Source organism: Chlorocebus sabaeus, chromosome 6 (assembly GCF_047675955.1).
Source record: "Chlorocebus sabaeus isolate Y175 chromosome 6, mChlSab1.0.hap1, whole genome shotgun sequence".
Classification (NCBI taxonomy): Eukaryota; Metazoa; Chordata; class Mammalia; order Primates; family Cercopithecidae; genus Chlorocebus; species Chlorocebus sabaeus.
In genome coordinates this window covers 19,245,341-19,387,289 of record NC_132909.1, presented here as the reverse complement: position 1 = coordinate 19,387,289, position 141,949 = coordinate 19,245,341, and the positions used below count along the sequence as shown (strand labels likewise).

The window sequence follows — 141,949 nt, the reverse complement described above, 5'->3', positions numbered from 1 at the left end:
ATACTTCTTGCAGGCTTTGTTCATTTCTTTTTCTTCTTTTTTCTTTTGGTTTCTCTTCTCGCTTCATTTCATTCATTTGATCCTCAATCACTGATACTCTTTCTTCCAGTTGATCGAGTCAGTTACTGAAGCTTGTGCATTTGTCACGTATTTCTCATGTCATGGTTTTCATCTCTTTCATTTCGTTTATGACCTTCTCTGCATTAATTACTCTAGCCATCAATTCTTCCACTTTTTTTTCAAGATTTTTAGTTTCTTTGTGCTGGGTACGTAATTCCTCCTTTAGCTCTGAGAAGTTTGATGGACTGAAGCCTTCTTCTCTCATCTCGTCAAAGTCATTCTCCGTCCAGCTTTGATCCGTTGCTGGCAACGAGCTGCGCTCCTTTGCCGGGGGAGATGTGCTCTTATTTTTTGAATTTCCAGCTTTTCTGCCCTGCTTTTTCCCCATCTTTGTGGTTTTATCTGCCTCTGGTCTTTGATGATGGTGACGTACTGATGGGGTTTTGGTGTAGGTGTCCTTCCTGTTTGATAGTTTTCCTTCTAACAGTCAGGACCCTCAGCTGTAGGTCTGTTGGAGATTGCTTGAGGTCCACTCCAGACCCTGTTTGCCTGGGCGTCAGCAGCAGAGGCTGCAGAAGATAGAATATTGCTGAACCGTGAGTGTACCTGTCTGATTCTTGCTTTGGAGGCTTCCTCTCAGGGGTGTACTCCACCCTGTGAGGTGTGGGGTGTCAGACTGCCCCTAGTGGGGGATGTCTCCCAGTTAGGCTACTCAGGGGTCAGGGACCCACTTGAGCAGGCAGTCTGTCCCTTCTCAGATCTCAACCTCCGTGTTGGGAGATCCACTGCTGTCTTCAAAGCTGTCAGACAGAGTCGTTTGCATCTGCAGAGGTTCTGCTGCGTTTGTTATTGTTTACTGTGCCCTGTCCCCAGAGGTGGAGTCTACAGAGACAGGCAGGTGTCCTTGAGCTGCTGTGAGCTCCACCCAGTTCGAGCTTCCCAGCAGCTTTGTTTACCTACTTAAGCCTCAGCAATGGCGGGCGCCCCTCCCCCAGCCTCGCTGCTGCCTTGCCGCCAGATCGCAAACTGCTGTGCTAGCAATGAGGGAGGCTCCGTGGGCGTGGGACCCTCCCGGCCAGGTGTGGGATATAATCTCCTGGTGTGCCTGTTTGCTTAAAGCGCACTATTGGGGTGGGAGTTACCTGATTTTCCAGGTGTTGTGTGTCTCAGTTCCCCTGGCTAGGAAAAGGGATTCCCTTCCCCCTTGCGCTTCCCAGGTGAGGCGATGCCTCGCCCTGCTTCAGCTGTAGCTGGTTGGGCTGCAGCAGCTGATCAGCACCGACTGTCCGGCACTCCCTAGTGAGATGAACCCAGTACCTCAGTTGAAAATGCAGAAATCACCCGTCTTCTGTGTTGCTCGCGCTGGGAGTTGGCGACTGGAGCTGTTCCTATTTGGCCATCTTGCTCTGTAAGTCCTGGAATTGTTTTCTTGATTTCATTTTCATATCATTCATTGCAAGCATAGGGAAATACAATTGATTTTTATATATTGAGCTGGTATCCTGCAACCTTGCTGAACTTGTTCAATAGTTGTAATAGTTATTTGCTGGACTTCTTAGGATTTTTTCTATATACAAGATCATGCCATCTGCAAAGAGTTTACTTCTTCCTTTCAATCTGCATGGATGCTTTTTTTTTTTCTTGCCTATCCTGACTAGAACCTCCAGTACAATGAGGAAGTGGTGGAAACAGGCACCCTTGCCCTGTTCCTGATCTTAGGGGGAAAGCATCCAGTCTTTTTACACTAAGTATGATGTTAGATATGCTTTGCAGAGGCCCCAATATCAGGTTGGGGAAGTTCCCTTCTATCATTAACTTCCTGAGAGTTTTTATCATGAATGGAATTTTGCTAAATGCTTGTTTTGTATCTATTGAGATGATCACGAGGTTTTTGTTTTGTATTCTATTGATATACTCTATTAATTGATTTGGGGATGTAAAACCAATCTTGCATTTATCCTGTGATAAATCTCATTTTTCATGGTACGTACTTCTTTTTATATATTACTGGATCCCATTTGCTAGTATTGATTTGCGGGTTTTTGCATCTGTATTGGTAAAAAGATATTGGGCTGTAGTTTTCTTGTGATGTCTTTGCCTAGTTTTGGTATCAGGGTAATACTAGCCTTATGGAATGAGTTGGGCAGTGTTCCCTCTTCTATTTTTTGGAAACCTTTGTGAAGAATTGATATTAATTCTTCTTCAAATGTTTGGTAGAATCAGTGGTGAAGGGCCTAGCATTTTCTTTGTGGGTAGTTTTTAGTTTATTAATTCAATCTCTTTGCTTCCTATAGATTTATGTAGATGTCCTATTTCTCTTAGACTCAGTTTCAGTAGTTTTGTGTCTTTCTAGAAACTTGTTTTTCATCTCAAGTATCTAGTTTATTAGCAAATAGTTGTTCATAGCATTTATTTCTATAAGGTTGGTAGTAATATCTCCTCTTTCATTTCTTTTTTAAAAAATTTAAATTTTATTTTAATTGAAAAAATAATAATTGTATATATTTATAGGGTACAATGTGATGTTTTGCTATGTTTATATCGTTAAATGATTAAATAAAATTAATAAATCTGTCACCTCACATACTTATCATTTTTTGTGATGACATTTATGATAACTTAAATAAGCCAGGCACAGAAAGACAAATAAACTCCATATATACATGAGATACATGGAATCTAAAAAAGTCAGACTAACAGAAATAGAGAGTAGAATGGTGATTACCAGAGGCTGGGGAGGAAGATGGATGGGGAAAGGGAAACTGTTGATGGAAAGGTACGGTTTCAGTTAGACAGGAAGAATGAACTTTATTAATCTATTGCACAAAATGGTAATTATAATAAATAATAATTTATTGTGTATTTCAAAATCCCTTTTTCATTTTTGATTCTAGTAATCCAGCCTGCTATTTTTTCCTGGCATATCTAGCTAATGTTTTGCCGATATTTTGATTTGTAAAAGAGTCAACTCTTGGTTTGGTTGATATTTTCTCTATTGTTTTTCTATTCTCTATTTCACTTACTTCTGCTCTAATCTCTATTATTTTCTTTTTCTGCTTGCTTTATGTGTAGCTTGCTCTTTTTTTTCAGTGTCTTAAGGTGAAAATTTAGGTTATTTTCAATCATTTCCTTAATATAAGCATATACATCTATCAAATTTCTTTTAAGCACTGTTTTTGCTGTATCCCATAAGTTATAAGGTATATTATGTCTTCATTTTCATTTATATCAAAGTATTTTCTAATGTCCCTTTTCATTTCTTCTTTGATCTATTGGTTATTTAAGAGTGCATTGTTTATGAGAACACATGGACATAGGGAGGGGAACAACACACACAGGGGCCTGGGGGCAGGGGCGGGGAAAGGGAGAGCATCAGGATGGATAGCAAATGGAATGCATGCAGGGCTTAATACCTAGGTGATGGGTTAACAGGTGCAGCAAACCACCTTGGCACATGTTTATCTATGTAACAAAACTGCACATCCTGCACATGTTTTCCAGAACTTAAAATTAAATTAAATTAAAATTTAAAACAGAGTGCATTAATTTTCGCATACTTGTGAGTTCCCCAAATTTCTTTCTTTTATTAATATCTAATTTCATTCTGTTGTCATCAGAAAACATGCACTGCATTTTCACTCCTGTAAGTTTACCAAGGTTTATGGCCTAGCATGTGGTTTATCCTGGAGAGCGTTCCATGTGCACTTGGGAAGAATATAAATTCTCCTGTTCTACAGAAATCTGCTAGGTCTAATTGGTTTATAGCATTTCTCAAGTCTTTTATTTCCTTATTGATTTTCTGCCCAATTGTTCTCTTCGTTATTTTTTTCCTGACTCGAGGTATGATTGACAAATAAAAATTGTATGTAAAATTTAAGATGTACAATGTGATGTTTTGATATACATTGCAAAATGATTACCACGACTAAGCTAATTAACATATTCATCATCTCGTATAGTTACAACTTTGTTAAAACTTGGATATCAAAATCTCAAAATATTATTGCTTATTGTGTATTTCTTCATTTCTGTCAGTATTTATTTAATACATGTTTGGGCTCTGTTGTTGGATGCCTCTATGTTTATAATTGTCACATCTTCCTGGTACAGTGACCTGTAGATCATGAAATGTTCCTCATGTCTGGTAACATTTTTTTTTTTTTCAGTTTATTTATTTATTTATTTTATTATTATACTTTGAGTTCTAGGGTACATGTGCATAACGTGCAGGTTTGTTACATATGTATACTTGTGCCATGTTGGTGTGCTGCACCCATCAACTCGTCAGCACCCATCAACTCGTCATTTACATCAGGTATAACTCCCAGTGCAATCCCTCTCCCCTCCCCCCTCCCCATGATAGGTCCCAGTGTGTGATGTTCCCCTTCCCGAGTCCAAGTGATCTCATTGTTCAGTTCCCACCTATGAGTGAGAACATGCGGTGTTTGGTTTTCTGTTCTTGTGATAGTTTGCTGAGAATGATGGTTTCCAGCTGCATCCATGTCCCTACAGAGGACACAAACTCATCCTTTTTTATGGCTGCATAGTATTCCATGGTGTATATGTACCACATTTTCTTAATCCAGTCTGTCACTGATGGATATTTGGGTTGACTCCAAGTCTTTGCTATTGTGAATAGTGCCGCAATAAACATACGTGTGCATGTGTCTTTATAGCAGCATGATTTATAATCCTTTGGGTATATACCCAGTAATGGGATGGCTGGGTCATATGGTACTTCTAGATCTAGATCTTGAGGAATCGCCATACTGTTTTCCATAATGGTTGAACTCGTTTACAATCCCACCAACAGTGTAAAAGTGTTCCTATTTCTCCATATCCTCTCCAGCACCTGTTGTTTTCTGACTTTTTAATGATTGCCATTCTAACTGGTGTGAGATGGTATCTCATTGTGGTTTTGATTTGTATTTCTCTGATGGCCAGTGATGATGAGCATTTTTTCATGTGTCTGTTGGCTGTATGCATGTCTTCTTTTGAGAAATGTCTGTTCATATCCTTTGCCCACTTTTTGATGGGGTTGTTTGTTTTTTTCTTGTAAATTTGTTTGAGTTCTTTGTAGGTTCTGGATATTAGCCTTTTGTCAGATGAGTAGATTACAAAAATTTTCTCCCATTCTGTAGGCTGCCTGTTCACTCTGATGGTAGTTTCTTTTGCTGTGCAGAAGCTCTTTAGTTTAATGAGATCCCATTTGTCAATTTTGGCTTTTGCTGCCGTTGCTTTTGGTGTTTTAGACATGAAGTCTTTGCCCATGCCTATGTTCTGAATGGTACTACCTAGGTTTTCCTCTAGGATTTTTATGGTATTAGGTCCTGTAGATTTGGTCTTTGTACATAATCCCATACTTCTTGCAGGCTTTGTTCATTTCTTTTTCTTCTTTTTTCTTTTGGTTTCTCTTCTCGCTTCATTTCATTCATTTGATCCTCAATCACTGATACTCTTTCTTCCAGTTGATCGAGTCAGTTACTGAAGCTTGTGCATTTGTCACGTATTTCTCATGTCATGGTTTTCATCTCTTTCATTTCGTTTATGACCTTCTCTGCATTAATTACTCTAGCCATCAATTCTTCCACTTTTTTTTCAAGATTTTTAGTTTCTTTGTGCTGGGTACGTAATTCCTCCTTTAGCTCTGAGAAGTTTGATGGACTGAAGCCTTCTTCTCTCATCTCGTCAAAGTCATTCTCCGTCCAGCTTTGATCCGTTGCTGGCAACGAGCTGCGCTCCTTTGCCGGGGGAGATGTGCTCTTATTTTTTGAATTTCCAGCTTTTCTGCCCTGCTTTTTCCCCATCTTTGTGGTTTTATCTGCCTCTGGTCTTTGATGATGGTGACGTACTGATGGGGTTTTGGTGTAGGTGTCCTTCCTGTTTGATAGTTTTCCTTCTAACAGTCAGGACCCTCAGCTGTAGGTCTGTTGGAGATTGCTTGAGGTCCACTCCAGACCCTGTTTGCCTGGTTGTCAGCAGCAGAGGCTGCAGAAGATAGAATATTGCTGAACCGTGAGTGTACCTGTCTGATTCTTGCTTTGGAGGCTTCCTCTCAGGGGTGTACTCCACCCTGTGAGGTGTGGGGTGTCAGACTGCCCCTAGTGGGGGATGTCTCCCAGTTAGGCTACTCAGGGGTCAGGGACCCACTTGAGCAGGCAGTCTGTCCCTTCTCAGATCTCAACCTCCGTGTTGGGAGATCCACTGCTGTCTTCAAAGCTGTCAGACAGAGTCGTTTGGGTCTGCAGAGGTTCTGCTGCGTTTGTTATTGTTTACTGTGCCCTGTCCCCAGAGGTGGAGTCTACAGAGACAGGCAGGTGTCCTTGAGCTGCTGTGAGCTCCACCCAGTTCGAGCTACCTACTTAAGCCTCAGCAATGGCGGGCGCCCTCCCCCAGCCTCGCTGCTGCCTTGCCGGTAGATCATAGATGGCTGTGCTAGCAATGAGGGAGGCTCCGTGGGCGTGGGACCCTCCCGGCCAGGTGTGGGATATAATCTCCTGGTGTGCCTGTTTGCTTAAAGCGCACTATTGGGGTGGGAGTTACCCGATTTTCCAGGTGTTGTGTGTCTCAGTTCCCCTGGCTAGGAAAAGGGATTCCCTTTCCCCTTGCGCTTCCCAGGTGAGGCGATGCCTCGCCCTGCTTCAGCTGTAGCTGGTTGGGCTGCAGCAGCTGATCAGCACCGACTGTCCGGCACTCCCTAGTGAGATGAACCCAGTACCTCAGTTGAAAATGCAGAAATCACCCGTCTTCTGTGTCGCTCGTGCTGGGAGTTGGCGACTGGAGCTGTTCCTATTCGGCCATCTTGCTCTGTAAGTCCTGGAATTGTTTTCTTGATTTCATTTTCATATCATTCATTGCAAGCATAGGGAAATACAATTGATTTTTATATATTGAGCTGGTATCCTGCAACCTTGCTGAACTTGTTCAATAGTTGTAATAGTTATTTGCTGGACTTCTTAGGATTTTTTCTATATACGAGATCATGCCATCTGCAAAGAGTTTACTTCTTCCTTTCAATCTGCATGGATGCTTTTTTTTTTTTCTTGCCTATCCTGACTAGAACCTCCAGTACAATGAGGAAGTGGTGGAAACAGGCACCCTTGCCCTGTTCCTGATCTTAGGGGGAAAGCATCCAGTCTTTTTACACTAAGTATGATGTTAGATATGCTTTGCAGAGGCCCCAATATCAGGTTGGGGAAGTTCCCTTCTATCATTAACTTCCTGAGAGTTTTTATCATGAATGGAATTTTGCTAAATGCTTGTTTTGTATCTATTGAGATGATCACGAGGTTTTTGTTTTGTAGTCTATTGATATACTCTATTAATTGATTTGGGGATGTAAAACCAATCTTGCATTTATCCTGTGATAAATCTCATTTTTCATGGTACGTACTTCTTTTTATATATTACTGGATCCCATTTGCTAGTATTGATTTGCGGGTTTTTGCATCTGTATTGGTAAAAAGATACTGGGCTGTAGTTTTCTTGTGATGTCTTTGCCTAGTTTTGGTATCAGGGTAATACTAGCCTTATGGAATGAGTTGGGCAGTGTTCCCTCTTCTATTTTTTGGAAACCTTTGTGAAGAATTGATATTAATTCTTCTTCAAATGTTTGGTAGAATCAGTGGTGAAGGGTCTAGCATTTTCTTTGTGGGTAGTTTTTAGTTTATTAATTCAATCTCTTTGCTTCCTATAGATTTATGTAGATGTCCTATTTCTCTTAGACTCAGTTTCAGTAGTTTTGTGTCTTTCTAGAAACTTGTTTTTCATCTCAAGTATCTAGTTTATTAGCAAATAGTTGTTCATAGCATTTATTTCTATAAGGTTGGTAGTAATATCTCCTCTTTCATTTCTTTTTTAAAAATTTAAATTTTATTTTAATTGAAAAAATAATAATTGTATATATTTATAGGGTACAATGTGATGTTTTGCTATGTTTATATCGTTAAATGATTAAATAAAAATAATTAATAAATCTGTCACCTCACATACTTATCATTTTTTGTGATGACATTTATGATAACTTAAATAAGCCAGGCACAGAAAGACAAATAAACTCCATATATACATGAGATACATGGAATCTAAAAAAGTCAGACTAACAGAAATAGAGAGTAGAATGGTGATTACCAGAGGCTGGGGAGGAAGATGGATGGGGAAAGGGAAACTGTTGATGGAAAGGTACGGTTTCAGTTAGACAGGAAGAATAAACTTTATTAATCTATTGCACAAAATGGTAATTATAATAAATAATAATTTATTGTGTATTTCAAAATCCCTTTTTCATTTTTGATTCTAGTAATCCAGCCTGCTATTTTTTCCTGGCATATCTAGCTAATGTTTTGCCGATATTTTGATTTGTAAAAGAGTCAACTCTTGGTTTGGTTGATATTTTCTCTATTGTTTTTCTTTTTTTTTTTTTTTTTTTTTTTTTTTTGAGGCGGAGTCTCACTCTGTCGCCCAGGCTGGAGTGCAGTGGCCGGATCTCAGCTCACTGCAAGCTCCACCTCCTGGGTTCACGCCATTCTCCTGTCTCAGCCTCCCGAGTAGCTGGGACTACAGGCGCTCGCCACCGCGCCCGGCTAGTTTTTTGTATTTTTTAGTAGAGACGGGGTTTCACCGGGTTAGCCAGGATGGTCTCGATCTCCTGACCTTGTGATCCACCCGTCTGGGCCTCCCAAAGTGCTGGGATTACAGGCTTGAGCCACTGCGCCCGGCTCTATTGTTTTTTCTATTCTCTATTTTACTTACTTCTGCTCTAATCTCTATTATTTTCTTTTTCTACTTGCTTTATGTGTAGCTTGCTCTTTTTTTTCAGTGTCTTAAGGTGAAAATTTAGGTTATTTTCAATCATTTCCTTAATATAAGCATATACATCTATCAGATTTCTTTTAAGCACTGTTTTTGCTGTATCCCATAAGTTATAAGGTATATTATGTCTTCATTTTCATTTATATCAAAGTATTTTCTAATGTCCCTTTTCATTTCTTCTTTGATCTATTGGTTATTTAAGAGTGCATTGTTTATGAGAACACATGGACATAGGGAGGGGAACAACACACACAGGGGCCTGGGGGCAGGGGCGGGGAAAGGGAGAGCATCAGGATGGATAGCAAATGGAATGCATGCAGGGCTTAATACCTAGGTGATGGGTTAACAGGTGCAGCAAACCACCTTGGCACATGTTTATCTATGTAACAAAACTGCACATCCTGCACATGTATCCCAGAACTTAAAATTAAATTAAATTAAAATTAAAACAGAGTGCATTAATTTTCACATACTTGTGAGTTCCCCAAATTTCTTTCTTTTATTAATATCTAATTTCATTCTGTTGTTATCAGAAAACATGCACTGCATTTTTACTCCTGTAAGTTTACCAAGGTTTATGGCCTAGCATGTGGTTTATCCTGGAGAGCGTTCCATGTGCACTTGGGAAGAATATAAATTCTCCTGTTCTACAGAAATCTGCTAGGTCTAATTGGTTTATAGCATTTCTCAAGTCTTTTATTTCCTTATTGATTTTCTGCCCAATTGTTCTCTTCGTTATTTTTTTCCTGACTCGAGGTATGATTGACAAATAAAAATTGTATGTAAAATTTAAGATGTACAATGTGATGTTTTGATATACATTGCAAAATGATTACCACAACTAAGCTAATTAACATATTCATCATCTCATATAGTTACAACTTTGTTAAAACTTGGATATCAAAATCTCAAAATATTATTGCTTATTGTGTATTTCTTCATTTCTGTCAGTATTTATTTAATACATGTTTGGGCTCTGTTGTTGGATGCCTCTATGTTTATAATTGTCACATCTTCCTGGTACAGTGACCTGTAGATCATGAAATGTTCCTCATGTCTGGTAACATTTTTTTTTTTTTTCAGTTTATTTATTTATTTATTTTATTATTATACTTTGAGTTCTAGGGTACATGTGCATAACGTGCAGGTTTGTTACATATGTATACTTGTGCCATGTTGGTGTGCTGCACCCATCAACTCGTCAGCACCCATCAACTCGTCATTTACATCAGGTATAACTCCCAGTGCAATCCCTCCCCCCTCCCCCCTCCCCATGATAGGCCCCAGTGTGTGATGTTCCCCTTCCCGAGTCCAAGTGATCTCATTGTTCAGTTCCCACCTATGAGTGAGAACATGCGGTGTTTGGTTTTCTGTTCTTGTGATAGTTTGCTGAGAATGATGGTTTCCAGCTGCATCCATGTCCCTACAGAGGACACAAACTCATCCTTTTTTATGGCTGCATAGTATTCCATGGTGTATATGTACCACATTTTCTTAATCCAGTCTGTCACTGATGGATATTTGGGTTGACTCCAAGTCTTTGCTATTGTGAATAGTGCCGCAATAAACATACGTGTGCATGTGTCTTTATAGCAGCATGATTTATAATCCTTTGGGTATATACCTAGTAATGGAATGGCTGGGTCATATGGTACTTCTAGATCTAGATCTTGAGGAATCGCCATACTGTTTTCCATAATGGTTGAACTCGTTTACAATCCCACCAACAGTGTAAAAGTGTTCCTATTTCTCCATATCCTCTCCAGCACCTGTTGTTTCCTGACTTTTTAATGATTGCCATTCTAACTGGTGTGAGATGGTATCTCATTGTGGTTTTGATTTGTATTTCTCTGATGGCCAGTGATGATGAGCATTTTTTCATGTGTCTGTTGGCTGTATGCATGTCTTCTTTTGAGAAATGTCTGTTCATATCCTTTGCCCACTTTTTGATGGGGTTGTTTGTTTTTTTCTTGTAAATTTGTTTGAGTTCTTTGTAGGTTCTGGATATTAGCCTTTTGTCAGATGAGTAGATTGCAAAAATTTTCTCCCATTCTGTAGGCTGCCTGTTCACTCTGATGGTAGTTTCTTTTGCTGTGCAGAAGCTCTTTAGTTTAATGGGATCCCATTTGTCAATTTTGGCTTTTGCTGCCGTTGCTTTTGGTGTTTTAGACATGAAGTCTTTGCCCATGCCTATGTTCTGAATGGTACTACCTAGGTTTTCCTCTAGGATTTTTATGGTATTAGGTCCTGTAGATTTGGTCTTTGTACATAATCCCATACTTCTTGCAGGCTTTGTTCATTTCTTTTTCTTCTTTTTTCTTTTGGTTTCTCTTCTCGCTTCATTTCATTCATTTGATCCTCAATTACTGATACTCTTTCTTCCAGTTGATCGAGTCAGTTACTGAAGCTTGTGCATTTGTCACGTATTTCTCGTGTCATGGTTTTCATCTCTTTCATTTCGTTTATGACCTTCTCTGCATTAATTACTCTAGCCATCAATTCTTCCACTTTTTTTTCAAGATTTTTAGTTTCTTTGTGCTGGGTACGTAATTCCTCCTTTAGCTCTGAGAAGTTTGATGGACTGAAGCCTTCTTCTCTCATCTCGTCAAAGTCATTCTCCGTCCAGCTTTGATCCGTTGCTGGTGACGAGCTGCGCTCCTTTGCCGGGGGAGATGTGCTCTTATTTTTTGAATTTCCAGCTTTTCTGCCCTGCTTTTTCCCCATCTTTGTGGTTTTATCTGCCTCTGGTCTTTGATGATGGTGACGTACTGATGGGGTTTTGGTGTAGGTGTCCTTCCTGTTTGATAGTTTTCCTTCTAACAGTCAGGACCCTCAGCTGTAGGTCTGTTGGAGACTGCTTGAGGTCCACTCCAGACCCTGTTTGCCTGGGTGTCAGCAGCAGAGGCTGCAGAAGATAGAATATTGCTGAACCGTGAGTGTACCTGTCTGATTCTTGCTTTGGAGGCTTCCTCTCAGGGGTGTACTCCACCCTGTGAGGTGTGGGGTGTCAGACTGCCCCTAGTGGGGGATGTCTCCCAGTTAGGCTACTCAGGGGTCAGGGACCCACTTGAGCAGGCAGTCTGTCCCTTCTCAGATCTCAACCTCCGTGTTGGGAGATCCACTGCTCTCTTCAAAGCTGTCAGACAGAGTCGTTTGGGTCTGCAGAGGTTCTGCTGCGTTTGTTATTGTTTACTGTGCCCTGTCCCCAGAGGTGGAGTCTACAGAGACAGGCAGGTTTCCTTGAGCTGCTGTGAGCTCCACCCAGTTGGAGCTACCTACTTAAGCCTCAGCAATGGCGGGCGCCCTCCCCCAGCCTCGCTGCTGCCTTGCCGGTAGATCACAGATGGCTGTGCTAGCAATGAGGGAGGCTCCGTGGGCGTGGGACCCTCCCGGCCAGGTGTGGGATATAATCTCCTGGTGTGCCCGTTTCCTTAAAGTGCAGTATTGGGGTGGGAGTTACCCGATTTTCCAGGTGTTGTGTGTCTCAGTTCCCCTGGCTAGGAAAAGGGATTCCCTTCCCCCTTGCGCTTCCCAGGTGAGGCGATGCCTCACCCTGCTTGAGCTCTGGCTGGTCGGGCTGCAACAGCTGACCAGCACAGACTGTCCGGCACTCCCTAGTGAGATGAACCCAGTACCTCAGTTGAAAATGCAGAAATCACCCGTCTTCTGTGTCGCTCGCGCTGGGAGTTGGAGACTGGAGCTGTTCCTATTCGGCCATGGTAACGTTTTTTAAAGTCTATTTTGCATTATTAGTATAGCTGTTCCAGCTTCCTTGTGGTTGCTGTTTGCATGATATATCTTTTTTGTTTCTATTACTTTCAATCTTTTTGTATCCTTGAATCTAAATTTGTCTTCTGTAGACAGAATATCATTGGATATTGTTTTTTAATACAGTCTGAAAGTCTCTGCCTTTTGATTGAGTTATTCAATCCATTCACTTTTAATGTTATTAATGATATAGTTAGATTAACATCTGCCATTTTGCTTTTTCTTTTCTACATCTTATGTCTTTTTTGCTCTTCTATTCCTCCTTTATGTTTTCTTTTCTATTAAGTGAATATTTTCTAATATAGCATTTTAATTTCTTTACTGATTTTTTTTCATTAATTTTTGAATTATTTCCTCAGTGGTTGCTGTAGAGCTTATCATATACATCTCATCAAAATGAGCTTCAGATTTATACTAACTTAATCCTAGTGAGATACAGGAACATTATTCCTATGAAGCTCTGTTGCCTTTTCCCACTTTTTGTTAGATGTTATACATATTGCCTTAAACATTATAAACCCAGGAATGCACTGTTATAATTATTATTTTATACAATTTTTCTTTTTTGAGACCGAGTTGTGCTGTTGTTGCCCAAGCTGGAGTGCAGTCGTACAATCTCAGCTCACTGCAACCTCTGCCTCTCGAGTTCAAGCGATTTTCCTGCCTCAGCCTCCCGAGTAGCTGGGATTACAGGCATGCGCCACCACGCCTGGCTAATTTTGTATTTTCAGTAGAGACGGGGATTCTCCATGTTGGTCAGGTTGGTCTCTAACTCCTGACCTCAGGTAATCCGCCTGCCTCAGCCTCCCAAAGTGCGGAGATTACAGGCATGAACCACCGTACCCGGCCTATTTTATACAATTTTACATCTGTTAAAGAGGCTGAGAGAGGCTGGGCACAGCAGCTCACGCCTGTAATCCCAACACTTTGGGAGGCTGAGGCGGGCAGATCACCTGAGGTCAGGAGTTCGAGACCAGCCTGACCAACATGGAGAAAACCCGTCTCTACTAAAAATACAAAATTAGCCGGGCGTGGTGGCGCATGCCTGTAATCCCAGCTACTCAGGAAGTCTGAGGCAGGAGAATCGCTTGAACCTGGGAGGCGGAGGTTGCAGTGAGTCAAGATCATGCCACTGTACTCCAATCTGGGCAACAAGAGCAAAACTCGGTCTCAAAAAAAAAAAGAAAAGGGGGGGGGGCTGACAGAAAAAAAGGAGAGTAAGTATACATTTACGGCGCTTGTTATATTAACCTTCTTATCATTTCTGGTTCTCTACATTTGTTATTCTTAATTGCAAGTTACCATCTGGAGTCATTTATTTAACCCAATACAACTTGGCTCGAATGCACTTCCTTTGTGCTGTTATTGGCAATTATATTACATTTCTGTGTGTTATAGACCTAACAAATATTTTTAAAATCAATTGGGAAGAAAGGAGAAAAATATGCGTGTATACACTTTTATAATTATATGATTACCTTTAGCAGTGCTCTTTGTATTTTGGTGTGGAGTAAAATTACCATTTGGGTAATCACTTGCTTACAGCTTGGAGAACTTCCTTCAGCATTTTTTGCAAGGTGGATAGGTCTAGAAACAACAAATTCTCTCAGTTTTAATCTGGTAAGTCTCAATTTTGCCCTCATTTTTGAAAGACAGCTTTGCTAGATATAGGATTCTTCTTTGATATTTTTTCTGTGGAGTACAATTGAATATTTTATCCCACTGCCTACTGGCCTCCGTTGTTTTCCCCGAGAAGAAGCTGTTAATTTTACTGTGAGAAGAAGCTGTTAATCTTACTGGGGTTTCCTTTGTAAGTCACAAGGCATTTTCTTTTTTCTGCTTTCAAATTTTTTTTCCTTGTCCTTGACTTTCAGTATTCTTACTAAGACGTGTCTGTGTGTGTGTCTCTTTGTGTTCATCCTAATTGAAGTTCATTGAACTTCTTGGATAGGTATTTTATTGTTTTTCAATAAACTTAGGAAGTTTTCAGCCACTATTTTTTAGAATAATTTTTCTGCTTCTTTCTCTTTCCTCTCCTTCTGCCATTCCTATTGTTTTGCTGAATGGTGTTCCACATTTCTCAAGGGCTCTATTTATTTTTTTAATCTTTGTTCTTTTCCCCCATTCATTTTCTTTCTTTCTTTCTTTCTTTCTCCCTTCCTTCCTTCCTTCCTTCCTTCCTTCCTTCCTTCCTTCCTTCCTTCCTTCCTTCCTTCCTTCCTTTCTTTCTTTCTTTCTTTCTTTCTTTCTTTCTTTCTTTCTTTCTTTCTTTCTTTCTTTCTTTCTTTCTTTCTTTCTTTCTTTCTTTCTTTTTGAGATGGATTCTTGCTCTGTCACCCAGGCTAGAGTGCAGTGACACAATCTTGGCTCACTGCAACCTCCGCCTCCTGGGTTCAAGCGATTCTCCTGCCTCAGCCACCTGAGTAGCTGGGACTACACGTGCATGTCACCATGCCAGGCTAAGTTTTATATTTTTAGTAGAGACGGGATTTCACTATGTTAGCCAGGATGGCCTCGATCTCCTGACCTCATGATCCGCCTGCCTCGGCCTCCCAAAGTGCTGGGATTACAGGCGTGAGCCACCGCACCCAGCCTTATTTCTATTTTCAAGTTTGCTAATTCTTTCTTCTGTCAATTCAAATCTACTATTCAGCTTTTCTAGTATATTTTTTCATTTCAGTTATTATACTTTTAGCTCTAGATTTCCATTTGGTTATATTTTATAATGTCTAACCTTTTAGCAATATTTTTATTTGACCATACCTTTCCTCTACTTTTTGAAAAAATGGGTTTCCTTTAGTTAATTGAACAGATTTAGAATGGCTACTTTGAAGGCTTTGTGTGCTAAATCTGACCTCTGGTCACCTTCACTAGACGTTTCTGTTGCCCGCTTTTTTTCCAGTGTCAGGGTAATACTTTCATTTCTTCCAGAACCCATACTACTTCTCTTTCCTAACTAGCATTGTCTGGTACAACACCTATAGTGATAGAAATGTCTATATCTGCCCTGTCCAATGTAATAGCCACAAGCCACTCGTGGCTACTGAGTACTTGCAATGTGGCTAGTGTAACTAAGAAAGTGTGTTTTAAATTTTATTTCATTTTGATTAAGCTTAAATAGCCATATTTAACTTCAAGAAGACAAGTGGCTATCTTCTTGAGCAATGCAAGTGTAGACCATGCTCAGAATACCAATTCCTTAGAATTCCCTACTCAGATGTTCCCAAACCTGCTTTCAGCAACTGTTTGGGCCTCTTCCTAGTCCATCCTCCACCTAACACCCAAAACAGATCGTGCTGATATGCACACCCCAAACCCAAGGGGTAGGCAAGAGGTGATGTGGGCTACACGCACCAAGCTGCAATGTGCAGGCTTGGTGTCCATATACATGCAGGAATAACTCCTTAAGGGTACAGGACATCAACAAGGAAGGCAAGAGAAGGGTATAGGCTATGGATAGGGTGCCTCCATTCGTACTCTTTGTCCAGGATCCACAAACGTTAGAGATGTCTTTGACTGGTAATGTCCCATTTATTAGCTATGTGATGGCTACATGTGTGTTCACTGTATAATTTTTTTATTCTAATTATATGTACAAACGTGCACGTGTGTATGTATATAAGTATACACATATATGCTACATTTCGCAATTCTTTAAAATAATTAAAAATTTTTTACCACTCTTAGGATACAGCCCTAGCTCGTTCTGTGATATATAAAGCCTTGTACAAACCATCTTCTGCCTATCTTGGAGCTGATCTCCTGCCATGCTCCCCCTCTCACTGTCACCTCTAATCACACTGACCTTTTTGCTCCAGCCAGCAGTGCCAAGTTACAGAGCTGTTTGTTGGAGGAGGTTTAATTGGCCCTGCATTTAAAACCATTTGTATTAGCAAAGCAAAGAAATGCCTGCGATGGGGGTTGCATGAGGACTGGAGTGGGCAGCCACAGTGTCAGAAGTGATGTGGCAGCTGCAGCCTCCCAGAGTTTAGAAGGAAAGACATCTGCTTATATAAGAAAGCTGGAGACAGTTCTGAAGGCTGCCAAAAAAAGGAACACTCGCAATTGAAGGAAACATCAATCAGGTGCCCTGAACAGGTGGAGGCTGGGGCTACTCTCAGCGGAAAGCCAGGCTCAGAGCTCCAGTTACCAGCCATGGAGAATCCAACTATCAAAACTGATGCCAGAGGGAAGGGACAGGAGGAGACAGAGCCCTGACTCAGCGGAAAGAGCGATTCCAGAGCACCTGAGGTAACTGACGAACAACCAGAAAGGAGTTGGAGATCAATAACAGAAATATCTAACTCAGTGGTTCTCCAAGCCAGATCCCCAGACCAGCAGCATCAGCTTGACCAGGGAGCTGGTTAGAAGTGCACATTCTCAGGCTTCCCTTGGTGAGAATCAGAAACTCTAAGGGACAGGGAGGGACCAGTAATCCATGTTTTAACAGGCCCTCCAAGGTGGCTTTTCCAATGTTGGGTAAATTCTGAGAGCCAGAAATCTAACTTTGAGTGTGAACTGTGTACCAGGCGCTATTCTGAGTGCCTCTATTAACTCAATAGTCCACAAAATGGCACTATCAAATAGAAGGTGAACCATTTTACAGATGGCAGCTGTGAGGCAGGATAATCTACGTAACTTACCAGACAGAGGGAGAGATGCAATTTGAATTCAAGAGCATGTGCTCTTCCTTCACCACTGGGCTCTACTGCAGTGTTGCTCAGACCTTAGCACACGGCTGCCAGAGGGCTTCTGAAAACACTCCTACTGGAACCCCTTGGTAGAGTCTGTGATTCAGTAGAATTGGGGCTGAGAGTTGGCATTTCTCACAAGGACAGATGACGCAGAGGCTCCTGGTCCAATTTCACGCTATGAGAACCACTGTGCCATGTTTTACCGCCTTCCCCACCTGAGGATTTGGTCCAGCAAATGGAAATGTTGATTGAGGCTTTCTGAGAAAATCCATGTGCAGAGCCCCTTGCCGGGGTTCTTTTGGCTACAAATGACAGAAAACCCTGTTCTAATTATCTTAAGCCAAAAAGGTATCTATAGGCTACTTGAAACAGTAAGTCTGCCTCTAGGCACAGCTGGACCCAGGGATCCAGGAGGTCTTAATAGTTAGGATTCCCTCTTTTGCTCTCCATCTCTCAGCTTAGCTTTCCTCTCTGCCTTCATTCTCCCCCGACAATGACCCCCAGCAACTCTGGCGTTAGATTCCACCAGCTAGAAACCCACATTAGAAAAGGAGTACCCCTTCCCATTATCCCATCAGAAGCACACGCTGGCTGTCATTGGCCAGACGTGGGTCACAGGCCCATTTCTGAACAATCATTGTGGTCAAGGAGATGCAATGTTCTTATTAGCCAGGCCTGGGTTATGGGCTCACCTCTGAAGAGCCAGAAAGTGGGCTGAGCTGCACCAAAAGCACACAGATCAAGAGTAGGGTAGAAGAATCGGGTGCTGGGGCCAAAAAAGGAAATGAATGTTGAACAGGCAAATATAACCAATATCCACTTCACCATCCTCAAAGGACAAAATGTGTTCAACATTAAACTCTCATAGGATGGGCCCAAGCACAGAGATCGTGATCAAAGGGAAAGCCCAGGCCAGGCACTGTGGCTCACACCTGTAATCCCAGCACTTTGGGAGCCCAAGGTGGGAGGATCCCTTGAGGCCAGGAGTTCAAGACCAGCCTGGGCAACATAGTGAGACCCCCATCTCTACCAAAAAAAAAAAAAAAAAAAAAGGCCAGGCACGGTGGCTCACACCTGTAACCCCAGCACTTTGGGAGGCCGAGGCAGGTGGCTCATTTGAGGTCAGGAGTTCGAAACCAGCCTAGCCAACATGGTGAAATCCCATTTCTACTAAAAATATAAAAAGCTCCCTGGGTGTGGTGGCGGGTGCCTGTAATCCCAGCTACTCAGGAGGCTAAGGCAGGAGAATCACTTGAACCCGGGAGACAAAGGTTATAGTGAGCTGAGATCATGCCATTGCACTCCAGCTTGGGTCACAAGAGGGAAACTCTGTCTCAAAAAAAAAAAAAATTTTTCCTTAGCCGGGTGTGGTGGCACATGCCTGTAGTCCCAGTTGCCAGGGAGGCTTAGGTGGGAGGATTGCTTGAGTCAAGGAATTTGAGGCTGCAGTGAGCTATGATAGTGTCGCTGCACTTCAGGTTTTCTCTTGGGGTCTCTCGCGTGGCTATAGACAGATGGTGATGAGCTGGGGTCATGTTAAAGGCTTCCTCACTCACATGTCTGGCAGTTGATGCTGGCTGCTGGCCAGTGTGAACTATCCATGCGGCCTGGGCTTCCTTCCATACCAGTTGGGTTCCAAGGGTGAGCATTCCGAGAAAGAGAACTAGGCAGAAGCTGTGTTGTCTTTTTAAGACCTAGCCTCAGAAGTCACGTAGTGTCATTTCCACCATACTCTCTTGGTTGTCTTGATGCTCAGGATCAAAAGGAGTGGTTACAGACACCAGCTCTTGGAATGGGAGTGGTACATGATCAGAGGAGCCGGGGGAATGGGAGACTTTGATTGTCACTGTCACTTTTGTAAAATAATATGCCACAGGGAGGCAATGACTAGAAGGAAGGCATGAGGAGGATTCTGGGGGGCTATTAGTGCTGTGTTTTTTAAATCTGCATGCTGCTTACAGCCAGTTGCATAATTTTTTTTTTTTTTTTGAGACAGGGTCTTGCTCTGTTGCCCAGGCTGGAATGCAGTGGTACAATCTCAGCTCATTGCAACATCTGCCTCTCAGGTTCAAGCCATTCTTGTGCCTCAGCCTCCTGAGTCACTGGGACTACAGGTGTCCACCACCATGTATGGCTAACTTTTGTATTTTTAGTAGAGAGGGGGTTTCACCGTGTTGGTCAAGCTGGTCTCGAATTCCTGGCCTCAAGTGATCTGCCCACCTCAGCCTCCCAGAGTGTTGGGATTACAAGCATGAACCACTGTGCCCAACCCAGTTGACTAATTTTTAAGCTAGACCACAGTGTCATTTCCAGAGTTCCAGACTAAAAAAATTAGCTGGGTTGTGGTGGCGCACTCATGTAGTCCCAGCTACTTGGTAGGCTGACGCAGGAGAATCTCTTGAACCCAGGAAGCAGAGGTTGCAGTGAGCCGAGACGGTGCCACTGCACTCCAGCCTGGGCAACAGAGTAAGACTCCATCTCACAAAAAAAAAAAAAAAAAAAAAAAAAGGTGGTTGTAAATAGACTTTCTAATATTTTCTTTTTTTCTTTTTCTTTTCTTTTTTTTTTTTTTTTTGAGGCGGAGTCTCGCTCTGTCGCCCAGGCTGGAGTGCAGTGGCCGGATCTCAGCTCACTGCAAGCTCCGCCTCCCGGGTTCACGCCATTCTCCTGCCTCAAGACTCCCGAGTAGCTGGGACTACAGGCGCCCGCCACCTCGCCTGGCTAGATTTTTGTATTTTTTAGTAGAGACGGGGTTTCACCGTGTTCGCCAGGATGGTCTTGATCTCCTGACCTCGTGATCCGCCCGTCTCGGCCTCCCAAAGTGCTGGGATTACAGGCTTGAGCCACCGCGCCCGGCCCTAATATTTTCTTACACCTAAAATGTTTGTCTTGAAAACCCCCAGAGAACCAGGACTATCTTCAGAGACTATTACCATTACCACAAATTCCACGAGGACAGGTAACAATCTGTCTTACTCACCTCAGTATCCCTAGCCACTGAATGAGATGTAAAAATGTATTCAATTGTACTCCAAACATGTATTACAGAATGGCAGAAAATATTTGCAAACTATCCATCTGACAAGGGATTAATAACCAGAATATAGAAGGAGCTCAAACAACTCAATAAGAAAACAAAAACAAAAACTTAAAATCTGATTTTAAAACGGGCAAAAGATCTGAATAGACATTTCTCAAAAGAAGACATACAAACGGCAGGCACAGGAAAAGGCGCCCAACATAATTGCTCATCAGAGAAATGCAAATCAAATGACAATATCATCTCACCAGATAAAATTGCTTTGATCCAAAAGACAGGCAATAACAAGTGCTAGTGAGGAGGTGGAGAAAAGGGAACCCTCGTACATAGTTGGCGGGAATGTAAATCAGTGCAACCACTATGGAGAACAGTATAGAGGTTCCTCGGAAAACCTGAAAATAGCGAGGCGTGGTGGCTCATGCCTATAATCCCAGCACTTTGGGATGCTGAGGCAGGCGGGTTGCCTGAGGTCAGGAGTTCGAGACCAGTCTGGCCAACATGGTGAAACCCCCGTCTCCACTAAAAATACAAAAAAACCAGCTGGGCGTGGTGGTGAGGCAGGGAAATTGCTTGAACCATGGAGATGGAGGTTTCAGTGAACAGAGAATGCAGCACTGCACTACAGCCCGGGCAACAGAGCAAGACTCTGTCAAAAAAAAAAAAAAAAAAAAGTAAAAAGAAGAAAAGGAAAGAAAGAAAGAAAGAGAGAAAGGTAGGAAGGAAGGAAGGAAGGAAAAGAAAAGAAAGAAGGAAAGAAAGAAAAAGAAAAACTGAAAATAGAACTACCACATGATCCAGGAATCCCACTGCTAGGTATATATCCACAAGAAAGGAAATCAGTATATGGAAGAGACATCTCCACTCCCATGTTTGTTGCATCATTGTTTACAAGCTCCCAGATTTGGAATCAACCTAAGTGTCCATAACAGATGAATGGATAAAGAAAACATGCTGCATATACACAATGGAGTACTATTCAGCCATAAACAAGAATGAGATCCTGTCATTTGCAACAACATGGATAGAACTGGAGGATATTTATTAAATGACATAAGCCAAGCACAGAAAGGCAAACTTGACATATTTTCACTCATTTGTGGGAGCTAAAATGTAACAACCGAACTCTCGGAGAGAGAGAGTAGAATGATAGTTACCACAGGCTGGGAAGGGTAGTGGAGGGGAGAGCAAGGGGAGATAGTTAATGGGTACAAAAATACAGTTCAACAAAATGAATATCTAGTATTTGATAACTCAACAGGGTCACTACAATCAGAACTGATTTATTGTACATTTTAGAATAACTAAGGGAGTAAAACCGGAGTGTTCATAATACAAAGAAACGATGAATACTTGAGGTGATGGATGCCCCATGTACCCTGATGTGATTATTACACATACACCTGTATCAAAATATCTCCTAGATCCTATAAATATGTACATGTAGTATGTACCCAAAAAATTGAAAAATTAAAAATAATTTTTAAAAGCTTACTTAAGAAAAAACAGATAAAATGTTCAAAGCTGGAGGACATCAGAGAAAAAGTCAGGTTATAGTGAAAAAACATGAAACTTAAGCCACCTCTGGCCCTCCCACCAGAAAGCTTGATGCCAGATGAAGATTGCAGCCAAGATCCCTGGAGAAGGGGTGGCACTTTGGAGAGAAAGGGAAGCAAGAAAAGAAGGGGTTGGTGCTAAGTAGTTCTTGGTGATGAGTCATAATTGACCGTAAAAAGTCAATGTAAATAGACACCTGGTGAAGGGCAGGCGTGGTGGCTTACGCCTGTAATCCCAGCACTTTGGGAGACCGAGGCAGGCGGATCACCTGAGGTCAGGAGTTCGAGGCCAGCCTGGCCAACATGGTGAAACCGTCTCTACCAAAAATACAAAAATTAGCTGGGTGTGGTGGCGGGCACCTGTAATCCCAGCTACTTGGGAGGCTGAGGCAGGAGAATCACTTGAACCCGAGAGGTGGAGGTTGCAGTGACTGTCTCAAAAAAAAAAAAAAAAAAAAAAAAAAAGACACCTGGTGGGGCACACATATTGCTTCTTCCATCAAGGGATGGTTGGCATACCTTGGCTTGAATCCAGGTGGCCCTTAGTGACTTACTTGACCAAAAGAATTCAGAGGAAGTGGCATTCTGGGACTTCTGAGGCTACAGCCTAAGATGTGTGGCTTCTGATCGGGCTTTTTGGAAAGCTCAGTCTTGGAATGCTCCCTCTCGGAACCCAGTCATCATACTGTGAGAAGCCAAAGTCACCTGGAAAGGTTATGTCTGGCATTCCAGGCCACAGCCCAAGGCCACAGCCAGCATCAACTTCCAGCCACGTGAGCAAGCCATCTTGACCTTCAGAGTAGGGTCTTTAGAAGAGTGTGGTCCCGGCCAGGCGCAGTGGCTCAAGCCTGTAATCCCAGCACTTTGGGAGGCTGAGGCGGGCAGATCACAAGGTCAGGAGATCGAGACCATCCTGGCTAACTTGGTGAAACCCCGTCTCTACTAAAAATACAAAAAATTAGCTGGGCGTGGTGGCGGGCACCTGTAGTCTCAGCTACTCGTGAGGCTGAGGCAGGAGAATGGTGTGAACCCGGGAGGTGAAGCTTGCAGTGAGCCGAGATCGCACCACTGCGCTCCAGCCTGGGTGAGAGAGCGAGACTCCGTCTCAAAAAAAAAAAGAAGACTGTGGTCCCAGCCAATATCCAACTGCAGTGGCATGAGAACCGCCCAGCTGAGCCTAGTCAACCCAGAGAACCATGAGTGATAATAATCGTTTTCAATAGCAAAATTTGGTGTAGCAGTAGATAACTTAAACTGTGGGCTGCCTCCAACAGCTTCTGTAAATATAGAAAACTTTCTCCTGATCTTAAATATGTGACCGCAATGTTGGAAATCTCTTAAAAGTGATGGGTGGACACAGCAGTGTGTCTAGGACCAGAAGGCTTCCAATGGATGGCAAGACCAAGCATGATAATCTGTGGTCTCTTTTAGAGCCCAGTTGGCAAAATGGGGGAACTGGAACCAACCTCACAGGGATGTTGTAAGGATTCAAGCAGTTAAAGCCTGCAACACAGGACCTGATGCATAGTAGGTGCCTCCTAAAATGTTAGTTTTAACGCATGTATCATGTGGGCCACTAGTTAACATGTGTTTGATTACAGATAAATAGCCCCAAATCGGCCTGGTGCAATGGCTCACGCCTTCTATCCCAGCACTTTGGGAGATTGAGGTGGGTGGATCACCTGAGGTCAGGAGTTCAAGATCAGCCTGGCCAACATGATAAAACTCTGTCTCTACTAAAAAAAAAAATACAAAAAATTAACTAGGCATGGTGGTGCACACCTGTAATCCTAGCCACTTGGAAGGCTGAGGCAGGAGAATCGCTTGAACCCAGAAGGCGGAGGTTGCAGTGAGCTGAGATCATGCCACTGCGCTCCAGCCTGGGCAACAAGAGCAAAACTCCATCTCAAAAACAAAACAAATGAAAAAAAAAAAAAAAAGCCCCTCCCCCCCAAAAAAAGGGGTTGAAACAAAGGAACTGCATTGTTTCACATAGCAAGAAATGCAGAGGTGGGTTCCAGGGTTGTTAAATTCATTCATTTATCTATTCAAACATTTTAGTTCTACTTCAGTAAAAATTTTATTTAAAAATACATGAGTACCAACTGATTGTCAGGCACTGTTCCAGGATCTAGAGATACAACATAGAAGAAAGCAAAGTCCCTTAGGTGGTTCAGTGACATTATCAAGAACTTAGGTCCTTTGTCTTTTCTGCACTGGCATCTTCAGCATGACAGTTGCATCACCAGATGGTGGCAACCATCCCAGTATCAACTCCTTACACGGCATTTCCAGGGGCAGAACAGGGAGTCTGCTCTAGCCTGTCTCTCCTTTTGTGATTCAACTTTATTGAGATATAACTTACACGCAATAAAATATATCCACTTTAAGTATAAAATGCAATAAATCCCAAAAGTTTCCCTCATCCCTTGTGATTTTAAGATATAGTTTTATCATGTATTTTTGTATGTTTAAAGAATGTTTGCTTCCTTTTGCTTGGCTTTGAGCTTTATAAATAGTATCATCTTATATGGAGTCTTTTGTTTTATTCACATTATGTTTCTATGAACCTTTTTTTTTGAGACAGACTCTCACTCTGTTGCCCAGGCTGGAGTGCAGTGTCCGGGATCATAGCTCACTGCATCCTTGACCTCCTGGGCTCAAGCGATCCTCCCACTTTAGCCTCCCAAGTAGTTGGGACTGCAGGCACGCGCCACCAAGCCCAGCTAATTTTTGCATTTTTTGTAGAAATAGGGGTTTCACCATGTTCCCTAGGCTGGTCTTGAACTTCTGGCCTCAAGCAATCCTCCCATCTCAGCCTCCCAAAGTGCTGGGATTACAAGCTCGAGCCACCATGCCCAGCCTAAATTCATCTTTTTCTTATACATCTGTTGTTCCTTTTCACTGCTGTGTAATCGTCCGTCATGTGGGATATACTAAAATTTATCAATTCTCCTTTAAATGGACATCAGGTGTGTTTCTTTCTGCTATCAGATAAATGCTTTTCAAAAGCATACAAAAGTAGACAAATGAACTTTGTATACTTGATCTTAGCCAAAGGCTGAGAAGAGATACTATGAACTTTAACATCTCAACTGATGCATGTGGTCAAATATTTCTTCTTCGTTAAGGACCTAGGAATGCTGAGCATATGGGATTCAGACTTTCAATTTGTTTCAATTTTTCAAAATAATAACAAACTACTTCCCAGAGGGTTGTACTAATTTGAACTCCCATCGGCAACATATGCAATGTCCTGTGAATCGCCATCCTAACTTTTGTCAATTTGAGGGTGTGAAACAGAATTTTAGTGTGGCTTTTTATTTAGATGTTCATATAATTAGGGGCTGGCTTTCAGTCAGGTGGCTGGGACCAAAAGATTGAGGAGGAAAGGAATTTAGAGGGTGACTGTAATGATGAATCTATAATTGGCAGGGAACAGTGGGCGGGGTGGGATGGAAAAAGGAGAGCCATGATGGACAGGGAATGTGCGGGAACGTGGCCTGGAGGTCGCGCTGGAAGCAGCGGCGACTTGAACAAGCAAGCTGGAATGAGAGGAAGTGGATTTCAGTTTCCTGATCTTTGTCTTGCCCTGATTAGTGATGAGTTGGAACACCTTTTCATGTCAATTACAAAACTACTGAAGAAACCAAATAATCTCAAAGGAAAAGACCGACAGACTATTTTAAAAATTACTTTATTTAAAGCGATGTTTCTATGCAATTTAAATAAGGAAAATCTCTGGAGAAAAAAAAAAAATCTCTTTATCACAATCTATGTTGTACCCAAAACTGATATAAATTAATAAGAAAAGACCAAGCCCCCATTCAGAAATGTGCCATTGGTAAAGGGCAAAAAATCCTGAGAGGAGCTACAGGGTAGCTCAGAGACAGGTGGGCAGAGCAATTTTACAGGGGGCAGGTGCGATCCATGGCATGGCTACCGCACGCCCAGCAGGAGTCGAAGCAGCAGGAGATGCTGCGCTGGTGGCAGGGCCATCAAAATAAATGAGGCCTCTGAGGCTGGCTTCACAGTCCAGTTGCAAAACGTGCATGACCCACATCTCACATGTCATTTATTAATGCAGTATATTCACTGACTATGTGCCAGGCTCTGGAGATAATGTGGCGACCAAGAGAGACTCTGCCCCCACGCTCATGGATTTATCAGTCCAAAGACGAGACAGACGCAGAGATGCTGACATCACAGCTGGTCAAGGTGGGATAGGGGAGAGGCAGACAGAGGGGGCAAGGCTGGCATGGGAGAAACCCTATGAGTTGTGGAAGCCCAGAACGGGCCCCTGACTCACCCTGGGGAACCAAGGGCACTTCCTACAGGAGACATCTTTTCTGAGACCTGAACAGTATATGGAATTAGTTGCGGGGAGGTGGGTGAAAGAGGGATGCTCCAGAAAGAGGGAGAAGCATGTACAACTGCTCACAGGTGACAGGGAGTCTGGAGTGTTCTAGACCAGCATGATCCCACAGAAACGTCACACAAGCCATACATGTGAGTTGCAAATGTAATTAAAAATTTTCTAGTAGCCCAATTAAAAAAAAAACATAAAATTAATTTTAATTTTAATAATATATTTTATTTAACTCAATATATCCAAAATATTACCATATTGGTATGTGATCAATATAAAATTTTTTTTGTAACAAGTCTTTAAATCTGGTGTGTATTTTATGCTTAAGATATATCTCAAGTCACACGAGCCACATTTCAAGTGCCCAGGAGCCACATGTGGCTCGTGTCTCCTGTACTGAACATCAGGGCAATGCCTTTGCTACTCAAAGCCTTGGCATCATTTGGGAGCTTGAAATGCAGAATCTCAGGCCCCTTCCTCAACCCACTGAAGCGGAATCTACATTCGAAATCCCAGATGCACATCAGAGTTTGAGAGAAATGGGCCCAGTTCTGCCTAAAATACTTCTGTGGCTTCCTACTGCCCTCATGATAAATGTCCAGCTATTGAACTTGGCCAACGTTCATTCACTCCTTCATTTACTCATTCATTCAGCACATGGTTACTGAGCACCTACTGAGTGCCGGGCCCTGTGCTGGGTGATGCTGGGGACTTACCAATGGTACAGACAGACCTGATTCTGGCCCTGCTGGAATTCCCAGACAGTTAATAAATGAGTAGCCAAATCACTGTTTCATTTGGACCGTGTGAAACATAATATGCTTAATGTGAATTTGCAGTGTACAAGGAGTGTCAGGGGAGGTCTGACCTGATTTGAGTGGAAAGGGATCCAGAAAAATAACCCAAATAAGGGAAGAGGCCACCATCATGGCAAAAGGCCACAAGCAGATTAAATGTCCTGTTGCAGAGGACTGGATTGCCAAGCAACTCCAGCCCATTCATGGTCATTAAGGATCGTTTTCAGGCTTCAGAGAAATGTGGAGAAACGCCTGGAGTATAGGGTTACAGAAAATGAGCCAGGGACAGAGCTGGTGCGGTAATATCACCCCATGCACAGACTTGTCTGAATTTGGAAAATGAGGAGAAAGGAGGGGATCAGAGAATCAGGAAGGTGGGCAATTTGTCAGTAGGGAATGACTTGGGGCAATAAATGGCAGGATATCTTTTCTTTAAAGAAAATTAAAAATGCCCTTAACAAAACATATCTAGATGTGCTTTAAAAATAACTGAGGCCAGGTGTGGTGGCTCATGCCTGTAACCCCAGCACTTTGGGAAGCTAAGGCGGGTGGATCACAAGGTCAGGAGTTCGAGGCTAGTCTGGCCAACATAGTGAAACTCCATCTCTATTAAAAATGCAAAAAATTAGCCAGGTTTGGTGGTGTGTGCCTGTAATCCCAGCTACTCAGGAGGCAGGAGAATTGCATGAACCTGGGAGGCGGAGGTTGCAGTGAGCCAATCGCGCCATCGTACTCCAGCCCTGGCAACAGTGTGAGACTCTGTCAATAAATAAATAAATAAATAAATAAATAAATAAATAAAACTGAGCAGCAGAAAAAGATGTGCAAGGTACGGATTAAGCAACAGTGGCCATATGCTGGTAACTGTAGAAGCTAGTGATGAGAACGTGGGAGTTCATCAGCCTCTTCTCTACGCTTTTATGTATGTTTAAAATTTTCCCTTAAAATAAGTTAAAAGTGTTTTACTTTTTCTTCTTCTTCTTCTTCTTCTTCTTTTTAGAGGTAGAGTCTTGCTCTGTCATCCAGGCTGGAATGCAGTGGTGCAATTGTTGCCTAGTTCACTGCAGCTCTGACCTCCTGGGCTTAAGCGATCCTCCTGCCTCAGCCTCCCAAGTAGCTGGGACAACAGGCTTGCACCACCATGCCCAGCAATTTTTTAAGTTATTGTAGAGAAAGGGGTCTCACTATGCTGCCCAGGCCAGTCTTAACTCCCGGTCCCAAGCAATCCTGCTGCCCTGGCCTCCCAAAGTGCTGGGATTCCAGGAATGAGTCATAGTGCCCAGAATTTTAAAAATGCTTTTCTTTACAAATAATTGGTGATGTTGAAAGGTTTCTAGTCGCTGAAGGAGAAAGTAATTTAAGCCCCTCTTCCAAAGGAAGAAACTGTAAGATCAGAAATATGAGTTTCTCCTTTCAGAATAGAGTCAAGGAGGAAGGTGGTTAAAGGCACGCATCACAGAACTGAGACTCCTACGTTGAAATCCTGGTGCAGGCACTTACTAGCTATGGAACCTGAAATAACTGATTTAAACTCTAAATGCCTCACTGAAAACCTGGGCTAATAACGTAGCTACCTCCTAAGGGGTATGTGAGGATTACTGGATGTATGCATGTTTGGGGTTTAGAACAGTGCCTGGCATGAAGAAGGCACCATACAAATGTGGGCAGTTATTGTGAAAGCCTATGCTAGCCAGGCTTAAAACTGCAAAATGTCCCAAAGCACATCCACTAATAGTCTCTCTCTCTCTCTCTCTTTTTTTTTTTTTTTTTTTTTGTAGAGACAGTCTCTCTCTGTCACCCAGGCTGGAGTGCTGGAATGCAGTGGTGCGATCTCAGCTCACTGCAACCTCCACCTCCCAAGTTCAAGCAATTCTCCTGCCTCAGCCTCCCAAGTAGCTGGGACTACAGGTGCACGCCACCATGCCCGGCTAATTTCTTTTGTATTTTAGTAGAGATGGGGTTTCACCACGTTGCCCAGGCTGGTCTCCTAACAATCCGCCTCAGGCAATCCGCCTGCCTTGGCCTCCCAAAGTGCTAGGATTACAGGCATGAGCCACTATGCCCGGCCCACTAATAGTCTCTTTACTGAACTCACTGTCCCAACAGCCACTGATATCAGACTGGAAGAATTCTCCCAATGCCAATATTAATAATCTACTTAACTTCCCTCTTGTACATACAAAATCCTTTTATATAATTCAGTTGTTCTAAATGCTTGTGAGACATTGTTTAGATACCTTGTAAGTCATTTTTATAAGGATAATTGTGAAAATTAATATAGAAAATTCCCTTAATCAATGTGACTCAAAAGGAAGCTTATAAGTGCTCCTTAAAATTTCATTCTGGTGTGACAACCACAGTGTAAAGAGAAATGGGCCTCAGTTTTCCTCCTACTGCTGTAGATTTTTTAAAGTAATAAAGTGATCGCTGAAAGTTGTTTTCATCTTAAGCTGACACCCAATGTGATTTATTTTCCTGTTTATGTTTCCCAAAAAAACAGTTTTAATTGGGCTAAATGGTGAGATGGGAGGCCAGGAGCCCAGGGAGGAGGCCAGGCAGAGACAAGGTGGGAGAGGACCGGGTTGGACCATGGCAGAGTGGAAAATGGGAGAAGGGAGAAGAAATGAGAGATGTCCAGGAGTCCCAGAGGACAAGCTCTGGAAGCTGATGGGCTGGACGGGGGCCAGGGATGGGAGGCAGGCATTCAGAATGAGGCCCATGGCTCTGAAAACCTGGAGCCTGGAGGGGCCACCCCTGAGACAAAGGCTGAGAGAGCAGATTTGGAATCTGGGACATGGTGAGTGTTAGGGGGCCAAGGATTGCCCAGTTGGAGTTGGGGGATTGTCCATGAGGCCTCCAGATCCTCCAGGTCTAGGGCTTAGAGTAGAGGTCGGGGCTAAGGACAGAGTGTGTCATCTGCACAGAGATAGGAAACAGACCATAAAAGAGAGTAAGGTGGCCCCAAGGTGAGAAGAGAGAACATAGCCCCACCACACTTAAAAGACTGGTGAAAACAGAGGAGCCCACGAGGAAGCAAAACGTAGAGGAAATGTCAGGGGACAGCAGACTCACAGAAACCAAGGGGAGGGTGTACTCACAGAAGGCAGGCAAGGCTGATTTTTGCCAAGATGACCAATAAGATAAGCACCAAAAAGAGCCCACTGAGCCAGGCTTCTCACTGGCAGAGGAAGGAGTTATAAAGAAAGCAAGGGGGGAAGGTGAGAATGAACCCTCTGGTACTAGACGAGTGTCAGAGGTATCAGTATGAACCCATGCTTATTTTTACACACCATTCTCCGATGAAAAGAACCAGTGACTCTGGAGGAACAGCCAATTCTAGGGCTGGTGCAGGGAAAATACATGAGCCTGGAATATCCTGCAGTGTCAGAAAGTAAGAAGGCGTTGGAGAAAAAGAAAAAGCGTAAAGAACATAGGAGCCAACCTGAAAGATGAACGCTGATGGCCAAGGCTAGAACAACTTGAGCAAAAAAAAAAATTCATTATAATAACGTTGGGTTATGCCCAACGGATAAATATTCATGAGTCCACATGGAAATAAACTAATGATTGTATAAATACAACAAATGAAGTATAATAGAAGGGACAAATCTTCCATATGGAATTCTAAATAGTAAATGTAAAGAAATGAGGGAAACAGAAAGTCATCGTTTTAATACCACAGTCATAACTGCTACAGGCCAGGTCCACTGATGAATGCTAAAATGCATGGGTGGACTTGAAGGAGAAATGGGATATCTGTGCAGCCTCCAAATATCTTCCTATTTCCCTTCAGGAATCAGAGCTTAGCTCTCCTTTGAGTGTGGGCTGGATTTAGTGACTTGCTTCTAACAAATGAGTAAAGGGAAAACAGTAGGATTATAGTTAGGAAATTTGCAGACGCCACTTTCATGAAGTTAACCTCATCTCAGTGAGCACTCTTCCCAAAGCCTAAAATCCCGGTCTAACCATGAGCAAAATGTCAGACAACCCCAGAGTGAGGGCCATTCTACAGAAACACCTCACCAGTACTCCTCAAAACTGTCAAGGTCATGAAAAACAAGGAAGGACTGAGAAACTGTCACAGATTGGAGGAGGCCAACGAGAAATGACCGATAAATGCAACACGGCATCCTGGATCGGATCCTGGAACAGAAAAAGAACATTAGTGGAAAAACAGGAGAAACAGGATTCAAGTCTGGAGTTTAACAGAATACTAATCCATGTTAATTTCTCAGTTTTGACAAATATACAAAAATTATGTAAGATGCTAACACTAGGGGGAAGTTGGGTGTAGGTATAGGAGAAGTCCCTGTATCATCTTTGCAACTTGTCTGTAAATCTAAAATTGTTAAATTTTAAAACGTTCACAAAACTTTAAGTCTTCTCTGCAATATGGCTCGAGGTGGTCCCCAGCGGAGTTCCGAAGCGCCCTTTGTTTGACAAATTCCTTCAGATCTCATCTTACGTGCTCCCCACACCAGAAAGTCCCACCTGACACTGCAGACTGGGTCAGGAGCTGCCTCTGGCTCCCACCGCCCCCCTGTGGCTCGCCTATCCTGGCCCCAACCCCTCTGCCTCCCCATCCCAGCCCTGGTCACTGTCTGCTGTTGGGGTTGTCTTTCCCACTGGACTGTGAGCTTTGCGAGGGCAAGGTGGAGGCTGTCTCAGCCATCGCTGTGTCTCTCTCGAGTTCGGAGTAATGCGTGTCTCCCTGACTCCTCTGGGAATACCCTTGAACAGGGAGAAGCTGCACCTGAATCCTCCCAACCTGACCCTTAACCCTTCACAGCCCAAGGTCTGCCAGATCCACCTTCCTGGTATCCCCTTTCCTGTTTGCCCATCCAGGACACATCTGAAGCAATATAAATGGTCTGTCCCACCCGTCTACCAAAAGAGGGTCAAACCATCTCCAACCCCTGCCACACCCACTCGCCTACATGTCCCCCCTGTACACCAAGTGTCAGAAACACATGGTCACTGTGAATGTCTGGGGTGCCTGCCCAGTCCACAGCCCTTCCCAGCAGACAGTCATCACTGTAGGAACCCTCCAGCGACAGTGACTTGAGCAGGGTTGGATACCCAACTCTGGAAATCCCATTCCTATCTGGGAAATTTGGAATGAAGACTGAGGGGCTGTGGGTAACTGAGCTGGAAGGTCACATAGAGCGGGGGCAAGAGTCCACCCAGGGTCAACCCAGCTGCCTGAGAACAGGAAGCAGCCAATGCAAAGAGAAGCAGAGACCACAGGGCCCAGTGGAAGGAAGAACAGCAAGCCGCTGTCCCACTTCTGCTTCTCTTCTGTTCTCATGAGGCCCCTGTCCAGTTCTTGCCATCACCACCCACAACTGATCACAGTGAGTCCTGCCTTCAAAATGCACCCAGACTCCAATGACGACTCGTTCCTGCCCCTGCCCTGGGACAGGCCACTGTCATCTCACCTAGATTACTGCAGCAACCTCGTCATGGGCCTCCCTGCTCTCATTGTCAGACCACACTTCCATCTATACACCCTGCCTTAGTGATCCCATCCTGGGTTTTAATAGCATAAACATGCCAACTACTCCCAGCCCAGATCTGTTTCTCCAGCCCAGATCTCACCCTTCAATGCCAGTCTCGTAGAAGCTCCTGCGTGGCCAGTGAGTCCACTCGGAGGCTAAATATGCCCACACTCTCTCTCAGTCTTCTCCATACAGTTTACGGCACTCCCTCCTTCCTCTCTGCAGGCTAAACGCCATAGCATGGTCCTTGACTCTTCTTTCTCACCCTACACACCTGATTCTCCCTTCAAATTATATGCAAAATCTGACCACATCTCCCCACCTCCCCGTTAGCACCCTGGCCAAGCCACTGTCATCTCTGCTGGACTACACAGTGTCCTTCTCACTGGCGTCCTGCTTCTACCCTAGTAGCCATGTGGGAGCCAGAGGGACCCTCTTACCATGGTAGATCACATCGCCTCAGCTCACCATGCTCTCACTGCCGCACATCTCATCAGCATCAAATTCAAGTCCTTCCCACGGCCTCCCAGTCCCACTTGACCTTGTCTTGGTCTCCTTCCCTCCCACCCTGTCCAGTCTGGTCCAGTTCACTCCTCTCTGCTCCTCCAGCACACCAAGTGTGCCTCGGGGCCTTTGGATTTGCTGGGGTTTTTCTACCTGGAACGTCCTTCTTCCCAAAATACACACCCAGCTGGCGTCCTCCCCTTCTGTGAGGTCCATTAACGTTTTTCTCAAAGAGGTTTTCTTTAACCCCTCTATCTAAAATAGCACCTCTTTCCACCCTCTAGTCCTCCAACACTCAACTTCCACAGCTCTGTTCACTAATATTAGCATTCGTCTTGCCCACTGGAATGCAGGCTCCAGGAGGACAGGGCTTTCGGGCGTCTTGTTTGCTACTGTTAATAACACCAGCACCTGAAAATGCCTGGCATGTAGTAAGTAGCCAGCATCTGATGACTCAACAAATAAGTAAAGAAAACCCTGGAATCAGTTAGGATATTGTTGGTTCTAAGTAATAGAAAGCTCAATTCAACAATATAGTTGGCTTAAATGATAGAGATATGTTGAATTCCCTAATGAAGAAACTCTGGAGGTAACTCACTCCAAGTAAGGCCTGATCCAGCACTTCAACATCACCACCAAAGACTTGATGTCTTTCCATCTCTCTACTAGTCCTTCCAAGAAAATGGCTAAAATCACATCACTAAGAAGTGGGTTGGCTGGATGCAGTGGCTCATGCCTGTAATTTCAGCACTTTGGGAGGCCAAGGTAGGTGGATCACCTGAGCCCAGGAGTTCGAGAGCACTTTGGGAAACATGGTGAAACCCCATCTCTACAAAAAATACAAAAATTAGCCAGGTGTGGTGATGCATGCCTGTGGTCCCAAGTACTCAGGAGACTGAGACAGGAGGATCACCTGAGCCTGAGAGGTCAAGGCTGCAGTGACTCCAGCCAGGGTGACAGAGTCAGGCCCTGTTAAAAAAAAAAAAAAAAAAAAAAAAAGTGGAAGTGGGTTACTAACATGTTTATTCATCTGACCGCCACTTCTTCACAATTGTGAAAACTGTAACGCTGATGAACATGATGCTGATAATAACAGCTATCACATATTCAGTGTTTTGTGCCAGGCACCTTACTAGTACTTTATTAGCTTCTGTGTGCCTTCATTTCCTCATTTGTAAAATGAGAACAGTAATAGCACCACATATAGTGACTGAGGATTAAACGAGCTAATACATAAAATGGTAAGATCTCAAAAAAATATTAGCTTCAGTTAGCTATTGCTGTGTAACAAAGCATCCTAAGCCACAGGGGCATAAAATAGCAACCATTTCTTTGCTCATGATTCTGCAATTTGGATAAGGCTTGAAGGGTGACAGGATTTGGGATGGTTCATCCCTACTCCACATGGTGTCAACTGGAATGGGGGTTAGGCCATCCCAAGAAGGCATCACTCGCATGCCTGGCACAGCAGCTAAAAGTTGGAACAGCCGCGGGCAGGGGCAGATCTATAGAAAATGCAGGGCTCCAAGAGTAGAAGCAGAATCTGCCAAGTAGAAGCAGAATCTTCCAGGTCTCTTAAGGCCTAGGACTCCATTTAGTACAGCATCACTTTCAATGTATTTTTTTTTTTTTTTTTTTTTTTTTAGACAGAGTCTCACTCTGTCACCCAGGCTGGAGTGCAGTGGTATAATCTTGGTTCACTGCAACCTCCACCTCCCGGGTTCAAGTAATTCACCTGCCTCAGCCTCCAGAGTAGCTAGCTGGGACTACAGGAGTGTACCACCACACCTGGCTAATTTTTTTTTTTTTTTTTTGTAGTTTTAGTAGAGATGGGGTTTCTCCATGTTGGTCAGGCTGGTCTCGAACTCCTGACCTCATGTGATTCACCTGCTTCAGCCTCCCAAAGTGTTGGGATTACAGGCATGAGCCACCGCGCCCAGCCTGCTTTCACTGTATTCTATTGGTCAAAGCAAATCTCAGCGCCAGCTCAGATATAAGGGGAAGGAAGGCGGCTCCACCTCTTGATAGGAAAAACAGCAAAGAATGCGTGGCTGTCTTTAATCACGGCTATTTTAATCTCACAGTAACAGCCTTGTCACTGGTCTCCCCACTTCAATCCTTAATGCCTTATAGTCAATTCCCCATAGAGAAGCCAGAGGAATCTTCTAAGTACACTTTGGTATGAAGAATTTTAGAGGGAAACACACACACACACCCCTGACCACACTCCCATCCCCAGCTTAAAATTCTACAACTTCCCACTAGCCTGTGGGGTAAACACCCAGACTCCTTACGGCATACACAAGGTCTGACCTCTTGCTCTGCATCAGCCTCTAGGCTCCAACCATCACAAACTCTTAACTCTTAAAGGAGTTAATGCCTACTCCTTCATCACCTCAAACCTCATTTCCTAGGATCCGGATTTGATATCCTATTAAGTGTTCTTGTAACACTCTCTACCTTTCTTTGTAATTTCAAACGTGTGATTGATAGTCTAAATTACCATCCTTATTGCTGTAGCTTCTATGGGAGTAGGGAAATATTTTGTTCTCTGCTGTGTTCCCAATGCTGAGCAGAAAGAAGAGGTAAGGTGAAATAATTGTTGAATGTCTTGAGCCCTCAGAAAATGCAGCCCCTTAAAGTTCTGTAGAAAGGGGCTCAGCAGAGTCCCCAGCTTGCTGGGATCCAGATGTGTGCTCTTCAATAGTTTATTTGGTAAGTAGTTACTGAGCACTAACTATGTGCCAAGAACTTTTCCATGTGTTAGAGATAACGGAGGAAGTAGACAAAAGACCCTTCCCTCATGAAGTCAACAGTCTCTTAGAGGTAAGGGTCAGGGGAGGCAGACCATAAACACAGATAAATTCTATAGAGTGTTAAACACTAATATGATTAATGTTAAGGATAAAGCTCAAGAAGCAAAGATAGATGTGACTATTAGTGGTACAATTTTAGAACGGTTGTGAGGGAAGATCTCAGGAAGGCAGTGACATCACAGGGGAGACCTAGAGAGGAACGAATGAGTCTGGGCTATTTGGTAGATGAGTTCTTTAGGCAAAGAGAAGAGCAAGCGCAAAGGCCCTGGGGCCAGTGTGACTGGAGCACAGGGAGTAATGAGTAGACGATGTCAGAGAGGTGATAAGGGCAGACAATGAAGGGCCTTGCAGAGGACTCTGGCCTTTACCCCGAGTGAGATGGAGCCTCGGAAGTGTTCTGAGCAGGCGAGGGATATGACCTGATACAGGTGCTCACAGCATCCCTCTAGCTGCATGTGAGGAACACTCTGGGGGGCAGGGGTGAGAGCAGAGAGATCACTGAGGGGCCTGCCATAATGGTCTGGGAAGAAGATAAGGGTGGACAGGAGTGAAGGTGGGGAAAAGTGGTCAGGTATACTAGCTGACAGACATGGATATAAGACAGAGAGAGGAGTAAAGAACAATTCCAGTGGTTTGGGCCTGGAGAGGAGGGAGCATTTATTGAGATGAACATGGGGGGAATAAATTTTGGGGAAAGGAGGAGGAGCTCAATTTGATCAAAATTACTCTGGAGATACCTCTAGATTACCAACAGGTATCAGGTAGGCATCTGGTCAGGAGCTCAGAGGAGAGATTCTGGGATGGACATAGAAATGTGACACATAATGGGAGGCCGAGGCAGACGGTTCACAAGGTCAAGAAATCAAGACCATCCTGGCCAACATGGTGAAATCCTGTCTCTACTAAAAATACAAAAATTAGCTGGGTATAGTGGCGCGTCCTTGTAGTCCCAGCTACTCGGGAGGCTGAGGCAGGAGAATTGCTTGAACCCAGGAGGCAGATTTTGCAGTGAGCCGAGATCATGCCACTGCACTACAGCCTGGCGACTGAGTAAGACTCCGTCTCCAAAAAAAAAAAAAAAAAAAAAGGTGACATATACATTTCCACGCCTCTCCCAAATTCCTCACAAGACCTACATGATCTTGCCCTGCTGATACCTCCTTGGTAAGTTAATGGCACACACACACACATCCTGGGCCCTCCCCTTCCTAGCTATCGATACTGGTCAAGTTACCTACCCTTCTCTGTCCTAGGTATCATTTACAAATGGGAGATCACATCAGCACTTGCCTCCTAGGACTGTTCATTCAAGACATTAGTTACTGAGCATCTGCTTGGAGATATCCCTTCCCCACTCCTCCCTGCCTCCCCCTCCCACACAGCCTGTCAACCTTCTGGACGTCTCTCCCATCCCCTCTTGCCCTCCCGACAGTGACCCGTGCCCTGATCCATTCCCAACATCTCTTGCCTAGGAATCTATCACATCTGCCACCCTGGGTTCCCCGATCCCAGTCACTTTCCTGTTAATCTATTCTCATGTCACAGTAAACTGGGCCGTACCCCTTCCCCACTAAAAATCCTCCCGTGGCTCTTCATTGTCCTCAGGACAAAATTCAAGTTCCCTAAATGGTCAAGAAAATCTTCCACATCTCATTCATACAGAATTTTCAGTATGATCACCAACACCAGATCACCTGCAGTCCATGTTCACACATCAAGCTGTTTCTGCCTTTGCTCAAGCCATTCCACCACACCGCCCCCGACCCCCAAAACATCCTTCCGTCTTCAGGTCTCAGCTCAGACAGCTCCTAGTCTTCCAGGATGATCTTCCTACCAGGGCCTCCTCGGGTTCCCACCGCGTTCCACACCGCCTCCATTAGTGAACATACATAGGTCCGCGACGGGGTCCTTGCCTGTCTCTCCCACTGAGCGGGGCTTCCCGCAAGCCGGGCCAGGCATAGCAGCCAGTAATGTCCCCGTGCTGGGGCCCCTTCAGGCCTCGGCGTCTACCGCCCACTCCGGAACTGTGAGCGACAACCGGCACGCTCTACCGGCACGGCGCCGCGCCCACCTTCTGCACACCTCGAAGACCTCAACACCTGCGCCAAAGCCACCCAATCACGGTCTTCTCTCCACCTCCTAAACACCAAGAACATCCAGGACCCAGATACCTCAGATTGCTCATTGGCTGCCTGAAAACCCGCCCCCAAGCCTGAGCGAAAAGAACTCTGGTTGCTGTAGTTCCCTGACACCGCAGAAAGCGACTGCTAAGTAGAACTCCATTTCCCAGAAAGCGCCGCGCCCCAGTGGTGGCAGACGGTACCCTTTGAACTGGGCAGTTCTTGATTGGCCGGTTGAGAGACGTACATTTCCACATCACCATGGAAACAGGACCACTTACCTGGAACCCCGGGAAAATCTTTTTTCCTTAGAATCTCAAAACACTTTGTTTCGCGATGATTCCAAAGGGTTGGACAGTACACATGTGGGGGCAGTGTCTGTACCTATTGTCTGCCTCTTCCCCAGTTGGCGTCAACAAAGCCTGCTAAGTGCACTCAGCGGCTACTGGACGCCTCCTTGCCCTGAGGAGCCACTCCTGTGCTGGCTCTGCGGACGCCCCGGCTTATTAGGGCACCTGTTTCCCAGAGACAGGCCAGAGCTGAGCCTTTACCCTTTCAGAGTCTGTTCACCCAGGAAAAGGCAAATGCAGGCCAGGATCCCATCCACGATCAGGATCCCATCCACGATCTATCTAGAATGCTGGTGCCCCAGACCTGCAGCCCCATGCCTGCAACAAGAGCCACAGCTTCTCCACAAGAGACGCCTCCACACCACAGAGCTCCTCCAGCACCCCTCCGCAAACCCCCTTCCCCACCACGCCTCTGAGGGTCAGGTGAGGGGAGCCGAGGCCCTGCAAACGCTCAGGCAGGCATGTGAGAAAGCTCTTTACTGGGGGTACAGCGAGGAGGAGCAAGGCCATCTCCCCCTACCTGCCCCCACCCCCTCCTAGGGTCCTGGGGTGAGGGGGGTCTTCCCTCCACCGGACCACCACTGTCTTTGGTACAATAAATAGAAAAAAAGGGGGAGAGGGGCCCAAGGGTCCAGTCCTTAGTGGGGAGGGAGCGGCCAAACCCCTCTCCTTGACCCCCCTGCCCCAGGCCCCAATCAGTGCAGGCCTCACCCACCCCAGCTGGGTAGCAGCAATTCCAGTCAAGGAGAGAGATGAGGATGGGAGCCCAGGGCCCCCAGATGGGGGGGGTATGGCTTCAGGAGGGGCCCCAGGGAGGGGGCAGGGTCATGAGCTGGCTGCCGTGCTCTGGGGTACACCACGGAGGCCCAGGTGAGGCCCCAGAGTGCTAGGGTCATCAGGAGGCGGGAGGGGTGGACGACCTCCCGTCATCCGAGTCCGGAGGGCTGAGGCAGCCGGGTGCTGGGGGGCAGGCGCTGGGTGAGGTGGGGAGCAGTCAGCAGGCCCGCCCACCAGGCTCACATCCATCAGCTCCGGAGGCGGTGGTGAGGTTGGTGATGGGGGACGACCAAGGTATCGGGGCTGGGGGGGTAACTGGGCCCCGGTCCCAGGCAGTGATGAGGCAGAGGCCGGGGCTTGATGTGTCTTGTGGGGCACATCACCCCCTGCCCAGGGCCGCAGCGGCTGGGAGGGTGGGACCTAAAAAAGCAAAGGAGCAATGGGTGATGGAGACCCCAGTCCTTAAGCCCCAGGCACCACCACCCACCTCCAAAGCCCCCAAAGCTTCATTACCTGGGGGCTGTTCATCTCACAGTCTGTGATAGGGGGCCCAGGGCCCCCACAATATCGGTTGCTGTAGCGATAGGTCCGGTTGTCACTGGAGGAGCCACTGGAGCCTCCTGGAAGTGCCAGGGAGGAGAGGTGAAGGGGCATAAGGTGAGAGAAAGTGGCAAGTGGGTTTTGGGATGGCTGAGTGAAGTTCATGGCCCAGGCTCAGGTTCAGGCTTCAAGATCAGAGCCCATCTGAAGAACCAGGCCCATATTTGAGATTTTAGATTGGAATTCAGTTTTGGGTTTTAGAGTCAGAACCAGTTTCAGGGATCTGAGCCCAAGCCCAATTTCAGAGATTGTGTCAGGGCCAGTTGGAGCTCTCCCATCCCACACGTCATCTTAGAGTTCAGGATCAAACAGTTTCAGAGCTCTTGTGTGAAGACCCAGTAATGAGGTCCCCTAGGACAGGCCAAACCTGAGCAGCCCCCACCCCTGTTGTACCCCATTTGGGCACCTGGGCACCCACCAGAACTGGAGATGGAGCTGGCGGTGCTGGAAGAGGGGCAGGTGTCGAGAGGCGCGGGCGAGGTGGAGGCACTGCTGCCTGCCGGGCCCGTGTTGGTGGCCTCGTCGGCCGTGCGGCGGAAGAAGCCGTGCTGCAGAGCCCCCAGGGGGCTGATGCGGGCGGCAGGCTCATACTCCAGCATGCGCAGCACCAGGTCCTGGAAGCGGAGGTAGTCGGCGGGGCTGTGGCCCGGCTCCCCCGCCCGCCGGCCCCCGGGCCCGCCCGTCTGCACGCCCAGCACCTCCTGCAGCCGCCGTGTCCCGGGGCCCTGGTAATCCTGGCAGGGAGGGGGTGGGAGGGGGGGCAAGAGAGTGGCCGTCAGTGGGCAGGAGGGGCAGGGAGACACACATGGGGAAACAGAGGCACAGGAGAGAAAGTGGAAAGAAAAGCTAAGAAGAGTTGTGGGGTGGGAAGGAGAGATGGGAGATGGGGTGGGCAGGGGAGGAAGGAAAAGACAGACAAAGGGGACAGGAAGGAAGGGAAAGACACAAGGGAGAGGGAGCAGGGGGAGACAGCCCCAAGTGTGAGTGAGGGGCCACGGGGTGGGAGGAGTGGTGTGGGGCAGGGGCCGCACCTTCCTGAGTTCTTTTGTCCTTCGTAGGGTCCAGCCACCCCCAGGCAGCCGTTCAAAGTACTTGCGAGCCTTGGGCGCCTGGTCCAGCATGGCAGCCGGCGGGATGCCCAGCACCTCCACAATGCGGTTCATCTGGTCCACCTGTGAGCAGGCGGGAGTCAGGGTCATCAGGCCAGCCAGGCTCCACCCCCTCCACCTCCAGCACACCCCTTCCTGGGGGCACACCTCATTGGAGCCACTGAAGAGGGGCTCTCCGGTGTGCATCTCCACAAGGATGCAGCCCAGGGACCACATGTCAATGGCCAGGTCGTAGGGTGTGCCCAGGAGCACCTCAGGCGAGCGGTAGAAGCGGCTCTGGATATACTGGTAGATCTGGGAAAAGGGTCATCGTCAAGGGTACCAGCCTCCCCTACTGGTCCCACTGACACCCCCAAAGCTAAGAGGACCCAACTAAGGACAAGCCTCTTGCTGACAAAATGGGGACTGAGGCTCCAAATCCTGCCATTATCAGCACCAGTTTTCTGGGAGCCACTGGTGCCATCTTATCAATCTGGGGAGCCTGCTGGCCTAAAGAGACCCTGATCACACCCCCAACCCCCATCCTGGGCCTTTCTGGGTCACCAGAGGCTGTCATTCCACAAGCCCTATGCTATTGTCATTTTTAGTGGCAGCTCACACAGAGTTGCAAACTTGAAGCCTTCCACCTCCATCCCCAGCTTTAAGAACACAGAATACAAAAACTTAGTAAAGCAGCACCCAGGGCTCAAACCCAACCCAACTTTACCCTGTTCACATCTGGCAGCTTCAAAACGAGCCCTGCCCCCTCAGGCTTCACCCTCCCCATCCTAGTGGGCAGTACATCCACACCCCCACCCCAAGCACTATCCCTCACTTCCAGCAGTTCCTAATAATCCCATCCCAGCCAAGCCCCGCCCCTAAGCCTCCTGGGGCCCTGCCTCACCCAAACCACTAGCCCTGCTCCCAGGACCGGGCTGCCCCGTACCCTCTGGCCAAGCTGGCAGGAACTGCCGAAGTCCACGATCTTGATGGCGCTGCGCTTGGGGTTGCAGAGCAAGATGTTTTCGGGCTTGAGGTCGCAGTGAATGATGCTGAGCTCAGGCGTGGCCAGAAAGAGCAGTGCCGTGCAGAGCTGCTGCGCCAGCTTCCGGGTCAGGTTCAGCGAGACGCCGCGGAAGTGGGTGTTGCGCAAGAGGTCGTACAGGTTGTAGGACAGCAGCTCGAACACCAGGCACAGGTGGTTCCGGAACATGAAGTGCCGCTTCAGGTGCACTGCGAGGGAGGGGAGAAAATGGGCCAGAGAAGAAATGGCTCAGAGAGGGCAGGTGGTGGCCTGGGGTCATACAACACTCTTTGATCACTAGCCACATGTGCTGTGCCCACGGGTACCATCTGCTAGTCAAGATCTTTTTATCTAACAACTAGGTTCACACAGGAAGTTAACGCTCTTTCCAAGTCTCTGTCAAACCCTCCAATTAAACAAACGGGAAAGTTTCATTAGTTACTACTAGCTCTAACACATTCTACACTTCCTCCTTTAATTTTGTAACACTGCTTTCATCTCCCTTGTATTCATTTTTGTAGCAAAGGACACTAGTTTTCCATCTACTTTAAGGATGTACGTTTTCCTTTCAAACGAAACCATTTTAAAATCCACTTGCTGTTTATGATTATGTTGTGATGTTTATGTCCATTAAGAGGAATCAGTTTAAGGGAGGAGAAAGACTGGCACAGATGTTAAGAGTAACAGCTCTGGAGTCCACGGCCTCATCAAATTATAGCTCAATTAGTACAAACTGCCCCCTCATGCAAGTGACAGCACTTGAATGCCTGGGTTTCTTTTTTCCTTTCTTCGTTTTTGTTGTTATTGTTGTTTGGTTTTTTGTTTGTTTGTTTTTTAAGATAGAGTCTCGCTCTGTCACCAGGCTGGAGTGCAGTGGCATGGTCTTGGCTCATTGCAACCTCCGCCTCTAAGGTTCAAGCGATTCTCCTGCCTCAGCCTCCCGAGTAGCTGGGACTACAGGCGCGTGCCACCACATCAAGCTAATTTTTTCATATTCTTAGTAGAGATGGGGTTTCACCATGTTGGCCAGGATGGTCTCCATCTCTTGACCTCATGATCCACCCACCTCGGCCTCCCAAAGTGCTGGGATTACAGGCATGAGCCACGCGCCCAGCCCATTTTTTTGTTCGTTTTTGTTTGTTTTATTGAAGAAGAAACTAGGATGGAAGCCCGGGTTTCTTTATCTTCAAGAGGTTGGTAATAATGCCCTTCCCCTTATGGGCTGTGGTGAGTTAACTTACGTAAAGTGCTTCCAAGACAGCCTGGCCCTTGGTGAGCACTCAGTAACCTCTGACCACTACCAAGTAAACAGGACAAAAATCATAAAAGCAGCAGGAGAATCACTGATGTCAGTGAAGCACAGATCAAACCCTGCTCTGAAGATACCAGCCTCCTCCTGAGGGTGGGGCAGGGGTGTGACCCATCCCTACTGGCTCTGGCTCCCACTATCCCAGGTGCCCACAGCCCTGCCAGTCCTGGGCCTCACCTATGTAGTACTTCATCTCCGTGTCATGCTGGTTCATCAGCTCCAGCAGCCGCAGCTCAATCTGGGCCTGGTTCAGGAAGGCCTTTTTGTTCTTGATGATCTTGATGGCCACGAGCTCCTGGGTCTGATGGTCATAGGCTTTCACCACCTGTTGGGGCAGGGCATGTCAAGAAGAAAGGGGTGGGAGCAGGGCAGAGCCAGGCACCACTCTCCTCCCTCCAGGCAAGGAGGCCCACCGAGAACACTATGCGTACTTCGCAGTTGAGTGCACACCATTAGTCAGGCACTAGTGGAAACGCTGGACGTGAAATAATATACCACCTTATGTTGAGTCTTGTTATTTAAACTGTTTTACAGAAAAGGCAACTGAGGCACAGGGAAACTAAGTGGGCTAGGGTGAGTGGCCCAGCATGGGATTTGAAGCCACTGAACCACTAGGTGTGTGGTCAATGTTAGTGGGGCCTTGGATCAGGGTGGGAGGGGGGGTGTCCCACACCTGGCCAAAGGAGCCTTTGCCAATGAGCGAGTCAATCTCATAGCGCTCCAGCCAGCGCTCGCCACTGCGCACGATGTAGTCATGGTTGTCGTCATCATAACCATGGTTCAGGACCTTCTTCTCCTTCTTGGTGCTCGAATCCTGGGGTGGCGCCTGCTGGGCCCGCCGCTTCTTCTTCGCATAGTATACCTGCCCAGCCAGCCAACCAGGAGATGGGGACTGGTGAGTGACTCATGCCAGCAGCCAAGACCCTCGGCACCCAGCCCAGGATCCCCCAGCCCCTGCCCACCTCATTGATGTGCTTGTAGGTCTTGATGAGGTCCACAGAGAGCTTACGCAGCGGGGCTGAGGTTGCATCTCGGAAGGCCAGGGGCAGCCTCCGAGGCAGTAGCCGCACATCAGGCAATACCTGCAGGGCAGGGTGAGGGGTGGGCACTGAGGACGGGCCTTTACCTCCAACCTCAAGAGGAAGAACTATAAGGGCTGCTGGCGCATCATGTATTTGGTTGCTGTCTGTATTTTTTCCACCCGTTTAGGAAAGAAACTCCCCCAGGGCTGAGACTTTCTCTTGTTCTTACTGTACCTCCAGTGCCTAAAGCAGGGCCTGGCACACAATGAATACTCTTTCAGACCTGTGATGTGAATGAGTGAACCCTAACCTTTCACCCCTCACCTTTACTCCTTTCTGAACCTCAGTGGGAGAGATTATATGGAAAATCTGGGCTCTGTTCTTCCCCATTCTTCACTGTGAAGTCAGCCATTCTGGGTATCCTCTGAAGTTCCTCTATCTCAATTTACCCTCATCCCTTGGGCCCCAACCCATACCCCCACCAACTCTTTGCATAGTTCTTTCACCCCAAGACTCTTGGATCTGATCTGGCCCCTGGACCTCCCACTCCATCCTGCTTCAAGCTCTGCATGTCACTGCCTTCACTGCCTCCAGCCTTGGAGAGCTTTGCCCTGCACCACCCATGCCTCTTGGCCTCAAGCCCGTTTAGACTCAACCCCCCTCCCCATTCACCCCCTCCAGATCTTTCACTCTGAACTTTTCTTAGTGAGCATTTATTGGGTATTTACTATGCGCCAGGCACCATTCTAAGCATTCTACATGCATACCATTAACTCATTTAATCCTCACAACAACCGTGTGAGGCAGGTATCATTATTGGCCCCATTTCACAGAATAGAAAACTCGAGTATGGAGAATCTAAGTAATTTAACCACTGGGTAAGCATTTGAACCCAACCTCTCCAAACCCTGACTCTGCCTGAAAACTCCTCTGTTATTTTCCAATCCCATGGGACCCATTATGTGCCCAGGAGACTGTCTTGGGCAACCACACTACGTTTTGGTCTGGAGACCCTTCTATCCCCAGCCTCCCCCTACCACCAGGCAGGTGAGGAGCCAGCTGAACGCGTACCTGCGTGTGCTCCTGGGGCCCTGGGAAGCCAGAGAAGGGACCATGGCCCGGTGGGACGGCCATGGTGGGCTCAGAGGGCCGCAGGGGAGCGAGGCCTGGAGCGGGAGCCCGGCCGGGGGGCGCCTTCTTGCATCCTGCACCTCGGCTGCCACCGCCGCTGAGACCTGAGAGCAGACGGGCGGTAGGAAAACAACATGGAACAAGGGATATGTGAATAGTGCCAGGCGCGGAAGAGGTGGGCATGAGAAAGGCAGGGAACAGAGAGAAGAGGAAAAGGGCACAACGGAGCAACAGGTAGCAATGAAGAAAAGGGGCAGAGAAGTGGCAGCCAGGTGGGGGGTGGCAAAGCAGTCCCTTGACAAATAATGACCAAGTAAATGATTAAGGCAGCACAAAGAGAACACATAAAAGACAATGATTGGGGGCCAGGCACGGGTTGATATGAGCCATCACAGGGAAAGGAGGACAGGAAGACACCAATAATTCGGAGGAGGGAAAGAAAAAAGATAGAAACCACAGACAGTATGCAGAGGAGTAGGCTTCATTCTTTTCTCGTTGCTACTCGTGGCCCTCCCCAGGGCCCCTAACACAAGATCCCACCCTTCTAAAGTCTTCCCTGAACATTAGGATCTCAGCCCGTAGTACAGCAAGGGCCACTACTTCAAGATCTATCCTTCTCAGTAGATTCCCTCAACCCAGAGAACTCTAGGATTTCCAAACCACATGAGTGTTCCCCTCCCAAACCACAGCAGAATCCTCTGCAGCCCTAAAACCACATCAGCGTCCTTGGGGACCTCCCAACCACACCGAAGTTATCTGAGAACCTCTATAGAACAGAGTCCTATCTCTATGGCATTCTCATCTACCAGGGCACAACTTTCCTAGGGGACCCTCTCTATATCATGCCAAGACCGCTTCCCTATATCAGGTCCTCCATATTAGGAACCAGCCTTCCAGGCAGTCTCCCTGTACCATATCCCAATTCCCCCTGCCACAACAGGGCTCTTCCCCACATTACTCCAAGACCCCATCCCAATCAAGGCCCACTCCTCCTGATGGGAGGTGTCTCTTCCCACAGCTTAGAGTGATCATCTTTTCTCCCCTACACTGCTTCCTTGCCCCCCTACATACACACACACACACTGCCTAATATTCCTACCAGACACCTTTCTCCAGGCACCCCTCTTTATACCAGGGTCATTCCACAACTGTGTCCACTCCTACAGGGCCTCAAAGCCAAATGCCCAAGTATCACATAGGGTTCTCTCCTCCCAGAGTTGTCAGTCACAGCAAAAATCTTCTCCCCAATGGGCCATTTTCTCCCCCATGTCAAATCCCTTTCTCCTATTCCATGCCTCGCCACTCCACGACTCCTCCACCCTTGGAGGTTCCCCCCAAAACAACCTCTTTTCCGGGGCCCTCCCACACCAGGACCATCTCTCCCAGCCCCCACCCCCTACCCGGGTCAGGGCTGGCGCGGGGCCCACGGGGGGCTGGGGCGCGGTGGGGCCCCCAGGCGGGTGGTCGAGCGGCCAGCATGGCGGCAGTGGCAGCGCTGAAAAGGCAACCGCCTGTCCCTGGCCCGGCCGGCCCCGCGGCAGGGAGGGCAAGTGGGACGGGCGGCCCGGTGGGTGACAACAGCAGCCGCCGCTGCCACCGGGGGCGGGGAGAGGAGGGGACAAGGGTCAGCCCGGGGCACGAGGGGGAAGAGTAGAGCAGGTGGACGGGGGAGGGGCGACACGCCCCACCCTGAGTGGCCACCAGCCCCTAGGGACCCGGCGTCCCGCCCCCCACCCAGGAGGCCCTCCTGGGCCTGCCGAGACCGGCAGGCGGGGCCCGACTGAGCTTGGCAATCGGCACCTGCCATGGCAACAACTGTGCCATTGGTCGCTGGTGCCAAGAGCTCAGCCAATCACAGCCTAGGGCAGCTGTTGCTAGGCAACGAAGAAGCGGCCCGCGGAGCCGAGCCCAAACAAAGGGCGGGAGTGGGGCCCGGCTACCCCCTCCCAGCCTCCCTCCTGCAACTGCTCCCTCGGGCTTGGCCGGTTCCAGGAATTCAACTATGAATAGCCAGGCAGGGCCCGCACCTGCCCGCCACCCCCCTCCTCTCCTCCCTTGGCCTCGCGCTAAGTCTCGCGGCGACGCGGGCAGGGCGGATCCCATCCTGCCCACCTCCCTGCGACCGCGTGCCGCCCCACCGTCCCTGCGCCGTTACCTGAGGGAGCGGGCAAAGGGACTCAAAGTGCTCGGGGAGCCCGAGCTCAGACCTGCCCACTGGCTGAGGGTATCCGGCGGACGCGGCAAGCCAGGGCCCCGATTACCCAGTAATGCAACCAGCAAAATGGCGACCACAACAAACCGGCCCCCCCACGCCCTGGACTCCGCCCCCATCCCGCCCTCTCCACTCCCCTCACGTGACCCAGACTGCCACTCCGCCTGCGCGAGACGGCCGCTTACCTGTACGCATGCGCAGTGAGCTACCAATCACACCCAAGAACCGAAATCCGGGCTGCGACTGCGCGAGAGGCAGCTACAAACGGAGCATGGGCTCTGTGACCGGGTGAGAATTTACCCCACGACCCCGCAAAGTTAACCAAGGGTGCATGCGCCCTGTGTCAGCAGGTCAAGGGGAGGAATGAGCAGCAGACATGGGAGACGGATGAGTCTTTTAATAGAAAAACACACGTGCCAACAGTATCAACACACATCTCTAGCAATCCAGACAGCGCTGAACTTCAGTTCTTCACCTTGGGGGGTGGCCTGTGAGAGGAAGATACGTGATGAAGAAGGATCCCCAGGATCATGGCAGTCGGGGTGCAAGGGACAGAGATGTCTGTCTTGGTGTATTGCTGGGCCCCTGCTCACCTGTACACTCCCACGACCACGGCATGGTCTCTTTCATATGGCTCAAGGGTCAACTGCTCCTGCGGCTTCATATTCTCCTGCTGCATCTTTTTCACTTCGGAGGCAAACACAGCCTCGGCTGAGGCTGTGGAGTCAATGCAGTTGGCCTAAAGAGAAGAAAGGACTGACTGATGTCTACAACAGGGCTTCGGGCTGTTTTCCTCTTGTGTGCTCTTTAAACCAGATGTTTTCATTATTAATTCAAGTAAAACTCAGTGCTGTGTGTGGTTCTAATGTGTCCCCCAAAGTTCATGTGTTGGAACCTTAACGCTTAAATGCAACAGGATTGAGATGGGCCTTTGAGAGATGATTTACGTCATGAGGGCTCTGCCTTCCTGAATAGACTAATGCTATTATCACAAGAGTGGGTTCCTGATTAAAAGCATGATTATGCCCCCTTTCTGTCTTGCTCTCACCATTCTGCCAATGGATGACAGCAATTTGGCCCTCGCCAGATTCAGACCCCTAATCTTGGACTTTCCAGCCTTCGGAACTGGTAGCCAAATAAATTTCTGTTCATTATAAATTACCCAGTCTAAGGCTGGGCGTTGTGGCTCACGCCTGTAATCCCAGCACTTTGAGAAGCCAAGGCGGGTGAATCACGAAATCAGGAGATCGAGACCATCCTGGCCAACATGGTGAAACACTGTCTTCACTAAAAATACAAAAATTAGCCGGCTGTGGTGGCACACACCTGTAGTCCCAGCTACTCGGGAGGCTGAGGCAGGAGAATCCCTTGAACCCGTGAAGTGGAGGTTGCAGTGAACTGAGATCACAACACTGCACTCCAACCCGGCAACAGAGTGAGACTCCATCTCAAAAAATAAAAAAAATAAATTACCCAGTCTATAGCATTCTGTGATAGCTGCATAAAAAGGGCTAAGACACTTGGGTTTAGGAAATGTGATAAAAGGCTTAATTAAAGAAGTTTCTGGCTGGGTTCATGTCTGTAATCCTAGCACTTTGGCAGGCTGAGGAGATTGCCTGAGCTCAGGAGCTCCAGACCAGCCTGAGCAACATGGCAAAACCCCATCTCCACTAAAAATATAAAAGTGCCAGGTGTGGTGGCAAACATCTATAGTCCCAGCTACTTGGGAGGCTGAGGCATAAGAATTGCTTGAACCTGGGAGGCGGAGGTTGCAGTGAGCTGAGATTGCACCACTTCACGCCAGCCTTGTGACAGAGCGAGACTCTGTCTCAAATTAAAAAAAAAAAAAAAAAAAAAGTTTTTAGTTTGCTTTGGATTTGAAGCAGGAAGCCTCAAACAGTCCTATTTATCTAAAAGCCAGTGCTTAAGTTTTATACCCAGAAATTGTTTGGTTTATTTCTACTTCCTCTTCTTTAATAATAGTAATAATGCAGTTGAGAATAATAAAACAAATGTAGTAAAAGGCTAACAAATGGTGAACCCTGTGAAGGGTGCATGGGGGAGTTCTCCATTATTTCTAAATAAAACATTGTGAAAGATGTACCTAGCTTTTATCTAGTATCCTAGGCCAGGATCTTTTCTAAACACTTCATATATATTGACTAATTTGATCCTGTCATCCACCCTGAAAAAGATTAGACTAATATTTCTATTTTACAAGTGAGGAAACTTGAGGCATATAGGTTAAGTAACTTGCTCAGTTTACACGGCAGGCTGGAATGAGATGGTCAGACTCAATTTTGCACTTGACCACTGCACTCTCCTGCCTCTTTAAATCCAAAGCTATAGTTTTGCAGACTTGGTACCTCTCTTTTGGGTGGCTATTTGACAGATACAGATAGAGAAGATACCTCCCTAGAACACTGCCACCCCATCTTAGACTCCTCCAAACCCCGCACCTTAATGGAAATCACAAAGTGTCCTCCATTACGCAGGAAGGTGTGGGCATTCAGGGCCACAATCCGGGTCTGGTCTGGCTGGGCCACATCAGCAAAGATCACATCCACCATTGCTAAGGAGAAAGGGGCAGCAGTTACAAGTTGGAGTGACAGGGATCATCCCAGACCCTCCCAGGGGCCTATGCCCATCACCAGCAGGTTCCTGGGAGATTCTCCCTGCCTCCAGTTTCACTCCCCACCTCCACTGGTTCCCCTCCCTCCAGTATCCCAAGATGAGTCCAAAACCCACAGTCACATCATTCATCCACTCTTCTTGGAAACCATGGTTGCCACCTACTCTGTGGCCAGCCCTGGGCCGGGCGTGGGGGACATAGAGACGAGTCAGACCCGGACCCTGCCCTCGAGACGCTCCCAGGTCTGGTGGGGAGACAGACACGTCATCAAAAAGACAAGTAAGAGTGAGTGAGCACTTATAGGCAAGAGTGTCTGCAGGACCGTGAAATGAAAACAAGTCGCAGAACAAAGGGGATAGTATGAGTGCACGGGGGAAAAAAACCCAGAAAGAAAAATGAGCAGAATGAAAAATAATGTATTTAAGGCAGTGTGACTTTTCAAAAATGAAAAGGTGGTATAATGAAAACTGATTACTTAAAACCTGGGAAAAGCAGACATCAAATTGTTGTCATCAGTTACCTCTGGGGGTGGTTTATAAGGCTTTTCAACTTTTATATTATACCTTTGAATGTTTTTTTAAACAAAGTCATTAATATTCACAATGGACCCCTCTAGGTCAAGCCATAGCTCAGTTTGTTTTCTGGGCTATGCTCTCACCAGCCAATGATAAGGACCCCCAAAAGGAGGCTTTTAATGCAGGGGCAGTGTAATAAATACAGGAGGCAGGAAGTACAGGAGACCTAGGAGATGGGGAGGAGACTGAAGGAGAGGAGCTTGGCCCTCCAAGGTGGCTTCCAAGATTCTGAAGTCAAGCTGCCACCTCTGCAACTTCACCTAGCTCCCCTTACCCCTTTCTATTCCTGCAGACTCGAGAGGTCTGCTCATCCACTCCAACTCCATCGAAATCAGGGGTCCACTGGCTTCTTCCAGGAAGCCTGCAGTGGCCTGTCCTACCCCACCGGGGCCACCCCCAGACCCCTCACCGATGAGCATGCGGTATTTGTGTGGGTGCCGAGCATCCTCGATCACAGGAATGATGTTGGTCCTCTTCTTGGCCAAGTTAATGAGGTCACGGCCAGAGCGGTGGGAGAACTCGACTGCATAGACTAGACCATCCTAAAATAAATTAAAAATGAATCAACAATGATGCCAGTTCTCAGGCATGGAGTGCCCACTTTAGGCCCATACACTCTACACAGCATCTCTTCCAACCCCCAAATCAAAACCCTACCATATAATGACTATTGTTATCATGCCCATTTTACACATGAATACACTGAGGTCCAGACATAAAGTCACAGGTCAAGGGTTATTCAGCAAGTAGCAAAAGTACCCAATCCCATCTGCCTGAGAGCCCAGGCTCCCAACAGAGGCTTAAAGCCAGGAAGCCAAGGCACAGAGATGATGTAACCATGGGCCAATCACTGCTGTAAGCACCTTTCAGAAATTAACTCATTTAATCTTCACAAGTCTATGTTCCAGAGAGGTAAACTGAGGCTTGGATGGATTAGGTAACTTGCCTGATTAAAGCCTGAGGGTTTTCTTGTTTGTTTGTTTTGTTTTGTTTTTGAGACGGAGTCTCGCTGTTGCTCAGGCTGGAGTGCAGTGGTGCAATCTCAGCTTAGTGCAACGTCCACCTCCCAGGTTCAAGCAATTCTCCTGTCTCAGCCTCCTGAGTAGCTGGGACTACAGGCACACGCCACCACACCCAGCTAATTTTTGTATTTTTAGTAGAGACAGGGTTTTACCATATTGGTCAGGCTGGTCTCGAGCTCCTGACCTCAGGTGATCCACCTGCCTCGGCCTCCCAACGTGTTGGGATTAAAGGCATGAGCCACCTCGTCTGGCCAAAGCCTGAGGCTTTGAGACACTACATTTAATAGCTTATAAACACGTAAAGTAACAAAGGGTAATGGAGTGGGACATGTGGGTGCCAGGGGCCCTCTAAACGGGAAGCCTATACAGGCTCAGAAACCATGAGATCTCCTGGTTCTTTCTAAAGAAACCAGAAGAGCAGGTTTTAGCAGCATAAAATTTTAAAGAGGCCCATCAAATCAAATAGTCTGGTATCTATACTCCCAGCTGTCTCTCTAAGGTTGGTCACCCCACACCCGCGTCTCTTCCCTTGAGGCCAAGAACCCAGGAGCGAGGTTGAATGACGTTATCTGGTTCAAGCCGCTCCTTTTACTCACAGGCACTGTGACAGAAAAAGGCCTGGCCCTAAGTCACACAGTGAAGGCAAGCAGTCAAACCCTGCTATTCCAGGTTGGCAGAGGGGAGGGAGCCTTTGCCTCCTGCCTGACTCTCCATCCACTCACTCACCGGACCGACGATGTCAGAGACATGGGAGACGGTGGTGCCCGAGGCAGCCCCGAGGTAGAGCACCTTAGCCCCCGGTTTGATGTGGATCTGGTCCACACCACCCAGGATTGCTGCAGCCAGCTTGGAGCGGAAAGGGTTCCAGGCTCGGTACTCGATTTTGTCATCTCCTTCCTAGATGACAGATGGGGACAGAAGTCAGTGCTAGGCTCTTCTGCAGGACCTCACTGCCCTTAACCCTAGGACCCTTGAAAGGAACTGGGCCGTCCTATCACTGCACAAGAACTCAACGTGAGTACAGAGCAGTGACCATGCACATGCCGTCGCTGCCCTCTCATGGAGGTTACTGACTCAAGGGGCAGCAACAGAGAATAAACACAAAGAGTAACAGTAAAACCAGCACTCGTTCCACAAACATGCACTGTGCCAGCACCTACAGTGTGCCAGACCCTGCTCTAGGCTCTGGGGATACAAGACAAGGATCCCTGCCCAGAAGGCGTAAGTATTCACTGAACTAGCTAAATATAACATGGCATATGAGATGGTGACAGGTGTTAAGGAGAGAAGACAAAGTCAGGAAAGAAGACATGAAGTTTGGGAAGCAGGGAAAGGAGCAGGTGAAAATGAGAAAGGGGGCCAGGGAGGGGCTGAAAGGCAGATTCCAAATCAGACCTGAAGGAGGCGAGGGGCCATTCAAGTTATCGAGTTATAATGAGGAAGGACATTCCCAGGAGAGAGAAAGCGATTAGGAAGGCCCCAAGGCCTTGACAGGCGGAGCGGTGTGAGGCAGCCTGGAGAAGCAGATAAGGACGCAGCCTCCCACAGAGCTGGGAGTGGGAAGAGCAAGGCCAGGGTGGCTGGAGGACACTTGGTCAGATGGTTAGTGAAGGAGACAAGGCCGGGGGGCAGGCAGGGGGAACTAGAATGCGCAGGGTCTTGGAGGCCACAGTGAAGACTCAGGGGTCTAACCTGAAGGCAGTGGGGAGTCACAGAAGGCGGATTAGGAAGGGAATAGACAGTGTGGTTTGCTTGATGACAGTCCTGCCGCTGTCCTGTGCAGGACACAGGGTGAGGGCAGACACAGACTACCGGCTACACCCTCTGCTGCCACCCTGGTGGCTTGGACAGGGGCCCAGTTCTCACCGAAATCGAGACTCTCTTCTCCCCATAAACTGATTCCCCAGGGACCAGGTTTTTGGTGACCAGTGCATCTTCCTTTCCTCGACAAATGAAGACACCTAGGTGAGGGGATCAGAGCAGTGGTGAGGACCCCTCGCCTCTCCCTGCCCCTGAAGCCCAGCCGGCTCCCTGCCTTCCTCACTCACCCTCATGCCGATGCGGCTCCACCATCACATTCTTCCCCGACTGGTTTCCTCTTTTTCCTCCCCGACCACGACCCCGGTTGCCGCCAGAATGGAAGCCTCCACCTATAAAGGAGAGGTACAACAGGAGAGAAAGATCCTGAATCTCCGCCCTCCTCACTCCCCGCCTCAGGAAGGCCTCCCCCATAACCCCTAGCCAACCTTACTCACCTCTTCCTCCTCCTCCACCACCGCCGCCGCCACCGCCGCCGCCTCCTCGTCCACGACCTCTAAAGCCTCCGCCTCGACCTCGGCCCCCGCCAAAGCCCCCTCGGCCTCCACGACCACCACGGTCACCAAAGCCCCCTCGGCCGCCAAAGCCACCCCCACGGGGACTGAAACCTGTGGTGGAAACAAAAATAGGAATCAGGGCAATGAAGCTTAAAAGGTGAAGCCACCTTGTACCCAGCAATACCTCTCAGGCGAGAAACCTGAAATCCGTGTGCCCGTGTACAGCAGGACACATTTCCAAGAATGTCCACAACAAAAGAAAAGCGAAGACTAACCCAAATGTCCATCAATGGAATGGACAAATAAAATAGAAGATACTCACAATCAAGATCACGAAAATGACCTTCAGTTATACACAACAGACTAATGTTAAAATCATAATATCTTTTTGTGCTTAGTGCTTTTTTTGAGATGGGGTCTCGCTCTGCCCCCCAAGTTGGAGAACAGTGGCGCAATCATAGCTCACTGCAGCCTTGAACTCCTGGGCTCAAGCACTTCTGCTGCCTCAGTCTCTGAAATAGCTAAATTACAGGTATGTGCCACAACTCCCGGCTAACTTTTTTTTTTTTTTGTAGAGATGGAGGTCTCACTATGTTGCCCAGGCTAGTCTCCAGCTCCTGGCTCAAGTGATCCTCCTGCCTCGGCCTCCTGAAGTGCTGGGATGACAGGTGTCAGGCACCACACCCAGCCACAATAATGTTGCCCAAGAAAAGGGGCAAGGGAATGAGAAATGCAAAACTCATGATATTGGCGAATGGGAAGGAGATACTAATATGGGGTTGGGATAGGGGAGGGGTACATGAGTAGATGTAGGTTACTGTTAATATCCTCGTTTCCTTGGTTGCATAGCAGATTCACAGAATTTATTCCATGTCAATATTAATTAATGTGAAGAGTAAGCCCTGCATATGAGCACATGCTGGGACAACAGGGTCCCCTAGACTCTGGAAACGTCTTCATACCCTCCCACTCCTGACCTTGGAGCTGGAAGAAAAGTATCAACCCCAGCCCCACAACAGAGGGGAGTACAGCACGATGTCATCCCTAATTCATCGCCCTGCTTCCAAGCTTAAAGACGTCCCTGTCAGCTCAGGGGAAAAACAAGAAAAAGTATAACAAACTGCCATTAAAGAATGGGCTACACTTTACAAGTAGTTTGCAGCATGTCAGTAGGAAATAATATGTTAAAGAAATAATAGATTCAGATAGGCTTTATTCTTACCAGTTCAGGACAGCAAACACCATTAGTACAAAACAATGTTTAAAACAGAACTCTGGTGCTAACAGATTCAATATTTTCTGCGATTTGGTTTCAAAAACTCAGAAGTACTAAATCACACAAGTTAAAAAAAATAGTTGGAAAACCAGTGGTTTAAAATTATCTCACATGGGCCGGGCGCAGTGGCTCAAGCCTGTAATCCCAGCACTTTGGGAGGCCGAGACGGGCGGATCACAAGGTCAGGAGATCGAGACCATCCTGGCTAACCCGGTGAAACCCTGTATCTACTAAAAAATACAAAAAACTAGCCGGGCGAGGTGGCGGGCGCCTGTAGTCCCAGCTACTCGGGAGGCTGAGGCAGGAGAATGGCGTAAACCCAGGAGGCAGAGCTTGCAATGAGCTGAGATCCGGCCACTGCACTCTAGCCAGGGGGACAGAGCGAGACTCCGTCTCAAAAAAATAAATAAATAAAATAAAATAAAATAAAATAATCTCACATGATGTAATCTATTCAATAATAAGTTTGCTCATGTTTTCTGTAAAGATACACTATGATCTTATCCTACGCACCCTTCATGCACCTTAATGGTATTACAGATAAAAAAAATGTATCTTTTAACCTAATTTAATCTTTAAAAATGAACGGTTTCACTTTCAAAACTCCCAAACATAACGAAAAGTTGTTTACTTTTAATCTTCTACTCCCTCTACAGTCCACTTTTCACACAGCAGCTAATACATGCTGTGTTTAAAACAGCAAGTAAGATCTCATCATGCCCTTGCCCAAATCCCTCCAATGGGTTTCCACCACATCCAAAATGAAATAAAAATTCCTTTCCCTGGCTTACAAAGCCTGAAATCAAAGCCTAAAATCTTTAGGCTTTAAATTCTGATTTCATTGTTCTGAGCGCAAGGTCTTCCCCTAAATAAAGCTCTCCAGGTGACTCCAAGGTGCAGCCCACATTGAGAATCATCATCGTAAGGATCTGGCCTGTGCTGACTTCCCTGACTTCATTCTGTGCTGGGTTCCATGCTCTTCCCCACCAAGCATACATAGTCCAGCTTCTAAATCTTTACCATGTGCTGTTCCCACTGCCCGGCTCCTGCAGACATGTGCACGGCTCACTTGCTCCTTCACTGCATTCTGGTCTATGATAAAATGTTAGTTCCTCAGAAGGGCCTACTTTGGCCACCATACCCTTACCCTGCTTTATTTCCCTTCAAATCAATGATCATACCTGGCATTTTAAATATTATTACCGCCTGCCTCCCCCGCTAAGATCAAGCTCCAAATGGGCAGGCATTTTTAATTGTTTTGGTCACCACCGCATCCCCAAAACCCTGCACAACACCTGGCACGAAGTATGGGCTCAATAAATGTTAAATGAGCACTGTGCAGATGATTCTTAAACCCTGGGCCCTGCCTCAAGGAGAAAGCACCCTTTATTTGTTTAGAAAGCACGTGATCCATCAGCTGGTGACCAGGGAAGCGCTGGTCACGCCCCTCAAGTATCCCTTATGGAGAGACTGGCAATGTTGTTGCCACTCTCCACCCTAGTGAGTAAGGAGGGTTCATAGGGGTCTTGAAAACTTCATCTGTAAGACATGGAGCAATATAGTGCCAGGCCAGGTGCCGTGGCTCATGCCTGTAATGGCAGCACTTTGGGAGACCCAGGCAGGTGGATAGTTTGAAGCCAGAAGTTGAAGACCAGCCTGGCCAACATAGCGAAACCCTGTCTCTACAAAAAAATTAGCTAGGCGTGGTGGCACGTGCCCGTAATCCCAGCTACTTAGAAGGCTGAGGCACAAGAATCAATTGAACACAGGTGTTCAATTGAGGCACAAGAATCAATTGAACACAGGTGTTCAATTGAGGCAGAAGAATCAATTGAACACAGGTGTTCAATTGAGGCACAAGAATCAATTGAACACAGGTGTTCAATTGAGGCACAAGAATCAATTGAACACAGGTGTTCAATTGAGGCACAAGAATCAATTGAACACAGATTCTTGTGAGGTGGAGGTTGCAGTGAGTTGAGTTGGTGCCACTGCACTCCAGCCTGGGTGACAGAGATTCAGTATCAAAAAAAATAAAAATAAAAAAATGCAGTGCCCATCCTATAGGGCTGTAAAGATTTCATGCCTTGTACACACAGAGCACTTCACATATACACTATCTGGCACGTACTTTGAACATCATCATTCAAACTCAGGGGAACGAGTCTCCTCTTCCCTCCTCATGCACCTTAATGCTATTAAAGATGAAAATGTAACTTTTAATAGCTACTTCTAATTTGATCTTTTAAAATGAACAGTTTCCTTTTCAAAACTCCAGAACATAACCAAGAGTTGTTCACTTTTTATCTTCTCTCCCCCTTCAGTCCACTTTCCACACAGCAATTAATAAGTGCTGTTTTTGTTTTGTTTTGTTTTATTATACTTTAAGTTCTAGGGTACATGTGCACAACGTGCAGGTTTGTTACATATGTATACATGTGCCATGTTGGTGTGCTGCACCCATTAACTCGTCATTTACATCAGGTATATCTCCTAATGCCATCCCTCCCTACTCCCCCCACCCCACAACAGCATCCGGTATGTGATGTTCCCCTTCCTGTGTCCAAGTATTCTCATTGTTCAATTCCCACCTATGAGTGAGAACATGCGGTGTTTGGTTTTTTGTTCTTGCAATAGTTTGCTGAGAATGATGGTTTCCAGCTGCATCCATGTGCCTAACAGCACTCAGATCTCAGCATTTTCTTGCCCAAACCCTCCAACAGTTTTCCAAAGCCAGGACCTTCATTTAGGTGAGATGCCACAGCTAGGCTTATGAAAGTCTCAACCCAGGCCTAATAAAAAGGAAGTACTGGCATGTGCACGGGGCGGAGTGGGCAGGAGTGTAAATTTTCAATCTCAGATACTCAAAACATCTCATTTCAGGTCCTGGAGCTTTTTGGAGGAAAATGTACCACAAGTACCCACTCCTCAGAAAAAACACACGTTCACACAAACTTTTCCAGTAAGTTCTTTTTTTGGGGGAAGGGGGGTTCCACAAACTCCCTGATTTAAAATCTGCTCTCCTTCCACAGGCTTCTCCATCTCAAAAATGGCAATTCCATCCTTCCAGCTACACACCCCCAAACCCTTGGTTATCCTTGACTCTGCTCACACACCCACATACAATCTGTTGGTTCTGTCTTCAAAAGCATGTAAAACCGTCAGCATGTCCACTGCTTCCATCCTGGTCCACCACACCACCTCCTAGATTACAGCAACAAGCTTCCCACCGATTTGCCTGCTTCCACATTTGCCACCCTGAGGTCTTTCACACATCGAAGCAAGAAGAATCCCTTTTAAAAATGTCAGACTGCACCACGCCCCTGCTCAAAAGCTCCCAAAGGGTTCTCTCACTCAGACTAAAATCCTTACTAAAGAGCTAACACCTGACAACTTTTACAACTTCACATTCTACCACACAACGGAGGAAGGTTGGAAGAAGGGGTATCCTCCATTTCTGAGGGAATCATAGACCAGGATGCCTGCAGGCAAGTCAGGATCTCAATAGGAGAGATACCTGGCCTACAATCCCTCAGCCCACTTCATCAGGAGATCCTCCAAACACGGAAGAGAAAGGGAGCTTGGGAGAAGGGCACGGACCCACAAATCTCCTGCCAGGTGACCCCAATCTCTCCACACAAACACACACAAAAAAGAAAAATAAAGCCTGTTCCAGGAAAACAGACCCTTTGGGCCATGGTGGAAAATTCTCCAAACTCAATGAAGCAAGTTCTCACACAGACGAGTGGGGGTTGGGCAGGCCAGATGGAGGAAGTGCTCAGACACCACGGAGAAGGATTCTAATTTTGTTCTCTTTGAGAAAGATAAAGGCAACAACTAGAGACAATACTATTATGTCAAGCACTGTGCTATTTTTTTTTTAAACGTCGCTTAATCCTAACTGGCGCCTTTTTATTGATGAGAAAACAGAAGCTCAGAGAGGTAAAGCCACTTGCCCAAGGTCACATAGCAGGCTAAGAAGCTGAGCCAGAACTGAAATACTAAACTGAGGCCCTTCTGCTGTCAGTCAGGACCCTCATCATTCCACCATGAAGGCAGTGGGTTCAGCAGAATCTAATGGAAAATCGAAAGAATAAAACCACTTACGTCCTGTGACAACCACCCACCCCCCTACCCCAATCTAATGCCGAGCTTGTTAAGTCTCGCCCCAGAGGTGGAAATCTTAGTCCCCAAATCTCCACTCCATCCCTGGGGATCCGCCCCCCTGTAAGTGCAGAAGGCGGGAAAGTGAGCCACAGTGCCGCACACGGCCGACCGAGGAGTCCTCCGCTCCGGCCCACTCGGAAAAGCTGGGTTGGGGGATAAGGGGATGGTGGTGGTGGCAGCGACAGGGAAGGCAAATAGGGGTTTCCCACACACATCTCCAGGACCCAAGGTCAGGAACTCTCCATCTCCGACCCAAGGCTGATTCCCAAAACACGCCCAGCGATCCAAGACTCCAGATGCCGGGATCCAGACTCTAGTCCAAGACTCCTGAGTGCCGCCTCCTGCCCAATATCCAAAATCCCTACTAGACGGCCTCAATGAGACGAACCCCAGATCAAGACCCCCAATGCCAGACCCAAGGCCTTCTTCGACTCACGACCGTGACCTCCGAAGCTAGTCACAAACCCCTAGACCTCCTGGAATCAGGATTCCCCTTCCCACATGAGACCGGATCCGTGCTCAGAACCCCTGCCCCCAGGCCAAGGCCCCACCCCTCCGATTCTGGCCTGGCACCCGGATTCCCGCCCGGCCTCCGTCCCTGATCCCGGACCCCACCCCAGCCTGACCTGGCTTCATGGTGAGCCCGGGTTTGTGCGGCTCCGGAGCCCGCGGCGTTCACAACTACACGAGTCCGGGGCTTTCGCACGTGGAAAAGAGCGCAGGCGCGCGGCGACGTGCAGCGCGTGACGCAACCACGTAGCCCCGCCCCGGGCCCCTGCCCCGCCCGGAGCTCGGCGCTCGCACAGTGGGCGTGGATTCTCGAGCCTATCGAAACTACGCCGGTTATCCTCACTCGCTTCCTTCCCAGCCTTTGCTTGTGCAGCGGTCTTCCTAAACTCGCTTCCGGTTTCCTCTTCCCCAGTGCGAGCACCCCAATAATCAGGGCTCATAGCGAGGCCTTCGCACGGGCTGTGCCCTCTGCCCCCTCTTTTGTATTTCTGACTCCCTGAGGTCCCTGTACACCCAAAACGGCTTCCCTGACACATTTCCAGCGCCAAGAACGGTGACCGACTCTGGGCTTCCATCCATACATCCGAAAAACATTTACCGTGCCCCTCATGTGTACCAGGCGCTGTTTTAGGAGCTGGGAATACAGCGGTGTACGAGACATAAGAATCTCCATTCTCGGCCGGGTGCGGTGGCTCAAGCCTGTAATCCCAGCACTTTGGGAGGCCGAGACGGGCGGATCACGAGGTCAGGAGATCGAGACCATCCTGGCTAACACGGTGAAACCCCGTCTCTACTAAAAAATACAAAAAAAAAACTAGCCGGGCGAGGTGGCGGGCGCCTGTAGTCCCAGCTACTCGGGAGGCTGAGGCAGGAGAATGGCATGAACCCAGGAGGCGGAGCTTGCAGTGAGCTGAGATCCGGCCACTGCACTCCAGCCTGGGCAAAAGAGCCAGACTCCGCCTCAAAAAAAAAAAAAAAAAAAAAAGAATCTCCACTCTCCTGGAGTTAATCTTTTTAATGGAGGAAATAGACACCAAACATGTTGAATGTTAGAAGGCAGTAAGTGCTTTGGAGAAAATCACAGCAGGGAAAGGGGATAGAGATTTTGGAGGGCAAGTGATTTTTGTTTTTTTGGCATGGTGGTCAGGGAATGCATCAGGTGACTTTTGAACTAAAGAGCTGAAGGAAGTGAGGAGTGAGGCATGCACCTATCTAGGGGAAGGGAGTTCCAGGCAGGGAAGAGATCTGCAGATGCGGAGGCCCTGAGGAAGGAAAGATACGGGAAGTTGGAGAGAAAATGAGGAGGGCGATTGGGGCAAAGTGAGCAAGATGGAGAGTGAGAGGAGATAAGGGCGGGTAGCTAACAAGGGCAGATTGTGAGGAGCTTTGTGGGACATAGTGAGGACTTTGGCAGTAAGATGGAACCATGGAAGGGTTCCAAGCAGAGAAGGAATGTGATCTGACGCAGGTCCTTCTGGCTGCGTGTGGGAAGCAGACTGCAGGCGTGAGGGTGGAAGCAGGAAAACCAAGGACTGGCTGCTGCCATGAATCAGAAGGAGACAAGGATGGACAAGATCAGAGTGGGGGCAGAGAGCGGCGTCAGGGGTCAACAGATTCTGCTTAAGTATTAAGAATTTTGTGGGCCGGACACGGTAGCTCAAGCCTGTAATCACAGCAGTTTAGGAGGCCGAGGCGGGCGGATTACGAGGTCAGGAGACGGAGACCATCCTGGCTAACACAGTGAAACCCCGTCTCTACTAAAGAATACAAAAAATTAGCTGGGCGTAATGGCGAGCGCCTATAGTCCCAGCTACTAAGGAGGCTGAGGCAGAAGAATGGCGTGAACCCAGGAGGCGGAGGTTGCAGTGAGCCGAGATTGCGCCACTGCACTCCAGCCTGGGCGACAGAGCAAGACTCCGTCTCAAAAAAAAAGAAAAAGAAAAGAATTTTGTGCTTTGTAATTGTATAATATCAATATCCATCCCTATTTTCATTCTGCAAAGCAAGACAACTGCTGTGATAAGAAGTTACTGAAAACTTCCAAAACAACCTACCCGTCCAGAGCCTAGATGTTAACTGTTCCATTCAGTTCCCTACCACTCTAGGCCTGGGACAGACCTGTGGGTGCCCAGTAAATGTCTGTTGAATGAATGGATGGCCTCATACTGCTGTGAGTTCTCTGTGTACAGTGTTCCAGTTGTGGAATGCCACCAATTTGCACAGAAACATTCCTGAAAAATTGTTTAGATATTATGATGGAAAATCTGCTTAAACTTTTCAGAACCGGTTGGGGCAGTGGCTCACTCCTATAATCCAGGCACTTTGGGAGGCCGAGGCAGGAGGATCACTTGAGCCCAGAAGCTTAAGCCCAGCCTGGGCTACAGAGTGAGACCTCACCTTTACAAAAAATAAAAAATTAGCTGGGCATTGGCCGGGCGCAGTGGCTCATGCCTGTAATCCCAGCACTTTGGGAGGCCGAGGCAGGTGGATCACGAGGTCAGGAGATTGAGACCATCCTATCTAACATGGTGAAACCCCGTCTCTACTAAAAATACAAAAAAATTAGCCAGCGTGGTGGCGGGCGCCTGTAGTCCCAGCTACTCCTGAGGCTGAGGCAGGAGAATGGCGTGAACCCGGGAGGCAGAGGTGGCAGTGAGCTGAGATCACGCCACTGCAGTCTAGCCTGGGTGACAGAGCGAGACTCCGTCTCAAAAAAAAAAAAAAAAAAAAAATTAGCTCGGCATGATTCCTTGCACCTGTAGTCCCAGCTACTCAAGACGCTGAGGCAGGTGGATCCTTCGAGCCCCGGAGGTCAAGGCTGCAGTGAGCCGTGATCACACCACTGCACTCCAGCCTAGGTCACGGAGCAACACCTCTGTCTCAAAACAAAAATAAAAAACAAAATTTTGTAAAACTATGAGATGAGATAGTTGAGTCTATTCTGGATTTCTAGGAGATGTGCAATGATTCTAGTGGGTCCAATTCCGGATAATGTTACCTATTTCACATGGATTTTACTGTTTGCCTTCTAGTTAATTTTTTTTTTTCTAAAGGATAAGAGTACTCGGAGTGCAGTGCAAATTTAGGGGATTCCAGCCCTATTTCTTGGACTCCTGGCACCATCTCCTGCTTCTGAGATACTTTCTGCCCGCTTGCTCTGAAGACCTGAAATTGGCTCTGTCGGTGAGTAATTAGTGGTGGAGGTGCCTGCTGGTCTTGTGCTGGGGCACAATGGTAACTAAAACAGCCCCAAGTCCTGTCCTCCTGGAGCTGCCAGTCCAATAGCAGAGACAGACAGGTTCCCAGACAGTGTAGGCCCAGAGGGGTCAGGGCTGGGACAGGCAGAGGGGTAGGAGGGCGATGGGGGAGGCACCGCAGAAATGGGATTGGGAAGCCCCAGGCAGAGGGGTCAGGGCCAGGATGGGGAAGGCCCAGGCAGAGAGGTGGGAGGGGGATGGAGGAGACACTGGCAGACAGGGCAGAGCAGGGATAGCGAAGCCCTTGAGGGCTTTTCCCAATATTCCCCATTTCCTCAACTCCCTCTGAACCTTCCTGTGACCTTCTGTGCTACAGACCTTCAGGTGTAAGCACAACCTGACTCTGCCCTGAAGACCTCCTTTTCCAAGCAGGGCTGTTTTCTCCTTCTCGGCCCTCACGTCCACTGGATCTGTAGATGGGAGAAGAGCGTCCTTGCTCCTCACTTCCACTTCTAAACCATTCTCTCTGCCTCTTCCCTGAACCCCTAGCTCTGAAGCTTACACAGTCACACTGTAGCACCTGCTCCCCTTTGTGCTGCTAGACCCATTGACTCCCAAGTCACCTCTGCTCACCTTGTCATTTAGCTCCAGGCTCACTGTCACCCACACCACTCCCATCCTTATTCTTGGTGATTTTCGAATTCAGGTAAATGATCCTTTTACCACTCTGGCCTCTTGGTGCCTTGACCTCCTTTCCCCCACTGAGCTTGTCCTCCACCCAACCCCTCTTTCCCATGATCACACCTAGACCTTGTGCTGGGAACACGCAACAATGCATAACTGTGACAGCTCCAGAGGTCCCAGCCTGGTTGGGGAAGAAAGACCCATTCTAGATGCAACAGCCCCACAACCGCAGCCCCTACAGAATCTCAGCTCCATGCATCTCCCGCTCTGCCTATCACCTCCTCTCTCTCCAGCTCACTCCTAAAGATTGCACCAGTGAGCCTTCAGCCTTAACCATCCATTAAGCTGTCTGACTCTTTGCTATCCCTCCGCCGATCATGGCCACGCCACTCTCACTACCCAGCCAGATTCCCCACCATCATTATCTGCACCCCTTTGCACCCCTCCAAACTATGAATTGAATTCAACCCTCCACATACTCTGCACCTGCACCCCTGGCAGCTCAATGTGGATGGAGAAAAATACACAATCACCCTGGCTGGTCTCACTTTTGATTCGTGACTACAAACCCAAATGCTTAATGCTGACCAGCAATCCTATCACTTGCCCCTAGTCTATTCAGTCTCCATTTTTCCCGCCCTGTTAATGATATAGATAACACATTGATTGCCCTGGGCTGAATTGTGTCTTCCCACAAACTCACATGTTGAAGTTCTCACCCCCAGTGTTATAGTATTTGGAGGTGACAGCATTGGGAGGAATTAGGGTTGGAGGAGGTCATGAGTGTAGAACCCTCATTATGGGATTAGTGACTTTATTATTATTATTGGTTTTTTTTGCTTGTTTTTGTTTTTGTTTTTGAGACAGAGTTTTGCTCTTGTTGCCCAGGCTGGAGTGCAGTGACATGATCTCGTCTCACGGCAACCTCTGCCTCCTAGGTTCAAGCGACTCTCCTGCCTCAGCCTCCGGAGTAGCTGGGTTTACAGGCATGTGCCACCACGCCTGGCTAATTTTGTATTTTTAGTAGAGATGGGGTTTCTCCATTTTGATCAGGCTGGTCTCGAACTCCTGACGTCAGGTGATCCCCCCGCCTTGGCCTCCCAAAGTGCTGGGATTACTGGCATGAGCCCCTGCACCCGGCCAGGGTTAGTGATTTTATAAGAGGAAGAGAGGGGAGATGCAAGCTAGGAAGAGGACCCTCGCAGGGAATCACATCAATCAGCACCTCGATCTTGGGCTTTCCAGCCTCCAGAACTGTGAGAAATAAATCTCTGTTGTTGAAACCGCTCAGTCTACGGTATTTTGTTAAGATAGCCCACACAAACAAATACACATGTATTAATTTTTTTTAAACTTTATTAAGGTTTAATTTACATATCGTAAAATTCGCCCATTTTGGCCGGGCGCAGTGACTCACACCTGTAATCCCCAGCATTTTGGGAGGCGGAGGCGGGTGGATCATGAGATCAAGAGATAGAGACCATCCTGGCCAACATGATGAAACCCCATCTCTACTAAAAATACAAAAATTAGCCAAGTGTGATGGCGCAAGCCTGTAGTCCCAGCTACTCGGGAGGCTGAGGCAGGAGAATCGTTTGAACCCGGGAGGCAGAGGTTGCAGTGAGCCTACTGCGTGCCACCGCACTCTAGCCTGATGCAGAGTGAGACTCCGTCTCAAAAAACAAAAAAACAAAAAAACAAAATTCACCCATTTTAAGTCTATTGTTCATTTAATTCTGGTAAATTTACAGTTGTGCACCCATCACCACAATCCAGTTTCAGAAAACTGCCAACACCCCATTTCCTACAAATGGAATCATACAATATGTAGCCTTTTTTTTTTTCACTTAGCCTAATGTTCCACATTGTTGCAAATTTCTTTTTTATGGCTGAGTATTTCATTCTCTGGAATTTCATTGATCTGTTCACCTGTTGATGGGCTTTTGAGTTGTTTCTAGTTTGGGTTATTATGAATAATGCTGCCATGAACATTCATGTACAAATATTTGTGCAGATTTACTCTAATTTTTCTTGGGAGAAGTCCTAGGAGTGAAATGGCTGAGTCATATGCTGAGCATGTTTACCTTTTGAAGAAATGGGAACACTTTTTTTCAAAGTGATTGGATCTATTTTATTTCTTTTAGTTTCTTTTTTTTTATTTTTCGAGACAGGGTCTTGCTCTGTCACCCAGGCTGGAGTGTAGCCGCATGATCATAGCTCACTGCAGCCTTAATGTCCAAGGCTCAAACAATCCTCCTGTCTCAGCTTCCCGAATAGCTAGGACTCCAGGTGCTTGCCACCAGGCCTGGCTAATTTTTGTATGTTTTCTAGAGACAGGTGTCTCACTATGTTGCCCAGCTGGTCTCAAACTCCTGAGCTCAAGCAATCTGTCTGCCTCGGCCTCCCAAAGTGCTGGGATTACAGACGTGCACCACTGCACCTAGCCCAGACCCATTTTTTTAAAGAATTATTTTACACTTTCTCCTCTTTCTTCAAACCTTAGAACTTTCTCCCCGCTTCTCACTCTTTGTTGTTGACCTTGCTTCCGAGAAGATAGAAGCAATGACAAGAGAACACCAACATCCTTCTATCCCAATACGTATCAGCCGCCCCGCACCTGATACCATGTATGCTGCCTTCCCATGTGTGACTGTGGATGACTCCCTGTTACCCATTGCAGTGCCTAGCTGTGTGCAGGTCTGTTATACAGGTAAATCTGCACACGTACCCCTTACATAGATAAATTGTGTGTCACGGGTTTGATATACAGAGTATTTTGTCACCCAGGCAATAGGCATAGCACCTGATAGATCGGTTTTCTTTTCTTTTTTCTTTTTTCTTTTTTTGAGATGGAGTCTTACTCTGTCGCTCAGGCTGGAATGCAGTGGCGTGATCTCGGCTCACTGCAACTTCTGCCTCCCAGGTTCAAGCGATTCTCCTGCCTCAGCCTCCCAAGTAGCTGGGACTACAGGCATGTGCCATCACACGCCATTGTACTCCAGCCTGGGGGACAAGAGCTAAACTCCATCTACCAAAAAAAAAAAAAAAAAAAGAAAAGAAAAAAAGAAAAAGGATACATGTAATTACATTTAGGGCTCACCCAGATAATCCAATCCAGGATAATCTCCTCGTCTCAAGAGCCTTAACTTAATCACACCTGCAAAAACCACTTACCCACATAAGGCAATATTTGCAGGTTCACGAGATTAGGATCTGATATCTTTGCGGGGGTGGGGGCATTTTTCAACCTATCACAAAACATCTCAAATTTAACACATAGTAGGTGCTCAAACACATTTATTTATTCATCGATTTATTTTATTTTTTATTTTGTACAGATGTGGCCCAGGCTGGTCTCAAACTCCTGGACTCAAGCGATCCTCCCACCTCATCCTCCCAAAGTGCTGGGATTATGGTGTGAGCCATCGTGCCTGGCAAAAACACATGTATTGAATGAATGAAGGAATGTCCACAGTAGGGTCATAAGGGTAGCATTGAATATACCTCTCAGCGAAAAATCAAATTAGGACCAAGTGTGCAAAACTTTGCAGAAGCTGTTATGACTAGGACCTTGATGACCTGATGAATTTTCTTTTTAATTTACATAACAAAATTTTAAACCTTTCACAAAAAGTAGACAATATGAGAAGTCCCCATTTATGTGCCACCTGGCCTCAACAACTATTTACATGTAAAAGAGCCTTGTTTTATCTATTGCCCCTACATCTTTTTATTTTTTTCTGGAGTATTTCAGAGCAAACCTCGATAATATGCATTTCACTTCCAGGTACTTAAGTATGCATCTCTTAAGAAAGAGAAGAGAACATTTTCTTCCATTATCACACCTAACACAATTAACAAGAAGTCCTTTTCATAATCTAGTAGCCAGTCTATATCCATATTCCCTCAATGGTTTAAAGTATGTGATTTAGGCTGGGCACCGTGGCTCACACCTGTAATCCCAGCACTTTTGGAGGCCGAGAGGGGAATGGATCACCTGAGGTCAGGAGTTCGAGACCAACCGGGCCAACGTGGTTAAATCCCGTCTCTACTAAAAATACAAAAATAAGCTGGGCGTGGTGGTGGGCACTTGTAATCCCAGCTACTCGGGAGACTGAGGCAGGAAAATCACTTGAACTCGGGAGGCGGAGATTTCAGTGAGCCGAGATTGCACCATTGCACTCCAGCCTGGGTGAAAAGAGCAAAATTCCGTCTCAAAAAAAAAAAAAAAAGAAAGAAAGAAAAAGTGATTTAAAAAATTACTGCTGGCTAGGCATGGTGGCTATCATGCCTATAATCCCAGCATTTTGGGAGGCCAAGGCGGGTAGATCACTTGAGACCAGGAGTTTGAGACCAGGCTGGCCAACATGGTGAAACCCTGTCTCCATGAAAAACACAAAAATTAGCCAGGCTTGGTGGTGCACACCTATAGTCCCAGCTACTCTGGAGGCTGAGGCATGATAATCACTTTAACCTGGGAGACAGAGGTTGCAGTGAGCCGAGATCACACCATTGCACTCTAGCCTGGACGACAGAGTGAGACTCCATCTCAAAAATAAATAAATAAATAAATAAATACTGCTTATTTAAATCAGGATCCAAACAAGGTCCCTTCATTTGGTGTGTTCTCTCTCTCTCTCTCACACACACACACGCACACATACATATAAACTTTTTAGCCAAGAGTCTTCAGAGACTATAATTTATTTATTTGTTACATAGAGTCAGGGTCTCACTATGTTGCCTAGGCTGATCTTGAACTCCTGGCCTCAAGCAATCCAACATGGCCTCCCAAAGCATTGGGAATACAGACAGGCATGAGAAATGCCAGGCTATAATTTATTTACTTTAGATCTTTTTTGGGGGGAGTACAACATGCTAAGAGAAAAGTACATGTAACTGTGGTTTTATGAAGTATCACAAAGGGAAGAAACCACATAACTGCCACTCAGGTCAATAAAGAGAATGTGACCAGTACCCCCAAATTCCCCTTTTGGTTCTACTCTTAGAGGTCTTTTCATGTGAACACTGTTCTAACCTTGCTTCCTTCACTTCATAATATATTATGAAGATCACCCCAGAACAGTTTATAGAGATCTTTCTTATATTTCATTTATCTGGATTACAGTCTGCTATGTAGATGAAACGTCGTTTAGTCAACCAGTCCCCTAACAGAAAATTGACTTAGTTGTTCCCAGTCTTTTTTCCTTACAAAGAGTGTTGCAGTGAGCAACCTGGGCTCACTACTGGTGGAGGGCGTCCAGATTCTGGGCGTTTTGAACAAAGAATTGGACAAAACGCTCCAACGAAGCAGCCAACAAAAGAATGATGCAAAGAAAGCATAAATTATTGAAATGAAAAGTACACTCCACAGGGTGGGAGCAGGCTGAACAGACACACTCAACAAACCAGGAAGCAACCAATCAGAGGCTAAAGTGAAGGTACAAAGTTACACCCTATGCAAACGTCTAACGGGTCGGGATGGGTGGGGGACCAATCAGAGGCTGAAGTGAAGTTACAGGTTTACACCCCTATGCAAATAAAGACTAGGCCCATGACCAGTCTGATTGGTTGTGGGAGACTACCAATCAGAGGTACTTTCCATTTTTCATCGGCCACGCAGAAAGGGGAGGGGAAGTCTGCTGGGGTTGGGGGTTGCAAAGGGAGTAGCCTCTGATCCTTTTGTTACTTGGGTGTGGAAAATTGGGATTTTCCTTTTGATTCAGTTCTAGGAAGTCAGTGCAAATCAGCCTTAGGTTTTCTGCCTCCAGACCCTATTCTCCTGCCTCAGGCTTACATCCTTTTATTGCCAGTGTATCTTTAAGTTGGATTCCTAGCAGTGGGATCACTGGATCAAAAGATAAATGCAGCCGAGGGGGGTGGGGTACTGCTCACGCCTGTAATCCCGGCACTTTGGGAGGCTGAGGCGAGTGGATCACTTGTGATCAGAAGTTCAAGACTAGCCTGGCCCACACGGTGAAACCCCGTCTCCACTAAAAATACAAAATTAGCTGGGCACGGTGGCGCACATCTGTAATCCCAGGTATGTGGGAGGCTGAGGCAGGAGAATCACTTGAACCCGGGAGGTGGAGGTTGCGGTGAGCTGAGATCCCGCTACCACACTCGAGCCTGGGTAACAAAACAAGACTCCACCTCAAAAAAAAAAAAAAAAAAAAAAAATTTTTTTTTAAATGCACCTGCAATCTTGTTAGACACTACCAAATATCCCTTATGCGTTGGACTTACACGTTGTGCATTTCCACTGGTAACACAGAAGAGTGTTCTTTTTCTCATAGTCTAGTCAACAAATTGTATTGTCTAATTTTTGTGACTTTGCTAATGGGTGAGAAGTAGTATTGCAGGGTAATTTAATTTGCATTTCTTTTCATATGAGCAGAATCAGACACTCCTTAGGTTTTGTTTGTTTGTTTTTTGTTGTTGAGACAGAGTCTTGCTCTGTCGCCCAGGCTGGAGTGCGGTGGCACGATCTCGGCTCACTGCAACCTGTCTCTCCGGCTCAAGCAGTTCTCCTGCCTCAGCCTCCCAAGTAGCTGAGATTACAGGCGTGTGCCAGCACACTCAGCTAATTTTTGTATTTTTAATAGAGACAAGGTTTCACCACGTTGGCCAGGCTGGTCTCGAACTCCTGACCTCAGGTAATCTGCCCGCCTCAGCCTTCCAAAGTGCTGGGATTATGGGCGTGAGTCACGGCACCCAGCCACCTCCTTAGGGTTTTTTTTTTTTTTTTTTTTTTTGAGATGGAGTCTCGCTCTGTCGCCCAGGCTGGAGTGCAGTGACCGGACCGCAGCTCACTGCAAGCTCTGCCTCCCAGGTTTACGCCATTCTCCTGCCTCAGCCTCCCGAGTAGCTGGGACTACAGGCGCCCACCACCTCGCCCGGCTAGTTTTTTTGTATTTTTAGTAGAGATGGGGTTTCACCATGTTAGCCAGGATGGTCTCGATCTCCTGACCTCATGATCCGCCCGTCTCGGCCTCCCAAAGTGCTGGGATTACAGTCTTGAGCCACCGCGCCGGGCCAGGTTTTAAGGCAATTTGTATTTCTTTTTCTATGAACTATTCCAATCATTTGCATATTTTTCTATTGGAATGTTGCTTTTTATTCTTTATTTTTTAGGACTTCTTAATTCTTTTTCTCGAAGGGAAATTGATCCCAGGCAATGGTTGACAGCAAAATTCAATAGAAAGCACTGGCTATGGTAGAAGACACATCCGGATTCACATCTGGGCTCTATTATTTACAAACTGTTTGCCCTTGGACAAGTTATTTAACTTCACTGAGCCTATTTCTTTGTCTATTCCCATTTCACAGAGTAATTATGAAGTTCAGAAATACTGTACACAAAGAACATGACATACTGCATGCATTCAACATGTTTGGATTTCTCCCAATTGCCTGTTTATATCCTCAACCCATTTTTTTAATTTTTCTTTTCTTTTCTTTCTTTTTTTTTTTTTTTTTTTTGAGATGGAGTCTTGCTCTGTTGCCCAGGCTGGAGTACAGTGGTGTGATCTCGGCTCACTGCAACCTCTGCCTCCCGAGGCTCAAGCGATTCTCCTGCCTCAGCCTCCGGAGTAGCTGGAATTACAGGCACATACCACCATGCCCCACTAATTTTTGTATTTTTTAGTAGAGATGGGGGTTTCACCATGTTGGCAAGGCTAATCTAGAACTCCTGACCTCAGGTAATCTGCCTGCCTCGGCCACCCAAAGTGCTGGGATTACAGGCATGAGCCACCGCACCTGGCCAACCCAGTTTTTTCTGATTGGGTTAGGTTACTGTCTTTCTTATTGAAGCATCTCTACATATTGTGGATATATATATATATATTTTTTTTTTCTTAGAAGCCTTCTTTTCTTTTCTTTTTTCTTTTTCTTTTTTTATTTTTTATTATACTTTAAGTTCTAGGGTACACAACGTGCAGGTTTGTTACATATGTATACATGTGCCATGTTGGTGTGCAGCATATTGTGAATATTAATCCTTTGTTAGGTTTATTGCAAAGCTTTCCTGCAAGTTTGTTTTTAGTTATTTATTCATTCATCCAATATGTACTGAGCACCTACGATGTGACAGACTGTGCTAGGAGCTGCAAATAAAGTAGTGAATGAAGCAGATACCGTCTCTGCCCTTAAGTTATTTCTAATTGGAGAGAAAGTCAAACAAAATTAATTATAAAGTGTGACAAAGGCTAAGAAGGAATTTAGCAAAAGGGTGGGACACAAGGGGATCCATGAAAGTGGATCCATCCAATCATTTATCTTCTCTTTTTATTGAGACAGGGTCTCTGTTGCCCAGGCTGAAGTGCAGTGGAATGATCATGGCTCACTGCAGCCTTGACCTCTAGGCTCCAGTGATCCTGCCACCTCAGCCTCCCGAGTAGCTGGGAATACAGGCACGTGCCATCATGCCCAGCTAATTTTTACATTTTTTGTAGAATTGGGGTCTCACTATGTTGCCCAGTGGGGTGGTCATGAAAGTCCTCTCTAAGTTAATTAACACTGAAGATTACATTGAAGGATGAGAAAAAGCCAGTCATGTCATGAGTGGAGGGACAAGCATATTATAAAGGACTGAAGTGGCAAAATTTGGCACATTCAATAAATTGAAAGATCACATTCCCAAATCATAATTGGCAAGGAAGATAGTGATAGGAGATGAGTCAGAAGAGGTTGGCAGGGGCCTCATAGGACAAGGTGAAGAAATTTGATTTTATTATAAATGTATATAGTTAATTATTATATATATTATATAATATATATTTTTATATATAACCATTATTATTATTATTTTAAACGACAGGATCATGCTCTGTCGCCCAAGCTGGAATGCATGGCGCAATCATAGCTCCCTGTAACCTCAAATTCCTGGGCTTAAACAATCCTCCCACCTCAGCCTCCTCAGTAGCTGAGACTACAGGCCTGCACCACCATGCTTGGCTAATTTTTAAATTTTTTGTAGAGACAAGGTCTTGCTATGTTGCCCAGGCTGGTCTTGAACTCCTGGGTCCAAGTGACCTGTTTGTATTTTAAGGAAGATTCTCATGACAGCTGTGACAGTAGATTACAGAAGAGAAAGAGCAGACAGTAGGTTACTGTGTTGTTGACAGAAGTTAGGATAATGACTTGTACCAGGTGGTGACAGTGGGCATAATAAGAAAGGTAGATTTCAGGTATGTTTTTTCTTTGTTTGTTTGTTTTTTCGAGATAGAATCTTGTTCTGTTGCCCAGGCTGGAGTGCAGTGGCACAATCTTGGCTCACTGCAACCTCCACCTCCCAGGTTCAGGTTCAAGCAATTATCCAGCTTCATCCTCCCAAGTAGCTGGGATTACAGGCACATGCCACCACGCCTGGCTAATTTTTATATTTTTAGTAGAGACACGGTTTCAGCATGTTGGCCAGGCTGGTCTCGAACTCCTGACCTTGTGATCCAACCACCTGAGCCTCCCAAAATGCTGGGATTATAGGTGTAAGCCACTGTGGGGCCTTGGGTGTGTTTTGAAACAGTTCAAGATGATCTGTTAAGGAACTGAGTGGAGGACAAAGGAGAGGAAGAAATGAAGAATAATTCCCCTATTTTCTTGCTGCTGAACTCACTGGGTGCTAATTGTGCTATTTAAGGAGGTAGGGAAGACCATCATGGGAAGGGGACAGATTTGAAAGAATACCAAGACTTCAGTTTTTTACTTGTTGATTGCATTAACACATTAAATCTTCACTCCAGCTCTGTAAGTACTATCATTAACTCTACTTTAAAGATGAGAAGACTGATCTAGAGAGAAATTAAGTAACTTGCTAGGGTTATAAATGATAAAGCCAGAATCTATTATCTCTCTCCATTTTCCACTCCTTCCCTCCATCCAATCATTTATCTTCTCTTTTTATTGAGACAGGGTCTCACTCTGTTGCCCAGGCTGAAGCACAGTGGGATGATCATGGCTCACTGCAGCCTCAATCTCTTAGGCTCCAGTGATCCTCCCACCTCAACCTCCCGAGTAGCTGGGAATACAGGCACGTGCCACCATGCCCAGCTAATTTTTATATTTTTTGTAGAGATGGGGTCTCACTATGTTGCCCAGGCTGGTCTCAAACCCCTAGGCTCAAGCAAACCTCCTGCCCCAGCCTCCCAAAGTGCTGGGATTACAAGCGTGAGCCACTGCGCCTGGCCATTTATCTTCTCATCCATCCATTCTTCTAATCACCTATTGTTGCCTCCTCTTCCTAGTTCCCCACACACCATTTTCTCAATTCCTCCATCCATCTCTTCATCTACCCATGCAATCATCCATCCATCCTCCCAGCCCCCAATAAACATTCATCATGTGCCAGATTCCCCAGGCACCTGATACCTGCTGTGCAGGAGGAAAGTCAGGGATGAGAAGGCATGAGACAGACACAGTGACATGCAGCTTAGCTTAAGAGATTTATTCAACGCTCTCACATTTGGCCTCTGTGACCCAGAAGACTGGTAGAGCAGGGTAGGAGCACATGATGCATCCTTCAGCCCCTGCAACCTCCAGGAGGATCAGGTCTTCTTCAGGAAGTCTTCACTCCCGGTGGACAACTGATCAGCCATAACTGCAAGAGACAGACACTTAGCACCCCCGCTTGCAGACTAAACACCCATCCTGACTGCCCTCATCCCATGAGGATCCAAGTGCCTTTGCCCCAAGAAGTCTGGTTTCCATACTACATTCCTCACCATGGGGAGAAGTCCTGTGCTCTCCATTTCTCCATCACTGACTTCCCCTCGGAGTCACGCCAATCATTGGTCTGGTCTCCGTCAAAGTTTCCACAGGCCCCACACAGTTTCCCAGCATGGTCTTCGCTGACCATCACAGCCAGCTTCCCATTGGCTCCAAGCCACACCTGGACCCCTGCCTTCTGGCGGACTAGCAGGGAGCCATCAGGTGTACGACTCACAGACACAGATGCTAACTTCTCAGCTGGAAGATCCACTCGGAGACCATTCACCTGGTGGGGGGTGCCCAGCAAACACAGAGGTGAGGCCACAGCCATAGAATAGCTGGGTGTTACCAGGATGGAGACCCCAAGCAAGATAAGTTCATGGAGCTAAATCAAAGAGGTGGGTGCTGAAAGAGATGAAGACCTGGGTGTTTGCACTATTTGGAGTAATGGATACATGAGAAGATAGCTGGAGATCTGGATAGACGGATAGAAGGATGGAGAGTGGAGGGATGGAGAGATCGACCTGTGGATCTACACAATACCCCAAAGTCAGTGGGGGAAGCACTTTGTACCAGACAGATAAGCAAACAAACAGACAAACAATCAAACCCCAGGGTCATCTTTACAGTTCTAACTGTCTTTTTCTTTCTTCCTTTTTTTTTTTTTTAAGATAGGGTTTTGCTTTGTCATCCTAGCTGGAGTGCAGTGGTGCAATCACAGCTCACTGCAGCCCTGACCTCCTAAGTTCAATCAATCCTCCCACCTCAGCCTTCCGAGTAGCTGAGACTACAGGACTACAGGTATGCGCCACCACACCCGGCTAATTTTTGTATTTTTTTGTAAAGATGGGGTCTCACTATGTTGTCTAGGTTGGTTTTGAACCCCTGGATTCAGGTGATCTGCCTACCTCAGCCTGGTTCTAGTTTGCAAAATAAAACAAACTTTGAGCACATTCTGTAAGTTATTGGTTCCCTAACCAAAACAACATTATCCTTTATTTTTGCAATGCTGATATCTGAAGATAAGTAATGACTTTAGCAAATATAATAATCATGTGAGAAAATTACTTTTTCTTCATCATAGGCTGCAGATCCAGTAACTTTGTGAATTTTTTTCCTTTAACTGTTGTCTACATTAGTTGGTAAATTAGCCCTTCTAAAGTTAGATTCTCTAGAGAAACTTCCTTGAAAGACTTCTCTCTCTCTCTCTTTTTTTTTTTATAAATCCTTTTATTGTTTGTTTATTTTTGGTTTTGTTGTTGTTTTTGAGATAGAATCTTGCTCTGTCGCCCAGGCTACAGTGCAATAGCACGATCTCGATTCACTGCAACCTCCGCCTCCCGGGTTCAAGCAGTCCTCCTGCCTCAGCTGGGACTACAGGCATTTGCCGCCACGCTCGGCTAATTTTTGTATTTTTAGTAGTAACTGGGTTTCGCCATGTTGGCCAGGCTGGTCTCTAACTCCTGACTTCAAGTGATCGGCTGCCCACCTTGGCCTCCCAAAGTGCTGGGATTACAGGCATGAGCCACCATGCCCAGCCCTCTAAATGCTTTTGTATCTGAGTTTTCCTCTGCCAGATGATTGGAGAGATAGGTAGATAGATCTGAAAAGACAGATGGGTGGGTGGGTGGATGAATGGATGGATGGATGGATGGATGGATGGATGGATGGATGGATGGATGGGTGGATGGATGGGTGGATGGATGGATGGGTGGATGGATGGGTGGATAGGTGGATTTGTGGGTGGATGGATGGATGGACAGATGGGTGGCTGGATGGAAGAAAGAAGGAAGGGAAGAAGACAAAAAGGAAGGAAATAGGAAAAAGAGAAAGAGGTATAGAATAGATGCTGGAAGGAAGGAGGGGAAAAGGGAGGATGGGCATAGTGAAGGATAGATGAAGACTAGTGGATGGAAAGTCTCGGTAGGGTGTGAACTTTGCAAGTATAACGACTGAGTCCACGTCATGTCTGTTACCCAGCACATGGCCTGGCACAAAAGGAGCAGGGTTGAGTTTATTCACAAAACCAACCTTTTCCTGAGTACCCTCTAGGTGCCACGCCTTGATCTGGGTACTGGGAACAAACTGGTGACCAAGATGGACAGGATCCCTGCCTACCTGCGGCTTATAGTCCAGTGATGAACAAAGATGCTGAGCATCTTCTGGGAGTTTCCTTCTAGGAGTCTGGAATTTTGGTAGGTGGATACCAAAACCCCAGGCACTGAGACTCTAATGAACTTCCCTGGTAGATGACATTTCACGTTTCATCACAACTTTGTTGCTGGAGGAATGAAGCACATCCTGTGTGATTCTACCGAGAAAGGACTCTCGGAAGCTTGCACCTGATTCCCCTGGACTTTGTGTGATGCACCTTTTCCCTGTGTCGATTTCACTTTGTATCTTTTCCCTATGACACGTCTTAGCCCTAAGTACAACTATATGCTGAGTCCTGTGAGTCCTACTGAATCACTGAACCTGGGGGTGGTTATGGGAAACCCTGACACATTATGTGACCCCCCCCAGCCTTGACCAATCACAGAACTTCCTCCCTAAAGTCACAGTGATTGGCTCCAGGGGTGGGCATGTGACCCAAACTGGCCCAGTGAGATATAATCCTGGGATATTTTATTGAACCATTTTCTGTTAAGGTAGTTAAGCGGGTGGGGCATAGGCCTGGGCAGCTGAGGGGGTTGTCTTTACCCCTGCAAGTGGAAAGCCTGTTTGAGAATAAAGCTGATTTGGCAAATAGCAAGTCTCAAAGATGGAAGTACAAATTTCTGATAATATTGCCAGGGCACCTAGAGTCAGCCATTCCTGAGGCTCTATCCTTGGATTTTCTAGCTACATGGACTAATAAATTCAATTTTGCTTAAGGCAGTTTGAATTTGGTTTTAAGTCACTTGCAACCCATAGAGTCTCGATTCATACTAGTGTCAAAACTATTAAGTTACTCGAGTATGTTTTTGCTCCTCTAGAACTCAGCCAGAACAGAGGGACCAAGTTTGAAATATTGAGATAAATACAAATCCAGAGACTAAACCGCAGAGACATGGATAAAGAAAACAGATCGTAAGACAGAAAGGAAGCCAGGAATGTGGGGACACTGTAATCGGAAGAGCAAAAGCCCAGGGGAGACATTCCCCACCCCCTACTCACAAACTTACCCACACACCCTTGTTTGGGGTCACCGTCACCATCCCATCCTCGAAGAAGATGTGGATCTGGCCCACAGCCTCAGTTTTGCCATGGCAGGTCTGGACTTCAGCAACCACACGGTACCAGGGGACGGTCTTCTGTAGTCCTGGACAGCGGGAAGAGAGCTCATAGACACCAGGAGAGGTCGTGGCACCACGGGCCCCATCAAAGGTGGTGAGGTTGGCACCCACAGACAGGACACAGAGACCACGGGCGGCCCAGCACTGCCGGGCTTCAGCCTTGACCTCGCATACGCGGCCTGGTGGGCAGCCAGCTGCCTGGCATGTCAGGCCGGAGCTTGAGGAACAGGAACAGCGCTTGCTGCAGTCTGAGGTCAGCAGGGAGGAGTTCACCTGTGCACAGAAAGGGGCCAGGTTATGGTGGTGGGATGGATCGCAAAAATGGCCACACTCCTTGAACCCTCTGTATCCATGCAGAGTCACTTTACAGACTCCCATTAAGAAATAGAGTTTATTTCCCCCTCGCAATGAATCTGGGTTGGCCATAAGACTATATTTAGGTGAATGAAACACACAAGAAGCAATATCGTGACAGGTTTAAGCCTAGACCTCAAGAGACCTTACAGCTTCTCTTTTCTCTCTCTCTCTCTCTCTCTCTCTCTCTCTCTCTCTCTCTCTCTCATATAGACAGAATCCTGCCCAGCCACCATGAGAACAAGCCTGGGCTAGCTCCCTAGAAGATGAGTGACCCCATGGAACATAGATAACTCTTCCAGCTCAGGCCACCCTAGACCAGGCAGCCTTCAGCTGACTCACCAGGTGACTACAGATATTATACATGAGCAACCCCAGAGCATAGCAGAAGAACCGCCCAGCCAAGTCCAGCCTAAACTGCAGTCACAAAATTGCAAACTAGATGAATAATTGTTTTAAGCCACCACGTTTTGGAGTGATCTGTAACCCAGCAAAAGCTAACTGATACAGGTAAGAAATGAAGAAATGTGGCCGGGCGCGGTGGCTCAAGCCTGTAATCCCAGCACTTTGGGAGGCCGAGACGGGCGGATCACGAGGTCAGGAGATCAAGACCATCCTGGCTAACATGGTGAAACCCCGTCTCTACTAAAAAATACAAAAAATTAGCCCGGCGTGGTGGCGGGTGCCTGTAGTCCCAGCTACTCGGGAGGCTGAGGCAGGAGAATGGCGTGAACCCAGGAGGCGGAGCTTGCAGTGAGCCGAGATTGCGCCACTGCACTCCAGCCTGGGAGACAGCGAGACTCCATGTCAAAAAAAATAAAAAAATAAAGAAATGAAGAAATGTAATTAACAAAATAAATGCCATCTCTACACTAATGATTTCCACATCTCTAGGCCAGACCTCTACCATAAAGGCCAGACTCACAAATCCAAGAAGACTTCTGGCATAGGCAGAGGGGTCAGAGCAGGAATGGGGAAGCATAGGGAGCTGAGGGGTTCAGAGGAGGTACCTAACCCAGCCTAGGGGATCAAGGATGGCTTCCAGTAAGCAGTGAGAGCCTACTGGAAAGAGCAAAATTTGACTCCATTTGCAAGCAATGCAAGTCAGCACGGCATGTTAATGGATAGCCTCAGGCTGACTTCTCTATGTCACAATTTCTTCATCTGTATAATGGGTAAAATAGCCATAGTATCTATTGCAGAGGATTGTTGTGATTATTAAATGGATTAACATCCATAACATGGCCAGGAGAGGTGGCTCATCCCTGTAATCCCAGCACTTTAGGAGGCCAAGGCAGGAGGATTGCTTGAACCCAGGAGTTTGAGACCAGCCTGGGCAACATAGTGAGACCCCATCTCTACAAAAAAATTAGATAGTTAGCCAGGCATGGCAGTGTGAGCCTGTGGTCCCAGCTACTCAGGAAGCTGAAGCAGGAAGATCACTTGAGCCCAGGAGTTTGAGGCTGTAGTGAGCCGTGATCACGCCACTGCATTTCTGCTTGGGAGGCGGAGTGTGATCCTATCTCAATAAACAAACAAAAAAAATAACACCTATAACAAACATGGTGCATAGTAAGAGCTCAAAAAAATCATTAACAAGAATAAATCAGTTCTTCAATTAATTCATATTATTGAACAATTATTAGCTGGGCTACCTATTTGCACTGTTGTAAACTGCTATTTCTTTTTTTTGCTTTTTTTTTCTTTTTGACATGGAGTCTCAGTCTGTTGCTCACGCTAGAATGAAGTGGTGCAATCTCAGCTCACTGCAACTTCCGCCTCCCAGGTTCAAGCGATTCTCCTGCCTCAGCCTCCCGAGTAGCTAGGACTACAGGCACCCGCCACAATGCCCAGCTAATTTTTGTATTTTTAGTAGAGATGGGGTTTCACCATATTGGTCAGGCTGGTCTCGAACTCCTGACCTTTTGATCTGCCCCACCCCTCGGCCTCCTAAAGTGCTGGGATTACAGGCGTGAGCCACTGCACCACGCTGTAAACTGCTCTTTCTTTTTACTGAGTGTGATGAACATGCAGGGCAAGGCCCAGTGCTCAGTGGGTATCTTTCCTGCATAATCGTGCCTCATCCTCAGACACCTATGGTACAAAGATGGTGATTAGCCCCATTTTGCAGGGGAAGAAAATGAAGTTCAAGGAGGGGCCAAATGATGCCCCTGCCCCAAGATATCAGGTCCTAATCCCTGTAATGAGTAAGTGTTACCTTATATGGGAAAAGGGTGTTTGCAGATGTGATTGAATTAAGGATGTTAAGATGGAAAATTTCTCCTGGATTATCTGAGTGAGCCTTAAATGCAATCACGTGTATCCTTATAAGAGGGAAGCAGAGGGAGATGTTATGACACACTCAGAAGAGGCAGAGGTTGGCGTGATGTGGCCACAACCAAGGAAAACCTGCAGCAACCAGCAACTGGAAGAGGCAAGGAACAGATTTTCCCCTAGATTTCTTTTGTCTCTCTTTTTTTTTTTTTTTTGGACATGGAGTCTTGGTCTGTTGCCCAGGCTGGAGCGCAGTGGCATGATCTCGGCTTACTGCCACCTCCGCCTCCTGGGTTCAAGTGATTCTCCTGCCTCAGCCTCCCGAGTAGCTGGGATTACAGGCACGCACCACCACGCCCGGCTAATTTTTGTATTTTTAGTACAGACAGGGTTTCGCCATGTTGGTCAGGCTGGTCTTGAACTTCTGACCTCGTGATCCACCTGCCTCGGCCTCCCAAAGTGTTGGGATTACAGGCGTGAGCCACCGCGCCCGGTTCTTTTCCTTTTTACTTTAGAGATAAGGTCTTGCTCTGTCATCCAGGCTGGAGTGCAGCAGTGTGATCATGACTCACTGCAGCCTCCAACTCCTGGGCTCATGCAATTGTCCCACCTCAGCCTCTTGAGTAGCTGGGACTAAAGGTGTGCACCACCATGCCCAGCTAATTAAAAAAAAAAAAAAAAATTGTAGAGATGGGGGTCTCATTTTGTTGCCCAAGCTGGTTTTGAATTCCTGGGCTCAAGTGATCCTCCCGCCTTGGCCTCCCAAAGGGCTGGGACTGCAAGTGTGAGCCACTGGGCATGGCCTCCCCTAGATTTCTCTGCAGGGAGTACCACCTTGCCAACACCTTGATGTCAGTCCAGTGATCCTGATTTCTGACTTTTGGCCTTTGGAACTGTGGGAGAATGAATTTCTCCTGTTTAAGCTGCCACGTCTGCGGTAATTAGTTACAGAAGCTACACGAAACTAATACGGGGAGGTTGCCTGCATCAAGTCACACAGCTGGGAGATGGCAGTGGCTCCTCTGTTCCCAGCCTTGAAGAGGTCAGCACGGAAGCTCTGGGTCTCTCTCAAGCCCTTCTACCCTCTCTGCCCACCCCAAGCCCCTACTCACCGGCAAGTATCGGCCATTATGGGTGCAGCCACAATCTTGGACAGGGATGCAGACACCCTGGGAAAGCAGGAAGCGGTCGTCACACTCACAGCCCTCAAAACAGCGGGTGGTGCAGCCCGTGAGGCCAGAGAGAGCCGCACAGGAGCCCTGGCAGGTGTGTGTGCAGATGGAGTAGTGGCTGTGGGCGGGGCACTGGAGCGCTGCAGAAAGAGGAGGCAGGGCCGTGTCACACCTCCAAAGGGTCCTGGATAACCAATGGGGCCTACTGCACACCCAGCCCTGTTTTAGGTAGCACTGAAGACACAAGTATTGAGAAAAGCCTCAACCCCAGTCCTACAGAGCTCACGTTCAGTGGGACAGACAGGAACAGCCAAAAGTGAACATGCTGCCTCAGGGAGTATAGACAGAGGGGTCAGGGCAGGGATGGGGAGGCGCAGGCAGAGAGGTCAGGACAGGGATAAGGGGGCACAGGCAGAGGGGTCAGGGCAGGGATAAGGGGGCACAGGCAGAGAGGTCAGGGCAGGGGGGGCACAGGCAGAGGGATCAGGGCAGGCATTGGGGGGCACAGACAGAGGGGTCAGCGCCAGGGTGGGGGGCTACAGGCAGAAGAGTCAGGGCCAGGATGGGGAGGGCACAGACAGAGGATTGAGGGCCAGGGTAGGGGGCACAGCCAGAGGGGTCAGGACCAGGGTTGGGGGCATAGGCACAGGGGTTGGGACCAGGGTGGGGGGGCACAGGTAGAGGGGTCAGGGCCGGGTCGGGGCGGGGGCACAGGCAGAGGCTTGAGGGCCAGGGTAGGGGGGCACAGGCAGAGGGGTCAGGGCTGGGATGGGGGGGTACAGGCAGACGGGTCAGGGTTGGGACAGAGGCTGTACGGACCCAAGGGAAATATCTATGGTAAGTCCTTGGTCTCTGGCTAAGCAATTGGTGGATGGTATGGCTGTTCTGCAGTGCCCACCGGGATTGGGGAAGGAGCATCAGGCTGGGGGTGATATGCTGATTTTATTTGGGAACACATCAGGTGAGAGGAACTCTAAGGACACCCAGGAGAAGATGTCCTGGACACCCTCACAATTACCTCAGACTTGGTAGCTTAAACAGGAGAAATTCATTCTCCCACAGTTTTAAAGTCCAGAAGCTGGAAATTAGGATCACTGGACTGACAGTCAGGAGAGGGTTCAGGGCTTGAGACAGACAGACCAGGTCCACAGTCAACACTGAGAACAAATCTAAGGCTGCGGGTGTGGACGACGGCCCTGGGTATAGGTCCTGCCCGGGGGAGACCTGGCTCTGACCTGGGGCCAGAGGGGCCATGGCTTTGTCCTGAGAGTCTCAGGTGATGTCCCTCCCCTGGGGATTTGAATGAGAGGTACAGTCCTAGTTTAGGGGGGTGTCTACTAGGCTGCAACCTTGTCTTGGGGGGATCTGAGGGGATATGATGTTGTCAGGGGGTAGAAGGAGGGTCTGTGTGAGCCATAGATCTCCCAACCCATCCAACTATCCCTTTCAGGTCCCTGCAGAAAGAGTCCAGAATAGAGCACTAGGGAAGAAGTGAACTTGAGGTTTGAGGAGAGGGGGCCCAGACAGGAGGCTGAGAAGGAACAGTCAGAGGGGTAGCAGGGAAGCCAGTGGACTACGCCGTGGGAGAAGGAGGTATGTGGGCGTGGGGTGGGAGGGGGTGGGGAGAAACCACTTCCACATGGGAATAGAAGGAAAGGGCCAGGAGGGGCCCTACATCTGGTCTAGAGTTCTCTGAGGGACCCACGGACACTCACGGCAGAAGCTCTCTGTCCTCCAGGGCTTCACGGCCACGCCGGCTGCCTGACAGGCCGCCGTATAGGCTGCCAGGCTGCGGCACAGGAAGGCTGTGTCGCCCTTTTGCGCGCACAGGTCGTATACGCATTGGCGGAAGTACTCAGAGGGACTCAGCACAGCCTGGCAGGTCGCGAAGGGTCCCTGGGGGTTCCGGAGCTGCCCGCAGGCCTTGTTGCTCTCATAGGGTGCAGTCTCCTCTGCCGAGCACACGGGGCAGCCTTGGGGCCCGCAGCCCTCGCCACAGCCCTTGGAGGAGCCGGGCGCCCGCCATGCAGCCCCGAAGGTCTCCACACTGGACGCTGCCAAGCCATTGGGCAGGACAAAGTCATCACTCCAGTTGCCATTGAAGTTCCCACAGAGGCCACAGAGCCTTCCACGGAAGGAGCTGGGGATGGACATGAGGACTTGGGCATCGCCATCAAAGAGAAGCCGCAGCCCCTTGGTCGTCTGCAGAACCATGTTTCGGCCTTCGGCGGTCACCCGCACACGGCCCACAGCCACAGGCAGGGCCACAGCCTCGCCGTCCACGGTGACCTGGGTGGAAGGGTCAGGTAGGTCAGGAACTCACAGAACCACAGGCAAGGCTGTCCTGTCCCACTCCCAGGGCAGAGCTGCATCTCCCTCAGTCCCATTAACGTCAGGTCATGTTTCCCTTAAACTTCTTGGGCCCCAGGCCTTGCGTGGTGACTCACACCTGTAATCCCAACACTCTGGGAGGCCAAGACAGGTGGATCACTTGAGCCCAGGAGTTCGAGACCAGCCTGGCCATCACAGCAAGACCTCATCTCTACCAAACAAATTAGCTAGGCATGGGGGGCTGAGGTGGGGGGATCGCTTGAGCCCAGAAGGTTGAGCCTGCAGTGAGCTGTGATCATGCCAATACACTCCAGCCTGGGTGACAGAACAAGACCCTGTCACAAAACCAAACAAAAATCTCCCTGGGTGGGACCATTCACCAGACCTTCCAGGGTAGGCTCAGAGTTCCCAGGTTGGAGGAATGTCCCTCTCATACCTACAGGGTGGGGTCATGTGTCCTTCAGAACCCCCTAGATGGGGCTGTGTTGCCTTCAGACCCCCAGGGCAGGCTCCCATGGACTCACCTGCTGCCCCTGAGCTAGGCTGACAACCTGGCCAGACACAGTAACCAGGAGGCGCTGGGGATCTCCAGCTGCGTTCTTTTCAAGCACGATGGAAAAGTCCTCATCCCCAGGCTTCGGCTGGCAGACTTGGGCCAAGACATAGGAGCAGGAGCCATGCAGGTCGAAGACACGGCCGTCAAGGGTGACGTAGTGGATGCCCCCATTGGCCAGGCAGCGGCCACAGCCTGTGGCATGACAGGCCCGGACACCATCCTCTAACCGGCACTCCTCATGGGGCCCACAGGCCGCGCCCTCCTGGCAGGTGACATGGCCACCTGGCCCACACTCACAGCGCCGCTCACACTCAGGGCCCGGGTAGAAGGCCTCACCCAGCTGGTAGTATCGGCCGTCATACAGGCAGCCACACTGGCCCACAGGTACACAGGTGTCACCACTGAGCACAAAGCCAGCATCGCAGACACAGCCTTCACGGCAGGCCGACTCACAGCCCTCGGGTGCTGAGAGGCTCGGGCAGCTCACGGGGCAGGAGTCACCACAGAGCTCGTAGTGGCTGTGGGCAGGGCACTGGAAGGCTGTGGGGACAAGGTGGGCATGAGTCAGGGAGGCCCTGAGTGGGAAAACTGCTCATGTCAACTTGGGTGTCTCCGGGTATGCACATGTGATCCAGGACATCTAACTGGGGGTCTCAGCATGGGACCTGAAATGGGAGGGGACATGCCCAGGTCTCTCTGACCAGGTTATGTGTTAGCCTGACCAAGAATTTCTAAAGATCAAATGACTCTGCTTGCCTGATTTTTATTTCTGTTATTTATTATTATTATTATTATTATTTTGCGACAGGGTCTCACTCTATCTCACTCAGGCTGGAGTGCAGAGGCACGCTTACGGCAGCCTCCACCTCCTGGGCTCAAGCAATCATCCTGCCTCAGCCTCCCAGATACAGTCCCGAGTATCTGGGACTATAGGCGTGAGCCACCACATCTGGCTAATTCATTGGTAGTTTTTTGTAGAGATGGGGTCTCACTATGTCAGCCAGGATTACCTGGGTGAAATGGATCACTATTATCTATTCGGGATATGCAAGATCAGAACTGACTACGGGTATCTCAGGGTGTGAATGTGACTGGGGTATGGGGCCACATGTATCTCAGGGTATGACTCTGCCTAAGGGCACCCAGCTGTGGGTGTCTGACCTGGAGCATCTCCCAGAGTCCTTGTGACATGGTCTGTCTCAGGCTGTGCCTGGGTGAAGTTGGCAGGATACCTGTGACCAGGAGACCTGCTTGAAGGGAACCGCCTAGGACTATCTAACTATGCATCTGTGTGGATCTGCCCAGGGCAATGTAAGGGTCCTGATTCTATCTGAGTATATCTAACCAGTTAGTCTCAGTGTAAAATCTGAGCAGATACCACTGAAGGCATGCGACTAATTCTATATGACTAGGTGTATTTCAGTGTGTGCAACAGACCAGGGCCCTGTGACCAGCTGTAACTCACTAGGTCTTCCTAACCAAGGGTACCCTGCTATGTGACAGAGGCAGGGTCAGTCATCCCAATCTACATGCCTTGGATGTCTGAGAACATGGATCACCAATCCCCAAGAGTGTCCTGGACCCCGGGTTTCTGACTAGGTGTTTCTTTTCTTTTTTTCTTTCTTTCTTTTTTCTTTTCTTTTTTTTTTTTTTTTGATCTGAAGTCTCACTCTGTTGCACAGGCTGGAGTGCAGTGTCGCATCTTGGCTCACTGCAACCTCTGTCTCCTGGGTTCAAGTGATTCTCCTGTCTCAGCCTCCCATTAGCTGGGATTACCGGTGCCCGCCACCACACCTGGATGAATTTTGTATTTTTAGTAGGGACAGGGGTATCACCATGTTTTTTTTTTTGTTTTGTTTTGTTTTTGTTTTTTTTTTTGAGACGGAGTCTCGCTCTGTCGCCCAGGCTGGAGTGCAGTGGCCGGATCGCAGCTCACTGCCAGCTCCGCCTCCCGGGTTCCCGCCATTCTCCTGCCTCAGCCTCCCGAGTAGCTGGGACTACAGGCGCCCGCCGCCTCGCCCGGCTAGTTTTTTGTATTTTTTAGTAGAGACGGGGTTTCACCGTGTTCGCCAGGATGGTCTCGATCTCCTGACCTCGTGATCCGCCCGTCTCGGCCTCCCAAAGTGCTGGGATTACAGGCTTGAGCCACCGCGCCCGGCCAGTATCACCATGTTGACCGGGCTAGTCTCGACTTCCTGACCTCAGGTGATCTGCCTGCCTGGGCCTCCCAAAGTGCTGGGATTACAGACATGAGCCACCGCGGCCAGACTCTCAATACCTGTTTCTGACTCTCTCTCACTGCAGTACCTGACTTGGGGCATTTCAGGGTGTGAGAGCCAAGGTGTTTCCTGACAGGAGATACCTAGCTCAGAGGAAGGAAGGTGGCCCCTGAGCCCCATGGAGGAGGAAGGGGCTGCTGTCTTACAGTCCTGGAAAGGAAGGGCAGGGAGAGACCCTGCTATGCGGACCATGCATGGAGCAGTACTCACGACAGAAGTCCAGCCGCCTCCACTCGCCGAGCTGGGCCCCAGCGGCCTGACAAGCTGCCACATAGGCGGCTACTGCAGGACAGAGGCCTCCAGGATGGCCCTGAACTTGGCAGGCGTCCAGCAAGCAGCCCTGGAAGTACTGCGCGGGCGGCACGAGGCAGTGGCAGGGCGCCAGCGGGCTGTCGGTGGCGGAGATCACGCCGCAGGCGTCCGGGCCGGCGAAGGACTCCTGCTGCTCTGGGGTGCACTGCGACGGGCATGGCCCAGACACACATTCTCCGCAGCCTGGGGCGCCGCCCACCTGCCATCCAGCAGGCTTCCCGTCCACAGCCTTCAGGTCGTCGGCGGGGTCCTGGTTGTAGTTCCCGCATAAGCCACAGAGAGCGCCCGCGTACGCCGCCGGCACGCGCAGGCGCACGAAGCTGTCCCCATCGAAAGTCAGCGAGAGCCCTGAGGTTGTGGTCACCACCACGTCGGCGCCGCTCAGGTGTGCGTGCAGCAGCGAATCCAGCTGGAAGGGCAGAGCCACTAACACGCCGTCCACCTGCGGGCGGGGGTTGGGGGATCGATAAGCAGAGCGAACACGGGTTTGAATCCTGGCACCACCACCTACTAGCTGTGGGACCCTGAGCATGTCACCTCCCCTCTGAAGATAATAATGAGCATCTATAGGCCGGGCCTGGTGGCGCAGCCTACAATCCCAGTACTTTGGAAGGCCGAGATGGGAGGATGACTTGAGGCCAGAAGTTCAGACCAGCTTGGGCAACATAGTGAGACCCCCATCTCTCCAAAAAAAAAGAAAAATTAGCCAGCGTGGTGGTGGCGCCTTTAGTCCCAGCCACTCGGGAGGCAGGGGCCAAGGTGGGAGGATCGATTGAACCCAGGAGTTCCAGGCTGCAGTGAGCCCTAATCCTGTCACTGCACTCCAGCCTGGGCAACAGAGTCAGGCTAAGAAAAAAAGAAGAGAGAAAGAAAAGCAAGAAAGAAAAAAAAGAAAAAAAAAAGAGCCTCTATAGGCACATGTCACTGACTCCTCATCCTTCTCTACAACAGGTACTTTTCTTAGACCAGTTTACAGAGGAATACAGTAGGCTCAGAGAGGAAGAAGCTGCGATGCCAAGCCATCAGGCTCCCAGACCTATCCTCTGACCCTTCCATCATGCCCCAGCTAAGCTGTGAAAGGTGCCCAGGGGAATGGTGAAGCCCTTACCATCTCAGGCAACCCCAGAGCTGGCACCCGCTCCTGTGTGGCCCACAGCCCTCCTCACCTGTAGCTGCCGGGGCCAGCGGGCACTCAGTGTCAGGCTATGGTTGTAGATTTGCAGGGTGACACTGCGGGTGTAGCTGACAGCCTGGCTGCCCCGGTGCTCATTGGCTACAGTGACAGTGAAGTTCACAGCCTCGGAGGGTGGTCCGTGGCAGGGTGCACTCAGCAGGTACTCGCAGTTGCCTTGGAAGTCGAATCGGTGCCCATCCAGAGTGACGTAATGGGGGTCACCCCAGGCCTGGCACTCAGCTGTGCTGATGGGCTGGCAGCCGTGCTGGCCGGATGGCAGGAGGCCACACACTTCACCCAGCCCACAGCTGGCAGGTGTGCAGACCAGCGAGCCACCCCCAGGCCCGCAGCGGCACCTGTGGGAGCAGGTGCCATCAGCCCAAAACTCACTGCCCGCCTCGTGGTAGGTGCCGTTGGCCCAGCAGCCGCAGCCGTTGTTTAGGGGAACACAGCGGTCAGCACTTAGCACGAAACCCGCGTCGCACTGGCAGCCCTCCACACAGGGACCCTCGCATACGGCTGGGGTCGCAGGGGGTGCAGGGGATGGACAGCTGGCCGGGCAGGGTGGGCCGCAGACCTCATAGTGGCTGTTTTCTGGGCAGGTGATCTCTGTGGGCAGATGAAGGAGCAGGAAGGAGAGAAACGGAGAGAAGGGTGTTAGGGTGGGGTCACAGGACAGGGTGGGAGGAGACAGAGAGCGACAACAGGGAGCAGACACAGAAAGGGGGAGACAGAGGACGAGACACAGAGACAGAGAACACAGAGAAACAAATGGGAGAAAGCAAGAGACCAGGAGACCCAAGAAGAAACTGAGGGAGAGAGAATGAGAAACAAACAGAGACAAGCAAAGCGAAGCACAGAGACGAGCACCAAGAGATAGAGAGACAGAGAAAAGCAAACAAAGAGACCCAGGAGGACCAAAGTGAAACCAAACTAGCCCCGAAGAGACGGGAACGTGACCCCAGCCCCGCCTCTGCTACCCCGACACTCACCACAGCCGACCTGTGGCCGCCAGTCTTCGATGACAACCCCAGCGGCCTGGCAGGCGGCCACGTAGGAAGCCAGCGCCTTGCAAAGAATGTCGTGGGCCCCACCACCCATACAGACGTCCAGAACACAGCCCTTGAAGAAGCTCTCAGGTGGCACATGAGCAAGGCAGGTGGCGAAGGGGCCCCCTGCGCCAGGGACCAGGGGTCCGCAAAAGCCAGGGCCCTCGTACTGTTCCAACTTGTCCTCAGGGCACGTTGGGCAGGACCCCGGACATACGTCCCAACACAGTGGGTCCCAGCCTGGGACTCGCCAGCTGCCGCCCCAGATGGGTATGGAGGGAGCCAGGGTGCCATTAGGGAAGGCCTGGTCATTGCTGGGGTTGCGGTCCATGTTACCACAGAGCCCGCACACTGCGCCATGATAGCTGCTGGGCAGCGTCACATCTACCCGCCAATTCCAGTCATAGCTGACTTGCAGTCCAAAGTCAGCCACCAGCAGTGCCTTGGATGCACCGTGGGTCACTGAAATCCGCCCGTTGGCCTCGTAGACAGGCAACGCTGTCAGCACACCGTTCACCTTGGGGAAGGAGGAAGAAGTCCAACAGGTCACTGGAGGTGTTACGGCCCCAGCTCTGGCCCTCTGCCTCCCTCTTTCTCACCCTACCGGGGGCTGGGAGACGCCAAGGCCTTCCTCTGATAGTTGGATCATCATCGGACACAGTGTGGACATTTTTTCTGGCCCAGGTCTTCGGGAATGAAACCTGACTTTACTCTTTCTAATCTTCTCCCTTGATCTCTATCTCCCTCCCCTGTCTCTGTCTCTCTGTCTCTCTCCCTTCTGTCTTCACCTAAGTCTCTATCACGTGGTCGTCTCTCTCTCTCTCTATTTGCCCGTCTCTCCCTCCTCTTCCCTTCCTCCCTCCTTCCTTCATTCTCTGTGTCTCTTCCACGCACTCACCATCATTCATTCACCGCCTACTCTGTTCCATCCCTCTGTCTGTCTGTGAGCTACCATTAAGCTCTATCTCCATTTCCCTGGGCAGAAAGGACAGCCCATCTCTCTACCCTGACTCACTATATATATATATATTTTGGACATGGATATTCGCTCTGTCGTCCAGGCTGAAGTACAGTGTCAAAATCTTGGCTCTTGCAACCTCCGCCTCCCAGGTTCAAGTGATTCTCCTGCCTCGGTCTCCAGAGTAGCTGGGATTAGAGTAGCACCACCATATCCAGCTAATTTTTGTATTTTTAGTAGAGATGAGGGTTTCACCATATTGGCCAGGCTGGTCTTGAACTACTGACCTCAGGTGATCGACCCGCCTTGGTCTCCCAGAGTGCTGGGATTACAGGTGTGAGCCCCCGTGCCCATCCCAATCTCCCTATATTTCTCTCCATGTCCTGGTCTCTGGGCCTCTCACTTGTTCCCTCACAGACACTCAAACGAGTGTTCACCTGGACTAGACTCTGACCTCAGCATGTGACATGCACCACCTTGCTGTGGGACAGGCCCTGATATGACGCCCACTTCACAGATGAGGAAACTGAGGCCTACCAAGTGAACTGCCCAGCATCACCTAGCTCATAAGGAGGAGAGGCTGGATTCAAACCCAGGTCTGTAAAAAGGCAAATGCCGAGGTCCTAGGTTAAAGCCCTTAGAAAAGGGCTAGGCTTGTTTAATTCCCAGGAACGGGGTGATATTTTTGCTGGAATTATTCTTTTTGTTAACATTTTGTTACAGGCCCAGGTGAAGACAAGGAGCCTTGAGCTGCTAACTGTGGTCGTCAGGATCCCTCCTGTCCTCCCGGGGACCTCAGGGGACCCTCCTGCCACACATACCCGGACTTTGCCGATCTCGCCCTTATGGATGGAGATGTTGGTGCCCAGGGCAGCCACAGTGACGACTCTCACGTAGGACACAGCAGGGTTGCCCCGGTTCTCGTTCTTGGTGGTGACGGTGAAGGGCGTCAGGCCCTGGGTGTTGACCCCCGGGCAGCCAGTTGTTGCCAGCACATAGTTACAGGTGCCCTGGAAGTCAAACGCCCGGCCGTCGAAGGAGTGGTAGTGTGGGTCGCCCCACAGCCAGCACGTAGCCTCATAGTTGGGCACGCACACGCCCTGGCCACCCTGCTCCTTGCACGTCTCCTGTGGCCGGCATGTCACACCGTCGCACGGGTCTGGGGACAGAAGAGGGAGGACCTTGAGAGGCTGCCCATTGTAAAGGATGGCCGCTCCCTCCACATCTACCCCAGTCTGTGCCAGGGATCTGAGGGTTACCACAGGCAAGACCAGATTCCACAGTCCTCATGTCTAGGACCCAGGTCCTATAGTTTGCGTTTGTATTTTGTTTTGTTTTGTTGGTTTTTTGAGATGGAGTCTTTCTCTGTCACCCAGGCTGGAGAGTAATGGTGCAATCTCGGCTTACTGCAACCTCTGTCTCTCGGGTTCAAGTGATTCTCCTGACTCAGCCTCCCGAGTAGCTGGGATTTCAGGTGCCCGCCACCATGCTTGGCTGATTTTTGTATTTTTAGTAGAGACAGAGTTTCACCATGTTGTCCAGGCTGGTCTCAAGCTCCTGACATCAAGTGATCAGCCAACCTTGGCCTCCCAGAGTGCTGGGATTACAGGCATGAGCCACCATGCCCAGCCTGCTGTTTTCAAGACCAGCCCCTGGGAGTCCCGCACATCTGACACTGAGGCCCCATGGTGGACTGTGTCTAAGTGTCAGGTGTCAAAGATTCCATACCTGAGACCCGGGTCCCAGAGGTCCCTGACAGCCAAGACCCAGGCCCTAGAGTCCCCCTACCTCTAAGACTGAGGCCCTGTCATTTGTTGTGTGAAACTGAGGTTGTGGAGTCCATGCACCTAAGACCAAGACTCTAGGTCTGTGTTTACGATGCAGTTTCCATGGTGTCCTTGCTTGAGATTTCAGCCTGTTCTTGTATTTTAAGTTTTATAGGAACCTCACCCTCTTCACTTACATAGTCTACGGCTGCTTTCACGCCACCATGGCAGAGTGAGTAGCTGTGATCGAGAAGGCATAGCCTGCAAGCTTAAACATTTACAATCTAGCCCTTTAGAGAAAAGGTGCACTTGACCCAAGTTGAGATCTGTGCCCCAGGGGTCCTTGTGTCTGCGATGCCTGCCCTGAGAGCATTCATGTCTGAGATCCCAGCCCAAGGGTTCTCTGTGTTCAAGGCCTGGGCCCCAAGCCAGGTGTGGTGGCTCAGGTCTGTAATCCCAGCACGTTAGGAGGCCGAGATGGGAGGATCGCTTGAGTCCTGGAGTTTGAGAACAGCCTGGACAACATAGCAAGACCTATTTCTACAGAACAATTAATAAATTAGGCTGGCATGGTGGTGTGTGCCTGTAGTCCCCCACTACTCAGGAGGCTGAGGCAGGAGGATTGTTTGAGCCCAGGAAATCGAGGCGCAGTAACCTACACTACACTCTACACTCCAGCCTGGGTGACAGAGTAAGACCTTATCTCAGGAAAAAAAAAAAAAAAGATCTAGGCCTCAGGGTCGCCCATGCCTGAGACCTCAGCCCTCTGGACGTCTCCACACTTGATAACAATTGGTCTCCAATTTCTCTAGGTCCTGGCGGCCTCTGTGCCCTAGACTAGGGCCCTGGGTGATCTTCTGGCAAGAGCTCAGTGCCAGGGGTCTCAGCATGATTTGAAACGTTTGAGGCCCTAACTAGTGAAGTCTCATGGCCTGGGCCTCCCTCAGTGCAAAACTCCATCCCGGAGGGTTGCTATATTCAAGCCAGTAGCCTTGAGGGTGTCTCACTGCTGAGGCCCTGTCCTGGAGGGCTTCTGTGTCCAAGACCCTGTTCCTACAGTTACTACATCTGAGACCCAGCTTGTGGAATCCCTGTGTGGGAGAGGCCAGTCTTCAAATGTTTCCTTCCTCCTGTGCCTGTTACCAATGTACCGCCTCTCAGCTTCAGATACACCCATGGAGTTAAGCTTTGTCAACAGAGGGCGCTGGAGAGTCACTCCAGCAGGGAGGGGCTCCTGGTCTGGCTTCCAGCTGGTTTGGCCCTTCCAGCTCTGGCCAGGTTGTGTGGCCACAGTGAGTGAGTTCCACTGGTCCCAGCTGGCTTCCCAGTGAGGGGTTTCCTTCTTGCCAACTCCAGCCTGCAGAAACCTCTGTGCCACCCAGTGGGCTACAGCTGCAGTACGATTGGACTCAGCCTTGGGGCTGATTGTCCCCTCCTTGAAGAGGAGGGGCCAATTTCTCCCCTCCTTGAAGAAGAGGGGCCAATTTCTCCCTTCCATGAGGCCTCTACCTTAGCCCTAGAAGTGGGGGCTACTTCCTCTTTCTGCTTTGGTGGTATTCTTTAGTGTTCTCTTTACCGTTTCTTATTTCTATTTATTTGTTTGTTTGTTTGTAAAGAGACAAGGTCTTGCTGCCTTGCCCAGGATGGAGGGCAGTGGTACAATCATAGCTCACTGCAGCCTCGAACTCCTGGGCTCAAGTGATCCTCCCAACTCAGCCTCCTGAATAGCTGGGACCACAGGCATGCATCACCACGCCTGTCTACGTTTAAATTTTTTGTGGAGACGGGTATCTCGCTATGTTGCCCAGGCTGGTCTTGAACTTATGGCCTCAAGCGATCTTCCCAACGTGCTGGGTGTGTGAGCCACCGCACCAGGCCCTCTTTGCCTTTTAATAGTTAATCTCCTATTAATAAGTAAATGATTCTTTAATTGAACTTTCCTCATTCAAATGGCTGGGTGCTTTCTGTCTCTCCACTGGATGCTGAGTGATATACCCCCATTCCTGGGAGTCCCATTGTCCTGCTCATCACGCTGAGAGTCTTAGCCTAAGCTTTGGTGCTGGAGCTCCTATTCTCGTATCCATGTGGGGAGGAGGGTTCTCTGCTCGTCGTCCTAAGAAATGAGCCCTGGGGGTGGCTCTGTGTCCCAGATTTAGTCTGGGGGGTTCCCACATCGGAGACTATACCCCTAGAAATCCTGATCTCCCACTTGAGAGGGGTCCCCATATCCAATGTTCTGCCTTGGTGGGGTCTCTGTGCCTGAGACTCAGAACTCTGCTCTGTCCCTGTCCCGGGGATCCCAGTCTCTCCCCTGCCCTTTGGTGCTAGTGTCTGAACCCCAAGCCTAATTCCACGCACCAGCGGTCAGCTCACCATGGCCCCCTAGGCTGCTGCTCTTGTATTCTAAAGTCTTATAGCAGCCTCACCTCTTCACTTATATAGTCTACAGCTGCTTTCATGCCACAGTGGCAGAGTGAGCAGTTGGAACGAGACCATACAGCCTGCAAGCTGAAACATTTACCATGTAGCCCATATCAGCAAAGGTGCGCCTGTCCCTGCCTTATACCGAGGGTCTCTGACATCAACCCTGAGAAACCTCTGAGGGTCCCCACAGCCTGGATTTTCCCTAAGGGTCCCTGCCTCCCACAGTAGGTGGCCCTGGCCCTGTGAAACCCAGCCCAGGGGTCTCCAGGTCTGCAACCTCCATCATTAGTCCTGTGCACCTCCCGCCATGGACACCGCAGTCACATCACCCTCGGCCCCAGAGTCCCTGTACTCCATCCATAGTCACATCAGCCCCAGTCCCAGCCCAGCCCAGCACCTTTGGTGATGCATCTCAGGACGCCTCCGGAGGGCTGGCACACCTGCCCCGGCTGGCAGCTGTGTTCCTGGCACAACACGCCTTTACCCGCATGGCACGTACACTGCTGCCGACAGTCGTCAATGAGGACTGTCTGCTCCGGCTGTGGGGAGAGAGGGCACGGCCATCAGACACCACGGGTGGGAGCCAACTCTCACATCTCTGGCATTCTGGGCACAGAGGGGTTTGCAGACATCACAGACAAGGGACATCTCTCAGCAGGATGGCCCCCTGTCTGTGAAGCTGAGGCACAGCATGGGTTTGGGGCCGTCATTCATTTGTACATTTGTTCATTCACTTTTATTCATTTACTCATTCATTCCAAAATATCCGCTCAATCTCTGCTGTAGGAGAAATGGTGTGACATAGTAACTAAGGGCAGATCGCCTGGGCTTGAAGTCAGTTTCTGCTGTTTCCAAATTCTGTGACTATGAGCAAGTTACTTCACCTCTTTATGGCTCAGTTTCCTGATGTGCAAATTGCAGAAAATAGTAGCGCCTGCCTATGGAAGTAAAATTCAGATAAAATGTAAAATTCAGATAAAATGAAAAGGGTAGGCCGGACGTGGTGGCTCATGCTTGTAATCCCAGCACTTTGGGAGGCCAAGGCGGGTGGATCACGAGCTCAGAAGATTGAGACCATCCTGGCTAACACGGTGAAACCCCATCTCTATTAAAAACACAAAAAATTAGCCAGGTGTGGTGGCTGGCGCCTGTAGTCCCAGCTACTCGGGAAGCTGAGGCAGGAGAATGGAGTGAACTCAGGAGGCGGAGCTTGTAGGGAGGCAAAACCTCACCACTGCACTCTAGCCTGAGTGACAGAGCGAAACTCCATCTCAAGAAAAAAAAAAAAAAAGGCTTCCTTTAAAACATTCAGATAGGAGAGAGACGTGGGGTAGACATCAAACAAGATTGGGAGAATGTGCCTTAGTTTTGAAGCGAAGTGATGGGTAAGGACATGGACAGTCATTTCACTATTCTCTTAAAATTTTCAGAATACAATTTTACTCTGAAATTTTGAAACATGTTTGTTTGAAAATTTTCAGAATAAAAAGTTTTTAGATATGTAATGTATATATAAAAATATGCACACATAGCACTTAAAACATTACGAGATACATAGAAAGCACTATCTACATATTTTCTGTTATTATTATTATTATTTACGTGAGGGGAACAACAGAGAGAGGGTCCCACCCCGCGGAGAGTTCATAGTCCCGCAAGGGAGATGGACATTAGACAAATATATGCTCCAGTCAAAGAAAAAGGACCAACAGGGAGAGAGTGGGAGAGGGAAGCAGAGGGTGTTAGCAGCTGGTATAACAGATGAAAATCTGGTCTTTGTGGTCGGAAAGGCTCCCTTTTTCCTGACCTGGAAGGCAAAGCCACAACTTCACCTGGGGAGTCAGGGGAGGGTTTAAAGCTTCAGAGTCCAAGGTCATATTTAGAAAGATCTTTACCACTGCCATGTGGAGGGTGGACCAGAGGGAGTAAAGGTAGGAGCCTGGAGGGACCCAGGTGGGAGAGGACCAGCTGGACCAAGGGAGGGCCATGGGGACAGGGAAATGAGTAGGTATAAGAGACATTCAAGAGACTGAGTGGACTAGTCTGTAATGCTTGCACTTTGTGAGGCCAAAGCGGGAGGATCACTTGAAGTCAGGAGTTTGAGAGCAGCCTGGCCAATATAGCAAAACCCCATCTCTACCAAAAAAACAAAAAATTAGCCGGGCGTGGTGGCACACGCCTGCACTCCTAGCTACTCAGGAGGCTGAGACAAGAGAATTGCTTCAACCTGGGATGCCGAGGTTGCAGTGAGCTTGAACCCAAGAGTCGGAGGTTGCACTCCAGCCTGGGCAACAGAGCAAGACTATGTCCCAAAAAAAAAAAAAAAAAAGAGGCTGAATGGGTTGGGCATGGTGGCTCATGCCATTAGTCCCAGCACTCTGGGTGGCCAAGGCGGGAGTATGGCTTGAGGCCTGGGGTTGACAACCAGCCTGAGCAACATAATGAGATACCCCCATGTCTATGTCTCCACAAGAAAATTAACTCGCTGGGCTTGGTGGTACACGCCTGTAGTCCCAAATACTTGGGAGATGAGGTGAAGGATTACTTGAGCCAAGGAACTCGGGGCTGCAGTGAGCTATGACTGTACCACTGCACTCCAGCCTGGGTGACAGAGTAAGACCCTGACTCTAAAAGAATAAATAAGAGACCAAGTAGGCCAAGTAGACTGTGGGGCTGATGAGGAGTGGGAGGGGTGAGGCCCCATATTCTGTCCCAAATGACTAGGTTCCTACCTCATAGTAGACACCATTGTGGTAGCAGCCGCACTGCTGGATGGGCACGCAGGCTTCACCGTTGTAGAGGAAGCCGGCGTCACACTGGCAGCCTTCAGCACACCCATCTGGGCACTGCAGAGGGGCACTGAGAGCCGCGCAGCCCAGGGAGCAGGTGTCCGCGCAGAGCTCATAGTGGCTGTTCGCTGGGCACTTCATGGCTGCAAGGAGGGGGTGCCCATCAGAGCCCTGGGGAGGGAAGGGCTGCAAGGCCCAGGGTCTACCCTTCTGTGCTTCAGCCTCTCCCCTCCCTGCCCCTCTGGCTCTCCCTCACTCACGACAGAAAGTTTCCGTCCTCCAGGGCTTCACGTGGCCTCCAGCAGCCTGGCAAGCACTCACATAGGCATGGATGTTGCTGCAGAGAATGCTCAGGTTCCCACCACCCAGGCAGAGATCAAAGACGCAATCTTGCAAGGGACCCTGGGGATCTACTAGCTTGTGGCAGGAGGCCAGCGGCCCTGTGGCGCTGGAGAGGAGCCCACAGAACTCCTCCTTCTGATACTTCTTCTCCTGCTCGGGAGGACACTTGCTGATGTCACAGCCCTCGCTCCCTGGCGGGCAGGTGGGTGGCGGTAGGCAGGGAGAGCCGGGCACCGCCTCCTCCCAGGAGTTGCCGAAGTCATTGGCGTTGCCTGCCTGTGAGCCGTTGGGCTTCTGGAAGTCATCCTTGGGGTCGCCGTTGTAGTTCCCACACAGGCCGCACATCAGCTGGTAGTAGTTTCCGGGGATGGTGACCCGCACATAGTACACAAGGTCGTAGGCCACACGCAGGCCGAAGTCGGTCTCAATCACAACGTCTGAACCATGCTGAAAGGCTCGGATCTGGCCGTTGGCCAGCACCACGGGCAGCTTCATGTCCACACCGTTCACCTGGGAGGCGAGAGAGGCAGGCCACGCTTCAGAAAGTAAACTTTGAGTGGGGGTCGGACCCTAGTTCAAGCCCATGCCTGATGCTGAAGATCTGTGTGTCCTCACCACTTAGGCCCTCAGTTTCGTATTTATGAAATGGATATAATAATAGGATGTGATACTGCATTGAATGGTGGTCCCCAAAAGACATATTCACCCAGAATCCCATAATGTGAGCTTACTTGGAATAAAGTTCTTGCAGATGTAATAGGATAATAATCTCAACATGAGATTGTCCTGGATTAAGCTGGGCCCTAAATCCAATGACAGGTGTCCTTATAAGATCCAGAGAGAAAAAGACACAGACACACAAGAAATTTGTGATAATCGTTATGGCAGCCACGGGAATCGAATACATGTCTCAATGAAGTAACAAGCCTCCAGCTATCCTTTATGTATCACTCGATGCAGGCATTAATAAACAATAATGGCCCCCAGAGTCACTTGCCTGAGTTCAAACAGTTCCCCCCTTACCCTCTTTGTGACCTTGGGCAAGAGAGTCACCTCTCCCTGTTTCTCTTTCCTCATCTTTCAGGTGAAAATAAGGTGTTTGCCCCACAGAACTGTCAGCCTCAGATAAATTAATGTCTCTAAAGTGCTGAGAAACAGGCTGGCATAGCATGCATGCTTCAGCAGCATCTGCCGTCACTAGCAGCTATGAATGGAGGTTTTTCTTCTGAAGAGTAAACGGACACCACAGGTTTTTGCTTTAAAGCATCAGCAGGTGGAAAGTTAGGCTAAATTCTTGGGGAAATGAACTCAAACCTATGAGCTGAGAACCAGTGGTTTCAGTTTAAGGTTACTAGGCACCAACAAAGCCTCGTAAATGCACCCCTGGACGGGGCACAGTGGCTCATGTCTATGATCCCAGCACTTTGAGACTCTAAGGCGGGAAGATCACTGGAGCCCAGGAGTTCAAGGTCAGTCTGGGCAACATATCAAGATCCCGTCTCTACAAAATAAAACAAATTAACTGGGCATGGTGGTGCATGCCTGTAGTCCCAGCCACTCAGGAGGCAGAAGTGGTAGGATTGCTTGAGACCAGGAGTTCGAGGCTACAGGGAGCTAGGATTACACCACTGCACTCCAGCCTCGATGAGAGAGCAAGACCTTGTCTCTAAAAATATAAATAAATAAATAAACCCCTGATTAACACATTTGCTCACCCTTCCTTATCACAGACAGTGCACACTGGATTCTTTTGGAAATGCGAAGAATCACAGGAGAAGGCAGGAGAAAGATATGCTCCTGGCTGAGTCTCCTAAAAAGATGGTCAACTGCCATACTTCCCAAGCAGGGCTGGGGAGTGGGTAAAGGGCTACTGACTTACCCTTGCCTCAGTTTCCTCAGCTGTAAACTGGGGGTAATAAGAGCTCCCACATGTGTAGGGAAGCTGGGGGATTCAGTAAGAAGCAGCTAACAAGAACACCAACAATTCTTATGTGTTTAGGCACTGTATGTCAGGGGCCATTCTAGGAGCTTGGAAAACATTAAGCAATATACTCAATTAAGTCATGCGTGTCGGCTGGGCACAGTGGCTTATGCCGCTAATCCCAGCACTTCGGGAGGCTGAGGCCGGCAGATCACTGAGGTCAGGAGTTTGAGACCAGTCTGGCCAACACGACTAAACCCCGTCTCCACTAAAAATACAAAAATTTGCTGAGTGTAGTGTTGCACACGTGTGATCCCAGCTACTCTGGAGACTGAGGCAGCAGCATCACTTGAACCAAGGAGGCAGAGGTGGCAGTGAGCAGAGATCGCGCCACTGCACTCTAGCCTGGGTGACAAAGAGAGACTCTGTCTCAAAAAGAAGAAAAAAAAAGAAAGAAGGAAAGAAAAAAAAGTCATGCCTATCCAGTTCACCAGATTAAGTCAGTAATGTATCAGCACCTTCGCCAATACTGCTACCAAAGAAATAGCTGCGTGTGTGTGTTTCAGTGGGATCTCAGGGGAAACCCCTCCACTGTAACTGAGATGTCAGTCTCCATAGGAGACCAGATCTTCTTGGCAAGAAAAGCTCTGCAGAGTAGCACGGGGTTCAAGCTCCACCTTTGCTGGGGGACTATGGCCAGTGATGGGCCACCCCACTCTGAAAAATAAAGCACGTCATAGTGCCTGCAGCTCCTGTTACACACATACAGACACCATGGACATGAAGTGCCTGGCAGCCAAAAGGTCTGCAGTCAGCTGTATAGAAACTATAGCAGCTGCTGTTGTTGATGGGGGTGATAGTGTCACCCACAGATTGTCCCCTGTCCATCTGATGGCACCACGTCCTGCCAATGAGTGGCAGAACAGGGAGGTGAGTAGAACAGAATCCAGGATTGAGGTGGGGAGAGGATGGAGTGGGAGGGAGGAGAGGGTGGGAGAGATTTGGAGAGAAAAGTCAATGCATGGAGGTGAAGAGAGGGTGGAGACTGAGGGACAGAGATCGGGAAGCAGCTCCCAAGTCCCTGAGGACACCTCCCTCATTGGCTTCCCACTCTGGGTTCTGATTGGCAGCTTCTGTCCTCAGGGACCCCAGGCCTCGCACATGCACTCTCATCTCTGTGCCCCCAACTTCTGGGCTGAGCACTGCCTGTGCCTCACCCACCCACAGGCCCCTCGCCCCCTGCTCCCCATCTGCTCTCACCGTGACCTTCCACTGTCTCTGCTCCAGCCGCAGGGTGAAGTTTCCCACCTGGACCGTGATCACCCTGGTCACACTGACTCGCCCATTACCCCAGGCCACGTTCTCCTGCAGGACGGCAAACCGATGCAGGCCAGGCCGGGTGCTGCAGGTCTGAGCCAACACATACACGCAGGTGCCCATGAAGTCGAAGCGGCGGCCATCGAAGGTGGTGTAGTGGGGGTCTCCCGACGCCTGGCAGGTGGCAGAGCCCACGGCCACACAGCCCAAGGTGCCACCGGATGGCTGGCAGGCCTCGTGCGGGCCGCAGCTGGAGGGTTGACAGGACACCAGGCCGCCCTCCTGGCAGTGGCAAAGGGAATCACACCCAGGGCCAGGGTAGAAGGTCTGGCCCAGCGGGTAGTAGCGGTCATCATGGAGGCAGCCACACTGGCCCACAGGTACACAGGTGTCACCACTGAGCACAAATCCAGCATCGCAGACACAGCCTTCACGGCAGGCCGACTCACAGCCCTCGGGGGCCGAGACGCTCGGGCAGCTCACAGGGCAGGAGTCACCACAGAGCTTGTAGTGACTGTTGGCAGGGCACTGGAAGGCTGTGGGGACAAGGTGGGCATGAGCCATGTAGGCATTCGAGTCGGGGTCTGGGGAGGCCCTGAGTGGGAAAACTCCTCAGGTCAACCTGGCTGTCTCTGGGTATGCACATGTGATCCAGGACATCTAACTGGGGGACTCAGTGTGGGACCTGCAATGGGAGGGGACATGCCCAGGTCTCTCTGACCAAATATTTCTAAAGATCAAATGACTCTGCTTGCCTGATTTTTTTTTTTTGAGACAGGCTCTCACTCTATCTCACCCAGGCTGGAGTGCAGAGCCCCAATCACAGCTTGCTGCAGCCTCCACCTCCACCTCAAGTGATCCTCTGGCCTCAGCCTCCCGACTGGCTGGGACTACAGGGGTGAGCCACCACATCCGGCTGATTTATTATGATTTTTTGTAGAGATGGGGTCTCACTATGTCAGCCAGGATTACCTGGGTGAAATGGATCACTCATCTATTCGGGGTATGCAAGATCAGAACTGACTATGGGTATCTCAGGGTGTGAATGTGACTGGGGTATGGGGCCACATGCATCTCACAGTATGACTCTGCCCGAGGGCACCCAGCTGTGGGTGTCTGACCTGGAGCATCTCCCAGAGTCCTTGTGACATGGTCTGTCTCAGGCTGTGCCTGGGTGAAGTTGGCAGGATACCTGTGACCAGGAGACCTGCTTGAAGGGAACCGCCTAGGACTATCCAATTATGCATCTGTGTGGATCTGCCCAGGGCTATGTCAGGATCCTGATTCTTTCTGAGTGTATCTGACCAGTTAGTATAAAATCTAAGCAGATACCACTGAAGGCATGCGACTAACTCTGTGTGGCTAGGTGTATTTTAGTGTGTGCAACAGACCAGGGCCCTGTGACCAGCTGTAACTCACTAGGTCTTCCTAACCAAGGGTACCCTGCTATGTGATTGAGGCAGGGTCAGTCATCCCAATCTACATGCCTTGGATGTCTGAGAACATGGATCACCAATCCCCAAGAGTGTCCTGGACCCCGGGTTTCTGACTAGGTGTTTCTTTTCTTCCTGTTTCTTTTTTTTTTTTTTTTTTTGAGGTGGAGTCTCTGTTACCCAGGCTGGAGTGCACTGGGGTGATCTCGGCTCACTGCAACCTCTGCCTCCTGGGTTCCAGTGATTCTCCTGCCTCAGCCTCCCTATTGGCTGGGATTACAGGTGCCCGCCACCACACCTGGATGAATTTTGTATTTTTAGTAGGGACGGGGGTATCACCATGTTGACCGGGCTAGTCTCGACTTCCTGACCTCAGGTGATCTGTCTGCCTCAGCCCCCCAAGTGCTGGGATTACAGGCGTGAGCCACCACGGCCAGACTCTCAATACCTGTTTCTAACTGAATCTCTCTCACTGCAGTACCTGACTTGGGGCATTTCAGTGTGTGAGAGCCAAGGTGTTTCCTGACAGGAGATACCCAGCTCAGAGGAAGGAAGGCGGCCCCTGAGCCCCATGGAGGAGGAAGGGGCTGCTGTCTTACAGTCCTGGAAAGGAAAAGGCAGGGAGGGACCCTACTATGGGGACGATGCATGGAGCAGTACTCACGACAGAAGTCCGGCCGCCTCCACTCGCCGAGCTGGGCCCCAGCGGCCTGACAAGCTGCCACGTAGGCGGCCACTGCAGGACAGAGGCCTCCAGGATGGCCCTGAACTTGGCAGGCGTCCAGCAAGCAGCCCTGGAAGTACTGCGCGGGCGGCACGAGGCCGTGGCAGGGCGCCAGCGGGCCGTCGGTGGCGGAGATCACGCCGCAGGCGTTCGGGCCAGCGAAGGACTCCTGCTGCTCTGGGGTGCACTGCGACGGGCAGGGCAGGGGCACACATTCTCCGCAGCCCGGAGCGCCGCCCACCTGCCATCCAGCAGGCTTCCCGTCCACAGCCTTCAGGTCGTCGTCGGGGTCCTGGTTGTAGTTCCCGCATAAGCCACAGAGAGCGCCCGCGTACGCCGCCGGCACCCGCAGGCGCACAAAGCTGTCCCCATCGAAAGTCAGCGAGAGCCCTGAGGTTGTGGTCACCACCACGTCGGCGCCGCTCAGGTGTGCGTGCAGCAGCGAATCCAGCTGGAAGGGCAGAGCCACAAACACGCCGTCCACCTGCGGGCGGGGGTTGGGGGATCGATAAGCAGAGCGAACACGGGTTTGAATCCTGGCACCACCACCTACTAGCTGTGGGACCCTGAGCATGTCACCTCCCCTCTGAAAATAATAATGAGCATCTATAGGCCGGGCCTGGTGGCGCAGCCTACAATCCCAGTACTTTGGAAGGCCGAGATGGGAGGATGGCTTGAGGCCAGAAGTTCAGACCAGCTTGGGCAACATAGTGAGACCCCCATCTCTCCAAAAAAAAAGAAAAATTAGCCAGCGTGGTGGCGGCGCCTTTAGTCCCGGCCACTGGGGAGGCAGGGGCCAAGGTGGGAGGATCGATTGAACCCAGGAGTTCCAGGCTGCAGTGAGCCCTAATCCTGTCACTGCACTCCAGCCTGGGCAACAGAGTCAGGCTAAGAAAAAAAGAAGAGAGAAAGAAAAGCAAGAAAGAAAAAAAGAAAAGAAAAAAAAAAGAGCCTCTATAGGCACATGTCACTGACTCCTCATCCTTCTCTACAACAGGTACTTTTCTTAGACCAGTTTACAGAGGAATACAGTAGGCTCAGAGAGGAAGCAGCTGCGATGCCAAGCCATCAGGCTACCAGACCTATCCTCTGACCCTTCCATCATGCCCCAGCTAAGCTGTGAAAGGTGCCCAGGGGAATGGTGAAGCCCTTACCATCTCAGGCAACCCCAGAGCTGGCACCCGCTCCTGTGTGGCCCACAGCCCTCCTCACCTGTAGCTGCCGGGGCCAGCGGGCACTCAGTGTCAGGCTATGGTTGTAGATTTGCAGGGTGACACTGCGGGTGTAGCTGACAGCCTGGCTGCCCCGGTGCTCATTGGCTACAGTAACAGTGAAGTTCGCAGCCCCGGAGGGTGGTCCGTGGCAGGGTGCACTCAGCAGGTACTCGCAGTTGCCTTGGAAGTCGAATCGGTGCCCATCCAGAGTGACGTAATGGGGGTCACCCCAGGCCTGGCACTCAGCTGTGCTGACGGGCTGGCAGCCGTGCTGGCCGGATGGCAGGAGGCCACACACTTCACCCAGCCCACAGCTGGCAGGTGTGCAGACCAGCGAGCCACCCCCAGGCCCGCAGCGGCACCTGTGGGAGCAGGTGCCATCAGCCCAAAACTCACTGCCCGCCTCGTGGTAGGTGCCGTTGGCCCAGCAGCCGCAGCCGTTGTTTAGGGGAACACAGCGGTCAACACTTAGCACGAAACCTGCGTCGCACTGGCAGCCCTCCACACAGGGACCCTCGCATACGGCTGGGGTCGCAGGGGGCGCAGGGGACGGACAGCTGGCCGGGCAGGGTGGGCCGCAGACCTCATAGTGGCTGTTTTCTGGGCAGGTGATCTCTGTAGGCAGATGAAGGAGCAGGAAGGAGAGAAACAGAGAGAAGGGTGTTAGGGTGGGGTCACAGGACAGGATGGAAGGAGACAGAAGGCGACAATTGGGAGCAGACACCGAAAGGGGGAGACAGAGGACAAGACACAGAGAGACAGAGAACACAGAGAAACAAATGGGAGAAAGCAAGAGACCAGGAGACCCAAGAAGAAACTGAGGGAGAGAGAATGAGAAACAAACAGAGACAAGCAAAGCGAGGCACAGAGACGAGCACCAAGAGACAGAGAGACAAACAGAGAGAAAAGCAAACAAAGAGACCCAGGAGGACCAGAGTGAAACCAAACTAGCCCCGAAGAGACGGGAACCTGACCCCAACCCTGTCTGCTACCCCGACACTCACCACAGCCGACCTGTGGCCGCCAGTCTTCGATGACAACCCCAGCGGCCTGGCATGCGGCCACGTAGGAAGCCAGCGCCTTGCAAAGAATGTCGTGGCCCCCACCACCCATGCAGACGTCCAGAACACAGCCCTTGAAGAAGCTCTCAGGTGGCACATGAGCGTGGCAGGTGGCGAAGGGGCCCCCTGCACCAGGGACCAGGGGTCCGCAAAAGCCAGGGCCCTCGTACTGTTCCAACTTGTCCTCAGGGCACGTTGGGCAGGACCCCGGACATACGTCCCAACACAGTGGGTCCCAGCCTGGGACTCGCCAGCTGCCGCCCCAGATGGGTATGGAGGGAGCCAGGGTGCCATTAGGGAAGGCCTGGTCATTGCTGGGGTTGCGGTCCATGTTACCACAGAGCCCGCACACTGCGCCATGATAGCTGCTGGGCAGCGTCACATCTACCCGCCAATTCCAGTCATAGCTGACTTGCAGTCCAAAGTCAGCCACCAGCAGTGCCTTGGATGCACCGTGGGTCACTGAAATCCGCCCGTTGGCCTCGGAGACAGGCAACGCTGTCAGCACACCGTTCACCTTGGGGAAGGAGGAAGAAGTCAAACGGGTCACTGGAGGTGTTACGGCCCCAGCTCTGGCCCTCTGCCTCCCTGTTTCTCACCCTACCGGGGGCTGGGAGAGGCCAAGGCCTTCCTCTGATAGTTGGATCGTCATCGGACACAGTGTGGACATTTGTTCTGGCCCAGGTCTTGGGGAATGAAATCTCACTTTACTCTTTCTAATCTTCTCCCTTGATCTCTATCTCCCTCCCCTGTCTCTGTCTCTGTGTCTCTCTGTGTCTCTCTCCCTCTGTCTTCACCTAAGTCTCTATCACTTGGTCATCTCTCTCTCTCTGTCTCTCTCCCTCCTCGTCCCTTCCTGCTTCCCTCCCTCATTCTCTGTGTGTCTCTTCCACTCACTCACCATCATTCATTCACCGCCTACTCTGTTCCATCCCTCTGTCTGTCTGTGAGCTACCATTAAGCTCTATCTCCATTTCCCTGGGCAGAAAGGACAGCCCATCTCTCTACCCTGACCTCGATATATATATATATATATATATTGGAGATGGATATTCGCTCTGTTGTCCAGGCTGAAGTACAGTGTCAAAATCTTGGCTCTTGCAACCTCCGCCTCCAGGGTTCAAATGATTCTCCTGCCTCGGCCTCCAGAGTAGCTGGGATTACAGTAGCGCCACTACACCCAGCTAATTTTTATATTTTTAGTAGAGATGAGGGTTTCACCATATTGGCCAGGCTGGTCTTGAACTACTGACCTCAGGTGATCGACCCGCCTTGGTCTCCCAGAGTGCTGGGATTACAGGTGTGAGCCCCCGTGCCCATCCCAATCTCCCTATATTTCTCTCCATGTCCTGGTCTCTGGGCCTCTCACTTGTTCCTTCACAGACACTCAAACGAGTGTTCACCTGGACTAGACTCTGACCTCAGCATGTGACATGCACCACCTTGCTGTGGGACAGGCCCTGATATGATGCCCACTTCACAGATGAGGAAACTGAGGCCTACCAAGTGAACTGCCCAGCATCACCTAGCTCATAAGGAGGAGAGGCTGGATTCAAACCCAGGTCTGTAAAAAAGGGAAATGCTGAGGTCCTAGGTTAAAGCCCTTAGAAAAGGGCTAGGCTTGTCTAATTCCCAGGAAGAGGGTGATATTTTTGCTGGAATTATTCTTTTTGCTGACAGTTTGTTTCAGGCCCAGGTGAAGACAAGGAGCCTTGAGCTGCTAACTGTGGTCGTCAGGATCCCTCCTGTCCTCCCGGGGACCTCACATACCCGGACTTTGCCGATCTCGCCCTTGTGGATGGAGATGTTGGTGCCCAGGGCAGCCACAGTGACGACTCTCACGTAGGACACAGCAGGGTTGCCCCGGTTCTCGTTCTTGGTGGTGACGGTGAAGGGCGTCAGGCCCTGGGTGTTGACCCCCGGGCAGCCAGTTGTTGCCAGCACATAGTTACAGGTGCCCTGGAAGTCAAACGCCCGGCCGTCGAAGGAGTGGTAGTGTGGGTCGCCCCACAGCCAGCACGTAGCCTCATAGTTGGGCACGCACACGCCCTGGCCACCCTGCTCCTTGCACGTCTCCTGTGGCCGGCATGTCACACCGTCGCACGGGTCTGGGGACAGAAGAGGGAGGACCTTGAGAGGCTGCCCATTGTAAAGGATGGCCGCTCCCTCCACATCTACCCCAGTCTGTGCCAGGTATCTGAGGGTTACCGCAGGCAAGACCAGATTCCAGAGTCCTCATGTCTAGGACCCAGGTCCTATAGTTTGCGTTTGTATTTTGTTTTGTTTTGTTGGTTTTTTGAGATGGAGTCTTTCTCTGTCACCCAGGCTGGAGAGTAATGGTGCAATCTCGGCTCACTGCAACCTCTGTCTCCCGGGCTCAAGTGATTCTCCTGACTCTGCCTCCTGAGTAGCTGGGATTACAGGTGCCCGCCACCATGCTTGGCTGATTTTTGTATTTTTAGTAGAGACAGAGTTTCACCATGTTGTCCAGGCTGGTCTCAAGCTCCTGACATCAAGTGATCAGCCAACCCTGGCCTCCCAGAGTGCTGGGATTACAGGCATGAGCCACCATGCCCAGCCTGCTGTTTTCAAGACCAGCCCCTGGGAGTCCCGCACGTCTGACACTGAGGCCCCATGGTGGACTGTGTCTAAGTCTTGGATGTCAAAGATCCCATACCTGAGACCCGGGTTCCAGAGGTCCCTGACAGCAAAGACTCAGGCCCTAGAGTCCCCCTACCTCTAAGACTGAGGCCCTGTCATTTGCTGTGTGAGACTGAGGTCTTGGAGTCCATGCACCTAAGACCAAGACTCTAGGTCTGTGTTTACGATGCAGTTTCCATGGTGTCCTTGCTTGAGATTTCAGCCTGTTCTTGTATTTTAAGTTTTATAGGAACCTCACCCTCTTCACTTACATAGTCTACGGCTGCTTTCACGCCACCATGGCAGAGTGAATAGCTGTGATCGAGAAGGCATAGCCTGCAAGCTTAAACATTTACCATCTAGCCCTTTAGAGAAAAGGTGCACTTGACCCAAGTTGAGATCTGTGCCCCAGGGGTCCTTGTGTCTGCGATGCCTGCCCCGAGAGCATTCATGTCTGAGATCCCAGCCCAGGGGTTCTCTCTGTTCAAGGCCTGGGCCCCAGGCCAGGTGTGGTGGCTCAGGCCTGTAATCCCAGCACTTTAAGAGGCCGAGATGGGAGGATCGCTTGAGCCCTGGAGTTTGAGAACAGCCTGGACAACATAGCAAAACCCCGTTTCTACAGAACAATTAATAAATTAGGCTGGCATGGTGGTGTGTGCCTGTAGTCCCCCGCTACTCAGGAGGCTGAGGCAGGAGGATTGTTTGAGCCCAGGAAATCGAGGCGCAGTAACCTACACTACACTCCAGTTTGGGTGACAGAGTAAGACCTTATCTCAGAAAAAAAAAAAAAAAGAAAAAAAGATCTAGGCCTCAGGGTCCCACATGCCTGAGACCTCAGCCCTCTGGACGTCTCCACATTTGATAGCAATTGGTCTCCAATTTCTCCAGGTCCTGGAGGCCTCTGTGCCCTAGACTGGGGCCCTGGGTGATCTTCTGGCAAGAGCTCAGTGCCAGGGGTCTCAGCATGATTTGAAACGTTTGAGGCCCTAACTAGCTAAGTCTCATGGCCTGGGCCTCCCTCAGTGCAAAACTCCATCCCGGAGGGTTGCTATATTCAAGCCAGTAGCCTTGAGGGTGTCTCACTGCTGAGGCCCTGTCCTGGAGGGCTTCTGTGTCCAAGACCCTGTTCCTACAGTTACTACATCTGAGACCCAGCTTGTGGAACCCCTGTGTGGGAGAGGCCAGTCTTCAAATGTTTCCTTCCTCCTGTGCCTGTTACCAATGTACCGCCTCTCAGCTTCAGATACACCCGCGGAGTTAAGCTTTGTCAACAGAGGGCGCTGGAGAGTCACTGCAGCAGGGAGGGGCTCCTGGTCTGGCTTCCAGCTGGTTTGGCCCTTCCAGCTCTGGCCAGGGTGTGTGGCCACAGTCAGTGAGTGCCACGGGTCCCAGCTGGCTTCCCAGTGAGGGGTTTCCTTCTTGCCAACTCCAGCCTGCAGAAACCTCTGTGCCACCCAGTGGGCTACAGCTGCAGTACGATTGGACTCAGCCTTGGGGCTGATTCTCCCCTCCTTGAAGAAGAGGGGCCAATTTCTCCCTTCCATGAGGCCTCTACCTTAGCCCTAGAAGTGGGGGCTACTTCCTCTGTCTGCTTTGGTGGTATTCTTTAGTGTTCTCTTTACCGTTTCTTATTTCTATTTATTTGTTTGTTTGTTTGTTTGTAAAGAGACAAGGTCTTGCTGCCTTGCCCAGGATGGAGGGCAGTGGTACAATCATAGCTCACTGCAGCCTCGAACTCCTGGGCTCAAGTGATCCTCCCAACTCAGCCTCCTGAATAGCTGGGACCACAGGCGTATATCACCACGCCTGGCTACGTTTAAATTTTTTGTGGAGACGGGTGTCTCGCTATGTTGCCCAGGCTGGTCTTGAACTCCTGGCCTAAAGCAATCCTCCCAAAGTGCTGGGTGTGTCAGCCACCGCACCAGGCCCTCTTTACCCGTTAATAGTTAATCTCCTATTAATAAGTAAATGATTCTTTAATTGAACTTCCCTCATTCAAATGGCTGGGTGCTTTCTGTCTCTCCACTGGATGCTGAGCGATATACCCCCCGTTCCTGGGAGTCCCATTGTCCTGCCCATCACCCTGAGAGTCTTAGCCTACCCCTTGGTGCTGGAGCTCCTATTCTCTTATCCATGCGGGGAGGAGGGTTCTCTGCTCTTCACCCTAAGAAATGAGCCCTGGGGGTGGCTCTGTGTCCCAGATTTAGTCTGGGGGGTTCCCACATCGGAGACTATACCCCTAGAAATCCTGATCTCCCACTTGAGAGGGGTCCCCATAGCCAAAGTCCTGCCTTGGTGGGGTCTCTGTGCCTGAGACTCAGAACTCTGCTCTCTGTCCCTGTCCCTGGGATCTCAGTCTCTCCCCTGCCCTTTGGTGCCAGTGTCTGAAGCCCCAAGCCTAATCCCACATACCAGTAGTTAGCTCACCATGGCCCCCTAGGCTGCTGCTCTTGTATTCTAAAGTCTTATAGCAGCCTCACCTCTTCGCTTATAGAGTCTACAGCTGCTTTCATGCCACGGTGGCAGAGTGAGCAGTTGGAACGAGACCATACAGCCTGCAAGCTGAAACATTTACCATGTAGCCCGTATCAGCAAAGGCGCGCCTGTCCCTGCCTTATACCGAGGGTCTCTGACATCAACCCTGAGAAACCTCTGAGGGTCCCCACAGCCTGGATTTTCCCTAAGGGTCCCTGACTCCCACAGTAGGTGGCCCTGGCCCTGTGAAACCCAGCCCAGGGGTCTCCAGGTCTGCGACCTCCATCATTAGTCCTGTGCACCTCCCGCCATGGACACCGCAGTCACATCACCCTCGGCCCCAGAGTCCCTGTACTCCATCCATAGTCACATCAGCCCCAGTCCCAGCCCAGCCCAGCACCTTTGGTGATGCATCTCAGGACGCCTCCGGAGGGCTGGCACACCTGCCCTGGCTGGCAGCTGTGTTCCTGGCACAACACGCCTTTACCCGCATGGCACGTACACTGCTGCCGACAGTCGTCAATGAGGACTGTCTGCTCCGGCTGTGGGGAGAGAGGGCACGGCCATCAGACACCACGGGTGGGAGCCGACTCTCACATCTCTGGCATTCTGGGCACAGAGGGGTTTGCAGACATCACAGACAAGGGACATCTCTCAGCAGGATGGTCCCCTATCTGTGAAGCTGAGGCACAGCATGGGTTTGGGGCCGTCATTCATTTGTACATTTGTTCATTCACTTTTATTCATTTACTCATTCATTCCAAAGTATCTGCTAATGTCTGCTGTAGGAGAAACGGTGTGACATAGTAACTAAGGGCAGATCGCCTGGGCTTGAAGCCCGTTTCTGCTATTTCCAAACTGTGTGACTTTGAGCAAGTTACTTCACCTCTTTATGGCACAGTTTCCTGATTTGCAAATTGCAGATAATAGTAGCACCTGCCTATGGAATTATAACCGAGTTAATAACACATGTAAAGTGCAGATGAAAGGAAAAAGGTTTCCCTTAAAACATTCAGATAGGAGAGATAAATGGGGTAGACATGAAACAAGATTGGGAGGATGTGGTTTATTTTTTAAACTAAGTGATGGGTAAGTACATGGACAGACATTCCACTGTTCTCTTACTTTTTGCATGTTTGAAAATTTTCAGAATAAAAAATTTTTAGATATGTAATGTGTATGTAAAATATGCACACATAGCACTTAAAACGTGACCAGATACATAGTAAGCACTATCTACATATTTTCTGTTATTATTACTACTACTCATGTGAAGAGAACAACAGAGAGAGGGTCCCACCCCTCAGGCAGCTCACACTCCTGCAAGGGAGATGGACATTAGACAAATACATGCTCCAGTCAAAGAAAAAGGACCAACAGGGAGAGAGTGGGAGAGGGAAACAGAGGGTGTTAGCAGCTGGTATAACAGATGAAAATCTGGTCTTTGTGGTCGGAAAGGCTCCCTTCGTCCAGACCTGGAAGGCAAAGCCACAACTTCACCTGGGGAGTCAGGGAAGGGTTTAAAGTTTCGGAGCCTATGGTCATATTTAGGAAGATCTTTACCATTGCCAAGTGGAGGGTGGATCAGAGGGAGCAAAGGTAGGAGCTGGAGGGACCCAGGTGGGAGAGGACCAGCTGGACCACAGGAGGGCCATGGGGACGGGGAAAGGAGTGGGTACAAGAGACATTCAAGAGGCTGAGTAAACTAGCTGCAGCGGCTCACACCTGTAATCCCTGCAGTTTGGGAGGCCAAGGCAGGAGGATCACTTGAAGTCAGGAGTTCGAGACCAGCCTGGCCAACATGGCAAAATCCCATCTCTACCAAATTAACTGTGTATGGTGGCCCATGCCTGTAGTCCCAGCTTCTCGGGAGGCTGAGGCAGGAGAATTACTTGAACCTGGGAGGCTGAGGTTGCAGTGAGCTTGAACCCAGGAGGTGGAGGTTGCACTCCAGCCTGGATGACAGAGTAAGACTCAGTCTCAAAAAAAAAAAAAAAAACAAAAAACAGAGAGAGAGAGAGGCTGAGTCACCCAGGTATGGTGGCTCATGCCATTAATCCCAATACTTGGGGAGGGCAAGGCGGAAGTATGGCTTGAGGCCTGGAGTTCAAGACCAGCCTGAGCAACACAGTGAGACGCCCCCATGTCTATGTCTCCACAAGAAAATTAACTCGCTGGGCTTGGTGGTACACACCTGTAGTCCCAAATACTTGGGAGGTGAGGTGAAGGATTACTTGAGCCAAGGAACTCGGGGCTGCAGTGAGCTATGATCGTACCACTGCACTCCAGCCTGGGTGACAGAGTAAGACCCTGACTCTAAAAGAAATAAATAAGAGACCAAGTACACCAAGTAGGCTGTGGGGCTGATGAGGAGTGGGAGGGGTGAGGCCCCATATTCTGTCCCAGATGACTAGGTTCCTACCTCATAGTAGACACCATTGTGGTAGCAGCCGCATTGCTGGATGGGCACGCAGGCTTCACCGTTGTAGAGGAAGCCGGCGTCACACTGGCAGCCTTCAGCACACCCATCTGGGCACTGCAGAGGGGCACTGAGAGCCGCGCAGCCCAGGGAGCAGGTGTCCGCGCAGAGCTCGTAGTGGCTGTTCGCTGGGCACTTTATGGCTGCAAGGAGGGGGTGCCCATCAGAGCCCTGGGGAGGGAAGGGCTGCAAGGCCCAGGGTCTACCCTTCTGTGCTTCAACCTCTCCCCTCCATGCCCCTCGGGCTCTCCCTCACTCACGACAGAAAGTTTCCGTCCTCCAGGGCTTCACGTGGCCTCCAGCAGCCTGGCAAGCACTCACATAGGCATGGATGTTGCTGCAGAGAATGCTCAGGTTCCCACCACCCAGGCAGAGATCAAAGACGCAATCTTGCAAGGGACCCTGGGGATCTACTAGCTTGTGGCAGGAGGCCAGCGGCCCTGTGGCGCTGGAGAGGAGCCCACAGAACTCCTCCTTCTGATACTTCTTCTCCTGCTCAGGAGGACACTTGCTGATGTCACAGCCCTCGCTCCCTGGCGGGCAGGTGGGTGGCGGTAGGCAGGGAGAGCCGGGCACCGCCTCCTCCCAGGAGTTGCCGAAGTCATTGGCGTTGCCTGCCTGTGAGCCGTTGGGCTTCTGGAAGTCATCCTTGGGGTCGCCGTTGTAGTTCCCACACAGGCCGCACATCAGCTGGTAGTAGTTTCCGGGGATGGTGACCCGCACATAGTACACAAGGTCGTAGGCCACACGCAGGCCGAAGTCGGTCTCAATCACAACGTCTGAACCATGCTGGGAGGCTCGGATCTGGCCGTTGGCCAGCACCACGGGCAGCTTCATGTCCACACCGTTCACCTGGGAGGCGAGAGAGGCAGGCCACGCTTCAGAAAGTAAACTTTGAGTGGAGGTCGGACCCTAGTTCAAGCCCATGCCTGATGCTGAAGATCTGTGTGTCCTCACCTCTTAGGTCCTCACTTTTTGTATCTCTAAAACTGTAGAATAATAGGGCCTCATAGTGGATTGAATGGTGGTCCATAAAATGCTTATTCACCCCGAACCCCATAATGGGAGCCTACTTGGAATAAAGTTCTTTGCAGATGGATTCAGGGAAATAATGTCAACATGAGATTATCCTGAATTAAGCTGGGCCCTAAATCCAATGACAGGTGTCCTTATAAGAGCCAGAAAGAAAAAGACACAGAGACACACAGAAAGGGCCACATGAAGATGAAGGCACAGATTAGAATGGTGTGGTCACAAGCCCAGAGAACCTGGAGCCTCCAGAGCTGGAAAGGGAAAGCAAGATCCCCCAACCAGTGCCTTTGGAGGCGGTGCAGCTCTGCCGACACCCTGATGTTGAACTTCTGGCATCCAGGACTGTGGGAAAGTACATTTCTATTGTTTTAAGCCACCAAGCTTGTGGTAATTTGTTATGGCACCACGGGAAATGAACACAGGTCTCAATGAAGTAACGAGCCTCCAGCTATCCTTTATGTACCACTTGATGCAGGCATTAATAAGCAATGATCGCCCCCAGAGCCACTTGCCCAAGTTCAAACAGTTTCCCCCTTACCCTCTTTGTGACCTTGGGCAAGTGAGTCACCTCTCCCTGTTTCTGTTTCCTCATCTCTCAGGTGGGAATAAGGTGTTTGCCCCATGGAACTGTTGTCAGGATCAAATAAATTAATGTCTGTAAAGTGCTGAGAAACAGGCTGGCATAGCATGCATGCTTCAGGAGCATCTGCCGTTACTAGTAGCTATGAATGGAGGTTTTTCTTCTGAAGAGTAAATGGGCACCACAGGTTTATGCTTTAAAGCATCAGCAGGTGGAAAGTTAGGCTAAATTCTCGGGGAAATGAACTCAAACCTATGAGCTGAGGACCAGTGGTTTCAGTTTAAGGTTACTAGGCACCAACAAAGCCTCGTAAATCCACCCCTGGATGGGGCACAATGGCTCGTGTCTATAGTCCTAGCACTTTGAGAGGTCAAGGTGGCAAGATCACTTGAGCCCAGGAGTTCAAGGTCAGCCTGAGTAACATATGGAGATCCTGTCTCTACAAAATAAAAAACAAACAAAAAAAAATTGGTCAGGAGCAGTGGTTCACAGCTGTAATTCCAGTACTTTGGGAGGCCAAGGTGGGAGGGTCTTCTGAGCCCAGGAGTTCGAGACCAGCCTGGGCAACACAGCAAGACCTCTCTCTATACAAAAAAAATTTGGCCGGGCATGGTGGCTCACGCCTGTACTGCCAGCATTTTGGGAGGCCAAGGTGGGTTGATCCCAAGGTCAGGAGATTGAGACCATCCTGGGCAACATGGTAAAACCCCCCGTCTCTACTGAAAATACAAAAAAGTAGCTGGGCGTGGTGGCGGGCACTTGTAGCTGAGACAGGAGAATCACTTGAACCCAGGAGGAAGAGGTTGCAGTGAGTCAAGATTGAGTCACTGCACTCTAGCCTGGGTGACAAAGTGAGTTTCTGTCTCAAAAAAAAAAAAAAAAAAAAGTCACGGTTGTCCAGTTCACCAGATTAAGTCAGCAATTTATCAGCACCTTCGCCAATACTGCTACTAGAAAAACAGCTGCATGTCTGTGTTTCAGTGGGATATCAGGGGAAACCCCTCCACTGTAACTGAGATGTCAGTCTCCATAGGAGACCAGATCTTCTTCGTAAGAAAAGCTCTGCAGAGCAGCACAGGGTTCAAGCTCCACCTTTGCTGGGGGACTATGGCCAGTGATGGGCCACCCCACTCTGAAAAATAAAGCACGTCATAGTGCCTGCAGCTCCTGGCGCACACATACAGACACCATGGACATGAAGTGCCTGGCGGCCAAAAGGTCTGCAGTCAGCTGTATAGAAACTATAGCTGCTCTTGTTGTTGTTGTTAAGGGGGTGATAGTGTCACCCACAGATTGTCCTCTGTCCATGAAGCTTCTCAAGCCTTGGACTTTCTCAACCTCTGATGGCACCACGTCCTGCCAATGAGTGGCAGAATAGGGAGGTGAGTAGGACAGAATCCAGGATTGAGGTGGGGAGAGGATGGAGTGGCAGGGAGGAGAGGGCGGGAGAGATTTGGAGTGAAAAGTCCATGCGGCCAGGTGCAGTGGTTCACCCCTGTAATCCCAGCACTTTGGGAGGCTGAGGCAGGCGGATCACAAGGTCAGACATTCGAGACCAGCCTGGACAACATGACGAAATCCTGTCTCTACTAAATACAAAAATTAGCCAGTCGTAGTGGTGGGCACCTGTAATCCCAGCTACTTGGGAGGCTGAGGCAGGAGAATTGATTGAACCCAGGAGGCGGAGGTTGTAATAAGCCCAGATTGCACCATTGCATTGTAGCCTGGGTGACAGAGCGATACTCCATCTCAAAAAAAAAAAAAAGAAAGAAAGAAAGAAAGAAGGAAAGAAAGAAAAAGAAAAAAAGAAAAGTCAATGCATGGAGGTGAAGAGAGGGTGGAGACTGAGGGACGGAGATTGGGAAGCAGCTCCCAAGTCCCTGAGGACACCTCCCTCATTGGCTTCCCACTCTGGGTTCTGATTGGCAGCTTCTGTCCTCAGGGACCCCAGGCCTCGCACATGCACTCTCATCTCTGTGCCCCCAACTTCTGGGCTGAGCACTGCCTGTGCCCCACCCACCCACAGGCCCCTCACCCCCTGCTCCCCATCTGCTCTCACCGTGACCTTCCACTGTCTCTGCTCCAGCCGCAGGGTGAAGTTTCCCACCTGGACCGTGATCACCCTGGTCACACTGACTCGCCCATTACCCCAGGCCACGTTCTCCTGCAGGACGGCAAACTGATGCAGGCCAGGCCGGGTGCCGCAGGTCTGAGCCAGCACATACACGCAGGTGCCCATGAAGTCGAAGCGGCGGCCATCGAAGGTGGTGTAGTGGGGGTCTCCCGACGCCTGGCAGGTGGCAGAGCCCACGGCCACACAGCCCAAGGTGCCACCAGATGGCTGGCAGGCCTCGTGCGGGCCGCAGCTGGAGGGCTCACAGGATACAAGGCCGCCCTCCTGGCAGTGGCAAAGGGAATCACACCCGGGGCCAGGGTAGAAGGTCTGGCCTGGTGGGTAGTAGGTGCCCTGGTGTACGCAGCCACAGGAGGCCAGAGGCAGGCAGGACTCACCACTGAGCGCAAAGCCCTCATCGCACACGCAGCCCTCATGGCATTCTGAGCCACAGCCTCCGCGCACTGGGAGGTCTCCACAGGACAGCGGGCAGCCGTAGGAACACGCCTCATAGTGGCTGTTGGGTGGACAGCTCAGTGCTGCAGGGAGAGGAGACATCAAGATCAAGAATTCCTGCTCCCAGGGAGCAGGACTCGATACCCCCCAGCCCCCAATACATTCATATGCACACACACACTCAAACACACTTACACACAAGCGGTCCCCCAACACATTCGTATGCACACACAGATGCTCAAACACACTCACACACAAGTGGTCCCATTGCAGGGAGCTTGGGGAACACATTACATCGCAGTTAATCTGATCCTAATAATTAAGATTCTTTCCCAATTTAACTGTAGTTTGGAGTTGTCTATTATGGTTTTTTCTTTTGAGAAATGGGTCACTCTGTTACTCAGGCTGGATGGAGCTCGGTGGTGCTTGCTATCACAGCTCACTGCAGCTTTGACCTCCTGGGCTCAAGCAATCCTCACACTTCAGCCTCCTGGGTAGCCGGAACTATAGACGTGCACCACCATGCCTGGCTAACTTTTTAAATTTTGTGTAGAGATGGGGTCTTGCTATGTTGCCTAGGCTGGCCTCAAACTGCTGGACTCAAGCAGTCCCCCTGCGTCAGCCTCTCGAAGTGCTGGGATTACAGGAATGAGCCACCACACCCGGCCTTCTATTATGTCTTTAATGACCTTATTCAAGTTGGATACGTGGTGTTGATATGTGGTATATATTTTAAACATGCATATGCATATGTTTGTGTGTGTGTGTATAATCTATGCCGTGTATTTGTGAATGCCATACTTTTAGCTTCTTCCTTCTATAGCAGTAATTAAATTAAATATTTAGCCAGTGTTATTAAAAAAAAACAAAAACAAAAACAAAACACCTCCCTTCTCCCCTCCCCAAACTTGAGTCACTCCAGTCACTCCAGTCTATAAAAAGCAAATCTAAGTGGCTAAAACTAAACCACATTAAATCTCTATCTGTGCTGTCTAATACAGTAGCCACTAGCTACTTGGGACCATTTAGATGTAAATTAATTAAAATGTAACAAAATTGAAGCTTTAGCCCTTCAGTCACAACATCCTCACTGCAAGCGCTCAGCAGCCACATGTGACCTGTGCCAACCTGGTATGTATTTGAACAGCTCAAATATGGAGCTGTCATCATTGAAGTTCTGCTGGGTGGTGCTGTTCTGAAGCTACCATCCAGCTTACAGGAGAATCATGGGGACATAGGGACAAGTTCAATAACACTCCAGAATAGCAACTAGCCAGATCCCGAAAGTAGAAAATTCTGCAGGATAAATGACCTATCTTTCCCAATAATGAAATGACATAAACAAAAGGAAGAGCTGGATGGAGGGACAGACACGTGATAAGGCAAGAGAGTGAATTAGAATTAGAGTGTAGAGGCCGGGCGCGGTAGCTCACACGTGTAATCACGGCACTTTGGGAAGCCGAGGCAGGAGGATCACTTGAAGTCAGGAGTTTGAAACCAGCCTAGCCAACATGGTAAAACCCATTTCTACCAAAAATACAAAAATTAGCTGGGCATGGTGGCGCACATCTGTAATCCCAGCTACGTGGGAGGTTGAGGTGGGAGAATCACTTGAACCCGGGAGGCGGAGGTTGCAGTGAGCTGAGATCGCACCACTGCACTCCAGATTGGGCGACAGAGCGAGACTCCGTCTCAAAAAAAAAAAAAAAAAAAAGAAAGAAAAAGAAAAGAAACAGAATTAAAGTGTAGAGTCCAGGTGGCAGGTTTATGGGTCTTCACTGTAAAATCCTTTCAACTTTTTTGTATATTTGACAATTTTCATAATACTATGTTGGGAGGAACAAAGGAAGGAAATTCTGACAGAGTAAAAGCAACAAGGTAGATCAATCCAATGCAGTATGTGTATTTGGTTTGGTTCTAGAGCCAAACAAAATAGAAAAAAACCTTTTTTTCTTTTTTAGACAATTGGGAAAATTTGAACCCAGATTGGGCTTTACATGATGTTAGCGAATTGATATTATTTTTGTTACTGGTAATTAATTATCACATGCCCTCATATCTCTTTCTTCCTTTTTTTTTTTTTTTTTTTTTTTAGAGACAGGGTCTCATTGGAGTGCAGTGGCACAGTCTCGGCTCACTGCCGCCTCCACCTCCTGGGCTGAAGATATTCTCCCACCTTAGCCTCCTGAGTAGCTGAAATGATAGGCACCAGTCACCACGCCCAGCTTATTCTTTATTTTTATTTTTGTAGAGACAGGGTTTTGTTATGTTGCCCAGGCTGGCCTTGAACTCCTGGCCTCCAGCGATCCTTCCACCTAGGCCTCCCAAAGCGCTGGGATTACAGGCATGAAAAGGGAAGTCCTGTTCCTTAAAAGTCCATTTTTGTTGCTGAATACAGATGCTTACTGAAGTAGTTAGAGGAGAACTCATCTGCCTAGAATTTGATCTAAAATATTCTATAAAAAAAAAAGAGGGGGTGGAGTGAGATGTAGAGGAACTAAGAATGGCAAAATACCAATAATTGTTGAAGCTGGGTCAGGCCTCCATCTGCATGTCTAAGCCCTCATGATCCAGTCTTCTAGAACTTCCAAGGGGTACAAGGACAAGAGGAATTTTGAGGAAACAAGAGATTCTCAATTTTCACAGAAGCCACAGAGTCTAATAATTAACAGCACAAAATCAGGAGCCAGCCTGTTCAAATCACCCCACCAGCTGTGTGACCTCAGGCTAGTTCCTTGACATCTCTGTGGTTCTCTTTCTTCATCTTGTAAAGTAGGAATAAGAGCAATTCCACCTCAGGGGGTGGTTGTGAGGATTCAATGAGAAACCCTTAGAACAGGAGCTGCCCAGTGGGATGCGTGTCACACAACTGCCAGCTGGAATTATACGTGTCCTCCCTAAAAGGAGAGCCCAAGAATGCTCTGTTAGAGGAGCATTCCCGCTTCCCATTGTCCACCTGTCCCCTTCACAAGCGTGCTTTCTCCACTTTACAGAAGAGAACGGTGCAGTCCCCAACCCATCCTGAACCTTTTTTTTTTTTTTTTTTTTTTGAGACAGAGTCTCGATCTATGGGCCAGGCTGGAATGCAGTGGTGCGATCTCGGCTCACTGCAATCTCTGCCTCCCAGGTTTAAGCAAAGATTGTCCTGCCTCAACCTCCTGAGTAGCTGGGATTACAGGCGCTCACCACCATGCCCAGCTAATTTTTGTATTTTTTGTAGAGACAGGGTTTTGCTAATTTTGCCATATTGGCCAGGCTGGTCTTGAACTCCTCACCTCAAGTGATCTGCCCGCCTCGGCCTCCCAAAGTGCTGGGATTACAGGTGTGAGCCACGGTACCCGACCCCATCCTGAATCTTAACACATGGCACACTGCCCTGGGGTGTGAAACCTCTGAGGACATAAACAGACAATTTCAAATATTGCTATCACTGTGAACACAACGAATGCTCACTCATTATTGAGTAATAGATCAAAAAGAGGGCCTAATAGAATTGGCGGCTCACAGATAATAAAAAATAAATTTTGTGCTGTCTCACTGTGTGCCTTCCCTATGACTCAGGAGGGGTTCAGAGCACGGAGTGATGTTACTCTACCTGCACTCCGTCCATTCCCACCCACTTATCCATATCACGTAAGCCAGGAGCTGTGGCTCAAGTCTGTAATCTCAGCACTTTGGGAGGCCAAGGCGGGAGGATGGCTTGAGCCCAGGAGTTTGAGACCAGCCTAGACAACATAGCGAGATCTTGTGTCTACAAAAAAATAAAAAAATAGCCAGGCATGGTAGTGTGCACCTGTAGTCCCAGCTACTCAGGAGGCTGACACAGGAGGACCACTCGAGCCCAGAGATTGAGGCTACAGTGAGCTGTGATCATGCCACTGGACTCCAGCCTCGGTGACAGGATAATATCTTATCTCAAAAATAAATAAATATCATATATACAAAAATAAAAGGTAGGATTAGAATTGATGCTGAACCCTGTCTCATTCTAATAATATATGTGAAATACTGGGTGGGGGTAAGCTCCATTCATCTCACCGAACGATGCCATTACAATGGCCATTACAATTTACTTCTGTTTAATATTTTTATCAATTGTGCACAAACAATGCTTGCAATGATATCTTACTCCATTAAAAAAACCACTTAGAGTCTTATAGTCTCAGGAATTTCTAAAACTTCTGATATCTTTTATAAGAAGGCTGTTTTGTCCCGGGGGGTTTCACACCCCAGGGCAACACGCCACATGTTAAGATTTGGGATGGGTGGAGACTGCACTGCTTATTTTATCTTATTTTTAATTTAATTTAATTTTATTTTATTTTTTGAGACAGAGTCTTGCTGTGTTGCCCAGGCTGGAGTGCAGTGGCGTGATCTTGGCTCACTGCAACCTCCGCTTCCCTGGTTCAAGCGATTCTTCTGCCTAAGTCTCCCGAGTAGCTGGGATTACAGGCAACCACCATCACACCCTGCTAATTTTTAGTATTTTTAGTAGAGACGGGGTTTCACCATGTTGGCCAGGCTGGTCTCGAACTCCTGGCCTCAGATGATCCAGCCACCTCAGCCTCCCAGACTGCTGGGATTACAGGCGTGAGCCACAGCACCCAGCTCGCACTGTTTTTCAGAAACAGGCTCTTGCTATGCTGCCCAGGCTGGTCTCTAACTCCAGGCCTCTAGGGATCCTCCCACCTCAGCATCCTGAGTAGCTAGGATGATAAAAATTCTGAAATCTTAGTCATATATGTGTACACTTGTGGCAGAGAAGTGTGATGGGGATCGTGACACAGGCTTCCAAGGGTCACGTCTTGACTCTGGGCATGACCATGGTGCTTGCTTTGGCCAATGGGACTTTGGCAACCATGATACCAAGTAGAGCCTTGGAAAGTGCTTGCACACTGGGGCTTGTGCTCTTGTTGCTTTAGGACTCTTGAGGGCACCTTGGGAAGAAGCCTGGGCTCACCTGCTAGAAGATGAGACCAGGCCGGGCGCGGTGGCTCAAGCCTGTAATCCCAGCACTTTGGGAGGCCGAGACGGGCGGATCACGAGGTCAGGAGATCGAGACCATCCTGGCTAACACAGTGAAACCCCGTCTCTACTAAAAAGTACAAAAAACTAGCCGGGCGAGGTGGCGGGCGCCTGTAGTCCCAGCTACTCTGGAGGCTGAGGCAGGAGAATGGCGTAAACCCGGGAGGAGGAGCTTGCGGTGAGCAGAGATCCGGCCACTGCACTCCAGCCTGGGTGACAGAGCCAGACTCCGTCTCAAAAAAAAAAAAAAAAAAAAAAAAAAAAGAAGATGAGACCAAGTTGAGCAGAGACAAGAAGTCCCAGCTGAGTGCCCTCCAAACCAACCAGCTTGACAACTGCTAATGTGTAAAATCACCCTCGATTACCCAGCCTCGGCTGAGCCTCTAACAGCCTGCAGAGATCAACCAAGCTGGCCCAGGCTGGGAGAACAGCTCAGCAGCCCCCAGAATCATGAGAAAGAATAAATACTTGGCCAGTCGTGGTGACTCATGCCTGTAATGTATAACTATGAGGACTATGTAATGTATGAGGACTATGTATCTGGTGAATACATTTAAAAGAGGAGCATAAGTCAAGTAATAGTTTCATTTTGAAATATCAGTATTATGTTGATAATTGTGGAAACTAAACGATGGATATATTCGGGCTCACTATCCTAGTTTACTTCGGGTATGTTTAAATTTTTCCCTAATAAAAAGGCTCTTAAGGCTGGGCGCAGTGGCTCACGCCTGTAATTCTAGCACTTTGGGAGACCGAGTTGAGTGGATCACTTGAGGTCAGGAGTTCAAAACCAGCCTGGCCAACATGGTGAAACCCCGTCTCTACTAAAAATACAAAAAAATTAGCCAAGCGTGGTGGCGGGCATCTGTAGTCCCAGCGGAGGTTGCAGTGAGCTGAGTTCGCGCCACTGCACTCTAGCCTGAATGACAGAGTGAGACTCCATCTCAAAAAAAAAGTTCTTAAAAGTCAAAAGTTACCATTTGTTGGAAATTTTACATTTTATAATTATTTCAGGTGAAAAACTAGACATGTATGCTTCCATTAATTCCAAAATTCAAAAACTTTAGAAGTCAGAATAGTGGTTACCTCTTGGGGTTGGGAACCTGGATTTTTTTTTCTTGAATTTGGGACTGTTCACACAGATTTGTTATCTTGATGAAAACTGATCAAGCTGTTAGCTTATGATATGTATGTATTTTAAAATATCTGTATTATATTTCAATAATGAATTTTAGAAATTAAAAATCAGATGAGAGGAAACTGGTACGATGGCTCACACCTGTAATCCCAGTATTTTGAGAGGTCGAGGCAGGAGGATTGCTTGAGACCAAGAGCTCGAGATCAGCCTGGGCAAAAAATCAAAACCCCGCCTCTATAAAAAATATTTTAAAAATTAGCTGGGGTGGTACATGCCTGCTGTTTCAGTTACTCAGGAGGCTGAGGCAGGAGAATCACTTGAGCCCAGGAATTCCAGACTGCAGTAAGCTATGATTGCACTACTGCACTCCAGCCTAGGCAACAGAGCAAGACTCCATCTTAAAAAAAAAAAAAAAAAAATGTCAGGTGAGAGGATACATGGCTTTTCAAACTTCTTTCATAGGCAAGCAAAGGCACTGGAAAACCATTCATGCACCCACCTGTGAAACAAGGCTCTCAAACTGACTGTTCAACGGGTCAGGCAGATGTAAATAAGTGAGGTAGGATAGATGGGGACCAAAAAGAACCAGATAGGGGATGAGACTCGTAATGACAATACCGTTGCTCATATCTCAATGACAGCTGTTATGCGGGAATCAGACCCTGGGCCACCAGGTGTACTCAGTCATTTTACAAATACCAACTGCTACCGGGCACGGTGGCTCACGCCTGTAATCCCAGCACTTCGGGAGGTTGAGGTGGGCGGACCACAAGGTCAGGAGATCGAGACCATCCTGGCCAACATGGTGAAACCCCATCTCTACTAAAAATACAAAACTTAGCTGGGCGTGGTGGCACGTGCCTGTAATCCCAGCTACTCTGGAGGCTGAGACAGGAGAATAGCTTAAACCAGGGAGTCAGAGGTTGCAGTGAGCCGAGATCACGCCACTGCACTCCAGCCTGATGACAGAGCGAGACTCCATCTAAAAAAAAAACTAATAGCAATCGCATGCCCACCATCTGTGACTTTCTAGCTAGCATGATCCCAGGTGTGTAACTGAACCTTTCTGAACCTCAATTTCTTCGTCTGTTAAATGGGTACAACCACAATCCCTACCTCAGAGGGCTATTACAAGGATTAAATGAATTAATGATATTTATACATTAATGACTACATATATAAGGCTGAGTCCCTCAGTTGCCACTTCCGGTACTCACGGCAAAGTTTTTCACTCCTCCAGGGGTGCACTGTGGCTCCAGTGGCCTGGCATGCAGCAGCATAGGTGGCCAATGCGTCACATAGTGGCCCAGACTGGCCTGGCAGCAGGCAGCGGTCATACACACAGTCGCGCACGGCACCCTGGGGGTCCAGCTTGCTGTGGCACTCTCGGAAGGGCCCCTGGGGGTCCGCAAGGATTCCACACTCATTCTTGCTCTGCAGCTGCTGGGCCACCAGGGAGTCCAGCTTGGGACAATCACCCGGTTCAGTTGCTCCACAGCCGGACCTCGTCTCTTCTTGCCAGCTGTTCCCAAAAGCCAGTGCATTGGCAGCTTGACCCCCACCCCGCAGAGCCAGGTCGTCAGCTGGGTCCCCGTTGAAGTTCCCACAGAGTCCACACAGGGCCTCAGCATAGCTGCTGGGCACCTTGGCAGTCACTCGTGCATCCCAGTTGTAGGTGACAGTCAGACCAAAGTCCGTGCGCACGACGGCGTCCCTGCCCTGGCGGAACACCTGCACCTGCCCATCTGCTGCTTGGAAGGGCAGGTACTGAAGGACGTCATCCACCTGGGTGGAGATGCAAGAGGGCCACCTGGTCAGGGTATTCACGGCTCTGTGACCCAACCTTCAGCTCACTCACCTCCAGCTACCCTGACCTTGCTATTCTCTTGGACATACTATGCTCAGTCCCACCTCAAGGCCTTTGCACTTGCTGTTCCCTCTGCCTGGCTCACCATTCACCCCTCTTCATTCCTAAAGCACCAGCTTAAATTTAAATCCCTCACCCATGGCCTTCAAAACGTACATGACCTGTCTATCTCCCCATTACCTCCCTTACCTCACCTCTTCTCACTGTCCCTCTCACTCAGGCTGCTGCGACCATACTAGCTTCCTTTTTTTTTTTTTTTGACAAGGTCTCACTCTGTTACCCAGGCTGGAGTGCAATGGTGCAATCTTGGCTCACTGCAACCTCCTGGGTTCAAGTGATTCTCCCTCAGTCTCCCTAGTAGCTGGGATTACAGGTGTGAACCACTGCGTCTGGCTAATTTTTTTTTTTTTTTTTTTGTATTTTTAGTAGAGAGAGGGTTTCACCATGTTGGTCAGGCTGGTCTCAAACCTCAGATGATCCACCCTCCTTGGCCTCCCAAAGTGCTGGGATTACAGGCGTGAGCCACCGTGCCCGGTCACTAGCTTCCTTTTAAAAATAGAGACGGGGGTCTCACTCTGTCACCCAGGCCAGAGTGCAATGGCGCGATCATTGCTCACTTCCTAGCACTTCCGGAAGCTGAGGCAGGGAGTGTCACTTGAGCCCAGGAGTTGGAGACCAGCCTGGGCAACTTAGTGAGACTCCATTCTCCACAAAAAGGAAAAAGGAAAATGAAAAAAAATAAGATATTCTAACAGGCCTCCCCCACCCCCAGACCCACCCAGAGCTCCAAGTCTTCAGAGGGTATTTCCTGCCCGGCCACCCAGCCCTGGGCGCTGCGTCGCTCACCAGCACTTGCCCCGGGTACTCCCGGCGCACCACCACCTTCACCCCGCGGGCCTCCACCCGCACGGCGCGCGTGTAGCTCACAGTCTGGCTTCCCCGATGCTCATTTTCCACCAGCACCCGGAAGGCGGGCAGCGCTGCGTTCTGGCCGCATGTGCCCACCAGCAGGTACGTGCAGGTGCCCATGAAGTCGAAGCGCCGGCCGTCGAAGCTCACATAGTGTGGGTCCCCGGACCCCTGACAGGTCCCGAAGCGATTGGGGTAGCAGCCCAGGAGGCCGTTCTGGTCGCTGCAGATCTCACCCGCCGGGCAGCCCTGTGTGTCGCGGCAGGTCACCTGATGGGTGGCGCCGTTGCAGGTGCAGCGCCTTCGGCACGACTCGTCCGCCCACACCTCCTGGCCTGGAGCGAGCTGGAGACCCTGGAAGGTGCAGCCGCACGACGAGGCCGGCACGCAGGCGCCGCCGCTGGCCACGAAGCCCGGGAGGCACACGCAGCCCTCTACGCAGGGGCGCCCGGAGCAGTTGGACGGGGCCGCAGCCTCGTTGCAGGAGGCCGGGCAGGCAGGGCTGCAGAGCTCATAGCGGCTGTTGGCAGGGCAGGACAGGGCTGCGGGGAGATCAGAGAGGGTGGATCAGGCCCGCGCAGCAGGGGCCGTCGAAGGGCGCCCTGTCGGGGACAGCGCCCAGGAATTCCCTCCCCAAACCCTGCTCTTCTCTCAGAGCTCGCCATCTCAGATAATAGCACTGCCATCCTTCTGGGTGCTCCTGCGCCACACCCTAGCGATGCAGTTAATCTCCACCCCGCCAACCCCCTAACGCTTACTGGACAACCCATCTGTCAGCAAGTCCTGTGAGCTCCATATTCAAAATCTACCCAGACTGGCCAGGAGTGGTGGCGCACGCCTGTAATCCGAGCTACTCGGGAGGCTGAGGCAGGATAATCGCTTGAACCAGGAAAGCGGAGGTTGCAGTGAGCCAAGACCATACCATTGCACTCCAGCCTGGGCGCAGAGCAAGACTTTGTCTCAAAAAAAAAAAAAAAAATTCCACCCAGTTACAGAATCTGCCTCTGGTCCTATCCACCGCAGCAGCCTCCTGCCTGGGCTCCCTCCTGCCCCGCCAGCCTGTTCCTCACACCAGCCGGAGGGAGCTGGGAACGTCTGGGTCAGATCAGGTCCCTCCCTGTCTCAGAGCACTCCCGTGGCTTCCTCTCACTCAGGGTAAACGCCAGAGTCCTTCCCATGCCCCAGGAGGACCTGTGCCATCTGCTCCTCTCACCTCTCGGCCCTCACCTCCTCTCCCTTTCCCTCGGGCTCACTCTGCCCCAGCCCCAGCTGCCTTCTCCTCCCGGGTCCTCATGCTTCCACCTCAGGGCCTTTGCACTGCCTGTGCCCTCTGCCTTCCCTTTCCACAGAAAGCCACTGGGGCCCAGGTGGCCTGGGTTCAAATCCCAGATCTCTCCTTCTCAGCCACTGACTCCAATCTCCCTGTGCCTCAGTTTCCCCATCAGTAAGATGGGATAATGTAGTCTGGACCTCACACAGTTGTTGTGGGGATTAAATGAGTTGATCTATGGGGAAACGTTCTGTGGACATCACTGTTAGGACTTAGCTGACTCCATTGCCTGACCATGGTCTCAGCTCCAATGTTACCTGTCCAGAAACGCCTTCCCTGGTCACCCTCTTCACCAGCCTCACAGTCACTGTCATTGCATGAACTTGTTTCTTTGGTTCTCTGAAGATACTTCCTAGTTTATCCCCTCCCTCTAAGAGATAAGTTCTACAGGAGTGGGGACCTGATCTGTCTGAATCACTGTTGAGTCCCCAGCACCAAGGACAGGGCCTGGTGCACAGCAGGTGCTCAGGAAATACTGCAGAAATGAATGGGAGAATAAATGAACTCTCTGGTTCCCATTTTGTGCCAGGCGTGGAGTTGGGTGGGGGTGGTGCTTACTGGGCAGTGGGGACACAGACAGCACTAGCCAAGACAAACACCTCGTGGCCTCTATGTCTCCCCTGTACTTACTCCCCTCTCTCTGGGTCTGGGTCTGGATGCCTCTTCCTCCCTCCCACCTGTCCTTTCTGCCTCTGGGACATGTCTCTGGGAGCTTCACTCACAAGGGCAGGAACAGATCTATGCTGGTCCTCACTGTGTCTTCGATATCATCAGCATGCACAGGGGGGCAGGCAGGGGTTCAAGGAATGCTTGTGGAATGAATGAGTGAATGATAAAGCAGATGGACACCCGGCTAAAGAGCCTGAGCCTCATCTAGAGGGCAATGGGAGTCATGGGAGGACTATAGGCAAAGGAAGAGACATCACATGTCTGTGCCGGGATTCTGCAGACACGAATTCCTGTCCTGCCAAGCCTTTGAGCATGCTGTTCTCTGGGCCTGCAACTCACTTCCTCCTCTTTCTCTTGGCAACTTTCTTATGGGTTTCAAATTGTGCATCCCTTTCTCTAGAAAACCCTCCCTGACCACCCCTGCTCCCCAGGCTGGGCCGGGAACCTCCTCTGGTTTCCCACAGCCCCCACTGACTTCCTCCATCCTGGCCCTGACCCCTCTGCCTGTGTCCCCCCAGTCCCAGCCCTGACTCATCCGCCTGTCTCTCTCTCATCCTGGCCCCAACCCCTCCGAGTGGGCCTCCCCATCCTGCCTGGACCCCTCCACACTGTGAATGTCTAGTGAAACATCTCCTCCAATCTTAGGCTCATTGTGGCTGGCTGTCTTGGCCATCACTAGGCCTCTGGCATTGCCCAGCACCAGGCTGAACCACAATAACTTCTCAGATATTGAGCAGATGCTAGGGATCTCCTGCCCCTCACTGTATGCTCCCAGCTCTCCCCAGGGCATCACTTACGGCAGTTGGCTGGAGGTCTCCAGTTCCCAACTGAGATGCCAAGCTCCAGACAGGCCTGGGCATAGGCGCTGAGGCCACGGCACAGGCTGAGCCGCTCCCCACCGACCACACACAGGTCATATACACACTGCTCCAGGAAGGATCTGGGGTCCAGGGTGCCATGGCAGACAGCGAAGGGGCCATCAAGCTTGGTCAGCATGCCACAGAGTCTGTCGCCCTCATAGTGTTGGGCCTGGCCTGGGGTGCAGGTGGGACAGTTGTTCTGGCAGCCATCCTCACACAGGTAGTCCCCATCATCCAGCTTCCAGCTACTTGCGAACTCCACAGCGTCAGGAGCCAGATCCCCGTCAGGCAGGAGGAAGTCGTCTGCTGGGTCACCATTATAGTTGCCACACAGCCCGCACACCTGGTCTTGGAAGCGCGCAGGCAGGCTGAGTGCCAGCTGGCAGTCCCAGTCATAAGTGACCACCAGCCCAAAGACCAGCTCCACCACGGCCCGTGGTCCACTCTGGTACACACGCAGGCGACCCTCGCTCAGGGAGACTGGCAGGCGCGAGCGCTGTTTGTCAACCTGCAGAGTGGGTGAGGAGGGGGTGGTCAGGCCCCTGTGCCATCTGGCCTCCAGCCCTCATCTCTGGGCCTCCCACCTGCTCCCCTGCTCTGGCTGCACTGGGACTCATTCTTTCTGCTACTGCCACCATCAGAGACCTTGCCTATTGCAGTACCTGTGGCCTGAAAGTTCTTTCTGCAGACGTGCATGTGACTCACTCCTGTACCTCCTATAAAATATTTGCTCAGTGAGGTGCCCCTCTGCCCAGTCACTGCACTGTCTGGGAAGTAAGCAGCACCTCTGCCCGGTCACTGAACCATCTGGGAAGTGAGGAGGGCCTCTGCCCAGCCACCCCACCATCTGGGAGGTGAGGAGGGCCTCTGCCTGGTCACCCCACCATCTGGGAGGTGAGGAGGGCCTCTACCTGGTCACCCCACCATCTGGGAAGTGAGGAGGGCTTCTGCCCGGTCACCCCACCATCTGGGAAGTGAGGAGGGCCTCTGCCCAGTCACTGCACCGTCTGGGAAGTGAGGAGCACCTCTGCCCAGTCACTGCACCGTCTGGGAAGTGAGGAGCACCTCTGCCCAGTCACTGCACCATCTGGGAAGTGAGAAGACCCTCTGCGTGGCCCCCGCCACTCCCCCCTCGTCTGGGAAGTGGGGAGAGCCTCTGTCCGGCCGCCCCACTGTCTGGGAAGTGAGGAGCGCCTTTTCCTGGTCGCCCCACCGTCTGGGAAGTGAGGAGTGCCTCTGCCTGGCCACTGTGCCATCTGGGAAGTGAGGAGCGCCTCTGCCCGGCTGCTGTGTGACCCTCCAAGTGTGAAGTGACAACCTTGTGTGTGATCTTTCTACCCTCCCCAAGTTTGCATTTTCAACATTAAAGTCTACTTTTTAATTAACAGTTTTAAATTGGAGAATATATTTTAAATGTATTTGCTCGAATGTCACTGACTCAAGCCTTCCCTGACTGCCCTATTTTATTATTTTATTTTATTTATTTATTTATAGAGATGAGGTGTTGCTATGTTGCCCAGGCTGGTCTCAACTCCTGGCCTCAAACAATCCTCCTGCCTCAGCCTTCCAAAGTGCTGGAATTACAGGCATGACCCACGGGACCCAGCCTACAATCCATTTTAAATGGCAGTCTTGGGCCAGGTGCAGTGACTCACGCCTGTAATCCCAGCACTTTGGAAGGCTGAGGTGGGTGGATCACTTGATGTCAGGAGTTCGAGACCAGCCTGGTCAACATGGCGAAACCCCGTCTCTACTAAAAATACAAAAATTATTTGGGTGTGGTGGGGCACGCCTGTAATCCCAGCTTCTCAGGTGGCGGAGGCAAGAGAATTGATTTAACCCAGGAGGTGGAGGCTGCAATGAGCCAAGATCATGCCAAACAGAGTGAGACTCTGTCAAAAAAAAAAAAGAAAAATGGCAGCCTCTCCCTACTCCATAACCTCTTTCCCTGCTTTCCTTTTTTTTCTATAGCATCTGGCCTTCTAAAATATGCTTCACAAATTGACCATGTTTATCATCTGTCTCACTCCATCAGAATGGCAGCTCCACAAAGACAGGGGTTTGGGTCTGCTTTGATCACTGCTTTATCCCCAATGCATAGAACAGGGCCTGGGGGAATCACAGGCACTCACTAAGTGAATTAAGTCACTGCTGCATTTAATAAACATTCACTGGGAACTCACTCTGTGCCTGGCCTTGGGCTGGGAGATCCTGGGAATACGAAGTTAACAGAGATAGCCTCAGGCCCTACGCTCATGGGTCTCCCAGTCCACTGGGAGAAAGAGACTCATCACCAGATAGTGGGAGCTCAGGGGGGTCAGGGCAGAGGTGGGAGAAGCACAGGCAGAAAAGTCAAGGCCAGGATCAGAAAGGCCCAGGCGGACAGGTCAGGGATGGGATAGGGAAGGTACAGGCTGAGGGTTCAGAGCTGGGATAGTGGGGAGATAGGAGACTATGAAAACCTAGATAAATGGCCAGATTTAACCTTGCTGGTCAGAGAAGGCTTCCCAGAGGAAAGAATAATTGTGCTGAGTCTTTTTTTTTTTTTTTTTGAGACGGAGTGTAGCTCTGTCACCCAGGCTGGAGTGCAGTGGCTGGATCTCTGCTCACCGCAAGCTCCGCCTCCCGGGTTTACGCCATTCTCCTGCCTCAGCCTCCGGAGTAGCTGGGACTACAGGCGCCCGCCACCTCGCCCGGCTAGGTTTTTGTACTTTTTAGTAGAGACGGGGTTTCACCGTGTTAGCCAGGATGGTCTCGATCTCCTGACCTCGTGATCCGCCCGTCTCGGCCTCCCAAAGTGCTGGGATTACAGGCTTGAGCCACTGCGCCCGGCCGTGCTGAGTCTTAAAGGACCAGTAAGAGAGAGCGAGCCAGGAAAACTGGGAGGGAGTAGGATATTCCCATTCAAATGTCCTGAGTGGACAGAGATCCTTGCCAGTCCATCTGGCTTGGTGTTATGGACTCAATATCTGTGTCTCCTGCAAAGCCCGTATGTTGAAATCTTAACACCCAACATGATAGTATTAAGAGTTGGGGGAGGCCTTTGGGAGGTGATTAGGTCATGAGGGTAGCACCCACACGAATGGGATTAGTGCCCTTATGACAGAGGCCTCAGAGAGCTCTGGGGTCCTCTTTCCACTGTGTGAGGATACAGGGAGAAGTAGGCCATTTGCAATCTGGAGGAGCACCCTCACCCTCACCTGGCAGTGCTGGTGACCTCATCTTGGACTTCTAGCCTCCAGAACTGTGAGAGACAAGGTTGTGTTGTTTGTAAGCCTCCCAGGCTCTGGTGTTATAGAAGCCTAAAGTCTGACTAAGAACCAAGAGACAAAAACTATGTCTCTCTGTGCCCTGGGGCATCTTTTTTTTTTTTTTGAGATGGAATCTTGCTCTGTCACCAAGGCTGGGCTGCAGTGGCACGATCTTGGCTCACTGCAACCTCTGCCTCCCAAGTTCAAGTGATTCCCCCACCTGGGATTACAGATGCCTGCCACCACGCCCAGCTAATTTTTGTATTTTTAGTAGAGATGGGGTTTCACCATGTTGGCCAGACTGGTCTTGAACTCCTGACCTCAAGTGATCTGCCCCTGCAATCCCCCACCCCTCAGCCTTCCAAAGTGTTGTGATTACAGGCATGAGCCACTGTGCCCAGCCTTTTATTTTTTTAATTAATTTTTAAAAATTTAAATTAGAGATGGGGTCTCACTATGTTGTCCACGCTGGTCTGGAGCTCCTGGCTCAAGCAATCCTCCCTCCTCAGCCTCCCAAAGTGCTGGGATTATAGGTGTGAGCCACTGCACCCAGCCTGGGCATCACTTTCTTACTCTTTCCTTACACATTCTCTGAGCTCTGCCAGAGCTGAGACTTGAAGTGGAGAAAGTCTTAGCCAAGAGGATGGAATATGAAAAAAGGAACCACAGGAGAGAGGATAGCACGAGCAATGGCCCAGAGGGAAGACAGAGCATTCACTCATTTCGGTTCCCAGCAAAGCCTCTGTGAGTCCCACTGCATGGCCTGCTCTGTGCCAGCTGGTGCTTTAGACACTGCAGTGATGGAGACAGCCATGGACCCATGCTCAGAGCTCTCAGTCCAGAATGGCTGCTCAAATCTGTCTCTCCCCTAAGTCCAGTGATCTCCATTTTAATTTTTCTATTTTTTTATTTATGTATTTTTTTGAGACAGTTTTGCTCTGTCACCCAGCCTGGAGTGTAGTAGCAGCATCACAGCTCACTGCAGCCTCGACTTCCTGGGCTCAAGCCATCTTCCTGCCTCAGCCTCCCAAGTAGCTGGGACCACAGACAGGCGCCACCACATCCAGTTATTTATTTATTTATTTTTTTGGTAGAAATAGGGTCTCCCATTTTTAAATGACACAAATAATATTCATTCATTACAGAAAACAGAAAATGCACATGAGCAAAAATGAGAAAAGGAAAATCACCCTGTAGGCACACACATACAAATGTATAGATCCTGCTGAGTTTTTTCCTACCTTTAGATATATTTACACTTAAAAAAAAAGGACCATGCTGAAGTCACTATTTCATTAACCCCTCTCCTAACAATGTCTTGTGAGTATCCTACTATGATTCTGACAGTAGCTCTACACCTTACAGCTTTGTCAAGTCACTGACGTCTGTGAGGATCTGACAAAGAAAAAAGTAAGGCCAGGTGCGGTGGCTCCTGCCTGTAATCCCAACACTTTGGGAGGCCGAGGTGGGCGGATCACAAGGTCAGGAGATCAAGACCATCCTGGCTAACACAATGAAACCCCAGCTCTACTAAAAATACAAAAAAATTAGCCGGGCTTGGTGGCATGTGCCTGTAGTCCCAGCTACTTGGGAGGCTTTGGCAGGAGAATCACTTGAACCGGGAGGCGGAGGTTGCAGTGAGCCGAGATCATGCCACTGCACTCCAGCCTGGGCAACAGAGCAAGACTCCGTCTCAAAAATAAAATAAAATAAAATAAAATATAAAGTAGTTTTTCAGAGAGAGGTACAAAATTCTGTATATAATTTCAAGGGATCTGAAGTCCACTTGAACTTGCGTTCAACGCTTCCAGGACTGAAGAACACCTACTTTCTTTTTTTTTTTTTTTGATATATATATATCAAAAAAATATTCACTGCCGTATTGTTTGTAATAGTGAACAATGTGTCCATCCACAGGGGACTGGTTGAATGAACTATGGTGTTCATATATATATAAAAAATTGTGCAGATGTTAAAAAAAGCACACCAACGTGGCACATGTATACATATGTAACAAACCTGCACGTTGCGCACATGTACCCTAGAATTTAAAGTATAATTTTTAAAAAATAAATAAAAATAAAAAGATAATAAAAAATAAATCAACCCACAAAAAAGGCTCCCTCTGCATTGATAGAGAAACTGTTCCAGAATGTATTGCTAAGTGCAAAAAGCAAAGTAGAGAACACAACATATATATACACACATATATGTATACTTGTGTGTATATATGTATATATATGCAAAAATATATACTCTGTTTCTTTCTCTCTCTATATATATATATATATTTTTTGAGACAGAGTCTCACTCTGTCACCCAGGCTTGAGTGCAGTGGCGCAATCTTGGCTCACTACAACCTCCGCCTCCTAGGTTCAAGCGATTCTCCTGCCTCAGCTTCCCAAGTAGCTGGAATTACAGGCATGTGCCACCACTTCCAGCTAATTTTTGTACTCTTACTTGAGATAGGGTTTTGCCATGTTGGCCAGGTTGGTCTCTAACTCCTGATCTCAAGTGATCCACTTGCCTAGGCCTACCAAAGTGCTGGTATTATAGGCATGAGCCACTGCGCTCAGCCCTGAAGTTACTGAACAGCAAAACTAATCTATGCTGGGGAAAAAAAAAAATCAGAACTGTGATCATCTCTAGGGATAGGTTGGGGACTGTTTGGTAAGGTACATGAGGGAATTTTCCCAGGTGATGAAAATATTATATATCTTAATGGGCAATTTGGTTACACATTTGCCAAAGGTGAACTATATAGTTAAGATTTGTGATTTTTATTATATATAAATTTCATCTCCAAAATCAGCCAAAAGAAGTGTGAAAATATTGTATTCTAGTTAATGACATGGTGAAGTCTTTTGGGTGATATGTACTGATGTGTGGAACTTTGAAGTGCATAAAAAATAAGAGAGATTGTGGAATGGACAGAGGGAGGAACCGATGGATCAGTGTGTGATCAATCAAGAAGAGTACAGTGTTTAGAATCTAGATGATTGGCACCTGTAATCCCAGCACTTTGGGAGGCTGAGGCAGGTGGATCAGTTGAGGCCAGGAGTTCCAGATCAGCCTGGTCAACATGGTGAAACCCTTCTCTACAAAAATACAAAAATTAGCTGGGCATGGTGGCACATGCCTGTCATCCCAGCTACTTGGGAGGCTGAGGTAGGAGAATCGCTTGAACCTGAACCTAACACTGCACTCCATCCTGGGTGACAGAGCAAGACTCTGTCTCAAAAAAAAAGAAAAAAAAGAAAGAAAGAAAAAGAAAAAATTAAAGAAGAAAGAAAGAAAAATCTAGGTGATTGGCATGTGAGCATTCACCGTATAAGAATTTCAACTTTGGACATTTTAACATTTTCATAATAACATGGCGAGAAAAAAGGAAGTAATTGCGCTAGGCTGCTTGTTACTCATATGAACTGAATAGAAATGCATTTACCAGAGTCAGGACAGCTGAGGGATTAAGAACAGGGACTCCAGAGCCTGCATGCCGGTGCCCTTAGCTCCAATTCTTACTAGCTCTGAGCCCTTGGGAAGTCACTAGCCTATCTCAACCTGTTTCCCAGTCTGAACATGCTCATAATAATAACACCTGCTGCACAGAGTTTGTGAGCATTAAATGCATTAAGATGAGAAAATTGCTAAGAAACATTATCTGGTCCACAGCAGGTGCTCATTAAATTTAGTTACTTGGTCAATATAAATCCCTCATTGTTGGATATTTAATTTCCTTTCTAACTAGGACAGAATTTTTTCTTCCTTTGCTTTTGTTTTATGCTATTATAAACCATGTTGGCGTTATTTTTCCCCCGAATCCCGTCTCTGAATATCCTTAAAATTTCCAGATGTGGGATGACTGGAGGGCAGGGTTCTAAGATCCTGCTACTGATTTTCAAATCCCCCTCTCCACCCTCCAACCCCATGGCCCATTTCTCTGCACCCTGGTTTGAGGTCGGTCAGTTGGGCTTTGCCTCCGCTTTCGGACCCGCAGCTCATGGATGTTAACCCCCAGAAGCCTCCGGGTACTCACTAGGACGAAGCCAACTTCCCCGCGGGTCAGCGACACGGAGTGGCTGTAGGCGTGCACAGTGACGAGGCCCACGTAGGAGACGCGGCGGCTGCCCCGGTGCTCGTTCTTGGCCTCCACGCTGAAGGCAGGCAGGGTGTCGTCGTCGCCGCACAGCTCCGCCATCGTGTATGAACAGGTGCCCATCATGTCGTAGCGACGGCCGTCGAAGGTGGTGTAATGGGGGTCGCCCTGGGCGCGACAGACAGCGGTGGACTCCGCCACACACTTGGCCTTCCCGCCTGCCACCTGGCAGCGCTGCCCAGCTGCGCACTGCACGCCTTCGCAGGAGGGCTTCGCTGGGGACACCACAGCTGGGGAGGGTAGGGAACAGTGAAAAGAGAGAATCAGAAGTGTCTGCGGGGTTGGAAATTCCAGCACTTTGGGAGGCCGAAGCGGGCGGATCACTTGAGGTCAGGGGTTCGAGACCAGTCTGCCCAACATGGTGAAACCCCATCTCCATTAAAAATACAAAAATTAGCAGAGCGTGGTGGCACATGCCTGTAATCCCAGCTACGTGAGAGGCCGAGGCAGGAGAATCGCTTGAACCCAGGAGGCAGAGGCTGCAGTGAGCTGAGATGGCACCACTGCACTCCAGCCTGGGTGACAGAGGGAGACTCTGTCTCACAAAAAAAGGAAGAAGGAAGAAGAAAGAAGAAAGAAGAGGAAGAAGAAGAAAGAAGGAGGAAGAAGGAGGAGGAGGAGGAGGAGGGAAGAGGAAGGGAAGGGGAGGGAGGAGGGGGAAGGGGAAAGGGGGAAAGGAGGGGGAGGGGAAGAGAGGAAGGAGGAGGGGGAGGAGGAGGAGGGAGGAGGAGGGGGAGGAGGGGGAGAGGGGGAGGGAGGGGGAGGGGAAGGGGGAGGGGGGAGGGGGGAGGGGAAGGGGGAGGGGGAAGGGAGGGGGAGGGGGAAGGGAGGGGGATGGGAGGGGGAAGGGGGAGGAGGGGGGAAGGGGGAGGAGGGGGGAAGGGGGAGGAGGGGGAAAGGGGAGGAGGGGGGAGGAGGAGGGGGAGGAGGAAGAGTGGGGGGAGGAAGAGGGGGAAGGAGGGGGGAAGGAGGGGGGAAGGAGGGGGAAGGAGGGGGGAAGGAGGGGGAAGGAGGGGGAAGGAGGGGGGGAGGGGCAGGGAGGAGCAGGGAGGAGCGGGGAGGGGGGGAGGGGAGGGGGAGGGGGAGGGGAGGGGGAGGGAGGGGAGGGGGAGGAGAAGGAGGAGAAGTGGGGGAGGGGGAGGAGGAGGAGAAGGGAAGAAGGAAGAAGCCTGCCTCAGGCCTCAGAGGGAGGCATCCTGGAGTCCACTTTGCCTGGGAAGCTTGAGCAATTTGCTCACAACTGCCCAGTTTTGCCCATTTTAAAGGTGGGGAAACCGAGGTCTGGAACCCCACAGGGAGAGAGTTGCTCAGGCCTCTCTGAAAGTCCCAGGTTTTCTGATTCTCTAGTTTAACACAGAGCAACCTAGAAGAAGGGAAGGCAGTTAAGTAAGAAAAGGCAGAAACAGTCATTAAAGTGTTATTTTGTGTTTTTCTCTCCCCCTTTTCCCCTCTTCCCTACCTTCCCTCCAGGGTCAAAAAGAGCTAAGGGATTATTTATTTATTTATTTATTTTTATTTTTTGAGAGGGAGTCTCACTCTGTCTCCCAGGCTGAGTGCAGTGGCCCAATCTCAGCTCACTGCAAGCTCCGCCTCCCAGGTTCACGCCATTCTCCTGCCTCAGCCTCTCTAGTAGCTGGGACTACAGGGGCCCGCTACCACGCCTAGCAAATTTTTTTGTATTTTTTGTATTTTTAGTAGAGAAGGGGTTTCACTGTGTTAGCCAAGATGGTCTCGATCTCCTGACCTCGTGATCCGCCTGCCTCAGCCTCCCAAAGTGCTGGGATTATAGGTGAGCCACCGCGCCCGGCTGAGCTAAGGGATTTTTTTAAGGACAGATAATGGAAAGATGTTGCGGAGAAGGGAAGTGAGGGGAGGACACCAGGATCCTGAAAGCCACAGAGGAGCAGGTGGGTGGAAAACGGTCACCAGGTGGACAGGACCAGGGGATATTTCCCATCACTCACTCCGACCACAATCAGCTGCTGTTGCGAAGCCTGTAGCTTTGGCCAGCCCGAAGGTGAGCAGCCCGAAGTTAGTGGTGGCCTCGGCGGTGTGGATCGTGTCAGCCGTGCCGAGCTCCACTTCAGCATACGAGAACTCACTGCCTGGCACAGCCGCCCAGGTGAGCTTGGCCTCCACTGCATGCCCATCTATGGTCAGCCCGCTGATAGCCTTTGTCTGTGCCACCACCAGGGCCACGCCCTCAGAGCCCGGTACACTCTTGACCACATAGGCAGGGCAGTAGGCCGCTACATCTGGGATCAGGACCAGGTAGGGGTCATAAGTCACTTCATTCCTTATGGCACCTGTGCCAAACAGCAGGACCTGGATGCCCACATCTGCAGACAGGTAGAGTGGCCGGGATGGCCGAACCTCAAACTCTACCACATCACCTGCCTGGAGCCCACGGGAGCCAGTGATACCCCCATGGTTATAGGTCAGCTTTGTGGTCTGGCTGGCCACGACGAAGGCCAAATCATAGCGGGACTGGGAGGCCAGCGTGGGTACTACATAGTGGGTGCCCCAGGCAGATGTGGGTAGCAGCTGCTCGACCACATGGTTACAGGTCGTATGTTTCTGGGCACAGCTGTGGCCAGAGAGGACAGCCACGGGGCTACTAGCTGTGACCTTTGACCCCGAGAGATCCACTGAGCTCTGTAGCTGGGCCACACTGTAGGGCTCTAGAGTCACACTTAGGACATCGCCTGCTGGATAGAACTTGCCATTGAATGTCACTGACCCCTTCAGCGTGACACTGACCGAGGCACCTGTGGCACCGGCCACCACGGCAAACTCCTTGACATTCCTGGCTGAGGTGCCAGGGGGTGTGAGCACAAAGTACTCGGTGCCCAGGGCCTGGATGGGCCGCAGCAGTGTCAGCTCCGCTGTGTCGGGCTTGGCATTTAGTGCCTGCACAGAGATAGCACGGTCAGAGTGGATCACCACCGCGTGCTGGAAGATCTTGCTGCCTATCATCTCAGCCTTGGCACTAATGTTGACCATGACTGACTCCCCAGGCCTCACTGTGACGTTGTGTGAGGTTTTGTCTGCCTGGCTGAGGATGAAGACAGAAGCGGGGCTCTCTGACAGACTGGAGATAAGGAGGCGGGGGTAGTCCTTGCTGTAGGCCAGCTGATAGTTCTGCAGGAAGGCGGTGAGGAATTCGTTCCTGCCAGTGTTCTTGAGGTCCACTGAAGCCTCCTGGGTCAATCCTGGTTGAGAAAATACAGTTGTGGGTCCACTTATCCAATCCTCCTCACCTTTTGCTCTACACCCAGAAACATGTTGAAATATTAACTTGGGCTTTTCTTCCTCACTTTGCTTTCCTTTCTTCTGATTCATGCAGCATTCATCTACAAGCCTTGCTAGCTTTTGTTTTTCAAAAATCTAAACACCTTAGACAGGGCCCTCAAACTCAAATGCTGATGGGGCCAGGCAAGAAATATAAATGTGTGAAACAGTCCCGGAGGGGCGACTGTGGAACTGGAGCACTCCTACACCATCTAAAGTGGGTTGTTGCTTATGCAAATCAATCAGTGTGATACATCTTATCAACAGAATAAAGGACAAAAACTATATGATCACTTCAATTGAGCCAGAAAAGCATTTGATAAAATTTAACATCCTTTCATGACAAAAATTCTCAAGAAAGTGGATATGGAAGAAACACACCCCAACATGATGAAAGCCATGTACAACAGACCCACAGCTGGTATCATACTGAATGGGGAAAAACCGAAAGCCTTTGCTCCAAGACCTGGAACACAATAAGGATGTCCACTTTCACCACTATTCTTCAACATATTATTGTTAGTCTTAGCTAAACCTCTTAGACAATAGAAAAAATAAAGGGTATCCAAACTGGAAAAAGAGAGGTCAAATTATCTTTGTTTGCAGATGATATAATCTTATATTTAGAAAAACCTAAAGACAGCTGGGCTTGGTGGCTCACGCCTATAATCCCAGCACTTTAGGAGGCCGAGGTGGGCAGATCACCTGAGGTCAGGAGTCCAAGACCAGCCTGGCCAACATGGTGAAACCCAATCTCTACTAAAAAAATACAAAAATTAGCTGGGTGTAGTTGCACACGACTGTTGTCCCAGCTACTTGGTAGGCTGAGGCAGGAGAATCGCTTGAACCTGGGAGGCGGAGATGGTGGTGAGCCGAGATCATGCCACCGCACTCCAGCCTGGATGACACAGCAAGACTCTGTCTCAAACAAAACAAAACAAAACAAAACAAAACAAAAAACAACCTTGTCCAGGTTCAGTGGCTCAAGCCTATAATCCCAGCACTTTGGGAGGCCGAGGTGGGCAGATCAAGAGGTTAAGAGATTGAGACCATCCTAGCCAACATGGTGAAACCTGTCTCTATTAAAAATACAAAAAAAAAAAAAAAAAAAATAGCCTGGCATGGTGGCAGACACCTGTAATCCCAGCTACTCAGGAGGTTGAGGCAGGAGAATCACTTGAACCTGGGAGGCGGAGACGGCGGTGAGCCGAGATTGCACCATTGCACTCCAGCCTGGGCAACAAGAGCAAAACTCTGCATTAAAAAAAAAAAAAGAAAAAGAAAAGAAAAGAAAAAGAGAAACACATTCATCAAGAAGCTATTAGAACTCATAAACAAATTCACTAAACTTGCAGGATACAAAATCAACATACAAAAATCAGTAGCATTTCTATATGCTAACAGCAAACAATCTGAAAAAAAAAAAAAGGAAAGTAATCCCATTTATGATAGCCACAAATAAAATAAAACACCTAGGAATAAACCAAAGAAATGAAAGATCTCTACAATGAAAACTATACAACAGTAATGAAAGAAATGGAAGAGGACACACACCAAAAAATGGAAAGATATTCCATGTTCATGGATTGGAAGGCGCAATATTGTTAAAATGTCCAGACCACCCAAAGCAATCTACAGATTCAGTGCAATCCCTATAAAAATACCAGTGACATTCTTCACAGAACTAGAAGACTAATCCCAAAATGTATGTGGAAACACGAAATACCCAGAATAGCCAACGCCGTCCTGAGCATAAAGAACAAAACTGGAGGAATCACATTACCTGACTTCACATTATACTACAAAACTATAGTAACCAAAACAGTGTGGTACTGGCATAAGAACAAACACATGGACCAGTGGAAAAGAATATAGAACACAGAAACAAATCTACCCACCTACAGTGAATTCATTTTTGACAAAGATCCCAAGAACATACACTATGGGATATCCAGTTTTCCCAGCACCATTTATCTTCAACAAAATAAAGGTGGCATGTACCTGTAATCCCAGCTACTCAGGAAGCTGAAGATTTATCTTCAATAAATGGTGCTGGGAAAACTGTATATCCATATGCAGAAGAGTGAAACTAGACCGCTATCTCTCACCATATACAACAATCAAATCAGAATGGATTAAAGACTTAAATCTAAGACCTCAGACTATGAAACTACTATAAGAAGACATTTGGGAAACTCTCCAGTTCATTGGTCTGGGCAAAAATTTATTGAGTAATACATCAAAAGCACAGGCAACCAAAGAAAAATGGACAAATGGGATCACATCAACCTAAAAAGCTTCTGCTCAGCAAAGGAAACAATCCAC

General features: G+C 49.2%; 3 protein-coding genes and 1 pseudogene across 8 annotated transcripts; all 4 read right to left on the bottom strand.

Annotated features, from left to right (window-relative positions):
* Positions 1–38,842: 38,842 nt before the first annotated feature.
* Positions 38,843–47,626, bottom strand: DYRK1B (dual specificity tyrosine phosphorylation regulated kinase 1B). Of its 6 annotated transcripts, none has more exons than XM_007996801.3 (12): positions 47,487–47,626; positions 45,272–45,435; positions 44,141–44,260; positions 43,852–44,040; positions 43,356–43,503; positions 41,792–42,078; positions 41,014–41,160; positions 40,789–40,929; positions 40,456–40,491; positions 40,176–40,371; positions 39,671–39,777; positions 38,843–39,577 (listed from the first exon to the last, which is right to left on the bottom strand). In XM_007996801.3, exons 2-12 carry the CDS (start codon positions 45,332–45,334, stop codon positions 39,206–39,208), a joined length of 1,806 nt encoding a protein of 601 aa, XP_007994992.3. In that variant the 5' UTR covers positions 45,335–45,435; positions 47,487–47,626; the 3' UTR covers positions 38,843–39,205. The 6 variants fall into 6 exon arrangements, with proteins under 6 accessions (XP_007994992.3, XP_037847607.2, XP_007994991.3 ...); XM_037991679.2 differs by lacking the exon at positions 47,487–47,626 and adding an exon at positions 46,732–46,920; XM_007996800.3 differs by having other exon boundaries at positions 40,176–40,491.
* Positions 47,627–47,925: 299 nt separating this feature from the next.
* On the bottom strand, positions 47,926–60,269 carry FBL (fibrillarin). Its single transcript, XM_007996803.3, has 9 exons — positions 60,157–60,269; positions 54,028–54,198; positions 53,821–53,922; positions 53,639–53,733; positions 52,499–52,669; positions 51,160–51,292; positions 50,003–50,115; positions 48,137–48,282; positions 47,926–48,031 (listed from the first exon to the last, which is right to left on the bottom strand). Exons 1-9 carry the CDS (start codon positions 60,164–60,166, stop codon positions 48,007–48,009), a joined length of 966 nt encoding a protein of 321 aa, XP_007994994.3. The 5' UTR covers positions 60,167–60,269; the 3' UTR covers positions 47,926–48,006.
* Positions 60,270–74,344: 14,075 nt separating this feature from the next.
* Positions 74,345–139,675, bottom strand: FCGBP (Fc gamma binding protein). Its single transcript, XM_073015737.1, has 27 exons — positions 138,298–139,675; positions 136,214–136,563; positions 128,864–129,434; positions 126,005–126,609; positions 124,509–125,076; positions 116,619–117,211; positions 113,208–113,799; positions 112,891–113,090; positions 110,869–111,010; positions 107,124–107,461; positions 105,297–105,870; positions 104,291–104,907; positions 103,019–103,562; positions 100,865–101,457; positions 97,602–98,193; positions 97,285–97,484; positions 94,950–95,091; positions 91,184–91,521; positions 89,348–89,921; positions 88,348–88,964; positions 87,080–87,623; positions 84,559–85,130; positions 83,419–83,992; positions 81,644–81,843; positions 77,793–78,176; positions 74,643–74,914; positions 74,345–74,518 (listed from the first exon to the last, which is right to left on the bottom strand). The coding sequence occupies exons 1-27, from the start codon at positions 139,673–139,675 to the stop codon at positions 74,509–74,511; spliced, it is 12,684 nt and encodes a 4,227-aa protein (XP_072871838.1). The 3' UTR covers positions 74,345–74,508.
* On the bottom strand, positions 129,461–132,148 carry LOC140711949 (uncharacterized; annotated as a pseudogene).
* Positions 139,676–141,949: the final 2,274 nt, after the last annotated feature.

What these genes read in the sequence shown, in the direction of transcription:
- FCGBP (XM_073015737.1), bottom strand. Translation starts at nt 139,675, where the DNA reads ATGAATCAGAAGAAAGGAAAGCAAAGTGAGGAAGAAAAGCCCAAGTTA. An exon ending in GCGGCCACAGGTCGGCTGTG is followed by an intron (nt 104,908 to 105,296) that starts GTGAGTGTCGGG and finishes ATCTGCCTACAG; the next exon opens with AGATCACCTGCCCAGAAAAC. An exon ending in GAGGCGGCCGGACTTCTGTC is followed by an intron (nt 101,458 to 103,018) that starts GTGAGTACTGCT and finishes TTGTCCCCACAG; the next exon opens with CCTTCCAGTGCCCTGCCAAC.
- DYRK1B (XM_007996797.3), bottom strand. Translation starts at nt 46,810, where the DNA reads ATGCTGGCCGCTCGACCACCCGCCTGGGGGCCCCACCGCGCCCCAGCC. An exon ending in GGCCCCAGGAGCACACGCAG is followed by an intron (nt 44,261 to 45,271) that starts GTACGCGTTCAG and finishes CCTGCCCTGCAG; the next exon opens with GTATTGCCTGATGTGCGGCT. An exon ending in GCAAAGGCTCCTTTGGCCAG is followed by an intron (nt 43,504 to 43,851) that starts GTGTGGGACACC and finishes CTGCCCCAACAG; the next exon opens with GTGGTGAAAGCCTATGACCA.
- FBL (XM_007996803.3), bottom strand. An exon ending in TCTCTGACATCGTCGGTCCG is followed by an intron (nt 51,293 to 52,498) that starts GTGAGTGAGTGG and finishes AATTTATTTTAG; the next exon opens with GATGGTCTAGTCTATGCAGT. An exon ending in CAAATACCGCATGCTCATCG is followed by an intron (nt 50,116 to 51,159) that starts GTGAGGGGTCTG and finishes CTTTCTCCTTAG; the next exon opens with CAATGGTGGATGTGATCTTT.